This window comes from Polypterus senegalus, chromosome 5, assembly GCF_016835505.1.
Source record: "Polypterus senegalus isolate Bchr_013 chromosome 5, ASM1683550v1, whole genome shotgun sequence".
Taxonomy (NCBI): domain Eukaryota; kingdom Metazoa; phylum Chordata; class Cladistia; order Polypteriformes; family Polypteridae; genus Polypterus; species Polypterus senegalus.
In genome coordinates this window covers 127,773,263-127,917,441 of record NC_053158.1, presented here as the reverse complement: position 1 = coordinate 127,917,441, position 144,179 = coordinate 127,773,263, and the positions used below count along the sequence as shown (strand labels likewise).

At 38.2% G+C, this 144,179-nt stretch overlaps 1 protein-coding gene across 2 annotated transcripts; it reads left to right on the top strand.

The window, feature by feature from the left end:
• The first annotated feature begins 40,941 nt into the window (after positions 1 to 40,941).
• On the top strand, positions 40,942 to 118,497 carry tnfrsf11a (tumor necrosis factor receptor superfamily, member 11a, NFKB activator). Of its 2 annotated transcripts, none has more exons than XM_039753336.1 (10): positions 40,942 to 41,308; positions 92,457 to 92,538; positions 95,411 to 95,536; positions 104,410 to 104,544; positions 105,285 to 105,375; positions 108,542 to 108,618; positions 109,661 to 109,768; positions 110,824 to 110,873; positions 113,446 to 114,130; positions 117,575 to 118,497. In XM_039753336.1, exons 1-10 carry the CDS (start codon positions 41,228 to 41,230, stop codon positions 117,883 to 117,885), a joined length of 1,746 nt encoding a protein of 581 aa, XP_039609270.1. In that variant the 5' UTR covers positions 40,942 to 41,227; the 3' UTR covers positions 117,886 to 118,497. The 2 variants fall into 2 exon arrangements, with proteins under 2 accessions (XP_039609270.1, XP_039609268.1); XM_039753334.1 differs by lacking the exon at positions 40,942 to 41,308 and adding an exon at positions 77,840 to 78,430.
• Positions 118,498 to 144,179: the final 25,682 nt, after the last annotated feature.

Below are 144,179 nucleotides of genomic sequence, written 5' to 3'. Positions count from 1 at the left end.
TAAAAAATCAGTGTACCTTCACTTTCTGTCCCAAAGAAAAGGTGTTTCTTATCCCTCACTTATCTTCTGTTTGTAAACGTCTGAATGCAAGAAGTTTGTCTTTGTAGGATGGATGTACGCGAGCAGGTGTACCACTCTTCTTGCTGGTCTTTCTCCAGGTCTGCCGCTGAACACACTCAATCAGCGAGGAAGGTGTGTTGAGAGCGGTCACCGGGAGACCTATTTTCACCATATCGGTCGTTGCCTCCTCCGCGGAGTTGTAGATAACCGTGCCTTCAGTGTAAAACACCCTTAACCTGGCCGGGAATTGCATTTGAAATCTGATGCCGTGTTCCATCAGCATCCTTTTTGCACCTTGATATTTCCTCTGTTTCCACAGCACATCGGGAGCGTAGTCATGATCATAAAAAATCCTGTTACCTTTCCATTTGATCACTTTCTTCTCCCAGGCAGTTTTGATTACCAACTCTTTCGTTCTGTAGTTGAGGAACTTGACAATTATCGAGCGTGGTTTGGCTTCGGCTGATGGAGTAGGCGCGAGCGCTCTGTGAGCCCGTTCAATCTGGAGGTCCACCGGCGGGGTCAGATCCAGAGTCGATTTAAGTAAATCCCCCAGAAAAGAAATGAAGTCGGAAGAGTTCGCCTCTGCTTTTTCAGGTACGCCATAGATCCTGATGTTTGATCGTCTGGCTCGGCCCTTTTGGTCATTTAGCCTGGCTTCAATTTGCTCAGTTAGCCGTATCATCTCTTCCAGCACTTCTTCCGTGTTTTGGATTCGGTCTCAGCCTCATCTATTCTATTTTCAGCCTCTTCAATTCTTTTATTAGACTTATTCAATTCTTCTTTTATATCTTAAAGTTGTTTGTGGCTGTCCTGTCGAAAGTCCTTAATTTCGTTAAGAATCTTTGCTAGGCTAATTTGTTCTCCCTCATGTGCTCCGTCACCGCTCGCGGTATTCTGTTTGTCTATGTTTGGGATATTATCAATGTCTTTTGTAGCATTTTTTCTTGGTCTTCCCCTTTTCTCGATAGTTGCCCCCTCCATAATTTTGTCAGTACTTAGAAATTTGTTAATATCTCACTCTGGGGCACCGAATTCGTGCAAATTTACGGAGCTAATAAATTATGCTGCCATTTAGGAAAGGACTCAAACCAGAAGCCCTCAGTATTGGACACTTTGAAGTTTATGAATGTTTAAACTCTCAAAAGCTGGATGTGAAGTTATCAATGAAACTGGTTGTGTGCTTACAATGCTTGACAGATACCGAATGTCACTTCAACACAATAAGTCCAGCAAATACTGTTGTAATTGAAACAAACCATGAAACTCAAACCGATTATGACAGCAGCAATCCAAGCTGTGAGATCTGAGACAACATTACTTTTCACATGGCCAACTGTACGTTGCATGCTCAAGAGTAAGCTCAGCGCACAGCTTGGTCGGATTATAACCAGAGGGCCGAACTGACAATGTGGTATACAAAGAGATCCTTAACAAATAATTATTGGTATATTTTCCCTCAGTTTAAAAAGGTTTAATTTTCTTCTTAATAAAAATTTTAAGGCAGTACTTCGCCGCTGTGAAGCGCAGGTATTTTGCTAGTCTATACTAATAAAAGGCAAAGCCCTCACTGACTCACTCATCACTAATTCTCCAACTTCCTGTGTAGGTAGAAGGCTGAAATTTGGCAGGCTCATTCCTTACAGCTTACTTACAAAAGTTAAGCAGGTTTCATTTAGAAATTCTACATGTAACAGTCATAACGGTCGACAATGTCCGCCATGTTGAACTTTCTTATTTATGGCCCCATCTTCGCGAAATTTGGTAGGCAGCATCCCTGCGCTAACCGAAACCAATGTACATACTTATTTCGGTGGTATGACGCCACTGTCGCCCGCCATATTGAACTTTCCAACGAAAACAGCATGTCATGGTTGAGGGAGAGAGCTATCCTGACACCAAAAAAATGACATGACTATGACTATAAACCACATTTTACTTCAAGAACTACCTTCACAACCGAAAACATATCAGTCTGTGGAAACAGTTGTAGAAGTGGTAGAGTTTCTCCACACTCTAAATCCTCCAGGCACTCCTGAGCATAATCTAATTTTGAAGGTTGGGGCACCAATAATGTTACTGAGAAACTTACAGCCACCGAAACTTTGTAACGGCACGAGACTTCAGGTCATGTTCTGCAAAAGAACCTAATTGAGGCAACTATTTTTACTGGCAGTGGCTCAGGTGAGAGTTTTTATTCCTCGCATCCCCGTTATACCATCTGATCTCCCATTTCAATTCAAACGCCACCAATTTCCAGTAAGGCTCTGCTTCGCAATTAATAAGTCCCAGGGACAGACCCTACAAAAGGTTGGCATTGATTTGAGGCAAGATTGCTTTTCACATGGCCAACTGTACGTTGCATGCTCAAAGAGTAAGCTCAGTGCACAGCTTGGTCATATTATAACTGGAGGGCCGAACTGACAATGTGGTATACAAAGAGATCCTTAACAAATAATTAGTGCGGGTATTTTGCTAGTCATCCTATAAAGGCTTTATTGGAGAATTGTTGGGAACACCCAAGCAAAAACATTCATAGTTTGGTGTGGCCAAGTTCTTTACATGCCAAGAGAGCACAGTCAGCAATACCCTTCTGGGGCACTTCTCACTACCTGCAGATGATTTTCTATTATTGTTAAGCACATGTAGATTTGTGTTAAATAAAAAAATAGTTAAAAGATCAGGGGATAAAAGGCTTTTATGGACCAGACAAGATTTATAGTCTAAATTTAGGCTGAAGGTTGTAAATAGAAAAGCATGAGGAGCTGGAATTGGAGATAGAAAGTATTGCAAAGTCAAAAGTAATACTGGCACAAACATTTCTCTAAGCAAAAGTTTTCTTCTTACAAGAACTCTGAATGGTTTGTTTCATAACAATCCAAAGCCTGAAGGCAGAGCACTATATGCTGTCATCTTATACAGGCAGGGAACAGTGACACAATTTGTCATGTGATCTCTGTGTCTCATGATCGACAGTAAGTAGCCATTAAAAAAAATTCCCAAAATGGCAGTGAAAAACAGAACGCAAAATGGCATCCCCAGAATAATGATAAAAATTAATAACCAGAACAAAATTAATACAATCAGCAAAAAATTAATGAAAATAATTTCCAGAGAATAACAAACTCAGATTTATGACAATTACCTGACATCATTAATTCATACCTGGGGAGTGAATTGTGCATCAGTATACAAGTTGATCAAAATATCTCATCATTCAAGACAATGGGGCAGCAGTGCATTATAATGCCTTGCTGCACTTATATGTAGAACAATATCCTAATGGAGCCCCTCTGTTCTTTGCAGTTTCTTACGAATGCTGAGGTACACAAATTACATCAGAAAACCAGAAGATGTAAGCCTGAAAACCAGTTCTTTTTTTGGTGTTATACTTGGGATATAATGGGGTGTCTTCTGCTGCAGAAAAAAGTGCATCCCTTACTGAAAATCCTTGCATTTTCTGCCTTTTTCTGTTGCAAACTACAGTATTTTTGCAAAGGCCCATACTCCCCTTGGCCTAATGATAACTAAAAAAAAACTTCAGAACAGAAGATTATGTTCAAAACACTTCAACATTATAGATTCACTGCACACAGCTTTAAACAGCAGCTGTGAAGGTACCATATCAAAATCATCAAACAAGTCTCTTTTACAATGGTAACAAGTTCAGGTTTCTCACGAGTGTCATGTTTTCTCCCTCCTCCTGTGTCCATTTCATTTGGTTTAGAGAAAACGTCCAAAGGCTTGATGACTTATAAAAAGACAACACTCATATATAAGTATGTGAACCCTGGTGCCTGTAGCCATGAGCAGCACCATTTGTTGGGACATCAAGCAGTTCATGAACTGAGATAAACAAGGTCCAGTGAGAAGGCCACAAGAAGGTTCTGTTCAAAAGTGCAAAAATTACATGTTTGTTTAATAGTCAAAAGTGCCATTGTGCAGTTACAAAATCTTCAATGAACAATTAGTCTTCAATAAATAAATCCCTAAAAACAGTGGTATGGAGCAAATCCAAAAAAATAATTAAAACACAATATTACCAAAGGTTAAAATCTATAATACACCATTACAGAAGTCCACCTTCTATTGAACTTCTATTCTTCTCTGCCCTCACTGAGCCATTCAGCAGAAACAATTTAACATTAGACTCCCTACCAACCACCTCTGTCAGTACTCTCTACTGTAAGATTCCTCACAAGCCCTAGACCTCCCCTGCTCCATAGTGAGTATCAGCATGTTAATTTTGTCTCCCTAGAATGGCACATCATTCCCCCCCAGAGACGTTCACCAGACAGGGCCACACCTCAGACTGCTCTTTCACACTTTTCCGCTGGTTCTCTGTGATTTTGATGTCTTTCCTTTCCTATTTCTTTTCTCACTGTTCTCTCTTATATATGGTAGTATAGACAGTGCTCTATTTGACCCCCAGAGCTGCTAATGAAGGGTGGTTGCACTGACTTCACTATTGCACATGTATACTTAATAAGCCAGTTACCCCATAAACAGCTTTAGATCAGCTTCTTCTCCAGGACTTGCTTCACCTACAGTACTGACCTGTGTTGTCACTGCCTGAACTAAAAACTGCACTCACTGTTCTGCAATGATGCTGTGACAAGGGGTGTATGACTCGTGTATCACATGTTATCACTGTGGTACACAGACACTGCATGAATGAGCACACAGCAGCAAGTTCTATTTATGGTACTCAAATATTATTTATAAAAGTTATTCTGTAAATAAAATGTGAGTGTAATGGAGAACAGAAGGGCATCCCGGCTGAATGACAGCATGACATATGGGTCAATGGAACTGCTCCTGGCATCCAGCTTCTACTTATTCATGTTGGTAGGAGGTCAAGCTGGTGTCCAGCCAGGATGCACTTTCATCCTCTATGGCTCTAAACAGATATAATTTCATAAACGGTATGCTCCCCTCCCTTTTCCCCTGTGTTTTCCAATTTGTGGCCTTCAGCTCTTATCTTGTTTTCTAGTTTTCATCTGGATGTTTAATATTTTCTACAGCTCCTACAAAGCCTCATATTCCAAGTAAAAGTTAATATACTTTCATATATCTGTGTTTGTATGCAGGCTAAATCTGTTTGTAAATATTGCACAAATTTTTTACATCTAAACTTCCAGAATGAAAAGCATTCCAAATATCAGTTTATACAACTGAAATAGACACTATTCCTACAACTTTACAATAGGCCGAGGCGTAGTGACAACCTTTTACATAGATACTCCTTGAAATGACAAATCTTTGGATCTCTCCCCCACCAAAAGCATAGCATTGACAAACTAGAATGATACAGAGTTAGAATCTCCCTAAGGCAGGCCCCAATCTCCATTATGAGAGTTTTCGACATGAAAGTTACTTTGTTACTGACATTAAAAACAATTAGTATTTTCATAAATAAATTGAAAGTGTAATATAATGTTATATCATAAATCAATTTCAATAGAGCACAATGTTTGAAGGTCTTTAGACCTGGAGGACATAGTGTCTGCATTTGCTGTAGCTAAAGCCATGTCACACATGTGAGCATTGGGGACAGCTTAAAGCAGGGGTCCTCAATCACGGTCCTGGAGGGCCACAGTGGCTGCAGATTTTTGCTCCAAACCCAATTGCTTAATAAGAAGCACTTATTGCTGAAGTAACACTTCTGCTTCACTTTAGTTATCTCACTCATTAAGATTTTGATTTTAGTCTTAAACAGCTGTATTCTTGGTTTTTAATTGCTCCTAATTAGCAATAACATGCAAATGACAAAAGAGACCAGCATTTCTCCATTTAGATTGTTACCATTTACACCTGTGTCTATTTATCATGCACTATTGAGTTTAATTGAATACTTAGAAGAAAAGTGAAGAGAAAAAAGTAAAGGACCGAGAATTACTCATCCATTTTAGCCTTCAAATCGTTTGGATGATATTCTTAGAAATTGGGAAGAAAATCTGGGATATGAGAATTACCTGACATAACAGCATTAAATTACTAGCAAGCCATGAAATTAAATTATTGGCAAGAATTTCTTTCTAGTTAAGCAACCAGGTTATAAAAAAAAACCTGCAGCCACTGAGGCTTAAAGGCTGTGATGGCTCATAAATCCACATGGAGGTACTGTTTATTAACTCCTATTCTCTTCCTCCCTCTGCAGACTGCATGATTGCCAACCTGACCACTTTTAACATCACTTCCGGTATCCATCCACATGGACCTGCTTCTTCCTTCCTGGCCTGTATTTAACCAGAAGTGTCACCATTTTGGACCACCTACTTTCAGACTTGCATCTATAGTGATGTCTCTTTTGCTGAAAAGCATTTCATTATTTTTAATTTACTATTTATGGGGTTACTGTTTTGCTCCAAACCCTTATATGTTTTTGCCCTCTTTTACAGCCTGCAAAGAGCAATTCTGAAATTTACAGTTATATTTTTATGAGCCATTTTTTTTTGTTTTTCGATAATTTCAATTATATACAGTTTTTAATTTTTTACAACTAGGGGGCTTCTCCCCCTGCTCGCCAACCCCTGTATTTGTTTTTCCGGATACACACTTGAAAGATTTTTTTTCTTTGAATTGTTGCTATTTTATTAGTTTCACTTTTATTTCAGAACTTCTGTAAAAACAATATTTTGAATCTTTCCTGTCCCAATATGCTGAATCTTTTAAATGAGGTCTGTGAGACTTGTGTTTAATGACTTTACACCATAATTTAGGATAGGTTTCTCTGTTTGGAATTTCAGCACAGACAAAACAATCCATATCATCAGCAGTTAATATTTTTTTTTGCAAAGTAACCAATAAATGCATGTAAGATAAACCCCGTCTTAAACTAATTTCCTTTTATTTGCGTCAATGCGATCTGTGCTATCTTTTTTTTGAAACTGTAGCGACTGACATAATAAAGTGTCACAAAAGTTCTACTTTAACAATCACCAACTGCGTAACCCCAAACACAACTTTCTAGCACCCTCTCCAACCCCTCCTCGCATGGGTCTCGCCTCTCCCTTACCAGTTATATGTAGTTTTTAATTTCATCAATCATCAATGCATCAATCAGCACCCAACTATCAGTCTGCCGTACTGTACTGTGCCATCCCTCGATCGGACCTAACAGTTACTTAAAACAAAAAAGGCTTCAGCTTGGCTGGGATGCTACAATACTTTCGCCTGTTACTGCTTTTACATTCTGTACCTTTCTCTGCATATGTATCACGCCTTGGGTCTCTTTTCTCCGTGCTGCTCTTTCTTCATTGCCATAGGCACAGGATCTGTGTGTGCCACGTGACTTCACATGACTGAATGTTTTGCTGGCTGTCCGTGGACTTATTTGATAAGAAGGGCGTGTCTTGCAAGACTCTTATGTCCCACGTCCCCACGAGACTGCACCAGGACAATCTCTTGGCACCAATTCTCATGTTTACGGTACCCGCGAGATGCTCCGTGGCCAGTCTTTTTTGTCTCATCGGTCTTTAAAATGTCTTTCGAGAACTTCCGAGAAGATCACGTATCGTCGCCTTGCTTTTACATTCCAGGATTTTTTTTTATATATAGAGAGATGTGCATCTTATATTAATTTGCATTTTATTTACTTTTTTAACTTGTTTAAAATTTTAAAATTTACTTTATTATATTTGATTTTCTACACAAATACATTTATTGTGGCATTTTATTTATATAATCTGTTTTTACAAAATTAAAATAAAGAATTCTCCCTGTTGATTTTATTAATTTTGACTTTTAGCTAAAATAATAGTAACAAATGTTATCATGTCGGGACTTGAGGGAAGGTGAGTTGGAGGCCCCCATGGAGTTTTTTATATATTTTTTTTTTGCCTAGGCCCTCATATCCCTTGAATAATTTCTGGCAGCAGGTAAAGGCAATTTGGCAAGACAGATGGATATTTTGTCCTGATTTCCTCAAGTCAGCCATTCTAGGTGCAGAGACAATGCTATGTTTTCATAAGCAGAACTTAGGATTGTTTGCTGTCTGTGAGGCATTTACTTTTTCTTATTTAACTAATACCTTTATTGAAGGAGGCTTACAACATTTGAGATACAATTATACATTTCTTTTTATTTTTCCAGTTGGTCACACAGAGTCCAGAGTCAGTAGTGGAATTGGAACCCACAGTCTAATGGTTTGAAGTCCAAAGCCCTAACCACTACACCACACTCAATGAACAACAAGTTTTTTGAAACCTGTTGAGGTCCAGAATCATCAAGGTGTAAAAAATCAGAGCACAGGGGCAATCTTAAAAAAGTTCAATTAGTAGAGGTAGGAGAAAAAGTGATCACTCAAACAAGGACACACTATTCATAACCACTGCCAACACCTCACTGGGAGGAGAACTCAAGGATATATAGTATAGTGTGCGTATTGTAAACATTAGGATTAAAGTTGGACAGTTTAGCATCTGTGGCAGAGCGACGGGCATTAAGCAAACTCCTGTCAATCATGAATAATCCACTGCATCCAATTAACAGTGTCATTTCCAGGCAGAGGAGTAGCTTCAGTGACAGACTTTTGTCACTGTCCTGCTCCACTGACAGACTGAGGAGATCATTCCTCCCCCACACTATGCGACTCTTCAATTCCACCCGGGGGAGTAAATGCGAACATTAATTTTATTTAAATTTTTTTCATTCTTATTACTATTTAATTTAATATTGTTTCTTTGTATCAGTATACTGCTGCTGGATTATGTGAATTTCCCCTTGGGATTAATAAAGTATCTATCTATCTATCTATCTATCTATCATTAGTTACAAGATAGTTATGAGTCGCAAGGAACAGTTTGGTGCATTTTTTTCTTTTAGTTGTAATTTTTTAAATTGTTGTTATTTTTAAAGCTTTGTTGGTGATGTCACTGCAATACCATGTTAATTCCCACTTTGCTTACTGTTAGCAGCAGTGCTTATTGTTGGTCATGTGATTATAGGCAGCGCTGGGCGTGACATTTAATTGCTGCAGCTATTTAGAATGGCATCATGGGGGCCCGTGGATCTTAACTACAAAAACAAATTTGCTATACTTGCCAATATTTTTTTTTGGTTTGGAATATTTTCATGTTATCATGGCACTTGAATGTAATTCTAATTTACCAAAATAAATCAATGTTTACCCTCAGGTTTGCTTTCATAGTATTCTCACTATTGGGTTAATAAGTCTGTTTTCTGACTCCAAGTTTACCTTTTCAAACTAGCCACTAAAGAAATCAGAAACTGTTTTCTTTCTTGATCAAAACCTTCTCAAATTTATTTTTGTTCAGGCTGTTAGTCAGTCTGTTCCTCACATCATGGATGATAGGAAATGCAATCCCGCCATGCTTCCATGACGTTATAGAGTTTATGACTAGTCTGAAGACCCAACTTTGATTTATATTATTTTTTATAGCGTGTTATTCATTTAGAACCATTTTAGATCACAAAAGGAAAGATTCTATGTAACAGAAAGGATGAATCAAGAACTCAACTTACATCACATACTGTATGTTTCAGAAACTAATGCCAGTGTAAAACTGGACGAAGTCACCCATCTAAAATTAATGAAACTTTTTTTATATAAAAACAGTCCTGCCGGCACACATGCACATGTGGTTGCCCTCAATTGACTAAGCTTGCGATTTGTTATGTACCAGTGTGAAAATGAAGGTCAAATAGCCATCAGAGATGTACAGTATATCTTTTTTCCATACAGTCTTTGTAGTGTACATGCTCACTTTTCCATCCATCCTCTATCAAGCCCTAATCCAATCTGCAGGGATACAATCAGGGAAATAAACCTGTGCTGGCAATCTTAGTGGGTCTGTTTGTCACCAAGGGGAGACAAGATCCAGCATCGAGAAGCAGACCATTAGTATAGAAAATGTATAGGAAAGGAATGATCTGAGAGACAGAACATGATACAGTTTGTGAAAGCCGGCACTGCCTCTGGATGTTAGACAGCATGTAGACCACCAACACTTAACTTTCTAAGCATTCACTGCAGTCTGACCAGTGAAAGAATCTTACAATGCAGAATGCAAGTGAATGTTAACATTGTATCTTGAGTGATTTGTCTGTCTCGTGGAGCTTTAATGAACATTCTATACTATATATGTCTAAGGGTTTGCACTGCATGTTTCATTCTCTTTCTTACTGACTGATACAGGCAGAAAGGATGGACTTTTTTTACAAAATCACAAAATTGTTAATTTTTTCTTGCAAAGAAATTTATTGAAAGATTTCAGTTCATATTGAAATAGCATTTGACAATTTGTAGGGATGGAAATGCAGGTATAAATGCAAAATACACCTTACCGAATGATTACTGAGGTCAAGTTCGGAAGAGCTTCTGAGCAGATTGACCTGGACTGCGCAGCAGGGCTAATTGTACGCTTTCCACATTTTTAGAGGTACATACTGTTCATGTAGCCCCCGGTTGGTCTTTTGTTCATTAGTGTACCTCGTGTACGAAGTACTTTAACCCAACGTAGGATAGTGTTACGAGTGGAAACAGCTTTATTTCTGTGGATACTGAAATGGCAACGAAACTCACGCTCAACTGCGGTAATAGATGGGTTGTTCTTGACAAAACAGTCATATGCAAAAATCCACGGCTCCATGGCTTCAACTAAAAAGAAAATTAAAAAATGCTAAGACTTCGCAAACCTAACGCCACCGACTGCACATCTGTCACTCCACCTACTCTATCCCATTATATAATAAAACCATATGTCTTCACCTTAACTTTGTATATTTATGAAATGATTTACATACCTGGCTACTTATACTGATTACTCGATAAATATACAATGGCAAATGAAAATTTTGTAAAATCTGATCACCCTACTCATGCAAAGAGATCCCAATGAAAAAGAACAGATTCAGTGATATGGTTTTGTCCTTGCAGGCAACCCTTTTCACCTCTGCTTCTCTGTATTATTCCCTTCTACTTTCTTTTTCCTTCTTTCCTTCTTTCTCTCTTTCATGTGAGTCAATTCTTGTAGTTACCTCTAAGGTCATTTATGAGGTTGGCATAGGTTGGGATAGTTGTCTGAAGTTGAGTGTTCAAAATGTTTCCCTGTAAGAAAGCCCTTTTTAGCTTTTATAGCTGTGAAAGTATCATTTTAAATTTACATGTTCATGTATATATTGTTTTAGATGTAAATGGGGCTGAATGTACACGACAATCCTGTTGGTGGCTTCCTTTACAAGAGTCATCTTTTGTCTGGGATGTTCCTGATGGAATCACAACTTGGAAATGCCCTAAAATGACAAAACGTACCTCCCACTAGTGGTTACTGTCTGACCACACTGCCTCTGTGGCTTTTTTTTTCTTTCTCACAGAGTCTCTATTGGGACTGTCCCTAATCCTTTACAACCTTGGTGGCATATTAGCTCCTAGAAATGCCTTAAAATATGGATATATGTTTAGGGAATACATTCATCTGCCTTTGTTTTTAGGTGGATTCACATATAATTTGAGACACACATTGTGTCACAGCCATGTCTGCCTGTCCACATGAACCAATTCAGCCCCCAGTGGACTGGTTTAGTTGAAATTTCGAACATTTATTCATTTATTGTGATCAACTTGGAACATTTATTCTTCAAAATAATTTTTTTCGAACTTCATTTTTTGTTGAAATTACTGAAACATCCCACGCAATACAAAGTGTTTTCTTTGAGAACCAGACCTTATTTCAGTCCTCACAATTCTCTATATACAGAAAAGTAATATGTGTGACTATTCATGAAGTGTTCATCCATTCATTATCCACTAAAGTCAGTTCAGTGCCTAAAGTGCCAGCATTGGATATAAGGCAGCAATGATCCCTGCATGGGGCATTAGACCTTCACAAGGTCTAATGAAGAGCATTGATTTTAAAAAGTCAAGTCATATTAAACATTATTTTTTTATGATTAATGACACCCTTCTAATCTGTGAGTTATTAGCCCTGTTAAAAGCTTTACTTTTATAACATCAACATGATGATATGGCCTGGACACTGAGTGACTCCCAAGATGGCTACAGTATGATCTACATGCACTAAATTATATCAAATTAGGCTAATGATTTATTTGTTGATCAACTTGCTTCAGAACAGTCACTTTACTGTTAACAAGATAAAATCACAAATATCTTTAAAAGAAAAAAATGCATCAATCATTTTTGTCTTGAAAAGAATCACCTAGTCTGCTAACATCAAGGAGAACCTACCATATTTCTTTAAAAAAAATACATTTGTGATGTTATTTTGGGTTTTCTCTTAGAAGTCTTAAATTTCAGAATGTAAAAAAAAGTTTCCTCTTTAGATTTGTTTTACCAACTATAAAATACTTTACTGTGGTTTTAGACTTGCTGTATTAAGTACATCTAACAGGAAGATGCAGGTTATTACCCCAAGTTCAAAATAGAATGTAAGACTGCCAGTCAAGTGGGTTGTGTAATTTCCACCCTTTTGCTTTCTGAATGCATCACACACATACATTTCCTAGCTACTGTACCTCTCATGTTTGTCACATCTGTTTTTGATTATGAACATAACATTCCCACATCCACTTAATTTAGTTTAGGATTGTGAAAGACCATGTCTACTCCAGAGATATTGGTTGTAAAGTTGAAACCAGTCATGGGCAGCATGCCAGTCCACCCACACTGAGCCATTTCAGCATTTACAGTTAACCTGACAGGCATGTCTTTCAGATGTAAGAGGAAAACCCAGTAAGACATGGAGAACTTATAAACTCATATCAAAAGCAACATCTTGAGGGGTTTAAATGCAGAATGCTGAATCCATGATGAAGCAATCTAAATACTGCTTTGCCATGTATTTGATTGCTATTAGCATATACGACTTGATTTTTTTTATAACATAATACATTGGTGCTGGCGGAAATTGGGCTACTGTTGGCTGAAGAAGGAAAAGAAGAGAGGGAGACATGTCACAAGGCAGTGGGAGAGGAAAAAGGTAAAGGGACTGGAACTGAGAGTAGGAACTTTGAATGTTGGCAGTATGACTGGCATGGGAAGAAAGTTATCTGATGTGATTAAGAGAAGGAAGGTTGATATATTGTGCGTGCAAGAGACTAAATGGAAGGGGAGTAAGGCCAGGTGGATCAGAGGTGTTCTATTATTGTGTGGATGGGAAGAGAAGTTGGGTAGGGGTTATCCTGAAGGAACAGCTTGTCAAGACGGTTTTGGAGATGAAAAGAGTGTCAGACAGAGTGATTATTATGAAGCTAGAAACTAAAGGTGATGAATGTTGTTAGTGCATATGCCCCAGAAGTTGGGTGTGCGATGGATTAGAAAGAAGATTTCTGGAGTGAGTTGGATGAAGTGATGTACAGTGTGCAGAAGGTTAGGGTGATAAAGGATAAGGATGGAAACATAATCACAAGCAAGGATTGTGTATTGAGCAGATGAAAAGAGTACTTTGAGAGGCTGGCGAATGAAGAGAATGAGAGAGAAAGCAATAAGGTTGGATGATGTGTTGATAGTGAATCAGAAAGTGCAACGGATTAGTATGGAAGAAGTAAGGGCAGCTTTGAAGAGGATGTAGAATGGAGAGGCCATTGGTCCAGATGAAATAACTGTGGAGGTCTGGAGGCATTTAGGAGAGATGGCAATGGAGTTTCTAACCAGATTGTTTAATGGAATCTTGGAAAGTGAGAGGATGCCTGAGGAGTGGAGAAGAAGTGTACTGGTACCAATTTTTAAGAACAAGAGGGATGTGCAGAGCTGTAGTAACTACAGGGGGATAAGACTGATGAGCCACAGCATGAAGTTATGGAAAAGAGTAGTGGAAGCTAGGTTAAGAAGGGAGGTGATGATTAGTGAGCAGCAGTATGGTTTCATGCCAGGATGCAATGCTTGCACTGAGGGTGTTGATAAAATAGTATAGAGAAGGCCAGACGACAGAGTTGCATTGCATCTTTGTGGACCTGAAGAAAACATGGGTGCCTTGAGAGGAGTTGTAGTATTGTATGAGGAAGTTGGGAGTAGTAGAGAAGTATATAAGAATTGTACAGGATATGTACGAGAGATGTATGACAGTGGTGAGGTCTGCGGTAGGAGTAAAGGATACGGATAATGGATGGATGCATTCAACATGGAGGTGGAATTACATCAGGGATTGGCTCTGAGCGCTTTCTTGTTTGCAATGGTGATGGACAAGTTTACAGACGAGATTAGACAGGAGTTCCTGTGAACTATGATGTTTGCTGATGACATTGTGATTTGTAGTGAGAATAGGGAGCAGGTTGAGGAGACCCCTGGACAGGAGGAAATATGCTCTAGAGAAGAAAGGAATGAATGTCAGTAGGAAGAAGACAGAATACATGTGTGTAAATGAGAGGGAGGTTAGTGGACTGGTGAGGATGCAGAGGTGGTGATGGTGGATGAGTTTAAATATTTGGGATAAACCATACAGAGTAACTTGGATTGTGGAAGAGAGGTGAAGGAGACAGTGCAGGTAGGGTGGAATGGGTGGAGAAGAGTGTCAGGAGTAATTTGTGACAGACAGATATAAACAAGAGTGCAAGGAAAGGTGTACACGATGGTAGTGAAACCAGCTATGTTATGGATTGGAGATGGTTGCAATGACCAAAAAACAGAAGACAGAGCTGGAGGTGGCAGGGTTAAACATGCTAAGATTTGCATTGGGTGTGATGGGGAGGATGGATAGGATTAGAAATGAGTACATTAGAGGGTCAGCTCTGGTTGGACTGTTAGGAGACAAAGTCAGAGAGGCGAGATTGCACTTTACATTGCAGTAATATGTGTGGATATAACACCTGCACTACCTAGCTCTGTCACTTTGTGTGGTGGGGCTGTTGACAGGGCCCACACATCGAGTAGTGACATAGGTCAACCAACAGAAAGTAGGCACATTCTCACAAGTATATAGAAGAAATTGTGTTTCAGGTGTGGATAGGGTTTGACACTCGCTGTATGACCAATGTACTGTAAAGCACAATGGCAGCTGCACTTATTAAATTAAAAAAAAAAATGAACAAAAAGATCAGTGACTTAAGCTTTTGAAGCCCCTCTCTCCTGACACCATTTTATTTTCCTGTGTATTAAAAAATAATGTTTAAACCCAGCACACTTTTTACGGTATTCCTTGAATATAACTTGTAAACTGCCATACTGTCCACCCACAAAATATGACCTGAGCTATTAAGCCCCACCAGATGTTCAAGCTGCAACAGAAAGATCTTGTGGTCAATAGTATCAAAAACAGCAGAAAGGTCTAAGTGAACAAAGACTGTTGCCCCACCTGAGTCACTAATAAGAGAGATGTCATTAAATACTTTCAGGAGGGCTGTCTCAACACCATGAAAATGCTGAAAGCCAGGTTGGTAGATTTCAAATAAATCATTAGAATTAAAATGATCAACCAATTGATTATAAATAATTATTTCTAATATTTTAGCCAGAAATGGCAATTTGGAAATCGGGCGAAAATTAGCTAACACTCCAGGATTTAACACCGCCTTATTTAGATATGGTTGCACCACCACATGTTTACAAAATTAGGCCACAACCCTCTCATTAATAGAAACAGTGATAATAGCTAACAAAATGGTCTATGAACATCAAAACTTTCAATTAAGAGGCCGGGTGGAATAACATCAAGAGGACTGAAAGTAAGTTTAAGTGTGTCAGTAATACTTTTTAGCTGTGAAAGTGAAACAACATCAAAAGATTCCAAGACAATGCCTTGATTAACAACAGGAAGTACAAAATCAGTAGGGACAAAGCCAAAGTGGAGAGTATTAATTTTGCTGACAAAAAATGAAAGAAACTTCTCACGTGAAAGAAGAGTACTATTTGATCCCATCTCTGAATGGAGCTAAACAGCCGCATTAATTGCATTAAATAAGACCCAATGTTGATTAGAATGAGAGGATACCAAATCAGCCAAGTAATCGTGTTTAGATTTCTCACCTGCATCCCGGAAATTGAACAGAGAAGTCCTAAAAATCTGCTTAGATACAGCCAATTTATCTTTCTTCCAATTCTGTTCAGCAATTCTACAGGCATGGCGCAACTGCTGTGTAGTGTCATTAAGCCAAGTAGCTGGTCTTTCCTTTTTGCAGTGTATCTTGAGGGGAGCAATTGAGTCTAAGATCATTTTACATGATGAATGTAAAGATAAGACAAAATCATCAATACAATCACACTGGCCTTGTATATCAAGACTGGAGAACATGGTTTTAAAATCAGATATAATAAAGGAATTTAAAAGAGAGAATAGCGTGGGGCACAACTTGTAGTAGTAATGTCAACAGTAATATTCAAATCCATAGTTAGAGAGAAATGATCAGTAAAAGGAACATCACATATATCAATATTATTAACTGAAATACCACATGTAAGAACGAGATCAAGGGTGTGACCAAGAGAATGAGTAGGAGCATTAATATGCTGGATAAAATCAAAAGTGTCCAATAATGATAAAAAGTCTTTAACCAAAGATTTATATTGTATGTTAAAATCGCCAACGATTATTAAAAGAAAGCATAATATCAGCCAAGAGATCAGAGAATTCAGAAATGAACGTATCATTAATTAGGCAAATAAACTACAGCACACATTAAAGAGGAAGTGCTACACAATTTGAAAAGTTGCAGTTGAAAGCTACTAAATGGACCCCTTGTAAGGCTTTGACAAAGGAATTTACTTTTAAAAACAGTGGTAATGCCCCCACTTCATGACGAGACAGACGAGGAGAGTTCAAAAATGAATAACCTGGTGTTACCAATTCAGTAAAACATAAAGAGTCACCATTAACAATGCAGGTCTCAGTGATGAAAGAGAAGTCCAGTTTCTTTGAGGTAATAAAGTCTTGCAGGAAAAAAAATTTATTAGACACTGATATCACGTTCAGGAGAGCAGCCTTAATACATGTAGAAAAACTTGCTGCGGTGCAAAGGTTAGCAGCATTTACTCCCCTAGAACACACAGGGAAAGAGTAATTTCACCTTGAAATGGAGAGATTAAATCCAGTATCCAGTGCACAAGGGCCAGAGTCAGTGTCCTTTACATGAGAGTATGGGTCTAAGACAACTCTCAGGCATTGACAATCCAAGTCCGGTGAAGAAAAATTGAGCCAGCATTGTTTAGCAGAAAAGCTGTCTTCACCTTCCATGTCAGCATTGGGAGCGTCTGCATCTCTGAGGGGCACTCAGCTCAGACATACGGGTTCAGGTCATATCTTACTGGTAAACATTTTCAGTGTCTTTCAATTCCTGTTTCTCATCTACTTCTCCTGTTAAATGTGGTGTCCCTCAGGGATCTTTATTTTCTCTCTCTCTTCATCTTATATTAGCTATTTTCAGAAAATGTAATATTTCGTTTCACTGTTATGCTGATGATACAGAGGTTTATATTCCTGCTTGTAACTCTGCAAATAATCAGCTACCCAATTTTCTTTTTGGACTAAGATCTTGGATGGCTGATAGTTTTATTTATCTCAAACAAAATAAAACGGAAGTGCTGATTGCTGGTCCCCTTGCCAAACCTCAAATTGCTTTTGCAAACCTTAAGTCTATAATCTTGGTATAATTTTTCAGATTAACTTCTCTTTTGAGAAACATATTAACTCCACCTTCGTCTCTTAGCTAAGGTCAAACCTTTCTTTATCTCATAAGGATCTTGAGGAAGCTACTCATGCTTTTATCTTTTTTTGGTTTGATTACTGTAACTCGTTGCATTCTGGGATCAGCAAATCCCTGATACAGAGGTTGCAATTGGTTCAGAATGCTGCTGCTGCCTGTTTTTTTCATGGGGCAAGAAAGTTTGATTCTGTTTCTCCAAAATTAGCTTCATTACCCTGGCTGCATGTTAATTTCAGAATTAACTTTAAACTTTTGTTGCTATTTTTTAAATCATTACATGGGTATGCTCCTACCTATTTATCTGAATGTGTTTTGCACCAGTCATCCAGAGAGCTTAGACCTGCATATCAGTTGTCTCTTACGGTCCCTCGCACTAAGTGTAAAACTAAGGGGGACAGGGCTTTTGCAGCTGGTGCACCTTGTCTGTGGAATTTTTGTTTGCCTCATTACATTAAGGAGTCATACTCAATTGAGCTGTTTAAAAGTAGATCGAAGACCCACTTCTATTCTCTAGCTTCCAGTGACCTTCATTGATTCTGATGGTTGCCCTACTCTTAGTTGTCATCTTTCTTTTCTCTAACTCGCCGCTGGCTGTATTTCATTTTATTGTACTTTATTTCTGTTTATTTTATTTATATTCATTGTTTGTTTTAATATAAAGAATTTTGGCTACAGAATTACTGATGTTGTTTTATATATGCTCTATAAATAAATTGACATTGACTGTCGCACACAAATTCCACAAGTAACCAGAAAGCAACTGTTGAAAAAATCTATCTATCTATCATTTCTGTTCAACAGAAATTCCTTCAGTGTGGTTTTAATTAGCCCAGTCTCATCATGGAATAGGAGGCAGCTGACAATTTTATTAACTGCAATCCTAACTCTATAAACAGTGCAGACTTTGTAAAGCTTTTCATACTTTGCCCTCCACCACACCTCTTGTTGTATTTTCTGTTACTAGTTGCCAGGTGACTGCAATTCCTAACCATTACCCAAGGCCATTTTAGGCTTAATTGTTTCTCAGTTTAAAATATTCTTGGCAATGACACCTTACTCCATTGTTGAGTTAATTCTTTTTTTTTTCCCATGATCAGCATGATTTTTGTTCTCTTTACCTCCGTTCCTGATTGCACTACAATGTTTCTCATACATGAATTTGCCTTTGTTTTTGGAGTGAGGTGTGAGGATGGTATTTCAGAGGCTGGTATCTTAGAAACATGTTTTCCTTATCTCTGTTTTATGCTCCTCTGGTTGTTTGCTTTACATTATGAAGTAAGCAAATAAACACATGAGTTAGTAGTACTGTTCTTTACCTTCTGCCACAAGGACTGTATACCGACTCAGTTTCTGTCACTCAGTGAAACGACTGGTTGAGCATGGTAATGTATTACAAAATTTGATACATGCTGATGTAATGTGACACATGCCACCTGGTCCTGGCAGTGGAGTGAAATGTTGATCAAAACATACCTGCTTAAAACTGAAAAGGGGTGTGAGGGGCTGAAGCCTTCCCAACAAGCATAATTTGAAAGATAGGAACAATCCATGGACAGGGTGCTAGTCCACTTCAGAGTGAACACACTTACACACTGCCAATGCACCTTACCTATATATGTGTGGGGAACACCTTACAGACTTAGTTGATGACAATATTAACCCAGGCCACCAGGGGAAAGTGTGCTATAACAGTATCTTTCCTTCTTTGATGGGCCAACATCAATGATGTCACTTCTGGGTACCAACCAACTATACCCACCTATTCCTCCCAGAAACCCTGATAGCCGATGATACTGCCATCTTGGGGCAAACTCGACTTTCACATGGAGATAGTCTACGGAATAGCACTTTACCATGTGTTTCCTTTTGTGCCTTTTGTGCACATTTCAGTATACAGGGTTTGCCATTGGTGCCCCAGACCCCCATTACTATTAATTCTGGGAGTCTCTCTTAAAGTGATGCTTTCCAGAAATCACACAATAGAATAGAAGATCACATTAGATATTATAAAAATATCAAAAATGGCAAAGATGTTGAAGAAATGCAGTCTCCTAAGAAACTCTGCCCTTTTGTCTTTTGTACATGTCAGTGAACCAGTTAAGCTTGTCATTGATGTGGGCTTGTAGCAGTACACTACTGGTGCATCCTTGCCCTAGGCAGTGACTGAGCATGAAGGCTTTTTGGTGCGGTGACAAGATTTCAAGAACTAGTTCCATAGTTTTGTTAATTTTAAAATACTCCTCCCACTTACAAATACAGTTCTCCATCAGACTCCTATGAGCTGTCACACCACCCATAGTCTGTATACATTATAAATGAAAAATCATCTGAGAATTTCTGCCAGTGACACAAACTAATGTTATATTTATATTTATAGTTTGAGGTGTACAGATTGATCATAAAAAGTGATAAGATTGTCACAGCCACAGAAAAAAAACCCTCCAATGATCTGCACAAACTGCAGTCTTCTGAACAGATAGCAAGTTATGTGGGTCATTATTGGCTAATCCATCTGCATATCGCTAAAGAACTAAAGGCCAATTAGTCGGTGGTGATCACTGGTGCTTTACAGTGCCTGGAAACTTGTTCAAGTCACAGCCTGTATGGATTTTTTTTTTAATTCTGCACATGTGTACATTGGTGTTTCATCCAAGTATTCCAGTTTTATACCTAAAATGGGCATGCTAATCTAATTGGTGGCTTTAAACAATCCAGATAATGACTGATTCATTAATTGTGCCTGATGCTGTTAGAATAAGCTACTATAATTTGGAATATTGCAATCCTAAGCAGCACAAAGTGCTTTTTACTAACATAGTAAAATTAGACAGAAAAAACATGATATGAAGCAGCTGATTAGTTTGTTTTACATACATCAAAGAAAATGTATTGATAGATAATTTTAATTTGGCGCCTGGTTTCTCAGGTTTCATTCTAAATGTTTTAAGTTTCAATACAGTCAAAACAGAACTAGGCCTACTTTGCTTGGACCTTCAAGCTCCATTAATTGTATAGTGCAGGAGTTCTCAGTGTTGTCTTTAGTGCTCTTATGCTGCTATTGCAAACTTTCCTTTTAAAAGAACATTATTTAAATATTTTGCAGACCAATGATAATCAGTAATTGTGAATCATCAGCTCTTTGTCTTCTAATTCCCTTCCAAATATTATATTTAAACAGATTCTACATAACTAGCCTAATAGGATCAAATTTTTAGATGACCTATTACAGGTGTTAACACCATTGTAACGAAATTCAGGGTGTCCATAAAAATATTTCATTAAAATGGAAATTTCGCTATAACAAATATGGGGAAAATACGTATACTGTTGTGACCAGGGCCACCAACGATTCTTCATCTCTAATAGCAGCAGCACAAGGATTGCTCTGTAACTGCTCTGTCTGACAAGCAGTGAACCATGAGCAAACAATTGATTGCTCTCTGCAGGATCAGGCTTACTTTGTAATATGCTTATCACACAATGTTTAGAACATTTAACAATGGGCTTTATCCTGCTCTTCATTGCACTCTCCTGGTCTGCCACAGCAGTGATTCTGAGTCGCAGGTGTTCTAATCTGATGAAAGGAGCTAAAGCAGGACGAACATCCGTGCTGCAGATTCTAACAGCACCCATTCTGAATGAAGTCTTGAAACTGTACCTGCTTTATGTACAAATTAATAAAGAACCTGTATTTTCCTTGGAAACCTGAACTAACCTTCCTGTCCCTTGTGTAACTCTGTGACCCAAGCTTCACAATCCCTGTATAAAAAAACAGTGCTTCTTAAACTGCAAAAAATATTTTATGTAAAAATGAGACGTTATGTGTAACTTTTTTTTTCGTTGTAAACTGACTTTGTTCATTGCAAAGAAAACTTTGAGAAGTGCTATGAAACTTGAACAGAATTCAGCTGTGTATGATGTCATTCCTACGTGGTTGTTGGGCCTTGCTGAGACTGCCCAAGACCGGAGATTTTACAAAAGACTGTCACTTTCTTTTGGTCTGTATTTTTTGTATCACATTATTATCTTCGGTGGCCATTTATGGTCGAATACATTAGTTATGCTCAGATTTACATTTCGTTAAAAGGAAATCTGTTAAACATGATATTATATGAACACTTTGGTCTAACAAGAAAAAATGTGACATTAAGTATTTTGTGCATCACATTATCATCTTTCGTGGCCTATTTTGGTAGATGAGACATTCATTATACCCATCCAACTATAATTCAACCCACTATATCTTAACTATAGGGTCATGGGGGGGTCCCAGGCAGGGCGCCAGTCCACCGCAGGGCACACACACACACACCAATCACACACTAGGGACAATTAAGGATTGCCAATCCACCTAACCTGCATGTCTTTGGACTGTGGGAGGAAACTGGAGCACCTGGAGGAAACCCACGCAGACACGGGGAAAACATGCAAACTCCACAAACCCAGGTCTCATAACTGCAAGGTAGCAGAGCTACCACTGCACCACCGTGCTGCCCCACATTCATTATACTGAAATTTAAATTTCATTAAAACGAAATTAATGAAACATGATGTTGTATGAACAAAAAATATTCGTTATTCTGAAAATTCCATTACTTCAGTATTCGCTATAACAGGATTTGACCTGCAGTACCATTGTGATTTTTGTCTTATTGTTAATTGGTAGCTGAAGTTTGAAGACAAGAAATAACTGAAAAATGTGAATGCAGCTTTTTAGGAGTAAAAGAAAAAATTAAGGATCAATTTCAGTCAACTGCTCAGCACCAAAGTAAGGATGTTAAGCCAAAACAATGTACTTCACAATATTAGCTGAGTGGGACCTACCACATGGCGCTGAATCTGGTTTTCTGGCAGGCAGTGTGTTTGCTATTTTTCTTACATCCCTTAGACAGACAGTAGACTTTAAAGGCTGCAATTGAATCTGCACCCAGCCATACGACCCTGAGCATGTCACAAATCCAAAGACTCTCATAAAAAAAACTTATACTGAATTTGTAAAGTGCTCTGGATAGTATAAGTGATACACAATGAATTTTTCTTTTTTGTTACTTTTATATTGATCTTGGTATCTTTGGTGTTCATCTCATGCATTAAATCTTTTGGGTTCTTTAGCAATTTTCTTGGCCTACTGAAATTAAAATGTGAAGGAGTAAGTGATTAGTATTGTGTCTCTAGAAAAATAAATGAACAAATTAAAGGATGGAAGATATTAAGGACAGAAATTAATAATATTATTGGAGAACAAGGTAGCACAGTGGTAGCACTGCTGTTTTGCAGTGAAGGAGTCCTCCAGATTCCACACACATGTAGATTAGGTGGAATGACATTGCCAAAGTGGCCTGTGTGTGTGTTTCCCCTGCGATGGACTGTCCCCCCATTCCAGGATTTTTCCAGACTTGCATCCAATGCTTGCTGGAATAGGCTCCACCTGCCCTGGATAAACAGATTAGGAAGAGGGATGAATGGCTACCTATAACAACTTCTTGTTACTTGATTGTATGCCACACATCAGCTTAATAATCTCTCTCACTCAAGCACAGAAATACAGTATATTATCAGTCTAGCAGAAGCATGCAATCTTTGTGCCATAAAGAAATATAGCGAAAGGAATATAAGCAGCCATAAGTGTGACATTTTCAGTTATTATTGTCTTCAGAATAGATACAGAAACTCACATATGGGCATTAATATCAAATAATACCAATAATGGCCCTTGATGGTGATGTTCAGAGGTGAATCCATGTCCCTGGGGTCAAGTACCTTTTTCCCTTTTCGCAGGCTACAGTGAGGACTGTCTCACTGGGGCTAACACATTGCAATGGAAGAAGACAAATGGAGTAAGTTAGTGAAGTGATGCACGCAGCCTTTTAAAATGGCTAAATCACACAACAATGGTTTGCTTTTTTACCTTCTTAACACAACACAGATACACTGTTTTGCAATACTGTATGTATGTAATCTCAGGACATGCAATACAAGACTTAATAATGTCTTTAGTATGAAAAATGGATGTAATCAGTAGGTTTTAAGGTTTTTCTTTAAAATGGGAATCTGCTATCCTTCACCTCCATTTTAAAGCACAAGAGTGGGTTAGTTACTTTATAAAATTGACTTTTAAATCTCTGAAACTTGATTTAATTAAAGTTGTGTGTAAGATATTACATGTAAAAATCCCTTGATTACAACATATATAGAGCATGGTGCATGTATTTTAGTAATTTAGAAAATGGTGTGCACACAGCTTATTCGTTTTTATACTAGGAGATGAAAATCTTTCTTTAGGGATAAACCCAAATGAAAAATGACATTAAACAGGCAGGGGCCAAAATGCTAAGTAAAAGCTCAAGTGACAAAGTTCAAAACTTAAAGTCCAAAAATAAATTTTAGCCCATTTCCTATCTAAATCTATCAAACAGAAAGTTTTTTGGTAGGATCCAATGCCAGGTTATTGAACTGACAGCACTGCCACCTTTTATTACAGACTAGCAGCATATCCACACTTCGCAGCAGAGAAGTAGTGTGTTAAAGAAGTTATGAAAAAGAAAAGGAAAAATTTTAAAAATAACGTAACATGATTGACAATGTAATTGTTTTGTCATTGTCATGAGTGTTGCTGGCATATATATATATATATATATACACATACATGTGTACATATATACACACACATATACTATGGGGTGCCAAACAGGCAGATACATTGATTTTCTGAATATATAAAGTTGGCGTCAAAATATATAAAGTCAAAACTTGAATATATAAAGTTACTGTCGGAATATATAAAGTCAAAACCTGAATATATAAAGTCAGCGTCAGAATTTATAAAGTCATTCCTGATTATATAAAGTCAAAGTCAAAATATATTGATTGAAACGACTCTGAACTGAACTAAGTTAACAAAAACGTATTCAGAAAAATAAATTAAAAAAACACTGTTCGGTTAATGTTTTGAAAATCATGCATGTGCCCTGCCCAGGATTGGTTCCTGCCTTGCGCCCAGTGTTGGCTGGGATTGGCTCCAGCAGACCCCTGTGACCCTGTGGTCGGATTCAACGGGTTGGGAAATGGATGGATATTCCAGCGCTGACTTTGTATATTCCGACGCTGACTTTATATATTAAGATTTGACTTTATATATTCCAGCGCTGACTTTATATATTCCGACACTGACTTTGTATATTCAAGTTTTGACTTTATATATTCGGGAATGACTTTATATATACAAGTTTTGACTTTATATAGTTAAATTTAGTCATCATTGCATAACTTTTTCTTTACCATAGAAATTTAAAGACTACATTCAACTTCCATTCCTACCAAAGATATTTCTGGCGACTAAATAGAACCTACTTATATCCAAATTCGAGCTATTGAGCTGTCGGCTGCCTGCCTGAATAAGTCACCCGCTTCGCTCTTACTTTTTTACCGTTCATTTAATCATGGCTAGTGGCGGAAAATGTATAAAATGGAAGGAGGATTACACTGAGCATGGCTTTACCAAAACATTTATTGATGGCGAATCGATTATTCATAAAGCTTCAATTGGTGATCTGTTTTTCTGTGTTAACCTCATATTTTTTCATACTTCTTCTCAAACCAAGGGGGTGCGAGGGTAAAATGAATCGGGAAGTGCTGAACAATGTAATCGGTGTACCAGGAAATCATGCATTGACAGAAGTTCCCCTTTGCTTGTAATGCAAAGTGTGATTAAATGCATTATTTTTTAACGCGTTATGGAGTACATATGAAGCTTCTCAGCTGTGCTTGTGCTAAGAAAAGGAAACATTTTAAAAATAACGTAACACGATTGTCAATGTTACCTTTTGTAAGTAATGCCTGGAGGATTCAGTGTGGAGAAACTCTAGAGACAGCGTGTGTATTAACTTGTGGATTTTTCTGTGAGTATTTGGTAGCAGCGTCACAAAGTCACTTCCGTAACACTGCGTTAGCTGTGGAGCTCAGTTCAGATCGAAATGAGGTGAATGGGAGGGGAGATGATGACGTCACTCCCCCACCCGCCTTAACTGTCAATCCCCCACAAACACAGTCTCTCGGAATTTGCATAAGCACAGCCCTTCACCTGCAATTTTAACTTAGTTACAAAGTGATCAAAACTCGCTTTATATCCTGCGTCCTCTCATTAAACTTGTATCCCGCATTACCCGTGGGCATGACAAACGCCAGCGGCAGCCTGTCTATGAACTTAATTTAAAGTTTAGGTTTACACCTTGCATTGTTTCCGAAATAGCAGCACTCATGAATATGGTTGTATATGTCACTCGCTCGCTTCTTATTGTTTCGCTGCCTTCTCAATTATATAATGCATGTTTTCTTCAGTGCTTTTTGGAGCTGTTCCTGATTTTCTACGTACTGCGTTGACAGTCAGTTCACGTGATTACACACGAAACTCCGCCTCCCATGGCTTTTGAGCTCAACTCCATTACAGTATATGGAGAAAAATAGCTACCAGTTATGACCATTATGTGTAGAATTTCGAAATGAAACCTGCCCAACTTTTGTAAGGAAGCTTTAAGGAATGAGCCTGCCTAATTTCAGCCTTCTACCTACACGGGAAGTTGGAGAATTAGTGATGAGTCAGTAAGTGAGTCAGTGAGGGCTTTACCTTTTATTAGTATAGATCTCAAGGATGGCTAGTAATGTGACATGCAGAAGACATCATTGCCACCCACAGCACGGCCATGTTTGTGAGAAAATGTGCAAAACGGCAACATTTGTGCAAATTTGACTAGTGAAGAGCAAACCCCTATGTGAAAACACAGACATCTTTGGGAATTTTGGCAGACTATGAAATTCATTGAAATCAATGAGGAAGGAGAAATGAACTCATTTTGAGTAGATTATTATGATTCAAAGGTCTTTTAAATACCCCTAAGGGATACAGAATTGTCTGCCAACTATGCTGGAGCAATTATTAAGAGCATAAATGTGTCCTGAGATGTGAGGCTGCAGTGCTAACCACTGTACCACTGTGCCTTCCTGAGATAAAAATTTACTCCAAGTCTGCAATACTCCGAGTCTTCTAGCTCTCTTTGCTTCTTCTAAGCTCCTATCACTATGACTAACAAACACCCACAGAGACTGTGTTATAAAGAATCAGTGGTATATACTTATAGGGGTTGTCCATGTCACTACCCGATCTGTACTATGTAGAAAAGAAACAGCGAAGACACAATGTAGAGTAGATCTATGTGGAAAAACAAAGTATTTTCATAATATTCTCATTACAGTTGTCTTCTGTGCACTCTTTGTGCAAATTGAAGTGATGGTGAGACAATTCTTTAAAATTTGCAGGGGAATTTTATTTACACATGGATCTTACATTCACAGCATCCATGCTCCATGTTGATCTCCCAACAGAATACACCAAGGTCCCTTTTCAAAGTGCTTTCATTATGACAGGTGTCTACAAAATCCATCCATCCATCCATTATCTAACCCGTTATATCCTAATTACAGGGTCATGGGGGTCTGCTGGAGCCAATCCCAGCCAACACAGGGCAAAAGGCAGGAAACAAACCCTAGGCAGGGCAACAGCCCACCACAGGGCACACACACACCAAGCACATATTAGGGACAATTTAGAATCACCAATGCACCTAACCTGCAAGTCTTTGGACTGTGGGAGGAAGCCAGAGTATCCAGGGGAAACCCACACAGACACAGGGAGAACATGCAAACTCCATGCAGGGAGGACCTGGGAAGTGAACCCAGGTCACCTAACATGCTGCGTGTCTACAAAATCCCTGGTAAAAATAATGAATTCTAACAACATAACTTAAAAGAAAACTATATATACATATATTCATAAAATCCTGTTTGTATTCATATTTTGTTGACACATATATATTAAATCCATTTCCTTAAAAATAATAACAGAACAAAATCAACATAGAATGTCCAGTAATGTCCTTGGCATGTATTACCAAATACTGCAAAATACAAATATCAGTACAGTGATACCTTGGTATACGTTCACTTTGGAATAAGTCCAACTTGGTATACATCCTATTTGGACATGAAAATTTTTGCTTGGTATATGACCTTTGTTTGGAATACGACTCACGGGCTACCCTTGTTTACCTCTCTTGAGACAAAGCCACGACTGCCCATGAGCGTCAGTACGGCAGTTGCAAGCATTCAGTGAACAACCCATGTGCTACCTGTTGCATATGATTGTTCACTGAATCTTTTGTCCATTGCTTTATGTTCAGGTGTTGATTGGTACGGTCTGTGTCTTTTGAAACATATGACTGCCAGTGGGATGGGTGTGGTTTAGAAGGCACACTGTATGGAGAGTTGGTTAAACATGGTTCAAAATAAACAACATTCGAAACGTTATTCTGAGTGTGTCACTACTTCAGTCTAGAGCAGGCATGTCAAACTCACTACCATTGGAGGGCCACTTCGGCTGCCATACGTGCGTCAGCGGGCCGCACTGTAACAAATACTATTATACAAAGTTACTTTAGCTTTCTTTCCAATACTGAAAACTTTAAAAAATGTAACACTTAAAGTTTAAAGTTTAAAGAAAATCAATTTATTTCCATACAATCTACGTACAACAGCATACAATTAGAGTCTTAGCCTCTTAGCTAAGTCATTATATTATTATATTCATTATATCATATTCAAGGTTTATATAGTAGTCTTACAGTGTGCGATTTATTTCTTTTGTCCCGACACTTGGCATCTCTTGTTAGTAACCAGTTTGTCAATATCAGGCTTGAAATCTTGTGCAGTTTATGAGGGATGAAAGGTGCTCGGCAGTAAGTCTTGAGGGATGTGGGTTTTGGTAGCTTTCATTAACAAAAACAATTGCTCACAAAGGTAAGTGCTTCCAAACATAGCCAGTACTCTCGATGCCAACTTATGGATCTGCACATACGAGGGTGGCAGGTAAGCATACAAGCCTGGCACATCAACTTTGTTGTATTTTGCCATCAGAATAGAATCTGACTGCAGTTCAATCAACTCCATTTGGATATTCTCAGGCGCATTCTCAACATTGTAAGAGTATGGTGACGTAAACAGCACAAAGTCCTGTTCGTGTGAACTGAAATCATGAACACGGTCACTGAATTCATTGCTCAGTAATACATGTTGGAAAACAAATCCTCCAAAAATCTAATTTTACTTTACTAAGTTTACTTCAAAGTTAATATTGTAAAATAAGCTGATATGCAAAAAGCCCCCTGACCTACACTAATTATACAAACTCAAAATCACAAAAATCTGTTAACAAACAACTCCCCAACTTCTCGCGTCCACTTCAGATCTTCAGCTGTAGTTTGCACTAACTGTTCGTTACAATACTAGCACAAAATTACATAAAACTAGAGCAAAAAAAAAAACGTGAAAATATGCGAGCTATTACTACTCGTGATGGTCAGTTCTGCCCAGTGGCCAGTCTCAGCAGCCCAGCCAGTAGTGTAGCCCAGTGGTCCGCAACCTGTTTGACACCAAGGACCACTTTACTAGAAACAAATTTTTCCAGGGACGGGTGGGTTGTTAGTGGTTGGAGGTTGTGGGGTGATTATGGGAGGGTTTGTAGGGCAGTTTTATACACAATTTACATTACATTTCTATTATTATTAAGTTATAATATGGTAATAGAAATTATACAGCTTACCATAATGCAGAATCAGTGAGAGCCCTGAGCTTGTTTTCCTGCAACCAGACGATCCCATCTGGGGAGGATGGAAGACAGTGACACGCGAAGTGTGTTGCTTATGTTCAGTATACTCTTAATCTTGATTTGGTTGCTGTCACTGCAGACAACGTGCATCACAAAGATAGGATGTTGGAAATGGAAGCAGCTTCAATAGCTTGTTTTGCGTTAGTTTAATCTTCTCCTATCTACAAGTTACGCTGACGAGAATTTTTCTCAGCATTTCCTTGCGATAATACACTTTCAGGGTGCGAATGATGCCCAAATCCAATGGCTGAAGCACTGCCGTGCAATTGGTTGGGAGGAATTCAACGTGAACATTATCTAAATGCAGAAGCATGTTGTGGTCAGCACAGTTATCCTTTTCTTCTTCTTCATATTGTGAGGTTTCTGAACTTTTGGGATCTGTGATCCACCCCACCCAACGGGAACGACACGCTGAAGTGCGTCCCGAAACGCTATTGCCACATGTGAGATTGTTTGTCCGGGTCCCAAGAGAGTTTAAAAAACTCATATTTTCTTGAATGAGGTGCCACATTAATAGGAATGTTTCTTGAACAAGCATCGCTGCAACCACATAAAAACGGCTTTTTCGGCGTCTTCAAATGCAGCAGTTTGCATATGTTTGCAACCCGAGATTTTTCTTATTTTTTGGGTATAGCAAGTATGCAGTTTCTATAGAAGGGTGACAATGAGTTAAATTCCAATGGATGTTTTTCAAATGTTGACGAGCAATAAGGAAAAGGTATCACTTAAAACTACACAAAACAAAAACAGCAGAAAAACAGTACGAGGAATGTTCAAAGAAAGAACATTTTTTACAGTGTTTCTGTTTGGGGATCGTTGTGCAAATGTCCACAACTGAGCTGTGACCACAGAACTAACTGCTCTGTGGATGATTCATTCAAGCATTTCACGGTCACCTCGTTGTAATGAAAGTATCTGCTGCTGAATGTACTTCATAGTAACGAGATTTCTGTGGACTCGTGTCATATGGGGAAACTGTCAGAAACATAAAAATACAGTACTTCGTTGTAATACTCTCTCACCACGGTCTCTCCTCTGTCTGCGCCGCTACAAAGCCCCGTCCGCCTAGCGTTCTGAAAATTGTCCTTAATGAAGGGGGCAGCCTTTTTGCTGTAGCCCTTCACTGAGTGAGTCTCCGTTGCTGGCAGTTCTTTCGCGGCTCGGTAGTGGGCTGAGACCACAGCCTAGCACTTCAGTTGCGACTTTACGGCTGCAACTATACTAGCAGATGACGTTTCCGGTACCATAATGCCATGGGAAAACGTGCTTTTGTCAGAAGCCAGAAGTAAGAAAAGTCAATAAGTAACGCCGAAGATGCAGAATAATTCAATCGCAAACGATAGTAATCATTTTGTACAAGTTTAGTCCTAACTAGGATCTGTCATGCGGGCCGCACAGATTTGTTTGACATGCCTGGGCTAGAGAACACTACACTATCCTTGTTTACCTCTCGAGACAATGCCATGACTGCCCACGAGCGTCGGTACGCCAGATGCTAGCATTCAGTGAACAACCTGCGCTATAACTCTATGTGCATTTTCACGTGATTTTGTGTTTTTTCAAATAAAATTTGAATTGACTGTTGAAAAGTATGAAGATGGCATGCGTATCTACGATTGCCAAAAACAAAGACGTTATTAAAAAGTAAAGTGAGGTTACATTTTTATTTATTTCATCTAATTGCTTTTGTATTTATGTATTTTAGTATTAAGCAGTGTTTAAATTATTTTATACAACCCTATCAGTGTATAATATGCCAATAACAATAGGATTTTTTTTCATGGGAACAGATTAATCATTTTCCCTTTATTTCTTACAGAAAAAATTTGTTTGGTATACGTCCTGTTTGGTATAAGTCCAAGGATCTGGAAAGAATTAAGGACATATACCGAGGTACCACTGTACTCTAATCATTGCCTGTCAATATGAACAACAATGAAAAGAAACCAGAAGCGATGCAAAATAACATCACCATGTATATCCTATGGAGAAAATACTCATTAAGTAATGTCTAACACATTCCAAAAAACATAAGAACATTTGCAAATTTTTTTTAATAGGACAGCAATCCACCTATACCCTTTACAGTTCACAGGTCAAGGACCATTCATGGATTGACCTCTTGTCCAGACCTGGCACAATATGAAGGTAAATGCGATCTTGAGCTAGACAATGACTTGGTGGTGTGTGTATCAGGTACTGTAAATGTGGTGTGTTTTCAGGTGTGCAAGTTTCAAGTGATTCTGGTGTGTTATATTGGATGTGTATTGTTGTAATTGAGTGTCTCATCATTCATCAGGTTAAATGTCTGCAGTGTTGACTAAGTTATTTAAACTGAGATTTTCCTTAGTGCTCTGGATATGCCTGCAATTGTGGCGATATACCTATCTGTCTCAAGTGCGGAGGATGTACGATCAAATAGTTCAAGCTGATTAGATGACAACTGCTGGTTTCCAATGTCCCTGCTCTTGGAGTTTGACAGTTTCTCCAGTGTTAAAAGTTGTGGCCGTGGCTTGGATGATCTATCGTTGTCTTTGGCTTCTCCTCATGAATCCTTCCTTATGGCTAACAGTTTGTGCTTGTAACTGGCTGTTTGTTGTTGGCAGAATTGAGTGAAGTTGTTGGCTCATCAACAACTGTACTGTGTACTTAAAGTTGTCCACTGGCATGTTACAAATTTCACGTAGACTGAGATGTGGGTCTTTATCATCTACATAAGTTTTTTCCAAAAATGCTTCTGCTGTTGGCACAGCTCTTTCAGCAATATCATTACTCTGTGGGTAGTTTGGACTTGAGGTGATGTGTGTGAATTCCTGTGACTTGGCAAATGACTCAAACTCCTTTGTTGTGTATTAGAGTCCATGGACTGATATTAATGCCTCTGCAGTGCCATGTCTGGCAAAGGCTACTTTGAGCTTGTGTATTACAGCTGCTGATGTAGTAATGTGAATTCAAAGTATCTACTATAGTAGTTAATAGTCACAAGATCATTTCCATTGTTCCATGTGAATATGTCTGTACCTGCAACTTGCTATGGCCTGTCTGAGGTATCATGGGCTCTTTGGTGTACAATGGATGACATTCCGAACAGATCTGAAACTTTGCCACAATTTCCTCTATTTGCTTTGACATTCCAGGCGAGAACATGGTATCACATGTTCTTGTTAGACTTTTTCTTTGCCCATGTGACTTGCATAGATCTTCCTCTTCGTCTGTTCTCTGAGACTTGTAGGAATGACAATTTTTCTACCTTAAAGGCAATTCCATTTATTTCAGACAACTCATTTAGGTGATTCCGGGCCTGCAAGATGCTCTGAGGGCATTTCTCCTCTCCTCAGGCCATCCTTTGTGAATGCCGTTCATCTTTCCCTGTTTGAGCATGGATCACCTGTTATCTGGCATCACTCACCAGCAAACTGCTGAAAACTGTGTGGACGTGTACATCCTTCCCTTCCCTTAGGCTGTCACGAGAGGTAGCTGACTGTCTTGAGAGTGTGTCGATGACAGGAATGTCTTTTCCTGGTTGGTGAAGAATCTAGAAGTCAAATCTTTGCAGTTGAAAAAATCATTCTCTGCAGGCTTGGTGGAGCTGCAACTATTGGTTTTCTTAAGATCAACTCCAGTGGCTTGTGCTCTGATTCCACACAAACTTGATGGCCATACGAATACTGGTGGAACGCTTAAGCTTAAACAGAATTGCGTACATTTTTTTTTCCGTCTGGGCAAAAGTTATCTCACTGACTCTGAGTGACTTGGAATCATAGCTGACAGGTCTACCTTCTTGTAGCAGTATGGCACCAAACCCATCTTTTGATGTATTTACCTATCAGCAGAGTTAATTATCAGGACTGAATTAAGCAAGAACTGATCCTGGATCTCTAATAATGATGTCTTTCATTTTCTGAAATACTGCATCATGCTGCTTAACCCAGAAAAACTTGCTTGACTGCTTCAGGAGATGACGCATAGACACTGACTTCAGACAGATGTGCAAACTTGGCTAGGTAATTTGCCATGCCTAGCACTGTCTCCAGTTCTGCCCAGTTGTTTGATGGCTACATCATCTTGATGGCAGAGATTTTTCTGGGCATATTCCTCGTGGGTCACACCATAGCTGAAGATGCCACCCACAATAGCAACCACTCCTCTGAGACCTTGGTATGTCTTGTCAATTTTCCTCTGAAATTCATCCTGGGCTGAGATAAGGCCCAATGGTAAGTATAGAAAACAGTAGCACCCAAAACAGGGTTTTAAATGCCATGAGCATAGAATATTCTTCTTTGAGCTTATAGCCCAGCATCCCAAGCAGGCTGTGATGTGATGCCCTCTATTGATGGCAGAGGGTATTGAAACCCTTTTAAAAGTTTTGTTTAAGTGTCTAGGGTCAAGATAAACTCTGAGCTTGCCTGTACTCAGTTTCTCAATGACCGCCAATGCATTCATCTGTGTATTTGGTTGTCACTTTGCCAACGATTCTTAAGTTCTCCATGTTCAGCAGCTCTTCCTTTAGCTGACTTCGCAGGACAATGGGAATCTTTTTCAGTGACTACACTACTGGAATTGCTGCAGGGTCAAGGTGAATACTCCCCAGGGAACAGTCCAATGCTTTTGAAAACATCAGCAAACTCTTCTTTTATTGACTGTACGTCTGCTGGTAACCTTAATCAAATCTAAATCTAGACATGCTTTTAGGTCTAACACTGGAGCCGTCTGTGTCTCTATAACACATACACGTACCTCTTACTATAAACTGCTCTCCAGTAGGCTACAGTACTCACTCACAGGGATTACAGTAGCTTGTGGACCATTGTCTAATTTAAATTAAAGTTTTATACCTTGCCTTCCCATTGCTATGTCTGCAAAGGCTTGTTTGGTTTCAAAGAGGTATTCTTTTCTTACTGCATCAATCAACACCTTGTCTGCTTCTTTGTCTGATGCATCACACACTGAATGAATGGGTTTGCCTTTTCCAGTCCTGCAAACTTTAGTGAAGTGGTTGAGTTTCCCACATTTTTTTACACTGTCTTCCTTTATCTGGGCATTCACTTCTGTGTATTTTGTTTTCCAAGTAGCTTCTGATTACGCTTGTCTGCGTCACTCACTTCATACTTTTTAACTGCTTTTTCCATTGTGGAATGTGTTTTTTGGCAGTGCTCATTGGAGCCACTTAGAATGCCTGCATTGAAGGTTCTCACCTGTGCTTGTCTCGTGCGATCTTGCAATGTTCATGGCTTTGCTTAATATTAGCTCAGATCCAGCGCTTAAAAGTTTATCTCACACTTTTGCAGAATTTGTGCCAAACACTATTCTGTCCCCATTTCACCTTATTTTGCATAAGCACAGTCTTTTACCAGCAATTTTAACTGTTTCAAAAATTATTCAAGTCTCTTTTATCCCCTGCGTCTTCTCATTAAACTTGTATCTTGCAAATATTGTGTTTCTCTTAGGCATGACATACTCCGCAAAATGGTCATAATAACTGTTTAGTACCTTAGCTTCCTCCTGAGCGAGAGTCGATGTGTTGAAAATGTCTCTCCATTTTTTCCCCAGTCCATAGAAACTGATAGCTGCATTGCTCACTCCCATCTTTGCCTTTTAGCGGTCTATTAAACAAGAGCTTCACCTGTTGTTGAAACGTTTTCCATTCTTTCATCAGCTTAACTGAATCCCAGTCAATTCATGATGAGGGCTGTCCTCTGCTCTGACACCATATCTTGTTTGCAGGCCTTGTGCGAAATTAAGTGATGGCAAGAAGATTCTTTTAAATATGCAGGGGAACTTAATTTCGCAAATATCTTACATCCATGGCATCCATGATCCATGTTGATCTCCAAACAGAACACACTGAGGTCCCTTTCCATGGTGCTTTCATTATGACATAGGTGCCTACAAAAATGCCTGATAACAATAATAAATTCCAATTACATAACTTAAAAGAAAACTATATATATATGTATTACTGTAGTAGTAGGGTGTTACACTGTGTTAGCCATTATGGATGCAATGAGAAGTCAAGCAAAATGACACCTTTTATTGGCTAACTAAAAAGATTACAATATACAACTCAGGCATCTTGCTTGAAAAAGGTGCCTGAGCTGCCTTGAAAGCTTGCATGATGTAATCTTTTTAGTTAGCCAATTAAAGGTGTCCTTTTTGCTTCACTTCTTTTTGCATATATGTATTAACTAGCAAAATACCCGCGCTTCGCAGCGGAGAAGTAGTGTGTTAAAGAAGTAATGAAAAAGAAAAGAAAACATTTTAATAATAATGTAACAGACCCGGCAGACCCCCGTGACCCTGTGTTCGGATTCAGCAGGTTGGAAAATGGATGGATTGATGATTGACAATGTAATTGTTTTGTCATTGTCATGAGTGTTGCTGGCATATATATATACACACGCACACATACACACATATAAACATATATAGTGTACATATACATATATACACACATATACATATATATACATATATATTTACATATATACATATATCTATATATATATATATATATAGATATATATATACATATATACACATATATATACATATGCATATATATATATATACACACACACACACAGACACATACATATATACATATAAATGCATATACATATCTACATATGTATATATACATATCTACATATATATATATATATATATATATAAGGGGTGGGACTCAATTAAAAAAAATAATCTAATTAATCAGAGACTTTGTAATTAATTAATCTTGATTAATCGTATGTAATCACACAAGAAAATTTGCCCCAAAGCGCAAATGTTTTTTTTAATTTAAAAGGGTTTTAGTGGGCGACAGAATCAAATAATAGACATGGACATGAATATTGTAAACTCAAGCTCTTTTAATTTCTGAAAAAAAAAGCATTTAAACTGCATTTCAATTCAAAACAGAAACAAAAATATCATCCCTGGCTAAAATTGGGCAGACTTAAAGTGGTATTTTAAGTACTTTAAGTACATTTTCAGAATGGTATTGTCTTTAAATAATAATAACAAAAATTTCAACATAAAGTGCAGTTTTTCTTCTTAAAAAATAAGGCAGAAACATAAAAGGTAATTTGACCAACGTTACCTTTAAACTCTGAGTAACCTTAGCCAAAATTATTTTGTACATTAGGCTAAAACAGTGTGATCATTGAACATTTTGTAATTAGATGTAATTAGAATTACTAACTAATCTAATTTTGCTTGCTTTTCAGTGTCATAAAGCTGTTGAATTTTACTTGAAATAGTCTTTCGGCACGGCAGTTGGAAAGTTGGATCACCTGACGCTAACTGTAGCACATTTTCTAACCCCCTATCTTCCACCACTGTTAGTGGTCTACAGTCCAAAGCAATCCATTTTGCGAGAGAATTTGTAAGTTTGATCAATGTTGACTTACTAATTTTGGTCCTTAAGCCAGTCATTTCATCAGGTTTGGGCTGCCGACACCTTTTGTTGGTACTCAAACTCGTACTGCTAATGCTAACAGCATACACAGTTTCTGTGCTCGCTGTAACATGTTTTGTATTTAGATGGTACCGTAAGGTTGAAGTGCTTCGGTGGTATGCAAACTCCTTTTTGCACAGTTTGCACAAAACCTCGCTTTTATCAAGGCTTCCGTCAGGTAGTCTTTTGAAATGAAATTTGCCTCCGATCAGTCCTAGCAACACGCTTTCTTCCGACTCTTACATTTTTGTAGCTGTGATGTGTGCATCAATGTAATCGATGTACCAGGAAATCATGCATTGACAAAAGTTCCCCTTTGTTTAGAATGCAAAGTGTGATTAAATGCGTTATTTTTTTAATTCGTTATGGAGTACATGCATCGAAGCTTCTTAGCTGTGCTTGTGCTAAGAAAAGGAAACATTTTAAAAATAACATAACATGATTGTCAATGTAATAGTTTTGTGACCGTTATGAGTGTTGCTGTCATCAAGGATTTGATTATCATTATTTCTTTCAATCAGGTTTGTATATGGAGGATGTGTTGTGTTCAAGTTACATTCCGTGTCTGTCAACCGTTGTAAAGATAAAAGGTTTCATTCATAGAAGTGTTCACCACCCAAATCGGTACTCGTGAATGTAATATGTTCAACAGGCATTCCCGGTATTAGGTTGTGGATTTACCTGCGAATATTTAACGGTAGCGTGTGTATGAACTTAATTTAATCTTTTCCAGTCCTGCAAAGTCAGCTGTGCTCGTGCTATCTCATGCGATCTTGCGATGTCCACGGCTTTATTTAATGTTAGCTAAGGCCCGGCACTTAAAAATTTCTTGCTACAGCAATTTTAACTCCGTTACAAAGTGATCCAAAGTCTTGTTTATACCTCGTGTCTTCTCAATAAACTTGTATCTCGCGAATACTGTATTCGTCATAGGCATGACAAACGGCAGCGGGACCATGTCTATAAACTTAATTTAAACTTATGGTTCACACCGTGCTTTGTTTTCGCAGTAGCTGCACTTATGAATATGCTTGTATGCGTCACTCGCTTCATAATATTTTGCTGCCTTCTCAATTGTGAAATGCGTTTTTTGTTCAGCGCTCTTTGGAGCTCTTTCTTGTTCTCTATATACTTACTTAGGAGGCGTGATGCTGCGACACGCAACTCCGCCTCACACGGCGACCAAGGTGTCGGCTATGGCCATATACGAGGTGTGGCAGAAAAGTAATGAGACTGGTAACACTGCAAGCGATCTGGCAACGCTGCGCTGTTGTCGTTGATAGAGCACGTGTATCAGTACCCTCCCATAGCTCAGTGCCAGTTTCAACTCCTTCCATTAACTATGTGATTTTTGTGACTGCTATTAGCGAAGTTGTGGTTTTGGTTGTGCGTCACGCAAAATGGAACAGCGGAATTTGGAGCAACGTTGTGCCATTAAACGGCAAGTGTGACGTTTGAAAAGTTAAAACAGGCCTATGGGGAACATTCTTTATCCCGAGCTCAAGTTTTTCGCTGGCACAAATCATTTTTGGAAGGCAGAAAACACGTTGAGGATGAACACCGTTCAGGGAGGACTTCAACTTCGAAAACCAATGAAAACATCGAACGTGTGAACACTCTTGCGAGATCAGACCGCCGTTTAATATTAAGAATGTTGAGAGAACAATTAAATTTGAACAGATTTACCGGTCATCAAATTTTGACTGAGCATTTGCACATGCAAAAGGTCTGTGCCAAAATGGTGCAGAAAAACTGCCCTCTCCATAACAGAATTTTTGACCTCAAAAGGCATTCCTGTGGTTCCCCAGCCCCCTTATTCACCTGACCTCAGTCCGTGTGACTTTTTCCTTTTTCCTAAACTGAAAAATGTCCTCAAAGGACGTCATTTCGGGACATCCAAAAGAGTGTAACGGACATGCTGAAGACCATACCGGTTGAAGACTTCCAGCGCTACCAACAGTGGGAACAACGTCTCCATCGGTGTGTAGCTGCCCAAGGGAACTACTTTGAAGGGGATAACATTGATGTTTGAAAAAAAACTTTGGTAAATAAAAAATCAGTCTCATTACTTTTCTGCCACACCTCGTATATGGTCGAAAGTAGGTTCCAGTTATGACCGTTACACGTAGAATTTCGAAATGAAACCTGCTTAACTTTTGTAAGTAAGCTGTAAGGAATGAGCCTGCCAAATTTCAGCCTTCCACCTACACGGGAAGTTGGAGAATTAGTGATGAGTGAGTCAGTCAGTGAGGGCTTTTATTAGTATAGATAATTTGTTAAAACTAGGGGGCTCCGCCCCCTGCTTGCTTCACTTGTCCACCCCCGGGTTTGGTTTACCAGATGTACAATTAAAAGAGTTTGTTATTTTCATGGGAATTGTTAAATATGCATTATTTTCACTTTTACTTTAAAACTTTAGTAAAAACAATATTTGGAATTAACTTTTCTTCAAGATTGCATAAAATTTTAATTCTGTATTTTGACTTACATCGTAACAACTCAATGTATAACTGCCTGTGAGTGAATATCGTTTCTTTCTCTCTAATAAATAAAACGACTTTTTCAAATCTTTGTCCATGCTCTTTCTTCTTCGCTTTGTTGTTGACGTGTTATTTAGAACTTTTAAAATTATTGTCCTGATAAAATTTATAAGAGCTGAGAGTGTAGCATTCACACGACTGAGGTTAGATGAACATGGTCTTGTTTGAAAATAGTTGTAAGTATTGCGTGACTTCAAAGAATCTCATGTTAAAAGTCTCCGTCTCACGGAGCTTCATACTGCGCCAACGTTTTTGGAATCTTTTAATTCTCACTGGCAGCACAAATTAGATAATCTGCAAGTCTCCAGCTTAAAGTTTAAATCCGAACAATATATTCCATTTCTTTTTGCTGTTCCGTTATTTCACCGAGTAACAATTTCCGTTTGTTTGCGCTAATGATATCTTTCCTATCTTCTTTTTCAGACTTTCAGATTGTTGTACTTCCATAATCTCTAACCTCCTCTGCATGTGTACCGCGCCAACATTTTTCAATTCTTTACGACGTTCTACTTTGTCATCTACTCTTTGTCTTTTATTTCTGGTCCTGGGCGTGGTTAAATCTCTTTCTCGCGTGACATATGTGTCTCTCCAAGAAAATCATGTCTTGTCTCCTTCCAAGATTTTTTTTTATAGTAGAGAGACGTAAATATTACAGTGGTTACCTAAAGAAATGAAAATACACATGCCAGGTGCAAATTCAGATTAACCAGCTGGCAACATCACACATGTGTATATAAGCCATAAATTATTCATACATGCATGAAGCAAAATGGGCCACATTGTAAAGTGTGAGGTGGAGTACATTTTACATTATGTTTGTATGAAAGTTCTGCATATGTGCAGTGTAAATCAAATGGGTAGCGTAGATTGGGCAGTCATATCTCCATCCAACATGGCTATGTCAGCTCTGTGACATGATACTGTCCTCACAAAGCATCACGGGATGCTGGGTAAAAAATAATCTAAGCCAGCTACATGGTGAATTTTCAGGGAAAAATTTGACAAACATGATCATAGAGCGAACCCTGCAAATTTGCTGTGAAAAATACAAATTTCACAGATCAACACTAATGGTGATATAATGAATGATAAAAAATCACAAAAGCAAAATTAATAAAAAATAAAATATAGCACATTTTCTACACTCAAAGTACTTAATGCAGCATTCTACATATTTTCATTCTTAATATATTTTAAAGGGGATATTGACAATACTCCCTTGAATCACATTGTATACTGTAACTAGAAATTGACAAACACATCAAAGGGCAACCCACACAAACCCAGCAGTGCATAGTGAGGATTACAAAACAAGGAGTAAGAGAGTAAATGGAAATTCCAGCTTTGTCAGAGTAGCACTAGGTAAAGTAACCTCCTTGGAAAGCCCAGCAAATGAAGCCTACAGCAATGAAAGCTGACATTACGAGAACCTAGTGTTCTGTAATGTGGCCAAGAAAGATTGCAACATAGAGCAACAGACCAGCAAGCTCTTTTTTTTTCTTTAATGGTGCTTAGACTTTTGAGGGTGGAGCTTTTCATTTTTTTCAACGAGATAAGTTCCTCAAAAGTAGATCCTGTTTTAAAGCACACAAGATTGAGCTGCGTTTATAGAGCAGAGACTCAGACGAAAGAAGCTCAAACAGGAGGAAATTTATTACAGATGTGTTGGCCTATTTCTGTCATAGCCTCTGAAGAAGCCCACTAAGGCTCTTGCTGTTTTTTCTTCACTACGCTTTGACAAAAAAAAGAAACCTCCAGTGACACATCTTGTAGCAAAAGTGGAGTTTGTAAGAGCTCATTTGGCATTCACATTACTGGAGGAACTTCATTTCAAAGAAGAAAATGAGGCTGAATTTTACAGCAGAGTGGATTTTTCAGGGGTGGATTATGCTTGTGCTCCTCTGGCAAGTCTTTTACACTCAGGTACAGTGTCCTTACTTTAATTCTTTCCAAATTCTAAAACTTGTCAGGCTTTATATGTTGCTGTAGCAATATGAATTTAAGAAAGACAACACAAAAAGGGAAAAGAAGCTTCTAGCTATAATGTAACTATCAGCAAAACAATGAAAGGGTTGAAAAAGCAAAGAACACTAGCGAGGTGACAGAAAATGAAACAATCTTCTCTACTTTAATTGCTTGTGTATTCATTGTGTTACCATGCAAATCAAATCAACAATTGGGGCACATAACTGCACACAGCACTCTGTATTCAGTAATCTATGAGTTAAAAGAAGTGGCCTCCAAACGTGTAAACACCATCTCATTATCTGAATGTGCCCAGGGAATCATCTTACCACGAAGAAAAATTAAAAAAAAAAAAATCCTTATTTTTGGTTGTTTTTCTTTGCTGTCCAGTGGATGTGCACAGTGGTTTCTGAGGATGGAAACCCATCTGTTATTTTTTCATTTGTATCCTCTTGATAGGAATCCAAGTCTTTTGTTGATGAAAAAAAAATTATGCTGACAACCAGAAAGCTTTTTCTGGTTTGCTTTCTAACTGTGGCCAAAATTTCCCGTAATTCAACTCCTTCATGACTAACCGAGGGAATCGTGAAAACAACTTACACTAGTAGAAATGGCACTTTTCAGTGTGGGCCTAATGAATTGCCTTAGCAGGCATTATTATTATTTATTATTATATAATAATACTATTAATAATAGCATATAAATAAGGGAAGGCAGGGTGGTGCAGTACTTAGTTGATTTTTCACTGGGTTATCTGGTTTTCCTCCCCATGCCAAATGATAGGCATATTAGGTAAATTAGTGACTGTAAATTGGCCCCAGTGTTGAAATGCACATGTGTGTCCTGCTCTGGACTGGTGCACCGTCCAGAGCTGCTTCTCATCTGGCAGTGAATGCTGCCAGCATATGTTTTGGACTCCTTTTAATCGGAAATGAATGAAGCAGGTTTGGGAATATATATATATATGTGTGTGTGTGTGTGTGTTTGTATGTCTGGTGGTGTATCAATTAGGTCCTGGGTTGGCATTCCAACCTCAGTCATAGTGTCTGAGGAGTTTTCATATTCTCCCCATATCTTCTTGTTAGCAAAGGTATACGTGTTAGGTGACTTGGTGACCCTAACTTGGCCCTATGGTAGTGTAGTTGTGTGCACAAGTGTGGCAGACTAGCCCCACCATCTAAGGTTTTGTCCTGTCTTGCACCCAATGCTGCTTGGACAGGTTCTAGCCTCCTGCAGCCCTGAATAGGATTAAATGGGTTGATGAATGTTATGTTGTATGAAAATAGTAATCATTGTTAAAAGTATTAGGATGCCATCCGAAGTTGCTCAGGCCTTTAGTGTCCGCCACAACCCTGGACTTGATTAATTGAGTTAGAAAATACATAGTAACCCAATCATATTTTAATTACAAATGTTCATTTCCAGAATTTTTTTATTGTAACCACCTGAAATTATACAGCAATAGTCATATATTAATGTTTCATATATGATTACAATCCCTAATTTATAATATGTAGAAATAGCCGCTGAAGTCAAAAGTCAAATTCCTGACACTCCTAAAGTTTGGTGAAGGACAAGTCTAAAGTGACAGTTTCAGTGTGGCACCTTCTCAATTTGTTTTTGAGCTGCTGCGTTTCTCACACTAGGCGTGGGAGTGAGGGTGTACTGTGAACCTGGAGACAGCTGATAAATTATTGTGACTTCAGCTGTCAGTTGCTTGATAAATCAACAACTGGCATGAGTCTTGAAAATCCGGCTGCCAGCACTTAATTGGTGTAGGGCAGGCTTCAAATGAAAGTAATTTTTCCAACAAGATCCAGAATAATCTAAACTATCTTACAACTTTTCATTAATTTCAAAGTCAGGTTTGTATTTATGGTCTAAAACAGTGGTTCTCAACCTGTGGGGCGGGCCCCCCTGAGGGGGCACGAAGTAACAAAAAGGGGGGCACAAAGATGTGAAAAAAAGAAAACAAGAATCAAAAATATGAAAAAAACATCAGTTGAAATCAAAACAAATTAACTTTCTGTAACATTCTGATACTAGAACAATAAATATAGAGTTAGATAAATGTCGATAAAAGTTAAGTAGGTATAATAAAATATGCATCTACATTTCAAAAAAGTTAGGGGGGGGCACAATTAAAACTGTTATGAAAACTCAGGTTGCAAATACTTAAAGGTTGAGAAACGCTGGTCTAAAACATTGAAATCAAAAAACATCATACATTCCAATATTAAAAAGCCATTTAGTAGTATATTGTATTTCATTCTAAATGTGTGCTACAATAACTAACTTACACTGGCCAATATGTTGTGGTGGAGCAAAAGTTTAGCAAATAGACTTTTATGTATTTACAATTGACAAAAACAGAGTAAGTGTTCTGTTACATAGCATTGTCAAGACTGCCATAAACATTTGTCCTTCCGATGTGTCACAAAAGATAATATTAAAATTTAAAATTATTGAGTATAGAAAATTATTAGAAGGGAGTGAATGCTTAATGTGTTAATTTTATGTATTGTGTTTTTAATGGTAAGCCTAGTCCTAGAGTAACTGCCTCTCTCTACTTTGTATAGTTATTCTCAAATGACTCCTAACCGTTCAACATTTTGTCAAGCATTAAAATCTTTCATGAATTTTGGTTTTTGTGAACTACTTTGGGAAAAACATGCCTAGTAAATAATCTGCACTTTTGAACCATTGTTGAACTGCCATCATGTTATGCATATTACTAGGTACGGACTACACCTCACTTTAAATGAGTAAATAATTGAAGGTTCGTCTGTGCAGGTCTTTCTCCAGGTACTACAGACATCATCTCTCACATGTATGTTGAGCTGATTGGTGACTCTAAACTGGCCATTCCTGGTCAAGTGGGGGTATGTGCATGAATGTGCCATTCACGGGTTGGTCTTTGCCATGCGCTTCATGCTGCTATGATAGTCTCCATTTCACTAGAGTAAGATAGTTGGATAAAACGTGGATGGATGGGTAAACGGATAGTCCATGGCGTGTAAGTTATGATCTATGCTGGTCAGTATATATATAGTACTATCAAGTAAGATTTACTGATCGGCTTGTGGCAAATAATGATAGTTAATGTAGAACAGAATAGAAGAAGGCATTTGCTGCATTGGTTTGTTAGCTGTAATAGAGCTGACTGATTTAATAATATAGAGAGTAACCTGACATGGAAACTTTGAGTGTCAAACTTGTGAGCGGAAACTGGCATGCTGCCTTATTTCTGCTCTGTCATCCCGTCCAGGTTGTAGAGGCTGATCTATCATTCTTTGCAAGTTTTATTTGCTAGGTACAGCCAGACCAATAGTATTCTTAGTTTTATCAGTAATGGTAAAAACATTTTAAAGGGAGCATCTGAAAGCAAGAAAAAAAAAAATGTCTGTAACTTTTAGACAGTAGAGAAAGCAACAATCAGAATATATATAAATAAACAGACTATGATACCTACAACGAATTACAATATAAGATCCCAAAAGTAAGAGTACACTGATGTAAAATATTAAACTATGCATTACATTTTATAATACTGCTTATAAAGAGAGAAAACTGTCAATTGTTATTTGAATCTGTAGAGATGAATATTTTACCAAACCACAATACCTCCTCTAAACGGCCCGCTAAGCTTTTCAAATAAGGCCCATGAGAGCCCTTTAATTTGGTTGCAACTGTATTTTGTGTGCTTTTCTCTATTTTTAAACTGACAAGCAGAAATTGTATATATTAATTCTGAATTCATTTTAGACAGATGTATTTGCTACATACAGTATGTTTTACTGTAAGGGCTGGATCAAATTGCATTTTATGGAGTCAGAATACATAACTAACACATTCTCACTTGTGCCATGAAATAAAACATGCTAAAAAAAGTAATTGCATGTTTTGAACATTGTATTTTTGTTTAAAGTAACACTCTAGTGTTTACTAAGGCCTGTAGTCTGCTTCATGTGAAAATGTGATCGGTTTCAGCCTGAAGTAGAGCCAACGACTGTTCAAAGTTCGTTGATCTCCAAAGGTGTAGTTTCATGTTACAGGCTGGATGATGACAGATAGTATAAGTTTTTTTGCTGTTATGCAAATTCTTAAATGGTTATATTATTCCAGGCTCCTCCATGTTTTTGCAGCTGTGAACTTTGAAAACCTGTTCTGGCAAAGCAGCTCTAAATGGGCAAGCTGAAGAATAATTTAAATAATTTTGAGGCAAAAGGTTATTTAGTGAAAACATTTGAGGGTTTGAGTTATATCTTCTGATTGGGCCTTTGAAACCCTTGTTAACTAGAGATTTATTTTAGGTGTTTTCATTTTACTTGCATGTATTAATAAAAAATGGTAAACTTAATTTGAAATAAATTCCGCAGAAATACTTGAAAAATGATCAAACTAACATGAATAATTATATTACAGAAGAATGTTGTTTCTCAGTTAGTCCTTAGTGACTGTGACAATTGCACCTGTATATAAATAAAGTCAAATCTCAGAAACAGCTTTGTCTGATGGATTACTTGGTCTGACCAGGCCACAATGTTAATAATTTAACATCCTTTCAAAACACATTACAAAAAAAAAAAAAATCTGAGGCCTTAATCTAAAAGTTTATGCCTAGACATTTTGAAGCAGCATATTTTAAAGAAGCTAGTCTTACTTATTTAATATATTATGTGCAGAGAAAATCCACAAAGACCTTAAAAATGACTTATTCAGGTGTGGCTCCTGGCTAATCCAGACCCATAAATAACATGTCAAAGCCCCCCACCCACGCTGGTCGGTGCCTGCAGTGGTGTGAGGAGGCGATGGCTCCAGGTAGCACATTGGTAAGGGCAGCATCATCATGTAATTTCTTTTTAACATTACTAATTAATAAAACAAAAAGTTCAATGTGAATTTTAAATAATACATTTATATCCCAGTGCCTTATTTACACATCATCTCAACATTTTTTTGAGAAATAATGGAGCAATGCTAGAGAAAGTTACGATGGCAAAAATGCAACTATAAATACTGTGATTAGTATAATTATCAGATCACTGATGATGGCGAACAACAGCGAACAAAATGTAAACAGTTTTATTGCAACTTTTAATGTAAGCCCATTTGACAGATACTTATACTTAGAACTAAATCTTTAGCAGTACAGTATATTCAGAATTTAACGTTGACGTGCTGATCAATTAATTTTACTTTGCCACATCTGTGTCTTCTAAGCTATGCCAGTATGAAGATTACTATTATTATTTCTATCTACCTATTATTATCATTATTATTATTATTATTATTAATAAAGTTGTTGTTGTTATTGTTGTTGGATAATTATCTATGTTGTAACCTTTTCTTTTTTACCCATGAATATCACACTTTATTGTAATGACCCCCAGGGTTTGGGCTCCTCATTGCCGGGTCCAGGGGCGTGGCAGTATCAATACTAATTATGGTATTCTGTAAAATGTTATTAAATCCTGGAATCAGTCCCAAGGTCTCTTAAGTAAACACCGCGAGTGATTAGTTAGAAAGGGAATACGTCGTTCAGCTTGTCAGACAGTTTGAAACTGTTAATAAAAGCTTGCAGGAAGAGTGACAGGGGAGAGTTTCTGTTTGTATTCGATTTCATATTATACATTTTATTATTTTTATTACCAATTTGTGTTTTATTGCTTTAAATATTACTATAATAATAAAAATGTTATGAGGGTTTGGGGCGAACGGGCAGGAAAACTGAGCCTTACCTCAGGCTGCATTATGACAGGTACTGTGATCGGTACACTCACTAGCAGCAGTGCTCTTTTTCTGTTACTAAGTGTTGCTGGTTTCACACTCGTTTTATTGAATGCACCACCAGTGCTGCCAGGTTTTCTGTTGCTACTTCCTCCTTTCCCTTACCATTTTGGTCTGGAGCCATGACTAGTCGACCCTGGGGGCTGACCTGCTATCAGAGGCGCCATCAAGTAACTCGCTGTGTCGCTCTAGACACAGGTCTTCAAACAAATGAGCAAAACTTACAGTTTAGAAAATTATACATATAAACAAGCCTTAACCTTAAACTGAAAGAGTTAATTCACTGTAGCCTTTTTCATCTACTTGTTTGAGTATTTCTATAAAGGAAAAAAACAGAGAATTGTTCCCCAGGGTATTTTCACATGGCACAAAAGAATAACATTCATTGCCAACTGTGTCAACGTTTTAAAACTAATGTTCCTTTTCATTACTATAATAGGTTTTATTCCAACAAAATCAAAGACATCCTTATTGGGCGGATAGGCGACTTCAAATTAGCCCAGTGTGAGTGTGAGAGAGTGTGTGTGTAATCTGGCCCAGTGAATGACTGCCACACTGTCCAGGGCTGTTTACTGACCTGTGCCCAGCTTCATTGAGAAAAATTCCTGCATCCCTGAATTGGAAAATGCAGGTCTAAAAATGTTATGTTATGCTATATTAGGCTAAAAATAGGTAAATTACCTTCATTCTTCAATAATGCAACCACATTAAATTCTGAAATACATATAATTGACATAAAAGTTGAATACTAATCCAAAACAAAAAATGAAACAATTGATCAAAGACAGAGTCACAGGGAGCTCCTTGTCTGACTAGCATTATGTTGGACAGAAAACACACTTATCCTTTATTGAGGTAAGCCTTGAAAAAGTGGAGTGCAGTACTCAAGAAACCTAGGAAGTTATCTTCTGGGTGGTAGATCATGTGCTAAATGGTGCACTGAAGTCTGTTGGATGTAAAACTGCAACAAGCCTGGGAGTGTGTGGCCATATAGCAACTGATTAATTTACTGTATCTGACTAGAGCAGCTTTGCAATTGCATTGTGCCATTCACTTGAGCTTAAACAATTCTGTCAGGTTTACGAGAAGTCAAAAATGATTGAACAGAAATATTCTGACATGTACAAGGTTTTTTTTTTTTTTTGCAAAAAAGGGAAACTTTGAATTACAGAGGTTATTAGAGTCATTTCTGTCACCACCATGGCTAAATCTGGGCTCACAGAAACCATTTTGAAATTAAACAATGTTTAGACATGAATCTGCTTATGTAGTGCTAGTCTGGACTGTGGTACAAAGACAAAATTTGGTAAGTGTGTTAGAGGTGTGATGTAATTCCCTTGGTTTAAACATAAACACCTGAAGAGGGGATAAAAAGAATTAGTGAGAAAGGGAATTAGTGAGAGAGGGAAACCAAAGGAAGTAATTAAAGGTAGACCTGCTTTATTCAAATGTTAATGCTTTCAAATGAACACCAGGACAAGTCTGCTCATCTTATTGCCACCTATAGCCGTGTTATTGATTGCGGTAGTTCTCCAGTATCCAAGCTAAACGCTCTTATGTGCGTTTAGAGGATTGATATTTGTTTTATTATTTATATCTACTCTCTCTCTCTATATATATATATATAAAATCCTAAGACTAAAAGTGCAACGATTTTGTGCAACAATTTTATGTGACGTTTTTATGTCACTTTTTTTGTCACACTTTAAATCTGGCTTATTTTAAAACCTACATATATATGTTTGTTATCATTCTTTTCAGAATTTATCGAACTTTAATGTGAAGTTGTTAGATTTTCAGATTCTTATTCCGTTTTTAAATTATAAGCTAAAAAATGACAAGAACTCATGTCTGGTGAGACGAGAATTTGTGCCAAGAGATTTAACCACGCCCATGAAATAAAAGACAACGAGTAGGACAGCTGCTGTACAGGCTTTTAAATGTTCAAAGCGTTGTGAGAGATGCATATCACATGGCACGGTAGTAGCAGCAAGCCAACAGCTGATCGAGCAAAGAGGAGGTAAAAAAAAAAAACTGTATTTGTTTCCCTTTGTGTCACCATTTAAGAGGGGGTTTTTGAGGAGTGACCACATCTCTTTGGGGTGCGTTCGGCCCCCCTCTTCACAATTCGAGCGGCAGAGATGTGAAGTGGCTGGCGTGTAGCGCAGGTAGGGGGGGTTGGCAAGTGAAGCGAGCAGGGGGGTAACCCCCTAGTAATATTTATATATTTCTCTTTCTCTCTCTCTAGCTTCTATACAGTTTTAATTCCCTCTTGGGGACAAATATATTTCTCATTTTACCTTCAGAGTGTCAAAGTTAGAGGGTAACACAATTATTTTCTGAATTTGTTTAGTTATTCCTCATTATTCCAGTGTTTCTGAGTTTTAGTGAACACTCCGAAAGGCAGTGGTTATTGCTGCTGCCATACAGCTCCATAGTGAACAGGTAGCTGATGAACTGCCTGTATACAGTTTGCTCAATCTCCCTGTTTCTTCTCTTGGAGCTCCATTTTTACTTTGACGTAACAGATACACACATATGTGTGTTAAATGGCCCTTGCAAAACTGAATGCAATAAACTGATATGTCGTTATTTCCTGCCTTGTATCCGCTGCTGCTGTTGCTGCTGCTGATGTAGGCTATGGCATCCTGCCAACCTCAATTGAATGACTGGGTGAGAAAATGAGGAGTGGATGCTTATTGGAATCCAGCTGTATATTGCATTGCTCTGGATAGTAAAGTGAAGATTTCCTTATACTCTTTATATAAGAATCTTGAAACACTGTTAACATAAATTAATGCTACCCAGTGGATATTAGATTTCTTGATACCTATTGTCTTTTTTCTCTTAATTTTCAAAATGAGATGATGTGAAGCAGGTGATGTGAACGTGACTGCAAAAGGCCACAAACTAAGCCAGCAATAGGATTAGAAACCACTAATCCACTAAAATATTTTAAGCACAATTTAGTCCAAAAAGAAAGCAAAACAATGTAGTGAGCAGTAGTTGTAAAATAAAATAAGGTCAGACGTAATGTGCCTAACCAGAAGCAGATAAACAGAAGTCATAAGTCCTCTTTATAACTCTATGATTTTTCCACTTAGTTTGTAGATTCATCATAACTTGAATTTTCCTTAGTGATCTTCAACTTTTCACATTGTGAATGTAATGGCACTGTGTACTTAGTTCCTTTTTCTGACAGTTTCTTTAATGTTTTTAAACTTTAAATCTTTAAATATGAAAAAAGCACTTGTCAGTCAACAAGTCTCCATCATATTTTACTTATCTTTTCTGTTTTCAATCTTATCTGTAAAGGTACAGTATCTCCTTCTTAATTACTCAAGTGCTTTAGACAGTTTGAAATTTATATCACATCTTTTTTATGTAATTATTGCCAGAATGCTCATTCTTCTTCATTTCTTCTGTATCCTTTTACTACTTCAAATTTGTGGGGGTCAGTGCTTATTGGCAGTATAACAGCACAAATCAACCCCAGATGTGACACCATTCATTTCATTTTCTTAGCTGTTTTCACCAACAAGGTCAAAGAAGCTAAGAAAATGAACTCAGGATTGATGTTCCCTCTTTCTCATTCTCCACCCTGAAGTGGAAGAGATAGGACAAATGCTTACAAGACTGGCAGCTCAAGTCACCAGTTCTACCTAAAAGGAAATCTCCCCTATGCTCTTAAAAATAAAAGTGTCAGAGTGGTTCTTCAGAGCGATGCCATAGGGGAACCATTTTTAGTTCCCAAAAGACTCATCCATGTGAAGGTTCTAGAAAGAAGCTTTATTTATTTTGGTCTGTTATAGGCTCCATACAATAAATAACCAGGAATAGATGGTAGCAGATCTGTAAAATAAAAATGGCTCATTTAAAATAACTCTCACTGCATATGTACAGTAACACATGCTATTGCAGGTTTTCTTAATCTGTTCATGTCCTGCTAGGTAGCCTAACATACATTAAAGATTTCATTTTTTATCTACATATTGCAAAGTTTGTTAAAGCACAAAGAACCTGCTTCATATGTAACAAATCCTTCCCAGAATGAAATGGTGCTTGGTCAAGCCATAGTTCTACAAGGAACCACACAACGCAGTAAAGGGCAATAAAATGCCTTTAAAGAACCATTACTTTACTTTTAAGAGCATGGGCAGTATCTGATGTAGCCACTAAACCTGTGACTCAGCTTTGTTTTGCTCAGCATCTCTGCATCTTTCAGCTGCTTCTGTGTATCCCACCAGACACACAGTCTATGCCAGTAGTAAAGTAACACTTGGGCAAGAATCACATAAGTCCATTGCAGGGCACATGCAACTTTTCAGGAACAAATTAAAGACTCTGCTTCATTTCACAGATTGTATTTAAATATTACAACAATCTAGATGAGAACAGGCCATTCAGCCCAGCAAAGCCTATTCATTTAATTCTTCTAAAATAACATCAAGACTAGTTTTGAAAGCCCATAAAGTCTTATTGTTTACCACGCTACTTGTTAGCTAATTCCATGTGTCTATGGTTTCCTTAACACATTTCCAACTGTGTCCCAATGTTCTTGATTAACTCATTTTAAAATAATAGTCTCGATCTACTGTACTAATTCCCTTAATATTTTGAAACACTTCAGTCATGTTTCCTCTTAATCCTCTTTTGATAAACTGAAAAGTCTTAGCTCTTTTAACCTTTCCGCATACGTCATCCACTGTAGCCCTGGAATCAGCCTAGTCACTCTTCTCTGGACTTTTGTAGCACTGCTACGTCCTTTGTGTATTTTGGAAACCAAAACTGTACAGAGTACTCCAGATGAGGCCTTAAGAGGACATTACAGTGCATCCGGAAAGTATTCACAGCATATCACTTTTTCCACATTTTGTTATGTTACAGCCTTATTCCAAAATGGATTAAATTCATTTTTTTCCTCAGAATTCTACACAACACCCCATAATGACATGAAAAAAGTTTACTTGAGGTTTTTGCAAATTTATTAAAAATAAAAAACTGAGAAATCACATGTACATAAGTATTCACAGCCTTTGCTCAATACTTTGTCAATGCAGCTTTGGCAGCAATTACAGCCTCAAGTCTTTTTGAATGCCACAAGCTTCGCACACCTATCCTTGGCCAGTTTCATTCATTCCTCTTTGCAGCACCTCTCAAGCTCCATCAGGTTGGATGGGAAGCGTTGGTGCACAGTCATTTTAAGATCTCTCCAGAAATGTTCAATCGGATTCAAGTCTGGGCTCTGGCTGGGCCACTCAAGGACATTCACAGAGTTGTCCTGAAGCCACTCCTTTGATATCTTGGCTGTGTGCTTAGGGTTGTTGTCCTGCTGAAAGATTAACCGTCGTCCCAGTCTGAGGTCAAGAGCGCTCTAGAGCAGGTTTTCCTCCAGGATGTCTCTGCAATCATCTTTCCCTTTATCCTGACTAGTCTCCCAGTTCCTGCCACTGAAAAACATCCCCACAGCATGATGCTGCCACCACCATGCTTCACTGTAGGGATGGTATTGGCCTGGTGATGAGTGGTGCCTGGTTTCCTCTGAACATGACGCCTGGCATTCACACCAAACAGTTCAATCTTTGTCTTATCAGAGCAGAGAATTTTGTTTCTCATGGTCCGAGAGTCCTTCGGGTGCCTTTTGGCAAACTCCAGGCGGGCTGCCATGTGCCTTTTACTAAGGAGTGGCTTCCGTCTGGCCACTCTACCATACAGGCCTGATTGATGGATTGCTGCAGAGATGGTTGTCCTTCTGGAAAGTACTCCTCTCTCCACAGAGGACCTCTGGAGCTCTGACAGAGTGACCATCAGGTTCTTGGTCACCTCCCTGACTAAGGCCCTTCTCCCCCGATCGCTCAGTTTAGATGGCCGGCCAGCTATAGGAAGAGTCCTGGTGGTTTAGAACCTCTTCCGATTACGGATGATGGAGGCCACTGTGCTCACTGGGACCTTCAAAGCAGCAGAAATTTTTCTGTAACCTTCCCCAGATTTGTGCCTCGAGACAATCCTGACTTCATGCTTGGTTTGTGCTCTGACATGAGCTGTCAACTGTGGGACCTTATATAGACAGGTGTGTGCCTTTCCAAATCATGTCCAATCAACTGAATTTACCACAGGTGGAGTCCCATTAAGCTGCAGAAACATCTCAAGGATGATCGGGGGAAACAGGATGCACCTGAGCTCAATTTTGAGCTTCATGACAAAGGCTGTGAATACTTATGTACATGTGCTTTCTCAATTTTTTTATTTTTAATAAATTTGCAAAAACCTCAAGTAAACTTTTTTCATGTTGTCATTATGGGGTGTTGTGTGTAAAATGATTTTAATCAATTTTGGAATAAGGCTGTAACGTAACAAAATGTGGAAAAAATGATGCACTGTGAATACTTGAGCATAATTCCCTTCATAATTTTAAACACTTCAATCATGTCTCCTTCTTTTCCTGTTTATCTTGTTTTGCTCAGATTGAGAAGGCTCAGCTCTTCTAATCTGTCCTCATAACTCATACCCTTTAGCCCCCAGAATCAGCTTAGTCGTTCTTCTGTGGACTTTTTGTAGCGCTGCTATGTCCTTTTTGGAGCATGGAGACCAAAATTGTACACAGTACTCCAATGTGTAATAAAGGTTGAGCATAATCTTCTTGGACTTGAATTCTACACACCATGCTATATAACCTAACATTATGTAAGCCTACTTAATCACTTCTGAACACTGTCTAGTAGTTGATAGTGTTGAGTCTACTATGGCTCCTAAATCTTTCTCATGAGGTGTACTTTTGATTTTCAGATCACCCATTGTGTATTCAAACCTAACATTTTTACTACCTACATGTAATACTTTACATTTACTTACATTTTAATTTCATCTGTCACAAATCTGCCCAAGCCTCTCTGCTTTCTAAGTCCCTGTGTAATAATTTAATGGATTCTAGATTATCTGCCAACCCACCCATCTTGGTATCATTTGCAAATTTAGCCTGCTGGTTACTTATATTCCTATCCAAATCATTTATGCATAGTAAAAATGACAGCAGCCCTAGCATTAAAAATAGCAGCAGCCCTAGCACTGACTCCTGTAAAACACCACACAATGCTGATAAGGTTCCTCACACCTCACCCTCTGCTTCCTGTGTCTGAGACAATTTTGCATTCATCTACAAACAACACCCTGATCTCCCATTTCTTTTAATTTTATGCAAAACCTATCATATTACACCTTATCAGATGCTTGGAAACCTTATCAAATTTGAAAGTCAAGAAAAATAATATCATAGCTCCAAGTCTTCTTGGATTAGAGGAAGAACACACACATGCTAGAAACTGGGAAAACAGGCAAACTTCAGTCACAATTTGGAACTGAACCTGGCGCTCAAAGTCCTGACATAAAGTGTCTTTTAGTTTTGGCACCCTTTAAGGGTAAGCAGTCACTGGAGATCCAGGGTTAGGAGATGTGCCCTCAACCTTGGGTTTTAAGCAGTCTTTTTTCACTCTTTCTTCTATTGTGTAATGGTCAAATAAGTAACAACAACAACAACAACATTTATTTATATAGCACATTTTCATACAAACAGTAGCTCAAAGTGCCTTACATAATAAAGAATAGAAAAATAAAAGATACAATTAGAAAACAAAATAAATCAACATTAATTAACATCGAGTAAGAGTAAGGTTCAATGGCCAGGGGACAGAAAAAACAAAAAAAACTCCAGACGGCTGGAGAAAAATAAAATCTGTAGGGATTCCAGACCATGAGACCGCCCAGTCCCCTCTGGGCATTCTACCTAACATAAATGAAACAGTCCTCTTTGGATTTAGGGTTCTCACGGAAGGGCTTGATGATGATGATGGTCACGTAGACTTCTTTTTAATCCGTCCATCATTGTTGGAGCATCATGAAGCTTTGAGTAGGTGGAGGTGGCGCAGGCCACCACCACAAAGAAACCGGAAAAAGAAACAGAAAAGAAAGTAGGGGTCAGTATGGATTTTAGAGCCACCATGAATAGTTATTATGATGAATTGAACATATAGAGTATCAGGATTAAGTTAAATTAAGTTAAAATGAAGTTATAAAAGGCCATGTTAAAGTAATGTGTTTTCAGCAGTGTTTTAAATTGCTCTACTGTATCAGCCTGCCGAATTCCTATTGGCAGGCTATTCCAGATTTTAGGTGCATAGCAGCAGAAGGCCGCCTCACCACTTCTTTTAAGTTTTGTTCTTGGAATTCTAAGGAGACACTCATTTGAGGATCTGAGGTTACGATTTGGAATATAAGGTGTCAGACATTCCGATATATAAGATGGGGTGAGATTATTTAAGGCTTTATAAACCATAAGCAGAATTTTAAAGTCAATCCTGAATGACACAGGTAACCAGTGTAGTGACATCAAAACTGGAGAAATGTGTTCTGATTTTCTTTTCCTAGTTAGGATTCTAGCAGCTGCATTCTGCACTAGTTGTAAACGATTTATATCTTTTTGGGTAGTCCTGAGAGGAGTGCGTTACAGTAATCTAGTCGACTGAAAACAAAGCGTGAACTAATTTCTCAGCATCTTTCAGTGATATAAGAGGTCTAACTTTACTTATGTTTCTTAAGTGAAAAAATGCTGTCCTAATGATCTGATTAATATGTGATTTAAAATTCAGATTACAGTCAACAATCACCCCTAAGCTTTTTACCTCCGTCTTGACTTTTAATCCTAATGTATCCAGTTTATTTCTAATAGCCTCATTGTATCCATTATTGCTGATCACTAAAATTTCAGTTTTCTCTTTATTTAACTTGAGAAAATTACTATTCATCCATTCTGAGATACAGTCAGACATTGTGTTAGTGAATCAACAGAATCAGGGTCATCAGGTGCTATTGATAAGTACAGCTGTGTGTCATCAGCATAGCTGTGGTAGCTCACGTTGTGCCCTGAGATAATCTGACCTAACGGAAGCATGTAGATTGAGAATAACAGCGGACCCAGGATAGAGCCTTGTGGAACACCATATTGGATATCATGTGTCTTGAGTTGTAATTCCCACAACTAACAAAAATTTTCTCCCTGTCAGGTAGGATTCAAACCAATTTAAGACACTGCCAGAGAGGCCCACCCATTGACTAAGGCGATTTCTAAGAATGTTGTGATCAATGGTGTCAAATGCAGCACTCAGATCTAAGAGGATGAGAACAGATAAATGGCCTCTGTCTGCATTTACCCGCAAGTCATTTACTACTTTAACGAGTGCAGTTTCTGTGCTGTGATTTGTTCTAAAACCTGACTGAAATTTATCAAGAATAGCATGTTTATTTAGGTGGTCATTTAACTGCATAATGACTGCCTTCTCAGAACTTTACTTAAGAAGGCAGGTTAGAGATGGGTCTAAAATTTTCAAGAGCTGAGGGGTCAAGATTATGTTTCTTAAGTAGGGGTTTAACTACAGCAGTCTTAAGACAGTCTGGGAAGACCCCAGTATCTAATGACGAATTTACTATGTCAGAACATTATCAATTAGCAGCCTGATACTTCTTTGAAAAACCTTGTTGGTATGGGTCAAGGACGAGGTGGAGGGTTTTAATTGAGAGATTATTTTTTGTAAATCAGGTAAATCTATCCTAGTGAAAGAGTTTAATTTGTTTATAACAGGATGCTGGGGTTTAGGAGGATCCTTAGTGTTGGGGAGATATACTATGTTATTTCTAATATCATTAATTTTTTGATTGAAAATACAGCGATAGCCTCACAGGTTTCACTGGAAGCACTTAGGAGGCATTCCTTTGAGCTACCTGGGTTTAGTAGGCGATCAATTGTTGAAAATAAGACTCTGGGATTACTAGCATTGTTATTTATAATCTTAGAGAAATAGCAGTCTCTCAAGACGGACAGTGTTATTGTATTCTGTTATTTTGACTTTTAATATTTCATGGTGGATAGTAAGTTTAGTCTTCCTCCATTGACGCTCAGCTCTCGGCATGTTCTCTTTAAATCAGACACTCTTTGGGTCTTCCATGGTATAACAATGCTAGAAGATTTTTTCACTGTCTTTTCAGGTGCAACTCTGTCAACAGCAGCTCTCACTTTAGAATTAAGTCTTTTCACCTTACTATTTACATTATGCTCGCTATTATAGCTGGCACTATAAACGGACTGATTGCTTAAAATGTTTGTAAGTTTTAAAGCTGCTGCGAATCAAAGAAGCGTTTTTAACAATATGCTTCTCATGAGTGTTTTTATCATTATTTCTATATTAAAAGTAGAAGAAAATGGTCTGATAGACCAATATCAATGATCTGTTTTATATCAACTTTCAGTCCTTTAGTAATCACTAAGTCTAATGTATGACCTGCTTTATGTGTAGGCTGATTTATGAGTTGTCTCAAATCAAAAGAATCCAGGAGGTTCATAAATTCTTTTACTTTTAGATCACACTGATTATCTATATGAAAATTAAAGTCGCCAACTATTAGGAGTGTGTCATAGTTAGTAATTAAAATTGACATTAAGTCAGAGAATTCCTCAAAAAGACGCGTTATATTTAGGAGGTCTATACACGGATAGTACTAGAACTTGAGAATCTCCATGGATAACAACGGTGAGATACTCAAAGGACTTGAACTTACCAAAACTGACATCTTTACATTTTAATCGCTCGAGTAAATGTTAGCCAATCCCCCCCTTTTCCCTGGCGGTCTGCATGAGTAAAACTGTAATCCGGAGGCAGATTCGATTAAAACAGCGCGCATCTGAATTAAGCCATGTTTCATTTAGTGCAATAAGATCTATTTTTTATCACTAATAAGATCGTTGATAAAAACGTTTTGTTAGTTAAAGCTCTAACATTTAATAGTGCCATATTTAATGTTTCGAGGTGCAGAGATGAGTACTATGTGCGTTATTGATATTTGGAATAGGAACTAAATTATTATTATTAGCGCGCTCTGTGTGTATTTTTGTTTAATCTGTGATCTGTTTTATAGTTTTAATACATTGTTCCTCTAAAATAGTGATTTTAATTAGATTATTGGAGTTTATGCCGTATTTCCTAGGTTTTCTACGTGCATTGAGATTGCTTATTACAGTATTAATGTGTGCACTTTAACGGAAGACTCTATTAAACATTCATCATGTCCTGGCACAACAGTATTATTTCGAAGGGGTTAAGAGCAGAGATAGATAGTCAAGAAAACGAATTACCTTCGATATGTTTTCGGAGAGGACCCGGCGCCAAACTGTTCGGATGCAGGCCATCACGCTTGAAGAGACGGCCTTTCCAAAAGAGATTCCAATTGTTGATGAAACCGACATCCTTCTTCTTGCAGAAACCCTGTAGCCAGTTGTTCAACCCTAGCAGACGACTGTAGTACTCGTTGGATCGTCTGACGAGAGGTAGTGGACCCGAAACGAAGATCTTTGCCGATGGGGTCCTCTCCTTCGTGTCTTTAATCAAAGCTGAAGTCAGCCTTCAGGATTTCTGATTGTCGGTGCCTTATATCGTTTACGCCGGCATGCAAGACAATTGCTCCAACTGCCCTCTCCTTGTGTTTCTCGTAGACTGCTGGCGCATGTTTCATTACATCTCGGATACGAGCACCGGCAAAACAAGAAACAAACGATTTTGCATTAGGGCATGCGACATTAAGGTTTCTAACGATAGAATCACCTACCACTATTACATCACCAGGTGCTGAAGGCGAAATGGGGACGCGGAGAGGGTCAAACCGGTTCTGAGATAAAATGCTCGCCTGTGCCGATGGAGGTGCTCTGGCCTTGAACCCCGCCTGCATATCTGAAATCCACCGAGGTCATCAGCGGCGTCGCTCCTACGAGACGCGGGGGTGAGGTCGGCACAACGCTGGGTTGATGTTTCACGGTTCCAGATGGCAAGGACGGTTTATCCAACAGCCGGACCTTCAGATTTCTAAGGTATCTCCGTCGGGACAGGAGTTTCTGAATCTGTTCGTCGAGTGCCTGGAGTTCTTCAACTACGATTTCAACGCGAGTTACCCCACTGTCGGCCATTTTCTGCTTCGTGCCCTAGGAGAAATGAGAGAGAGGTTAGACTGTCACTGGCAGAACTAGTAGAAGTTTTCAGTGTTTTACTTAGGTATAAACTGTCCAGTATTGGCATTACACTATAGGTAAAGTTCTGTTAAACTAAGTTTTTATCTTGATAAGTTTTTGTCTGTCATTTAATTTTCATAACGTCATTTATAGCATACCCATATGTTATAATTCAGATTGGATTTGGATCAAAATAAGTATGTGATTTAATTACACTAACTGGAAGTTATTCACGTAATAAAACTTCAAAACATCTATACTTTGTGGATTATGGGGCAGAGGATAGCAGTGCCTGGATATGAATAAATTGGATTTGCCCATTTGCCCACCACTTATTTACAGAGAAAGGAAAATGTTTGCTCTTGTTTGGAAGAAGGTTTGACTCTCTGCAGTAAAAGATAAGTCCACTACACCAGTGTCATGCTGGCCAAGTCAGTGATGTCATAAATAATACTGTAGATGTGGCACGCTTTGGAATGGTTTTGCCAAGAAAATTAGTTATATGCAGTCTATAAGTAAAGTGCTCATATCTTGAAAATCTAAACTTAGTGTACCTTTAGCAGTGGCATTTTTCACGTAGACCTCCATGATTTCAGTTTAATGTGCTCTATGACAATGCAGCTTGCTGCTGTACTCAGCCTATAACTAAGCTAGAATGTCTGGATGTGGTTTGGGAGTTATTCTGCTTTGCAGCTACTTCTTGGATGGTGCCCAGCTGGCCCAGTGCTTCAGCACACAATTTTCCTTTCTAATTGCATGTGGCTGCCTGCACTGAAAGACAATTCTGTATGCCACTGAGAAGTTCAATATTACCAATACATTACTTTCTCACCAGTCACATATTGTACCTACAGGTTTCCTATGGCCATGCTGTTAATTCTTGTGATAGAAGTAAAACATAATAACCAAGAGCTGAAGCTACAATTGCACTAATGTGTGGGTCAACTTTATGGGTTAATTTTTAATCCAGCCATTTCCTGAATTTATTTCTTGGGGACGGAAGATGGAACCAACATTGAAGGAGTCAGCATGAGATGAGACTCCATTACAAAGCTCATTTCCACAGACACCCTATAAGCTTCTATACAGTAATGTTAATGTATTGCAAATACATTATTACTAATATACACACCAATTTTTTGATAAAAAGTGTAAAGACTCTATCCATTATTTTTCAAAACCAATTTAAATCAGTCACTTTTTTTTAAAGATTTTTTCATGTTGTAGTCTTGCCTCACTTTCTCACGGGCGGGGGTTGAATTATGGTTTGTTAAGTTTGACATGATTGTATGGAATGTTGTTATCTTCAAATAATATCAATTAAATTAAATTTTAAACAATCAGTTTATGATCTTGACGAAGAAGAATTTGTGTTGGCAGCCAGCACTGAATGATACTCCAGTTCATTGCTTGCACATTAACATGTGCTGTGCTGGCTTAAATAAAGCAATATTTATTTATTGGTCATGCACACTCAAAGATGGATCTGTTCACAAATTTGCACAACTGCTTACTGAAAAAAATAATTATAAAAGGTTCATCCAGCCATTTCCTAAACCTGTTTTGTCAGTTCATGGTTGTAGGGAGCCAAAGCGGGCAGCATTAGGCGCAAACAGGAACTAGGTTGGTTAAGGATCCAGAATATCGCAGGGCATGCTTATGATCAGATAGCAATACTTTGTGTGCAGTAATACTTTCTGGCCTATCACAGACTGCGAAAGACTGAATTATTCACTAATTTACAAAATCACATATCAATAAAAATAAATATAACAAATAATTACACTGGACAAGTAAATAGTGTGAAGCACTATGAATACCTTACACCAGGGATTCTTAAACTTATTTTTGTTCTGACCCAATCTTGTACTTTTTAATGATTTTGAGACCCGTTCCTTGTTGAATTCCCAGATGATTGTCAGAGTTTCCCCCTTGGTGAATCATGAACGTGGGGAAGGAGTAATTGAGGACGATCGTTAGAGCAATGTCAATCACTTAATTGACCCACTACAACCCACTTCGCAAACCATTCATGAGCCATTATCATTACTGTAAATACAACAGTAACCTGCAACGCAGCGGTGACAACCTGCGACCCCTTTGGGTCACTGCTCATAGTTTAAGAAACTCTGCCTTACACTATGAGTACTCAGTTTAACACACAATAATACAATATGCACAGTATCAATAAAGCAATCACACTTTTTTATGTCTTTTTGTAAAGGATAAGTTGCGAAATAAACTAGAAAAAATTAGTTGATCTGAGTAAAATACACAAAATGACACCAGGGGACACTGAACACAGAATTAATTAATTAGGATTTCACCACATTTACAGTAAACTGCTTTCTGCTACATTTACAAATGCATCTTATTTAATGGCTCTATGACTGAATTAAGTAAAAATAGATGAGTGGGTTCTAACTACTATTATAAATTATTTATAGAAATGTTTTGTGTAAAATATGGCTGCTTTAACCAACTAAATTCATTGTAGTCACATTCCTTTTTTAAAAAAGAGTCTTGTGTATCATTGTTGTGCTTTCCATAGAAATATGCTATTCAATACATATTGATCATTTAGACACTTGATTTTGATTTTATATGAAAGAAAATATTTAACAAAGTACTGTATTTGCAATTACATGAAATCTCTGGATGATAAAGCAATACATTGCATAGCAACCAACGTAGCCAGTAAACAAATATTCAGGACAGTGACTAAAAAAGACAGAGAAAGAAGGTCAATAAAGGTCACATATTAAAAGCAGGGCAACACAATGACACTTCTTCCTCACTGCTCCAGAGTCCTGAATTTGAACCTTTTCTTCATGCACATTTCCCCCAATGTCTGCGTAGGTTTTTGTTTTCCAGAAACTCTGGTTTTCCTCCCACATATCAAAGTCATGCATGTTAGGTAATTGGCGACTGTAAATTGACTCAGTCTGACTGTGGATGTGCATGCAAGTATTTCCCTGAAGCAGACTTTTATCCCAAGTAGAGCTGATTCTTGAAGTCATGGACTCAGGTTCTGTAACACCACAACCACCTAAAAAACCTGGATAAAACAGAAGCACATTTAGATGGATGGAGAATCAAAACAGAAATGAAGTTAAATGCTAATTTCTGGTGTGTGATTTGGTTTCAGTTTAGGTTTTATCTGACCAATGCATATAACAAGTACAATTACAATAGAATTTTACTCTTGTCCATTCAGTTCAGATAGAAACAAAGAAAATGCAGCAGCATTTAATAAATGAAGGCGAGGACATAAGCAGATATTGCTTTTGAGTACACAAATTCATAATTTACTCAAAACTACACCCTCACAAAATACCACATAAAAGATAAAATGTAATAATCAGCAAACAAAAGTCTTTCTAGCATCTTAGATGCTAAATACAATAGGTCTGTAATCCATGCAAGCCACAATAGAATGAATAGTCAGAGTCTTACGGAAAAGTTATGTCTGGCCAATGGCCAATAAAAGTGCAGTTTTGTTCTAAAATCCACAGTAGGCTCTATTATGAAACAGCTATCCCAGAGGAGTGTCTGAGGCCTCTCCTTCTAGCTATGCTGTTCTCACAGATAAAACTTAATGGCAGTCTTAATGAATACAGTTTGCTTTACTTTCCTGCTTGAGCAAACATGTTTGTCAAGAATGTCCACTTGATGTTGCAGTGCACCACTCCTTCCTTATCTATTCATCTGTAATTTCATTATCAAACTTACTTAACATAGTCCAAGGTCACAGGTTGCAAAGTCTAATAAAGTTGCATCATTCAAAAAGCATAAAAACAGCCGAGCAAGAAAGCTGATAGCAATCACAGTGCCTGATTATCACAAAGACATATACAGATACTGTAGGTGCTAGTGGCCACAATTCTGGGTATCTGTTTTCTCAACAAATATTTTATTGGAGAGATTATTGTAATTTACAATACCACAGTCTAGCCAAGTAGGATTTACAAGTAAAGATAAAATACAAAATAAAAGAAATATAAATGAATGAGGGTTAGAGATATAAGATGGGAGCCATCTTTATTTCAACAACTTCACATATGGCATCCATGAATGCCACTATTCGAGGAGTTCCCAAACTTTTTAGGCCAAGACTCTCCCAGAATGTTGTATCACCTGATCAGAGCCCCTCACTAATATAAACCCAAAGCTAACTTTAAAGCTGAACATTATCCTGGATCTTTGTTTCTGATTACAGCAGTTCCACAGCATGAAAATTAGCAGACCTAATTTTCCAAACACATTCTTAACTATAGCTGACTTTTAATGAATATGTGCTCAAGTATCACCTGATAGCTCTAGGCTATGGAACTCAGCCCCTTTTTTTGGTGTACCACCTCCAGGAAATGAAATGTTTTAAAGTACCACCATTTTGTACCTTAAATGGTTTACTAGGTACAACAAAATGATTTCTTTAATCACTGCAACAATTTTCATTTGTGATTTTTAACAAGGAATTATTTTGACAGTGAGGTCGGCTCCTTGCTCCCTCTTCTATAATGGGAGGCTGTTGAACTCATAACCGAGATGAATGTGGCAGATGAAGACAAAACACACCAAGCAAGGGGATGGTGAAAAGTGCAAGTGCTAAAACAAACAGTGTTCAAAAAGTGCATTGCTCAAAAAGGTATAATCCACAAAAACGTCCTAGTGTAAGTGGAGGTTAACAAAATGATTAAATAAATAATCCAAAAAAAACGAGGTTAAAACAATGCAAGAGTCTTCTTAAAAATTCTCAGTCCCTGGTGCTTCCCTTTAAAAACCAAAGCCTCTCTGGCTTATCCTACTCGGACCTCACAGCACAGAGAGACGTTTACCAACAGGTGCAGACATGCTTCAAATCTGGCCTGTGTCTCCACCGCCTTGTACCTCAGTGTCCCATGGGGAGCCACCAGACCCTGCTCCCACACCCAGGCTCCTCCTGCCGAAAGTGTACCATCCTCCCACCACTGCTGATCGCTATCTCCACCCCTGAGAGGACACTCTAAACATAACGATCACTCCTGCTCCATGGTTGCTCAACAGGAGTGATCCCCATGCCCCCACCTGAGTGCTGGCAACACGCTACTTCCTGGGGCACCATTCCCATCTGTCTGCTTCTCTCTAGCACCTTCTCACTCCCTCTCCTGTCTTTCTCTCCATCCTTTAACCTCTACTCTCATTTGTTCTTTTTCCCTCTCTTCTCTTGTGCCGGCTTGTTCTTATAAGGCTCTGTGGACGCAGCGTCTCAATCACGCTTTGCGGGAAGCCGATGAATCAATTCAGAAAGACTGCATCTTCATGTGCAGGTGCGTTTCACCCCAAATACTCCACCAACTCCCCGCAGCTGTGCAAGCGCACCCACAGAGAAAGAGCTGGCCAATTGATTATTTATTAAAAGCAGCCACTCTTTTTGAGCTGTGGACCCGCTACATCACAATTATTAATAGCTTTATGTGGGTCTATGTTTTTAAATTTTCAATGTATATGCTAAATGCTTACATTTGAATAAAGACATTTAAAAATACAAAAACATATTTCTCAATATATATTAAAAATTCTAGTAGTACTGTAAGACACATTTTCTAAGATATATTACAGTATATTTTTAAATATACAACTTAGTTATATTATAAAATGTACTTTATGGTGTAGAGGTATTTCACAACTTTTAATATATATATGATATTTTTGCATACTGATGTATATTCTAAAAAGATATTAACTTAGAATTGAATATATCACCCAAATGGTGTTATAAGGTGTTTCTTATATCGAGATCCATCCTAGGCCAAAGCTCTGTGCCACAGCACACATTGTAAACTTGGAAGAAACCTCAGAGAAGTAAGTAATAACACTGTAACTTGCAATGTTCTTTCCTCAGTACAATGCTCAGCTTGGAAATGGTAATTAAAAGTAGGCATTGTAGGAAAATTGTATCTTTAGGGCTTTTTAACTCTTGATTTTCATTTTGATTGTAGCTTGTTGCTTTGTATTTTGATGATTATGCTATCTGAGAATCTACGACTTTCCACAAATTTATGAACAGGTGTTTTTATATTCCAGACTCATTTATTGTTAAAATTGTTTGCCTGACAGTAGATTTATTCATCTTCAGAAACTAAAATTGAAGAGATATGCATGTATCACATTTCTGGCATTATCGTTTTTTTACAATTTTTCTTGAAATGTCAGAAAACATCAGTAAAATGATTCAGTATGGAATACATCACATTCTATATATGCTAGCACATCTACCTACTTGAACAGCTTATATAATAAATTAAATTCATTAGAAAGCCTGTGTTAAAAGATGAGCAATGAATGATCTGTCAGAAGCATATCTCTGGGAAACACAGCATGCATTTGGAAATATGTTTGTTATAGTATAGGATATATCTATTTTAAAATATTTCAGATATAATCTTAAAAATATACATTTGAACTACCGGTACATATATTTTACATTCTAAAGAAAATAAAAGAGATATCCACATATTTTCTGGTATATTGCAATATATATCTTTATATATTTTTGTAAGGGATGGTCAAGGTGTGTGCCAACTTTCCGCTTTCATTTGTTCTGCTATGGTTTATCGTCATTGTGTAAATAGGTAAATTAAACAAAAGTACCCAACCAAAGGAATTCTTTTCAAATCAAAGGCCAGCATATTAGCAGAGTGAGTCCAAAGGTTAATTTGCCTTTTATTAAACACTTCCAGTAAGAGAGAAGCAGGGAAAAAGTACACAATCTGCTTTATACTTACAGTTGTGCCTGAAAGTTTGTGAACCCTTTAGAATTTTCTATATTTCTGCATAAATATGACCTAAAACATCATCAGATTTTCACTCAAGTCCTAAAAGTAGATAAAGAGAAACCAGTTAAACAAATGAGACAAAAATATTATTTTTGGTCATTTATTTATTAAGGAAAATGATCTAATATTACATATTTTTGAGTGGCAAAAGTATGTGAACCTTTGTTTTCAGTATCTTGTGTGACCCCCCTTTGCAGCAATAATTGCAACTAAACGTTTCTGGTAACTTTTGATCATTCCTACACACCAGCTTGGAGGAATTTTAGCCCATTCCTCCATACAGAACAGCTTCATCTCTAGGATGTTGGTGGGTTTCCTCACATTAGCTGCTCGCTTCAGGTCATTCCACAACATTTCGATTGGATTAAGGTCAGGACTTTGACTTGGCCATTCCATAAACATTAACTTTATTCTTCTTTAACCATTCTTTGGTAGAATGACTTGTGTGCTTAGGGTTGTTGTCTTGCTGCATGACCAACCTTCTCTTGAGATTCAGTTCATTGACAGATGTCCTGACATTTTCCTTTAGAATTCTCTGATATAATTCAGAATTCATTGTTCCATCAATGAAGGCAAGCCGTTCTGGCCCAGATGCAGCAAAACAGGCCCAAACCATGATACTACCACCACCATGTTTCACAGATGGGATAAGGTTCTTATGCTGGAACGCAGTGTTTTCCTTTCTCAAACATAACGCTTTTCATTTAAACCAAAAAGTTCTATTTTGGGCTCAACCGTCCACAAAACATTCTTCCAATAGCCTTCTGGTTTGTCCACATGATCTTTAGCAAACTGCAGACGAGCAGCAATGTATTTTTTGGAGAGCAGTGGCTTTCTCATGCACACCATTGTTGTTCAGTGTTCTCCTGATGCTGGACTCATGAACATGAACATTAGTCAATGTGAGAGAGGCCTTCAGTTGCTTAGAAGTTACCCTGGGGTCCTTTGTGACCTCGCCGACTATTACATGCCTTGCTCTTGGAGTGATCTTTGTTGGTCGACCAGTCCTGGGGAGGGTAACAATGGTCTTGAATTTCCTCCATTTGTACACAATCTGTCTGACTGTGGATTGGTGGAATCCAAACTTTTTAGAGATGGTTTTGTAACCTTTTCCAGCCTGATGAGCATCAACAACTCTTTTTCTGAGTCCTCAGAAATCTCCTTTGTTTGTGCCATGATACACTTCCACAAACATGTGTTGTGAAGAGCAGACTTTGATAGATTCCTGTTCTTTAAATAACACAGGGTGCCCACTCACACCCGATTGTCATCCCATCGATTGAAAACACCTGACTCTAATTTCACCTTCAAACTAACTGCTAATCCTAGAGGTTCACATAATTTTGCCACTCACAAATATGTAATATTTGATCATTTTCCTCAATAAATAAATGACCAAGTATAATATTTTTATCTCATTTGTTTAACTGGTTTCTCTTTATCTACTTTTAGGACTTGAGTGAAAATCTGATGATGTTTTAGGTCATATTTATGCAGAAACATAGAAAATTCTAAAGGGTTCACAAACTTTCAAGCACAACTGTACAATGAACAACTGTGAGCAATGTTGAACATTTTAATTCCTTGTGTATTACAAATTGCATTGAGAATTGCAATTTGATTTTTAGTAGTATTAAATCAGATTGTTTTTAGTCTTACATTATTTAAAAAGAAGCATCTGCCTTATATTTACTACTCATTGAACATTGGTGTTGAATGAACATGAAAATGGATGGGCTAATGACATTAACCTCTACCTGAGGCAGCTGCCTACCCCAAACCCTAAGTAGAAAAGGGATGAACATAAAAACCACCTTGTTTGGGGCAGAGGTAAGGTGGTCAGAATTTGGCTCAGACTCTGGTCCCTCAAGCTACAAAGCAGTCGTGCTGACCACTGCACTAGAGGTGACCATCATAACAACATAAAAGTTGCAGATACAGGTAGAGATGCACCAAATGTATTGACCCATTGTCGGTATCAGCCAAAAAAACAAGAAAATGCTAAAATAAGCCAATTTTTGCAGCCAATTATTCCTGTTGCACTAACATTTCCCATCATGCTTCAGCAACAAAACTTAGCATGTAGAAAATGTCTGTGGTGTGGATTCCCTTTAGCATTTGTATAAATAACACAAGAAATGCTATTTGCAGGCGGCACGGTGGCGCAGTGGTAGCGCTGCTGCCTCGCAGTTAGGGGACCCGGGTTCGCTTCCCGGGTCCTCCCTGCGGAGTTTGCATGTTCTCCCGTGTCTGCGTGGGTTTCCTCCGGGCACTCCGGTTTCCTCCCACAATCCAAAGACATGCAGGTTAGGTGGATTGGCGATTCTAAATTGGCCCTAGTGTGTGCTTGGTGTGTGGGTGTGTTTGTGTGTGTCCTGCGGTGGGTTGGCACCCTGCCCTGGATTGGTTCCTGCCTTGTGCCCTGTGTTGGCTGGGATTGGCTCCAGTGGACCCCCGTGACCCTGTGTTCGGATTCAGCGGGTTAGAAAATGGATGGATGGATGCTATTTGCAAGCTTTGCTCCCTGAAAATTTCACAAGGAGTGAATACTGTACTAGTAAAAGCTATACAATATAACAAATCTGAATATTCAACCAAAGGCAAGGCATACAAAGGACCATGTCATGTTTCTGAAAGTAAATCTGCTTCAGTCAAGAATGCTCAAGTTCCAATGCTGGCCAAGCATAGCGGAACTCCGTCAATAGCGCAAGCATTTCATAGCCAAAAAAAATTCAGTTCGGACAGTGCAAGAGCTTAAAGTATTACTTGGTATGTAATGGAATTCATCACACTTGAAAACCAGTTATGGTAGATTTTTTGTTATTAATTGTAAATAAAAAGGATATTAGAAATGCGCACCTGAAAGCAGTTCATTGTAAAATTCATAACCCGGAGACTTCATATTTCGTTTATTAAGCTAATATTAGTATTGTCTACACTGAATAAAAAAGTGACTGACCAGTGAATAAAATGAGAGCAGTTAAGTTATAAAATTATAGAACTCAGAGACTGTTTTTGTCTATTTGTTTGCCATGTGTTGGTATCATTTTCATATCAGAAAATAAATGCACTTTGATTTTTCATATTTTGCAAATGTCATTTAATTACACTTTCACAAATGTACTTATCCAATGTCAGCAGAACCACCAAACAATCGGTATTAACATCGGTATTGGACATGGCTTGACAAATAATCGCCTATCATTACTGGCCAGAAATTTTCAAATCAGTGCATCACTAGGCACAAGTGCTTTTCACTTGAGTGGAGGCAGGAATTGGCAGTCAGAGTTAAGATCACCAGACAAATGCAGCATGAGAAATTTCACAATGTTTAAAAAAAACTGCAGTAAATATATTTGAATATATAAAAAAACAATTACATTCAACATATTCTGTTTTGTTTACAGAGTAAAATCAAATTGTAATGTCATTATTGTCATGATGTCATTTCTGTGTGACAGAGACTGTAAGCCTACAGTAAAACACAAGGTGACAAATGGCATTGAAAGCCCTGCCTGTATAGCTCAGCAAAAAGATGGAGAAATCAGACATGTGCACATGGTTTTATATTCAAATAGACAAGGACTATGACAAATTTGGCAAAGGTTTAAGGTACAGTGATTATCCTGGCTTGTTTCAATATGTTTATTTAACTAAGTTGTGTTTCAGAAGAAAGTGAGAAGTGACCTCTGTTAGTATCAGGCAACAAAAAATGGTAGAATATGTTGAGTTGTCCCTGGGATTCTGTAGCTGGTAAAATGCTTTGCACAGTTAGCTCAATACTTTGTTGACACAGCTGCAAAACATTTTGGATTTCATTTCATCAAAAGAAAAATCTTCTGTAACAGATTATAAATTAAGTTTATTATTTGTTTATTTTGGGGGACTGGACCAAATTCACTAGAAAATAGTGGTCTTGGCAAAAGGAGTCAGAGTGTCTGCAGAATTGAGCAGGCAGAGGACTTTAAAACAGTCTTGTGAGCAGCAAGTACTCTGCACCACCATACTACCCACTCTACCGATTCAACTGTTAAAGACAACTGTTACTAGATACATACATTAGCACCCTAGGTTCGTGACTTAGAAGTCATAAAGCACTGTGATTTTAGTGACTGTAGATAATAAATGTATGGCATTGAGTGATGTTGCATAAAGCCTTATGAGATAATACTACAGTTTTGAGGTAAACTTGTAAAATAACTCATCACTCATGAGGTCAGGAGAGGAATGGATATTATATATAGGTCACTTATGCAAGGCTTGGGTTTATTAAAGGTCCTGCACACCTACATAGGTTGGCCTATTTAAGTGTTTTTTTCAACAACCGCAGCAGATTCTATGTGGTTAACCCCATAGCATTATAGCATTTACTCATTCTTAGCAAGCTTTGCTGATGCAGAACATGCTGCTATACTGTAACTTCAGCATTATTCACTCTTTCAGAAAGCTTAAAACACTTTCTAATTATATTAACAGAAACAAGTGGGTGTAGACTGATACAACTGAACCATCTCAAAGCAGAATCCCATTATTTGATGACAAAGGACGAGACTGTCTGTCTCGTGGCAAGGTTTAGGCTTACAGGTTCTCATGAGATTTCTCATATTTTTTTACTTCAGTTTTATCTATTAATATCTGTGTACAGTGAGTTATGAAAGTCAGATATGTTTATAGCGTATATTACAATGACATACAAAGCCAATATTTATTTTCAGTTTTTATTTTTTTATTGCCTGGTATAGAATAGACTTTCTTTGATTACAGATGCTGTAGCAAGAAGTGTAAATGACACTGTACTTGATAGATGCTGAGAGTAACATTTGTAACGTATGAAAGATGGAAAATAACATAGTCAATGGAGTGGCAAATAAACTCTAGATGAGTCAAAAACATGATACAAAAAGGAAGTAGTCACTACACTAAACATACGTTTTTTCACAGTTATAGAGTAAAAGGAGGGGAACCACCATGACTACAGTATTTACTTAGAACAAAAGCCAAGGAATGTCACAGAAATATCACCAATACCTTGAACAGGAGCCACTGTGGGAATCTGCATGTCAAATCTAGCAGTGGACTTGCTCACACCAGCAATGTCATTATGGCATAAAAAAGAGTTAGAACTTGTAACGATATTAAGAAATGAGAATCTAAACTGAGAAAAGATTATAACTGGTAAATGAGAAATGGAAATATGCAGTTTAAACACACATTGTTAAAACAAGGTTAAAGGATATGTAAAGTAAAGGAAAACTAATGAGACTGAACAAAGTGGTCAAGGGTGATGGCCAAAGGACAGAAAAATAAAAGCTGCTGAAATTGTACAGGAAAGTATATTAAAGAAAATTAATGATAAGCCAATTTTAAGTTTAACTTCTGCAAAAGCATAAAACATTCACAAGAAAATTATGCTAAAGCTAGATTTACACCAATGGGTACATAGGCATGTGTTTTCTGAACACTAATTTACTGTATAAGTGTTTTTTGTATTCTGGTGCAGTGAACATGCATAGGTTTACGTATTTACATTCGCTGTTCAGCCTGCTTCTCTCTGTCATTTTTGGAATGTGCAAATGTTTTTGTTGAGCCCTGTGAGGGGTGTTGTGTTGTGTTGTGTTGTAGGTGATCTGTGCTTTGTCAATTATGATTGTCGATTGCAATCTTGAAGAATTAATTTAACACATACATTAGCAGAGAATATGCACTTAAATTTGACTACATCGATAAATTTTTCGTTGTTAATATATGAAAGTGTGTTCATTCAAAGACAGAGACTTTGGAGAGAACTCTAGTCCTAGCAGCTCATAGCACAAGGCAATGGACTTTCCTGCATACTGCCTAAGAATGTGCCTGCGCTCAGAGTGATCTGCTAGAAACAGTAAAAGGTGAAGACAAGGAAATGTTAAGGGGAGTGTGTCTCTCTGTATAGATTCAAGTCAAAATAAAAACAGAAAATTCTGAATTTGTGTTTTTGTGCATCTACATTAATTTCAATTGGCTCCTTCTGTGTGCAGAAATGCATAAAACATGTATCATGTTGCTTTTTAGGAAGCACCACAGTGAGTGGAACGGGGGCACAGAATATAAGTAATTTTACTGGTGTGCTAAGGATTCCCTGTGTTGTGCAGATGCTGAAATACTACAGAGAATCCCCCAAGTTTGAATGTAGGCTTACAGGGCCTGATTACAGATTTGTAGTTCAAGGCCTTAGGGGATACTACTGATAGGACACACATTAAGGTTTTATAAAAATAATTTATTTTTAGAACTAAAGTTTTGCTATTCACCAGCAATACCACATGTGCTTCAAAACAGGTCATCCATCTTAAACTAAGCATGTTCAGGCCCAGCCAGTACTTGGATGGCAGACCATCTAGAAAAAAGCTTGGGTTGCTGCCAGAAGAGGTGTTTGTGAGGCCAGTAGGTGGCATTTATCCTGTAGTCTGAGAGTCAATCTTAATGCCCCAATGCAGTGACAGGGACATTGTGCTGTAAATATGATGCTGTCCTTCAGACGAGACATAAAACCAAGGTCCTGACTCTCTGTGGTCATTAAAGATCCCTTTGCATCTTTCAAAAAGAGTTAGTGTTAATTCTGAAGTCCTGGCTAAATTGCCCATTACGGCCCCATTCATTCTAGTCCCCTACTCATCCCCTGTCTTTAACTGTCTAACTATCTCTCACCCCTTCACCCCCTAACAGCTAGTGTGTGGTGAGCATACTGGTGCAATAATGGCAGCTGTCACATCATCCAGGTAGGTGCTACACAATGGTGATGGTTGAAGCGCTTTAAGTAGTGAGAAAAAAAATCTGTAAATGTAATTCATTAATTAATTTTTAATTCTGGCCTAGGTAAGCCAAGATTTGGAAAAATCTAGAAATAACATTGACGTTTTTCTCAAAGGAATTGATAAAATATATTCCTTCTATATACAGTATATTCCTAGAGCAAAATTCTTTCAATTTAATGGTGAATCACATACTTGAGGACACTACTGGAAACAAAAGAAAAGTAAATTTAGGACTGAAGCCAGGAAGCACTTTTTTATGCAAACAGTTGTGGGAATCCAGAAGCAGAAACCTTGACAACCTTTAACAAGTGTCTTAATGAGCTGCAAGTTAAACAAACAAGCTTGATGGACTGAATGGTCTCCTCTTGTTTGTCAAATTTCTTATGTTCCTTTGTTCTCCCTGTTGAAGCAGAACAAAATACCATACTAAAATCCCTATTCATGCACTCCCACTTGATTCCATTGTTCTAGTATGGTATTGTTCTCCAACCTTCCACCCCATCTTCAAGTCTCAATCCAGAACTCATCAGTAGTTTCTGCTCTAAAAAAGGAAAGGAGATGATTGGAGTCAATTTCAGTTAAATTGTGCCCAAGGAAGTATCATGGTTGAGGTGGCAGTTCACTTCACCATTTCATGCAACACTCAACCTGGGACAGCTGAGAGCTGCCAATAAACCTAACCTGCATGTATATGGGGCTATGTGAGGTACACTGGGCTACTCTTAGAAAAACCCATGCAGACATGGGGAGAACATGCAAACTTCACACAAACAACAACTGGGTACACATTTCAAATACAAGATCCTGGATCCTACAGGCAGAAATGCTCAATATCTTGCCTCTCTGTTGTCCATTATTTCACTAACTGTAAGTTAAACTACACAATAATGTAAGCAAAAGTTAAAAATGCTTGTGGCATGGTTCTGTGTTTCATGTAATCTCTTCCACATGCTTCACTGTGCTTTTCTTTGGCACCAGCCCATATTGTAAATTTAAAAAATAAAATCCCTTTACAGAGCTAATGTAAGCATAATGGTGTAAACAGTGAAGTAAATCTGAAGTGCCAAAGTGCTAAGTTACTGAAAATAGTGTAGGTACTCTACAGAAGGAAGCAAAGACATTCAGTTTAGTAAAGAGAAGAAAAATGTAGAACACTGGGGTCAGGGAGGAGCAGAAACTAGTTTAGCAGAAGTGAGAGCAGCAGTTAAGGAGGAAGATCTTGCAGGGCAGTCACAATGAGACAACAAGGAATGTGGACTAGAATGGAGAATGCAGTTAAGAGGAAGGTAATCTGAGTGGAGTTATGGAAATCTGAGCCACACTGCATAAAATTCTTGTTCAGGCAGTGTATAGTGTTCCAAACATATCACTGAACCTGCACATACAGGGTAAAGGCCCAGGGCCATCTTAACATATGGGCACAATGGACACTGACTGCGTCCCCAAGGACTATAAGGGCCTTTTTGATGCCTATTTATGTTTCTGTTTTGCTATCAAAACATGGGTCCCAACGCATTACATTGTCTAGGGACCTATGATGCTGTTAAGACGGGCCTGGTTAAAGCAGAGTCTCTGTCTGCCCACTCTGCACCAAGTCCTGAGCAGCTGCTCCACAACGTGTGGTCAGGGACATTACAGATGGCAGTATGACAAAATCCTGAAGGCCGTTGTCAAAACTATCTGTGCAGGAATTACTGCAGCCAAGCATTCTTGCCCTTCAAGGCAGGTTGATTGTTTTTGCTAAATTAGGCAAGGAATTAAAAACCACAGGGAAACATCTGTAGGCACCTTGACCTCAGCAAGGGATTGACATTTGCTAATGCACTATAAAAATAACAGGAGAGACAGGAAGATGGTTTGGGGATCCATCAACTATTCAGTTATCTCCAAGGACTGAGTCATAACGTGACTAAATAAACAAGAGGAAGGGGGTGACTTCATAGAGGATAAGGAAGGATAAGAAGGAAGAAGTCAGGATTGGGAGTAGCTGGGAGGTCTCTGGAGGTGGGACCAGAAGTAGCATTATTAGGATTTCTCTTCTGAGAGTCTGCAGAGGATGGAAAAGAGGCATTAGTCCACACTGTCAGCTTTTTGGGAGACTTCTGAGAAGAAGCTCACCAAATACGTAGGACTGCTCAGGCAATGTCAGTAAGCAGAATGGAGAGCCAGGTGCCTGCCTCTGGAGGTTGGCATCCAGGACTTTGTAGCCTATTCCCTAATCAATGCCCCCAGTTTTCTGAGTATAGTAGGAAGTGGGAGAAGGAGAACCATCCACAAGACCACCCAAGTGACAGAGACAGCATCTATTGTAGCTCAAGAAAGGAGAGGGCTGGGACTGAAATAACAAGCGTGCCAAATGATTATAAGCTCAGGTTTGATGAGCCATAGACAATGAGGATGTATGTCCTGCTATGGACTGCATCCCTGTCCAGAGCTGCTTCCTGCCTTATGGTTTGCTATGCTGGGATAGACTACTAACCCAGGATTGTATTAAGCAGGTTCAGTGATATATAAAAAGTTCCAGACTGTAACAAAATAAACTGACAAAAAGTACTGGAAATTTCTTCACTGTCACTCTAAGTGTGTTTTTGTCAATTTGTGACTGTGTTTTATGTTGAGCTAAAAATAAAATCCTTTGATTTTGTGGTTCATTACTGATAAGTTTTCTTATTACCAAAGTGACGTCAAAAGAATTATGTAGGGATTACTTTCTTACAGTAAATTAAAACCCTAAAATTATATGTTTGAATAGTGAAAACCTAGGGAGTACTAAAACATTAACCATATCATAAACTTTAGAAAGCAAAAAAGAAAAATCACCAATGTAAAAAGAAGGTTTTAATTTGGGCTGTTGTTGAAGGCTAAGTAGTTCTTCTGTAACCATCAAAACATTCATTGCAATGTCTCTTCATTCCACTGGGATTCTTTTAATAAAAGAAATCAGCTTTAATTGTAGGGTTTTAATTTACACATCAATGGCAATGCCATTTTGGACAAATGCTGACCTGCATCATTGGCCATTTATTAGTAAGCAAGTTTTGTTTTTTCTCAGTCAGCAAAAAGCAGGAAATTTTGTATTTACCTGCTGCAAATCTGTGGTTTATTTTGTAGCAGATTACAAATGAAAACTGAATAATGCAACCATTTCCTGCATTTACTGTAAGCGGTGTGTGTGGGGCTTTTGCTGTGTTTTCATTTTTATTGTACATGTTGTCGTCTGGATGAACTATCAAGGTTGGTCATATTTTAGAACATCAAAACCAGTGGCCAATGCACATGGGATTTTTTTTTAGTACCATATGTATGTCTGAGTATTTTTAACACTGCAAAAAATTGTCTCCATCATGTATTTAAATTATGTAGTCAAACATACATATCCATCCATTCTCTCAACCACCTATCTTTGTCAAGTGTTTTATTCACTATGAAAAGACCCACATCATCTCTGGCTGAAATTAGAGTGGTGTAGCTTCTCAGAAGAAACAATACCAATCATCAAATGTATAAATTGTTAATATAAATTTTATTATTTCTTTACTTTCAAAAGAATGAAAATATATCAACCAAATTACTTGTGCACATACATGAAGTAGACCAAAAAAGAATATTTTAGAAATATTTTAAAATTAGAGGATCTGTGCAAAACCTTTTTAAAACCTGACAGGATCTAATCAATAGCATTTTAGAACAAGCATTTAAATTGAGGAAGCAAATTCTCTTCCCCTTTTTATTGTATTTATTTACTTACTTATCTTTTCTACTATTAAACTTTCACTGTGTTGGCCTAGCTCTCTTTCTCATGGGTGATTACATTAAAAACATTAAAATCAAAGAAGATGGCAAATTTTGTGATTTCAAAACAGACGTGATCCCTAATTTAGAGCTCTTTTCTTTAGAGCTTACATTTTGTCTTGTTGCCATTAGATGTTTTCTTTCCCACAAATCCAACTGTCACTTTTGGAATCTTTGGAACATTTGGTAGTGATGTTTTTATAGTCATCAAATTGTGCTGAGCCCTAAAGAATCAGGATAAATACTGTATATCTGCACAAAGAAGGTTCTATCAAGAGTTCACAGAAGTGTGATGTAATAAATGTACATACGGGTATCATCACTGAGATATGTTGAAATCCATGATATTCATAAGCATTGTTAAGATGTTTAGCTTTGTATTTATGTAACACCTTTTATTAAGAGAATCATCTCAGAAGTCCATCCACATTTAATGAGCCCATTGTGGTCATGGTAAGCCTGGGTCTTTCTTGGATGAAATTAATGCAAAGTAGCAATTGAGCCCTAGATATACAGCTAGTTCATCATCACATGGCCCACTTACTTATAATGGATCAATTTCAAATTGCCATATAACCCTACGTCTTTGGGATGCAGGAAAAAACTTGAATTTGTGGACAAAACCCATGCAGGCATTGGGAAAAGCATACAGTTTCCACATAGTGACCAGGTCCAGGTCTGAACCCATCAGCAATGTTAGGCACCACTGCACCATCATGCCCTCCTGTATTTATATTGTACTATAATTGCAGCATCCCTTCAAGGACAGTTTACCAATATGTTATAGCATATAGGGGGCTAGGTGTGTGAGAAAGCAGAGAATCTGGCCTTTTATTAGCTTTGATGAAAGCTTTCACTGAACTTTGAATTATTGATAGTGTTTATTATTTTAGTATTTTCTAAATAGTATTTTCTAATACATGTGTGCTGCTAAATATTTTTGTAGTAAGTCCCATAAACCAGTCATTTTAAGCAGATTATTTAATGCTTAGTAGCACAAAATCTTTTGGATATACAGTAATCTCTCGCTATAGCGCGCTTTGACTTTCGCGGCTTCACTCTATCATGGATTTTATATGTAAGCATATTTAAATATATATTGCGGATTTTTTGCTGGTTCACGGGTTTCTGTGGACAATGTGTCTTTTTTCTTCTGGTACATGTTTCCTCAGTTGGTTTACTCAGTTGATTTCATACAAGAGACGCTATTGGCGGATGGCTGAGAAGCTACTCAATCAGACCATGCGGTTGAGTTCCTGGGTGCTGATTGGCTCAGCAACAGAGCGCAGAATTCAATTCCGCTTTGTGTTAACCAGGAAATCTTGTCTCGCTCATTCAGCATCAATGTGTTTCACTGTGTAAAGAGTTCATTTTCTTCAATGAGCTGCTTGATGCCCACTCCGAGATGCTGAGCGACGAAGATTTGGCCGAGATGACCAAGTCAGTGAGCGAGGAAGATAAGGAACAACAGGACCCAGCAAAGGAAGAAGATGCCGGCATAACTCTCGAGCGTCTCGTGACCATTCTACGAATGGCAAAAGATCTTCAGATATCGGTTGAAGAATGGGACCTGCAAATGATTCGTTCTTCGCAATTTAGAAATGCTCTTGACGACACTACAGAAGTATATAAAAACCTCCTTACACAAATGAAAAAGCAGCGCCAGCAACTGCCTGTCGTGATGTTCCTTACCCTCAAAACACCGCCTAGTATGCCTTCAGTGGAAGAAGAAACTCCAGACGACAACGGCTGTGCTACACAGTCTCCTGAAGAGGCTCCTTTTGAAGAGCTGTTTGTTAAAATTAAACTCATCGTTATCGGACAAGGCGTCGTGTCATTGTTGGTGAGTACCCATAACTAATTTTCTACGTACTTAGTGCATGTACGTACGTTTAGTGTAACTGTACACACATTTTACAGTATACAATTTTTCTTGCATTGTACGTATTTATTGCTGGTGGCCTGTCTATCGTAATGGCTGTAACATATGTGATATCGGAGACACTTGATATCTTTAAAATAATATTTAGGTTTTACTGTATATAAACAGTGTGTTTACATACATAATTTCAACGAATCTTACCTAATATCTAAGAGAATACAAAGGGTTTATGCTGTATAACTGTGCTGGAAATGTTTATAAGAGTGTGTCAGAGTTTATAAGGGCTTAAAATATCTAAAAATAACCATATAAACATATGGTTTTTACTTCACAGATTTTCACCTTTCGTGGGGGGTTCTGGAATGCAACCCCGCGATCGAAGAGGGATCACTGTATTAGATGGTTTTGCCACTTATGACAGCTCTGAAGGGTGATTAAATTAATCTGGATTTGCACATTTCAGGTTTCTGTAATAAGAAACATGTCTTTTTGCCACAATGTTTCTATAATCAGCATGATAATAACTGGTGGTATGACACGTTTGGTTCAATCAGCACAATGCCTCTGCTATATTGTAGCTTTTCCAATCCACTGAGCTCTATTGTTGACCTGCTGTACAGTGTTCGCAAAAATAGACAGTTTCCCATTTCATTGTATTAAAGGACGTATTAACATAAAATTCGAATACGTTAAGCATTATGTCCAATGTTTAAAATATGATATTCAGAAATTGAAACACTGGCACCACTGCACGTGGTTCAAGTCAAGCAAATGTAAGTCATGTTCACTGAGTAAATTTTGTTCTTTCTGTCGCAAATACAATATAATTAATTTCTAATGCCATAATATTTTTTCAACAAATCTTTACTGTAATTTTCATTGTTATACTGCAAATGTAAAGAGTCTTTAATAGCCTTACTTAATCCTGTCAAGAATAACATTTTGGATTTTTTTTTAATCTAAACTAACACATTTTTTTAAATCAACCTAAATTGATGTGTCATCCTGATGATCTGACATCAACAGAGGATACATCTCTTGAGCTTCTCTCTGACAATGCCACATTCACCATCATCCTGGGCATTGGAATGAGTATGTGAAGAGTAAGAATCAACATGCCTGTAGTAAGCTACACTCACACTCACTTATAATATACTTAAATCTGCACAGCACTTCTTGTTTCCTTAGGTGGGTTGCACTTCAGTATCATAACATTGTTGTTTCTTAACACTTTAAATACCATATTGACTTACCAGAGACAAGAATGCAATTAATAAAGGAATTGATTAAGAGAAACCTATGTGTGTTCAGCTTGCAGTGACTGCTTTCAAAAATATTCAGCATGGCATACTGTAAGAATGTCATATACTAACATGTGAGTGCTGGAGAAATACCATTGTGTTTATGGTTAGTATGTTGCTGTTGTACTCATAATAGTTTAAGGGAATATGAGACACTATGCCACACACAATGCTGCACAGTGGGTATTGTGTGAATGCTGATATTCTTCCTATATAAACCTCTAAACTGAAATAGACTTGATTTAACAAATTTTAAATCACATATTCTTACTGTCTTCAGTATGCACTAATCTGTTTATTACCTTCATTACATTGATCTATCTTTACTTGTTTCTTTTTTCATTATTTTGCCATCCTCCACGGTTAGTTAAACAATTCATTCATACACACTTGTAACATTTCGTATATCTGAGAGATAATAAACTTCACTACGAATGAAGTTCATAAAATGTACCATCCTTAGATATTCTGTTATTCTGCTCAGGGTCATGGGAAGCTGGTGTTCATCCTAGTAGCATTGGTTACCAGGCAGGAAACAACCCTGGCATAAATTCTTGGTTACTTTTGAGTGCCAGCTAATTGCCTAATACTTACACAAAAAGTCAATCTATCATTACTTCACAAATTAAGAAACTGGATGCAATAGTGTGTTAAAAGTCAGTGTCTTATACTGAACTATTTTCAGCACTAGGTATTTAAAGGTTACATTTTTGACAAAAAAAACAACTTTGTACTTTGTTTTGTACATTTTTAATAACTTTCAAATTTCTGTGTATGATATAGCAAACATTGTTCTATTATTTTTGAAGCAAAAATATCTAGTTATTCAAAGAGTAAAGGAAAGATAGTACAGTTACAATTGCAATCACATGTAATTCAAAGTAGTTTACTTGTCATAAAAAGTATTCAATGGAAGAAGCTCAAACCCTCTGATATCAAATAAGGTGCATGTTATAAAGTCCGATATTGAGTTTCAATCCACTTTACTACACAGTTTTATATAAATGTATGAAAAGTTGTTAATTTTTTCTTAATACTAGGGGGCTCTGCCCCCTGCTCGTTTCGCTCGCCAACCCCCGGGATTGTTTAACCGGAAATATAATTTAAAGGGATTGTTTTCCTCATGGGAATTGTTACATATGCATTATGTTCACTTTTACTTTAAAACTTTAGTAAAAGCAATATTTGGAATTAGCTTTTCTTCAAGATCACATTGAATTTTGATTCCTTGTTTGGTCTTACATCGTGATAACGCAACTTATAACTGCCCATGAGTGAATATCATTTCTCTCTCTCTTATAAATTAACCAGCTTTTTCAAAAGTTTGTCCTTGTGATTTATTTGTCATTGCAAAAGCTATTTTCATGGGAAACTGTAAACGTTTTAATACAAATGGCATATCAAAATCTCCTTTTGTGTCTAATGTTATTCACGGAATATGTACTACATTACCTTTCTTGTTGCCTGTTAAAATCTGACATGTTAGAATTGTTCTACCAATTTTCAATACAAGTAATCTTTTCCCATTGCATAGCCCATCACTGAACTATTGATATTTGAATTTTGAACGTGATCAATGAGACCTTGCATATGTTCCGTTCTAAGTTTTGCTTGATTCAAATTAACAAAGAAGAGGTAATTAGCTTTAACTTTTAGATATGCATTAATAATGTAATGTTGCAATAGACGTTGAAATGACAGAAGTGGATTAAACACATGGGAACATATCGCTAATTTTGACTCAAAATATTGTGTGGGTGATATTTGTTTTTCTGAATGCGTTTGTTTCATATTTTATGACCATCCTGTATTGCCATCTGGGAACAGCAATGGAAAGAGTAAAGTTTTGGAATGTGGTGATTTATTTGACAGAAATGAGGAATCATGCTTTGCTTTTGGATATACATGAATATCTACTCTGTCTTTGATATCTTCGTGTTTGGAAATTATTATTGCCGACAATTCATCACATGTTGGTTAATTATAAATGTGACTGTGATCTTTCAGATTCATATAGAAATCCAACAAAATTTCTTTGTCTGTGTGTTGCAGATACATTTCGTGTAAAGTGCAATACTTTTGGACGTATGGATTTGTATCCATTATTGGCTGTATAATTTCTATTATGTCCAATCATTTAACTCTTTCAATTCTATGTTGCATCGCTTCTCCGTGATCATAAATATACATCTGACCGAATTGTGGTTTGTTCAAAACTGAATTTGTCATAGCTTTAATTGTTGTGGGACCACAGATTCTCATAGCATATGGTCCATTATTGTGTAAAACTATGTTTTGTGCTTTGAATGATGTGAATGTGAAAAGATTATTGTAGATTCATTTATTTTGCTATAGTGTTTGTGGATTTCACTTTTACCTGTGAGAGATAGAGGGCGCTATCATCCTCTTGAACCCTCAGACTATACGCCAGGCACCAGGTAAAAGTCCAATGATTATTTTTACAAATAAGTGCAGAAAGCACCCTCCTCTCCACAATACTCATAAACCAATCAATAATAACAATAATTCTCAATCAATAAACAATCCACCACTCCCAGACACGTTGCCACCCTTCCACCCAGCTCAGCTCCACGTCTGGTATCTTTCCTAGTCTTTTATAGTCCCTAACCCGGAAGTGTTTCCAATCCTTCAGTCACGTGACTTCCTATCACTTCTGGGTCAGATCAAAAGTCCTCTTCTTCATCCCATCATTCGCTCTGTCGCCTCGACTAAGACGTACTTCCGGGTTACAGGTGAAACCAAAGTCTCTGTGCCTTCCTGCAGCGTCCCCTGGAGGTCCCCATGGTATCCTGCAGGGCTGTGATGAAAAACTCCACTGTCCATGATGCCCTGCTGGAACTTGGGGCACCTCTATGTTGCATGCAGGGCTCCACCTGGCGGCCTGGGGGTATTGGCCAAGATGAAAGGCAGGCCATATCCCACATACCAAACAACAAATCTTTTAATTCTTGCAGATACGCCTCTTCATTGCGAAGCAACACTACTTTTCCCTGATGGCAACATGAATTAGACGATCTACAGTCTCTGACTTAAACTTTAAAGCCTTACAATATCTACATACTTCTGACATATCACTTATGTCCATATATTCAATCTCTTTTTGCTGTTCAATTATTTCACAGAGTAATAATTTCCGTTTGTTAGCGCTAATGCGATCTTTACTATCATTTTCTTGATACTTTCTAATTTTACTACTTTCATAAGCTATAACTTACTCTGCATTTGTATCGCACCAACGTTTTTTTGTGCCTTTCGAATTCCACTGCTTTCATAATCTCTAACCTGCTCTGCATGTGTATTGCGACCTCATTTTTTAACCTCTTTATGACATTCTACTTTGTGTTCTTGTCTGTGTTTTTTATTTGTGACACCGCTTGGACCTGCTAAGTTTTTAATTCCACTTGGTCCTGGATAATTATCATTTTCCCTTATTTCACCGAGTAATAATTTCCGTTTGTTAGAGCTAATGCGATTTTTACTCTCTTTTTTTTTGATACTTTCGAATTTTAGTACCGTGATCTTGTTTGAAAATGTTTGTAAGTAGGGCATGACTTGCAAAGGTCACCATCTCACAGGACTTGCTTCCATAGGATGTCAGTATGACGTGATTTGACGGTGTCGCAGGACGTGAAAGTGTCTCTCTGAAGTGTCTCTCTCTCTCTCTTCAAATCTGTCTCTCTTCCAATCTGTCTCTCTTCAAAAGATCACATCTCATCGCCAAAAAGTCTCATCCCAAGTTTTTTTTTTTATAATAGAGAGATTTAAATAAAAACTACCTTTTACAGGATATACAGGTACAAGGAATGCTTAGGCCATCCAGCCCTTCATTATTTTGCTGAAGTTGCTTATTTCAGCTTAGCGACATGAGGAGGCTGTCCATCAGTCCAAAACATAATGCTGAAACTGCACCAGGGCTTTGCTACTATAGAGAAATATTACATTTAAGTAAATAAGTCAGTCAGTCATTGTCCAACCCGCTATATCCTATATAAGTAAAGAAGTGCAATTATTTTTCAGACACATCTAGTCAAAGAAAAATTCAGCTCACAATTGCCCTTTACAACTTTCAAATACCATACACACATATTGTCAACTAAATATATAATATTTAAACCTTGTAAAATAGAGCTGCTAGTCCATGGATCAAGCTTCCCTAGGCTTACATCTCAGTCCTGGCAGTTGTCTCTGTGGAGTCTATGTATTCTCCCCATATCTGTTTGGTATGTTTCTCTGGGCATGTATCTGCAAAGACGTGCACATTAGGCTGGTGATTCCAAATTACCCTGTGTATCTGTGAATGTGAGTGGGCCATTTGATGGACTGGCAGCCTCCATGATCCTTAATTGGATGAAGCTGAGTTGAGAATTTTATGTTTTATTACTTTCAACATTGTTCCAGCAACCTTGTTGGTCTTTATTAAATGGTGACAGCTAGTAAAAGAACAAGAATAAAGATATGGGGAAATGCTACACATTCACTGGATGTGATTGTTAGTTTAAATTCAGTTTCAATAAATTAGAGACTTTTTCTTCCATTAAGAATTTTCTAATGTGATAATTTTCCTGTATCATTCATACACTTGTCACGTTAACATTTCATTTTGCAGGGTAGATGTAAAGGCCAACGCTCTGGGCTTTAAATCACAAAGGTCCAAGTTAAATTTCTGCCTCAATGTTATGTTATGACCATGAGCAATTCTTGTAAACTGCCTCTGCTCTTGCTGTATAAACATAAATTCGCTGTTGTACTGTATTCCGATCTTGTGAGCATTTTTGGGCAAAAGAAAAGCCAAACCTACAAACAAATTATAATAAATGTACAGCTATAAACACCTAAATGTTTTCAACATGCATGGTTTCTTCATCTTAACCTCAGATTGCCTATCTTTGCAGACTATGACTTGGCGCTGTAACCCCATCTAAAAATATAACTTAAAGTAATACTCTTTCAAGCCAGTTAAGGATTTCCGTGATGGTCAGTCATAATCCATCTCTGGTTTTCTATTCATTTTCAAAAATACACTATGCGTCTCTCTTTTTGGGTTATTATTTCCCATCAGAGCTGCCACGTAAACAAATAAGCATGACATTGTGGATCATATACTTTAACTGCACTGATATTCTGATGCAACCAGTTACACATAAAAGAAAGCACAGTGGTTATACATAATGTAACTCAGAATAAAAAATGAATAACTTCATTGGTTGCACAAAAGTTCACAAATATTTTTAGACATATAACCATAATCTCGGAGGAAAGGCTTTAAAAACAGAGCATGAATTGCCAGTTACTCTTTTAGCCCAGCTACATTTATTCAAAACTATTAAATAACAGATTGCATGTGCCAATTGTGCCCAAGGCATTGCAAACCCTTGACCCCTGGCTTTCTTCAGCCCTCCAACTGGGGACACAAAACTGAATATCATACAAAAGGAGAATTCCCACAGACAGTGTCCAAAGGCTTTTGATGGTGAATTCTCTGGCCTCATTACATATCTTAAAAGCCTGTGCCTGGCATAAGTGTATTCAGCTCCGCTGCTGCCTATAGTTTTTCTGCAAAAGGATGCCACAATACAAACTTTCTCTTTGAACTTTAAAATCTGCTTTTGGATATTATTTGGACAGAAGCCTACCTTGTGCAGAACAGCATAACAACACAAGGTTTCACATGGACAGCTGCATTCACAAAGAATGAATGATTGAACACATAAATAAAATAAAATTACATGTTGTGACTGCACTTTGTTGCTTGAATCAACATACAGGATGTTACCCTTATGAATTGTGGTTCCTCTCCACTTTAGATGAAGTCACATTATTATCACATTATCCATAACAGATGTTAATGCACGTCATTACTGGTGGTTATAAATCTTACATTGTGTAAACACTCTCCTCTAGAATGTGTGTTATAGGTTATCCAGTCCATTAATTCTTACTTTCTCTGAACTTGCTTTTTCCAGTGCTGGAATGCTGGGAGCTGTGGCTTATCTGCTTAGCAAATTGTTTATATGAAAAAAAATATTAGCCTTGATCTATTGATCATCATCTGACAGACATGTTGTGTGGATGCTGAAGAATGCCTATAAGCTCTTTATGTAGAATGTTGAAGAGATCCTGTGCTCTTTAACTGTGTTGCTCAATGCCTGGCTCAATAATGTCAGCCTGCTTTTCCTATTGCAAGGTAAAGGGGAGCTTCAGATGTTATAGATTCAGTGGGATGTCAGTCCTTCTCAGGGTACATTAGCACACACAGGCTAATTCAGCATACAGCAAGATTTTGGACTGCATAATAAAATCTGAGATTCAAAAGAAAATAAACAGTACATTAATGTCTTGCTAAAGTATACAAAATGCTGCTTGTGGTAAAAATAAAGAGTTCTATAAAATCAAGTTCATCCACTATTTACAATCTTCTTAAACATCTGCTGGGATAACATATCTACTGCATTTATTAAATGAGCATTTTCCTGATCAGTATCTACTCAATTTGAACGCAACTAGCCCAAACCTGCAAAAATACAAGTAACAGTGACAAGCAAAGAAGAAGGGACCAACAAGTGATGGAATAGCACAGCATTGACCCCATTATGGAAAAGAGAGAGAGGTAAGGAGCACACGCTGATACAGCGCATTGCCGCACCCACCACATAACGAACCAACTCAGGATCCCAGTGGGTGACACTCCAGCACCACACTAGTTCAGATGGAATGGAACCAGTGTGAGTTTTTTTTTATTGCAGCTGGAATGCCAATCCTGCCACCAACACCCAGGTTTTTCCCAGCAGGTTAGAGGGCCTACTTGCAGGGCTGAATGCAGATTAACGTCATACCCAGGACGGAGCAATTGCATGTTCAGGGCTTTGCTCAAGGGCCCAAATGGAGTAGAGTCACTTTTGGCATTTTCGAAACGGCAACCTTCCGATTACCAGTGCAAATCCCTAGCCTCAGAGCCACCACTCCACCAATTATGGAGAAGAAGAGGTAAAAATTAGGATTGTGGTCAAGACTTTGGTGCATTTGTGCTCAAACCACCTGTGCCACATGCATCCATTAATCAATGTAAGGGCTAGATGCCGTTTTGAGCCTTTCCACTGAAAACTCTAAAAGAAACAGATTAAGAAAGGAAGACTTCTAGACAGAAAAAGGAAAAGAATCAGGAGATATCGAGCGAGAGGCATGGGCAGTTTTTTCAGCAATTGCCCCTATTGCATATAGCTTCTTTTAGACAACACATAAATGAAGTGAAGAAAAGTCATAAAATAGTAAAATGTGGGGAAGCAAAGGGATGCTAATAGAGAGTATAGAAGTATGAAAATCAGACACCCCAGCCAAAAACTAAACACTGAAGGATGGTCCTAAAATATAAGCATACATGTTCATAGTGTATTGGGGGAGCAAAAGTAACAATTTGGTCATGTGACAATCCCCAAGCATACCATTTACATGGGGTAACATATAATCATTGGGCAACTTTAAATAGACTTTGTTAATAGTTCGGATTCCTTGAAACCAATAGGATATTTTTAAGACAAAATTCCATTACATTAAAGGAGTGGAAGAAAAATCTCTGAGCGACACTGACTTACTTGATAGTAGGTGATATGATACCTTACAAAGCATTGCATATAGTATAGACACTGGTTTGCAACCAGGTGGACAGAGTAAGTGAGAAACTATGCAAAGGATTATAAGCAAGAGCAGATGAAGGGATAGAAAAGGAAGATTTTAGAGTCTGAAATGTTCAAAGGCCTGACTACTAAAATTTTGGTATTGAGCGAATGCAAAATCAAGAGGCACCAGAGAGTTTACTAACTTCCTTTAACCAAATTTTAACAGTACACATAATGGCAATGTTAAAATCAGAATACAAGCTAAAGTTAAAAGCATGTAAATCATTACTTTGAATAGTATTAGGCTGACACATCTTTCTTGGGAAATAGATGTGTACCCATCCATAAATGTTCTGTTTTATTTATGGCTCTATTCATTCATTCATTTATGTATTCCCCTGCAGAAATTATATGATGATACAACAATAATGAGGTGTGTCAGGCGAAGGCAGGGAGATGAGGGCACAACCTTGGTGGAGAACTTTGCTTGGGTGGTGCAAATAAAACTACCTTAAGCTCAGCATTGACAAGACAAAGGAGATGGTGGTGGACTTTATGAGTTCCAAGGCTGCTCTGCATGAAGACCTACAAGTTCCTGATGAGTAAATAGGCACCATGCTGGAGTGGATCCCTGTTACAAATGTTCTACTTACAGTATTTGTTTCAGTTGGTATAATTTTGTGGATGTCTACCGAAGAAACAGCTTTAGCACAAGTGAGTTCAGCAAACCCAGTAGACAAATAAGGAAGTCAGGCTCAATTCTGGGAGTCAGTATGGACACGATATAGCCAGCAGTTTAGAGAAAGACAATTCAAAAACTAATGGCCTTCATGGGAAATGACGCTCACCCTATTACATACCAGTCTGGCTAACAGAGTCGTCCAAGTGCATTGCATTCAGATCTCTATATGAGGCTGTGTCTTCTAACAGCCCATTTCACTTTATAATAAATCTCCTTGCTGCGTGGATGATGTGAATCTTTATGCAGTTTAATATTTTTATGAGTTGCGGTGGGCTGGCATCCTGCCCGGGGTTTGTTTTCTGCCTTGTTGGCTGGTATTGGCTCTAGCAGACCCCCCGTGACCCTGTAGTTAGGATATAGCGGGTTGGATAATGGATGGATGGATATTTTTATAAGTATACAATTTTGAGTACTGTAGCCTTTTCTTTTAATTTAATTGCTTCTGGTCTCTCACATACGTTATTCTCTACATGCCTATCTCCATTGCTGCATCATATCAGTTGGCTGATCAATGATTTAGCATAGTGGTGGAGTGCTATTACAAAATCCTATTTCCAAGAAGAAGCAGGAAGTAACACTCAATACAAATAATTAAACAAGACTCCTAAAAGAGCACAGAAAGCATGACAAGTGAATACTTAAGAGAGATTAGGAATTCAGGGTTTTTATAAAAACTGCATTATGAAAAAAAAAAGAAGAAGAACAGCAGTGAGGAGGGTGTTTAGCAATTGTGCAGTTAAAATGAAGTTCACGGAAGGTTTGGAACTGACTTCCCATCTCCTCTTCAGCCAAAGAAAGGCAAAGGATTTGTGCAAAGTTTTCCATCAGATGGTTTAAATTGTACTGGGCATTGAAACTGAGATGATCATTTGTTTGTATGGATGGGAAAAAATGAGTCACAAATATGCTTATGTGATTAGGCTGTCATCACTGGACTTGTCATCTCTGTCAGAGTAATAATTTATGGTAAGAAGTTAGCTTGGTGTGCCAGGGCTTATTTTTAGGGCCCAGTCCATAAAGTACAGAGCCAATACTGGTTTTGTATTGTTTTTAATTAGACACAGAAACAGACCATCCTTTATTTTCTTAGTGGTTTTAACATTTTTCCACTTTTTTATACCAACCCTCTATTTATGCTACCCTGCCAAATACTAAAAATTGTTCTGATCAGTTGTCAGATTGCATTTTCTCCAACAGTTTTCCCTTTCTATTCTATGGCACTAAAAATACAAACCTCACTACCAAGTGCTTAGTATTCACACACACCACAAACAATGGTGGGAATTGGGAAATGTATTTAGGACCATAGAGTTGATGAAATCTGGAACAGACCATTGAGTCATGTAGTTGAAGAAGATACCTTGGCAACCTTTAGGAAGAATCTGGATGAAATGTTGGGACACCTTAGCTATTATCTGAAGGAAACACTTTAGTTAAGGTACTGAAAAATATACTTATTACTCATATACTGTTAAGTAAGAAAGGTTTTTATTAGTCTTAACACACAGTATCACTAAAGTGGTTATTCATTTTTGTGCAATGTGGTCTACTGAAATAACTTTGATTTTGGAATGGCCAGAGGGGGCTTAAGTGAGACATATTTGTCTTGATATTGCATACTTTATTATAAGATCTGTGACTCCTTCATATTTACAAGTACAGTATATTATTTCAGTTTTCTAATGATTACAACTTGTAGGTAGAAACAGTCACTGAATCTACTGGTGTGAGTGCCAATAGTCCTGGCCATGTCGTGTTCGCAACAAGAGATGAGTGAGAAAAACATCTGTGCGGGATTCTTGAGGAGTTTAATTAAAGTGTGTGCCTTTCTATGACAACAAATATTGTGTATAAACTGAATGGAAGGCAACACAGTACTGGTAATATGCTGTGTTAGTTCACCATCATCTGTAGTGCTTTACATTTATGAGCAGAGCAAGAGGTGAAATACCAGGATGTGACACAGCCAGTGAGGATGGACTCTACTGTGCACCTATAGAAGTTAGTAAGAACAGATTGAAAAATAGAAGCTGTCTTTAGATGTCTGAAGAAGTAAAGGGGTCAATGAGACTTTTTGACGAGAGTCGAAATGTGTTATGCCCTCCTGAGTTTGTCACTCCAAAAAATGTAAAGATACTCACTCTTTCAACAACATCCCCTCTGGTGAAGATGGTAGTGAGGACTTGTTCCTTGGTTTTGCTGACTTTAAGGGTGAGCATGTTGTCCTTGCACCAGTGAGTCATCAGATTGTCTGCATTGCTAAAAGAGAATGTGAGGTTTTATCCTGAACTGCTGTTCATGTAAATTACTGGTCATCCTAAAGATAGAAATCTGAAACTGCCTCACATAAGAGGAAGAAGTGATGTACAAATGGAAAAGTTACACTATGTCTTGAAAATCTCACTACCAGTATCATGTCTGAAACGTTCTGCTGCCTCTTACGCCTCTCTTGCTCAATTGGTTTAGTTGATTGGTCAAATTTTTTTTTTTTTTGTAAAAATTATAGAATTTTACATATACACTTAAGATTAATCCCCTTGAGATTAATAAAGTATCTATCTATCTTTATTTATTTAAGATGCCTATCACAAATAATTAGTGGAGATCTGTGGGCTTTTTAAACAGATGGAAGAAATGTGAGAATCTATATATATAATTCACTAAGGCAAGGCACCCATGGAAAACACGCCGGTAGGGGCGTGGATTCACTAAGCCGCTGACAAGTAAGACACCTATGGCGCACGCAGGAAGGAGTCACACCCACCAACTCCAAGAAGTAAGCAGTCTTTAAAAAACGAGTTTTCGGTTACGACGCTTGCGACCGCGTGCACCATAATAAACTGTTTTACACGCTACATACAGCAATTTGCATCCGCGACAAACATGCGTCTTCTGAGATGCTCCTGCAGGAACACGGAAAGTCTACGTGAGTCACAGGTGCATCTGGACTGTGCAAAGACGACAACAACTCAAGTGACAAGTTGGAGGTGGGCACATGAGCGAGGTCGGTCCGCCATTTTTCAGTCACGGACAATTGTGTGTTGGTTCGTTCCGTGCATTGTTACAATGTTGCTTTTCTTGCTGATTTATTACATTACCGATTTTTTAAATGTTAATTTTCTCCTGTGCTTAAAATCGTTAAAAACTGGCCTGATTATGCGGCGTATGGTACGCCGCGGGTTGGCTAGTTTAAAATACAAGAATGACTTTCATTAAGTTAAAAACCAGAAACAATCTGAGCGCCTGAGCTGAAATCACTCCTGACTGCCAAGTATACATTGCAAATGATCTTTCAGGATCTTAAATAGTCAGTGGATGACTTTTTATTATTGTTTACTAAAGGTTAAATATAATCACTTTTGCTGTTATTGTTAATATGATACTTCCTTAAGCCTTTTGTACATCATGTGCAGTAGTTGAAATGTCTATAGTAAATGTTACTTGCATGACACAACTCTTTCATTTATCTCTGTATAAGATTGTGGCTTGACCAAGAAGTAATGAAGTCTCCTACTGTACACAATACATGATGTGCCAAAACTGCAGCAATACAGCAATGAAGTTCTCCCACACACGCCCCACTCAGTAGACATCCAGCCTTCCACTTGTGCAATTGAGGATGTCTGGAAATTGGTGACTATCATGGCAGTGCTGAATGCAAACTTTGCTGCTCAATATTAATTAATTAAACACATTAACATCATAATACAGCAATCAGTTAAAGATTTTACAATAGGATATTAAATGCTACCACTTTAAGAGTATGTGCAGTTAACACAATATCAGATTAGGGGGTCATTATTATTAAGTGTGATCTCTAAAGTGTCAAAGTCTTGCCATGACTTTTTCCTTATAAATAATCATTTATTTATGTTAAATTTATTTATGTTTAAAAGAACTAACAAAATAATTACTGCAAAAGCTGAAACTCACAAGGCATGCTGATTGCTCATTATTTTATATACAAAAATGTACAATGAGTTTTAAAGCAAATGTGATCTTTGATGGAACAGCATATGTACATGGATAAGAGAGATACAGTATGTTTAGTGCTCCCAGAATGTCATGAATATAATGAAATGAGAATGAATAGGTTCATAATATTGTTCATGTTGATGATTCTCACTCATCAGATAATGTAAATACATCCCACTGTCCAATATACAGAATACAGATGCAGGGTGCATAGACAGGAAAGTACATCACTGCTGTAAATATGGCATTTCTTTGCTGTAAACATGTTGCTCTAATCCCTGAAAAATTAACACAGTCGTAAGTGAGACCAATACTATTTTTGTTTTACTATGCAGGCAATCCCTTTACAACAAACCCAGAAATGTGATCACACACAGTATGAAAAATATGGAAAATGCTGTAGCAAATGCAAAAAAGGTAATGTTGCTTTTCCTTCTTTTTACAGTATTTGCAATATCAGCATTCTTTAAAAAAATTTGTTTTGTTCCTCATGCTTTGGCATGTTGGCAGATAATGCTATGTGAAGCCCATTTTAACCTGTTTCTGTATTAATAACATGCATGGCACACAAATGCAAAAGACTTTTGAGTGTTTCATTTTCAACATTTTCTGTGAAAGTGTTCGACCTTCTTAAGTTCTAAGAAGCATACCTTCATATTCGTATATGGATCATAGACCAAGACTATATGTGTCTCCATGTGCAATACAAACCCTGTGACTTACTCCACATAGCTACAACACGTTTATAATGTTTGAAGCCTAAATTCAAACTAGTGTGTGCAATTTGTGAACTGTGTACTGTGTATGCAAACACTCTATGGCTTATTTATCGTTGTATACTGTAATTATCTAAAAATATCTGTTACGGAAATCTAGAAATTGTACTAATTCACATTGTTTGCTACTGTAAATGCTGTGCAGGATTGATGGCTACAGGAAAAACTAATATTCTTTTGAACTGACCATATTTGGATAATTTGCAGAAAATGTCCAACATATCCATCTTACTTAGTGTGTTTCAAAAACAAGCCCTATGAGTGAATAATCCCTTCCATCCATGTTGTCCAAGGAGACATTTTCATAGGCTGGATCCATTTTTCCTCTTACTTTTCCTAATCTTCTCCCTCACATTTCTAAATATCTCTTTATAATAGCAGAGTAGACTGATGATTTCAAAGCCATTTTTTTCTAATGGGAGTTGTTTTCTCCTAGGCACCTTAAGGTTGATAAAAAATGCCAAAGAGAGGAACAGAATCTGATTTGCTTTAATCTTTTCTTTATGACGACATACTAATTAGCCTGTTCTACGGAGAGTTGTGTGAGACATGCTTATGTATTTAAAATCATGTAGTATCTTTCAGTATCCTCAGGAATATTTTTAGGCCCATGTCTTTAATGAAACTTGCTTATTTGATTATAGAGTCACACGGAGCTTGTGAGTATATTTGTAGCATCTATACTGGGTGTAACAAAGAAGACAATGAATTGGAAGAGATGACAGATCATGGGCAAGGTTAACTGAATCACACACCCATAATCACTCACACTGGTCCAGTTTAGAGACTGTAATCAACCAAGCACATTCATCTTTGGGATGTGCAAGTAACCCAGAGGCACATGGGGAATATGCCAACTCCACACAAAACATGATCAAGTGAGGATTTAGCATCACTTGCCATAGATGTCACACAGATGCTGTATAAAAAACTGCTTTCCTTTTATAGAAAAGCACCAAAGAAAACAAAGCCAATATATATGTCACAGTGCTAACAAAAGGCTAGAGAAACAGAAAGAAAAAAACAAAATGTATGCACCTAACCCACACAAATGCAGTTGGACTTCCACTTCTTTCTTGTCTTGCGTTAATCTGGACTTTTTCTCTTGAACAGTAATGTTCCTGTTTCAAGCATGATAACTTTTTAAACTCCTCAACCTCAAGATTTGCAACTCTTTATTACTGATAAACACTTGGCCATTCATCTGATTTCTTCAAAAGATTTCAAAATACCCCAAATTGAGAGGGATGGAGTAACAGTAAATAAAACAATACGAATAAATAAATGGAAAACAACCCTTCTGCCTACATCTGTTACTATCCAGGTCCTGTCTTCTAATGCATTCCACCATCTGAGTTCTTTGCAAAGCTCAAAGATGTTCCTGCAGCTCAATGTCCCACCTCACACTTAAGGGACCATGTGCTACCCATATAATATCTACTCATGACTTACAAGACAGGGTACATAGCCGCTTGTTCCAACTCTTAACGTACTATAAAAGGCTCCCTAGTGGGTTGGCACCCTGCCCAGGATTGGTTCCTGCCTTGTGCCCTGTGTTGGCTGGGATTGGCTCCAGCAGACCCCCGTGACCCTGTATTCGGATTCAGCGGGTTGGAAAATGGATGGATGGAAAAGACCCCCTTGCCCATTTTCTATTTCCATCACCCTAGAAATAATGGACACTTTCCTCCTTAATAAGGGTTGTCCCCTTAGTTGTGTCATCTTTCTTGCCTTAACACCATGACAAATGTCAGTGGCAGAACCTATTTTTTCCTTTATAAACAGAACCTCATGCACTTATGCTTTTGTTCTGTAATGCCTACTTATTCTTGCCATCTAGTACCCAACCAAGAACCCATATACAGTCTATACTTTTAGAAAAGGAAGGGGTATTCATTAGAACATGCTTTAGTTATTGATTTTTTCAGTTTTTCTGGGTAAATAGGATGGCGACAGACGGCACAAGACAGGGGAATTTGTCTGACCCAAGATTGTGAAAGGGCTCTTTTCTCTTGTAAACAATGTCTGTCTGATTCACACACAAACTTATGTATTGCTCTTTTTTCTGTTACTATTCTAAAGGCAAAACACCCAAACAGGTTACCAGTGGTAAAAAAATAAATTTAGAAAAAATTAGCCCAACAAAATTTAATTAAGGTATTAAGGCACAGATAAATTTTAAGATCCTCTGAGTTACTGAGTACTTTGTGCACAACCATGTACAAAGCAAGTTTATAGGAACATCTGAGTCTCCGCTACCAAAATCAGAACAGACTGAAAAAATGAAATGTAAATCTAGCTGAATCTGAAGTTAATTTTTTGAAGAAGCTTTCCTCTTTCTGTTCTAAATATTACCAGATGACATAAACATGAACATAGCAAATTAACAATTTAGAAGTAATTTATTTAAACAAACTCATTTTAGGGTTAGGATTTTATTGCTGCTGAACTATTCATTTGTGGAGATGGTGGATACTGTTCACCTTTAAAATTACTGTTATTTGTCACTGCAGGAGAGTATATGACGAGCTGGTGCACAGAAACCTCTGAAACAAAGTGCCTACCATGTGGATTACATGAGTACCAGGATGACTGGAACACAGAAGCAGCCTGCATACCACAGATATTCTGTGATAAAGGTTGGTGTCTAAATACCTGCAATGTAAAACAGTCAGTGCCAGGAAAATGAACACTAATGTCAATTGTTTCACTATCCATTAATTGTACTCATCAAAGGAAAGCAGATGATATTCAAACAGAGATTGCTCACCGTGTAAGGATATTAAAGAGGTGACATGTATGGTATGCTTCCTTATTTCAGTCCTGTTGCCCACACTGGCTGTGAGTTTTTATTCATAATCAGTTAATCATTCTTACTTTGTATTAGTCTCATTAATTAGTGAGCAGTCTTTGCAATTCCTTTTACATTTCCTTTCCTTTTCCTTTAAATTTGCCCTTTTTTGTTTGCTCCAATAATTGTATCCAAATGTTGGAAATACTGAATGCCAAAGTTAAGTAGTTACTTCAATGCCATATTCACTTCTCTGGTCATTTGTAAGAAGCATTTATCAAAGGCAGAGAAGTAAATGTGAGACTGAAGGAATTGCCTGCCTTTAGACTCTGCAGAAATCGGTGAATATAAAAGATTTCTTGGAAAATAATGGCAAGCCAGATAAGTAAACAACTATTTGGAATTAAAAACTTGTGGCCATGGGATCACCAGGACTGAACTTGAAAATCACTGTCTAAAAATATAAGGTAAGAATTTTAATTGGATTACAATTACTGATTGTTCATATTGAACCAGATGATACTTTGTGCTCAATGCAACAACACCATAATTTGAACCCTTTTCTTTGGAAATAAGATATGCATTTTTCTGGTTTTTTTCTCACATTTTCAAACACGGGCGGCACGGTGGCGCAGTGGGTAGCGCTGCTCCCTCGCAGTTAGAGCACCTGGGTTCGCTTCCTTCCTGTGTGGAGTTTTAATGTTCTCCCTGTGTCTGTGTGGGTTTCCTCCGGATGCTCCGGTTTCCTCCCACAGTCCAAAGACGTGCAGGTTAGGTGCATTGGTGATCCTAAATTGTGCTTTGTATGTGTGTGTGTGTGTGTGGGCGCACCCTGCAGTGGGCTGGCGCCCTGCCCAGGGTTTGTTTCCTGCCAAGTGCCCTGTGTGGGCTGGTATTGGCTCCAGCAGACCCCGGTGACCCTGTGGTTAGGATATAGTGGATTGGATAATGGATGGATGGATTTTCAAACACCTTTCCTCTTAGGCATTGTGGAACAAAATACACAAATGATTATATACTCCCTTGGCATTTGCTAGGCACCTAATAATGAATCATATATGTCTCTGTACCCAGTGAAAGTGGATTTTATTCTATCAGTCTTACAGTAATTTTACGGTGCTCTACAAAGGTTTTCATTAAAGTGCAAAATCCACACAAAGATATCTTTAACAATAACCTGCGGGCTTTATTTGACCACTTTTCAAAAAAAAAAACCAGTGATTGTGAACACTAATTGGAAAAACTGAAAATATGAAGCATTTAAAGGAGGAGTCACTATATGTAGCACTTCTGCTTTTTTCTAATTCTTTAACAAATTAATCAGTTGACCTATTTAGCTGTCAGGAGAGACGGCTTGTGACTGTATACCACGTGTATTAATAGGAGCAGATTAATCATTCAACATGTGGTGTGCTCCGTTAAAGTGTTACAAGAAGCCTTAGTCTTCCTAAAAGTCATTTGAGTACTTCACTACAAAGAGAAAGGAACTAGACTTTGAAGAAAAAAAAAAAGAATAGGAGCAGACTGTATGGCCAGAGAAGTGTTTACTACAGCTGGATATCTGCAGATTATTAAGTCATTTATATTTCTTTTTTTATATCATTAACTCAGCTATCTGAAAATGGGCACTCCAGAATTCTGGAAAACCATAGACTATTAGTTTTCATGTCACCTGCCAAGTTCAAGTTAATTGTGACACGTGAAGTGCTTTTAGTGGCATTTCTGACCAGCACACAACATGTTGCTACTCAGCAGCACCATGGGAGGCTGATCCTGAAACAACTGAGGCCTCTTGTTTACAGACCACCTCATTTCCCACTCTTTCCCATTTCCCATATTCTGCATGCTCCGCAGGGTCTACTCCCACTTGAACATGTTCATGATAATGTTCTTTGATTTGTCTAGTGCCTTTAACACTAAAAATCTTACTGCAGAGGAAGTAAATGCTATGGATTACTGGCAATCTAAATGACAGGTGACATCCTTTGAGGACTCAAGAGTGTGTGTCAGAGAAGGAGGTCAGCAAGAGCTCCCCTTTCTCAATGTAACCTGTTCTAAGTACAAATACAAATTATGTAGTTCCACATTAGGCTACATTGAGAATGGAAATGACTAGGAATATAGAAAGGTAATGGAGGACTTTGTCATGGGGTACAATTACAACAACCAATCAATACCAAGACAAAGAAGTTAGCGGTAGGCTTCTGAAATGCCAGGTAGCAACTGATATGAGTTACCACAATGGGGAGTTGGTGGAGGTACAAACCTATAAATAACTGAGGTGACATCTGAACTATAGACTGGACAAACAACACCAAACCGCTGCACAAAAAAGGCCCATAGCTGGCACCTGTATCTGAGAATGCCTTTAATATGTCCAACAGACTGCTGGGGACCTTGTACCAGTCCATAGTGGCTAGAATATTCCTCTACACCTGAATAAGCCAAGTGGGAAGGTCATGAAGTTGAAGGGTGGGAGCATGCAATGATAGCATGGTGCTGCACCCACCACACTACGAACCACCTGGAATGGTTATGACTGATTCTAAATTCATGTATGTGATTGTCAGAAAAAAAGATTATGGCACAACTAGAGGTCATTTTGAATAATGCTGCCCCCCACCTCTCCGTGATTTGTTTTTTGGAGTTCCTTAAGCACTTATGTGAAAGAAAGAATGAAATGCGGGCTAAGAAGTACTATAGGGACAGCTTTTTTTTTTTTTTGGTCATAGCAGTCAGACTGTATAATGGTCCCTCCCATGGTGCTCATCTTCATCGTAGCCAGTTATAAAGCACATTGGCACAGGAACTCTACACACACTGGTTGTGTTGTGTGCACACTTCTGGATTGTGCAGTTATGTCCTAGTTTTACTTTGTTTTTACTGTTTTGCACTATGACTATCTAACTGTCTATCTAAAAACAGTGCATGCCACCTCAATGTTCACCCTCTACACACCACACTAAATTTCTTTGTTCATTCTATTTACAGAATAAGGGAATATCAACATATAAGGCTGAAAAACTCAAATAATAGTCCAACATTCACTAAATAAACCATAGCTTCACTGCTTTCTTCCAATGCATTTCTGCTGCCCTCTAGTAGTCTGGGGGCTATAATGGAGCTTTTTTTGTCAAAAAAAGGTCTTCACCATTCTGAAAGACTCTCCTAGTTGATATGGTCAGTCTCATTTAGTAACTTCAGTCCAATCTGGCTAGTTAACAGGACTGTTCTCTCATTGTTTTTGCACTATAAGCCTTTTATGGTATTGTCCTTAAAGGTCCTAGGGACCATCCATGCTGCCTGCTCAATCGCCTCTGCTCTCAGGTCCCTCACTCCTCACCAACAGCTGGGTAGTTTGTCCACTGGCATCCTGCTTCCAGGCTCCTTATCTTGTGCAGACTGGCACATTTACTCAGCTCATGAAACAATTACAACAAAAAGTGAATGTAATGTCAGTGCAGCTGAATGTTATTTTATATAATGCATTCTGCTAAAAATTAAAAATTATAATAAAAAGAGTTTTGTGTAGTTTGTGCTGCAAGCAGTATACTACAATGAAGTGACACAAACCAAAATGTAATTTATTTAGAAAATATAGCTCAAATTGAATGATGCAAAATTAATTTAACAACTGAGTCAGATAATTCTTTGAGTGGCAAACCATTAATCCATTCATAAATCCACCCAGTTTAGGATTCTATTTATGTACTGTAGGATCATGAGAAGCCAGAGTAGTAATCGCTAAAAGAAGCCAACAATGTAGATGATAACAGTCCACTTCAGGCACTCAAAGCATATGTTTGGTCTCTGTGTCATACTCTTATGACACAGAGACCAAACATATCTCATAACTTAATTTATAAAGCGTAAGTGAGCTTAGTGAGAACATGCAAACTCTACATAGAGAGGTGCTTGTTAGACATTTATTTAACATGAAGAGATACAGCTACTGAACAATTTACAAGCTGGATAGTAAAAGTAAATACAACAGACAGGCCTGTATTATTATTAAACAATTAACTCCCTCTCATTATAGGGTCAGAGGGAGAAGGAGTTTATTCTAACAATACAATCCATCCATTGCTGAGATCACTCACTTACACAACCATCGGTTAGAGCTGGCAATCAATCTAACACGTCCATCTTTGAGATTTGGAAATGTATTGCAATACCAGTGAGGACACAGGATGAACGTGCAGCTCCATGCTGAAAGTGACTGCCCTGAGAGTCTTGGGTTGATAGGGAGAGTCACTAATCACCATGTCCCCATGCAAACCATTCTTTGCAAAGCATTTGCCATCATGCAACTCATAATTTTTTTCACAGTTTCCTGTTTTTATTTTATCATCTATCCCCCTTCACACCCCAATTAGCTTCTGCCTTTCTTTTACAATGTGAAGGAAGCCTATTGTGGCTTTGGTAAGCTTCCAGCCACTAAAGTGGTTTTCCACTACAGTAAGGCTCTATGCCCAAATCAGCGCTTTCAGAGGCATCTAGTTTGAGTGTGCATTACTTGGTATGGAATAATGCAACAGAGCAAGAAGGTGTTCCCTGTAGCATCTGGGTTTCATTTTGTCTGAGCGTTCATTCAGTGACTAATTCCTGTAAACACATGATCTTCTTTACTGATTAGCCTTCTTATGTTCCTGTGATTGTCTCTTTGTAATTTTAAAACCGACATTAGCCATTTCATAAAGGTGTTGCATTTGTATACCACCTTTAAGAAAAAGGGTGTACGTTGCCTTTGACATTTCATGGGTTATATTAAAGAACTGCTCACAGTGGCCTGTCATGAAAGAGGTGTACAGTGAAACATGTGAGAGACCATTTGTGACATTATGGGTGCAGAGGTTGTTATTGAGTGAATAGCTACTGCATTCTCTTCTGTTTATTTCTATGACTCACTTACTTACTTGCTTGGGTGTGTTTCTTGATTTAAAACATCATTCTAGATTAGCTGTTTTCTGGTTACCCAGCTAATGCATGTGGATGTCACCTGTTAGTTAACTTTGTCTTTGCCTGTCTACTCTGACAACACTGAACACAAAATTGATGTCTGTAAACTAATGGAGAAAAGCTTACTAGCTGTGCTAAAATTTCAATTTACATTATTGTGGTATAGCAGGTCCACAGCAAGTCAAAAAAGGCTACTTTTTAAATAAATATTGTTGCCTTCGCGGCTTAGAGAGGGGGCGTGGTAGTGTGGCCTGAAGCAGTTCCTGGGGGAATTCGTGTTGCGGGCGGCCCTTGCTTAAGTGCACAGGTGAGGAGCTGTCCGCATCCGTATATGTTGCCGGGAGCTGCTAATTGCCACACCTGATCCACATCTCCGAGATACTGTAAACAGAAGCGTGAGGCTAGGCTAAGAAAAGAAAAAGAAAAAACTGACTGAGGTTACAGGAGAAGAAGAAGGCAGGAAACAGTGAGGAGAAAGATAGTGCGACAGTGAGCGAATGTGCTGTCTCTAGAGAGAGAGAGGCAGCTGGACAGTGAGCCCTCGTGGGGTGTTTGGCCGGCACCCTGGAAGCAGTCGGTAGTGGTCGCTCCAGCTGAGCGTTAGTGAGGAGCGAGAGTGACCAGAAGGAGGATGTCTCGCTGCATAAGGTCAAGAAGGCAACAAGAGTCGGGACTTGGGATAAGAAAGCCCCAGCGTGAGCGACCTGGTCGCTGGGGAGCCCAAGTCACAGTCTGGTGAAGCCCACTGGAGCCATGGATCGGAAAGGTGAACAGACCAGCAGGAGAAGGCAGAAGGAAGGTCAGCTGCTGGTAGGGTGGCTCTCCTGGTGCATAACCTGGACGGGAGAAGCAGGGGAGTCACCAGTAGAAAGGCAACAAGCTTTGTTTTAATAGACTGCTTCCAGCTGTTGTTTTAACCTCGGTTTTAAAAGGATTTTTCTATTGGATTTTAACTTCCACCCTTTCACTTGTTTTTATGGGTTATTTATTTAATGACTTATTTTTAAAGCACTGCACTATTTATTTGAACACTATTTTGTTTTGTTGATTTCTAAAATAAAAGCACTTTGCACTTTTTGCACCATCCCCTTGCTTTGTTGTGCCTCATGTCCAGCTCATCGGTGACATTATCGACGGTGTCGGGTTTAAGAGCTCCCAGAAGCCGGTTGGGAGCATGGAGTGGAACCCGCATCATCACAATTATTTTCTTCATAACATAACATTTTCAGAATATTTATTTCAGAATATCAGGGGCCCAGCGCTTATCCTACCAGCAATGGGCACAAAGCAGGAAACTGCAGGACTTCACAAGTCCATCACAGGGCACAGTCAGCTACACAGGGACCAGATTTGCAACCAGTGATCAAACTATTATGCGTGCAAGGAAACAAATCCCAAAACAGGCACTGAGAGAACATGCAGACACCTCCCAGATAATTTGTAGGATTTAAATCCATGAGGTATAAAGCCTCACTGTGACTGAAACTTCTTTCTTTTTTAGTCATTCTGGTGTGTGTTCAGACCATATTGTGTGTGTGATGAATAGTACCTGTTTAGCTATCTATTTATGTTTTTATTTAATGAGCTTCTGTTAAAAGCCACATTTCCCCATGGGGACAAATACAGTTCTATCTATCCACTATACCACCTTTATTTTATTTATGTAAAGCAAAATCAAATTCAAAGTACATTTCAGTTCATTTGTTACAACCACAGTCTGTCTGATTCACATACTTTAAATTTCCATCCTGATTTTCTCTTCTCTTTCTATTGAGCCAGTTACAGACAAATATCATTTGGAAAGAATTGGGGTACCAACCAGATAACCCCTTTTATTGCCAGAAAAGCAAAACAATTTATGTCAGAGGTATAATAAAAGAACACACTGTGCACTCAGACAGGCTCAGAGAGATATGGGCCAAAACCTGAATTCCCAGAGCAGTATAAACATGGCATAGAAGGACTATGCCAACTCTACACATATTGTGGCTGGTTTGAGAACTATGCCTTCCTTACATTACAGTATCACAGGGACACAGATGTAAACTTGTGAAGGGTAGATTTTACACAAATGTTTGAAAGTTGTTCTTCACACAGAGCATTATCTAACGGTAGACATATGGAATAAATTACCAAGTAGTGTAATAGATAGTTGGAATTTGGGGACTTGGAGTTATTTTAGAGAAATTAAATGGAAAAGATTGATGAGTTTCACTTGGGTGAAAAATCTGTTCTCATCAAAACTGTTCTGTTAATATGCAACTGTTGGTATTATTATATGTTCTGAGAGCACCTGTTTGAAACCCAGGGTTCTTTAAGATCTGCAGAAAGGAAGGTGAAGAACAGAGTGTGGAATTTTTAGGCTTTTGAGTCTTAATCTTTGGCTTCTAAGACTCAGGAACTATACATCCCTCATATTATCCTCTGTTCTTTAAATCAGTCTCTGTAAAGCAACCCATCCTCAAATGCATACCTGTTGGGCCGCAATGGCAGCAGGTTTTTGTTTCAACCTAATCTCTTAATTAGAAGCCAATCCTAACTGATAACAGAATTTGTTACTTAGGTGTATAGCTTTCATCTGGTCATTCTTATATTATAGATTGTTTTTCTTTCAAGCATATCATTCAAGTGATGTGTGGCCCAAAGCAGAGTAATAATTCTTAGTCCTTCACTGTATTACTGCTCTATTTCTTTGCAGACATTCTATTAAAATTATGTGGTGACCTGCAGGTTCCTTTTTCCTTTTGCATCTCATTGTTAATTGTCGGCTGGTTAAGAAAACAAGAAGTGATTAAAAACAGGGAGAGCAGTTGTTTAAGACTAAAGAAACAATTAAGAGTTCAAAATTTTAACAAGTAAGTAATATGGGAATTTTTGAGCAGTAATTCCTTCAGCAGCAGTAACTAGATTCTAGTAAAGAAACTGAGTTATGGTCCTCCAGGAAAGAACACGAGGGCAGATGAATACAATGGTAATTTGATTGCCTTTTCTATTAGTGGTACAAAAATAAGATGTTTTACACAAATACTGTCAAAGCTATGGGGTTTAAAGTAGAGTAGTGTGGAAACAGAGAATTATGTGGGTTGGGATAAAATTGATTAAACATAGCATAAAAATGTCTTAATTAGAAGCAGTAATTGGGTTATAATTAAGGCATTTTTTGGAACAAAAAACTACAGTTTCTGTGTCCCACCAGGTCAAAAACGGAGGACCACTGTCATAAAGGCCATGGCATTATCACAAACATGACAGAGTATAAATTCAACAAGAAACCAGGGGTGGAATTGTTACTAGAATTATAACTTTAACTAAAGTATGCCACCATCTTTGTTCTAAGACTATGTGTAGGTTTATTTTGCTGATGCTTTGCTGTTACAGAATTGCAAAAGCGAAGCAGTGTGACACTTTAACTTTTATTTAAAGTGGATTTTCTACCAAAATTCTTGTGTGTCTTGAGGTGTTTTTACCATACGGTACCCAAATGCATCAGCTGGTAGAAAAAAGCATTCGCAATAGGTAGGTGCACATTGAAATCCAAGGGGCTCCCCAAGTGCTGGTCAGGCCTGCAACGTATATTAGGAGGACAGCTTAAACATAAAAGGATTAACGGGTAATGAAAATCTCCAGCTAATGGCTCCAGCTGGAATGGTAAGGATAACCTCCAGCTACACAGAAACCAATGAAAGTTAAGCAAAAAATCTGCCTTATTTCTGTTTTTAAAAGTACAAGGACTCATCTTTTTTTTTTTTTCCAATGTTTCAGAGAAAGGTTATCAGGCATCGGAACCAGAAACAAATACAGCAGCCTTGAAATGTGTGTGCATGCCTGGCTTTCAGTGTTTACGTGTCTACTGCGAGTTCTGTGTGAAGGTGAAAGTGTGCTCCCCTGGATATGGAGGTAAATGTAAAGCCTTGGACGCAACATGTTTTACTTGTAGACAAAAAGTACTCTGTATGAATTTCATTTTTGTTTACCACTAATTAATATTTACCTTAACCTAAAGATAAAGACACAGCTTATTCATCATACAGATTCACTTTATACTGAAAATTAAAATTAGTCACATATGAAATTATGATGTAATGCATAATCAGGGTGCTTATGATAAGGTGCACTCAGTCATTAATGCTGCTGCCTCACAGCTCTGGGAGGCCAAAATCAAATCCTGGCCTGGCTGCTGTCTTTGTGGAGTTTGTATGTTTTTCTCAAATTTATGTTGCTTTGTCTTTCATTCTAAAGGCATGCATGTCAGGTTAATTACCTACACTAAATTTTCATGGAACGAGTGACGTTGGGTGCATGTCTGAGAGTGTGACCTCAGTTCAAATGATATTGCGCTCCTAAGAGAGCACAGAAAAAAACACCAAACTGGATAAAATATGTTCAAAAATTAATAAATGAATGTAAAGGTGAACTATAACTTATGCAACCCTATCCTTGGCTGGGTGCCCCTTTGAAAGCAATAGCCAAAAATAGACCCTTAAGAGAAAATAGTGTGTTAATAAAATATATTTAGTTTGAGAGGCATAAAATAAATTAATTTTAACCCATACTTTATGCATGATCCAATTGCTCATTGTTTCAGACATTTTTCCAAGCCTGGCCATCATGTGTTCTCCTTTGTTATTTTTTTCCAGTGCAAAATTCAACCTCTCTTTGTAAAAAGTGTCCACAAGGCTTTTTTTCCAACGTTTCTTCAGCCACAGACCCTTGTATGCCCTGGACTGAGTAAGTATCCTCTGGAAATACACTGGACATTTTACTTTGTTAGTCATTTTAACAAAGATGCTCTGACACAGAACATGAAGAATTTAAAATATCTCTTAAAAGCTTTATTTAATTAAATAATTTTGTATTCTGATACATGGTATTCAAAGATGAATCACTTATAAAATAAAGCATTTTGTGGAGGCACAGCCTAACTCACTATAACTCAAATGGAGTCCTCCAGGGAATCAATCCCATGATGCTTTTTTTCTCACTGCCCCACAACCCTGCTGGAATTTCAGCTGCACTTCCTACTTCCAACACAATTTCTCAATTAGAAGCAAATTAGTTGCCCTCATGATGCTTTGTTTCCACACTACCCAGCTTTAAACCCCGCAACCGTGACAATATTTGTAGAGCACTTCGTAGCTGTAATAAATTCCTAATGATGACTTTAAATAAATCAACTGAGAATACTTGTGTAAAGTGTATTATTTTATACCACTAACACAAAAAGGCCACCACTTTACTGCTGTTTTTCATTCCTGGAGGGTTGCAGTGGCCACAGGTTTTTGTTCCAATTCCAATTTTGCTATTGAATTTTTGGGCTTCATTTTAGTTGGCTCACTTGTTAAGATTCTGAACCCTTAATTTTAGTACTTAAACAGCCACATACTCTTCTTTTTATTGCTTCTTATTTTAATAACCAACTGCCTGTTTACTAATGAAAAGATCAACAATTCACCATCTACTAAAACTATTTACAAGTATTTGTTTAAATAAAACATTTGAAAACAATTAGTAATCTGCTCCAAAATTATATTGTTCATCTTCAAACATAATAATGATCTGATGTGTCAAAATGAAAACCACAGAATTAAATAACAATTCCTGTTAGCAGCAAGGATTGGCTTTGCATTAAAAAATTGGGATGGAACCAAAAACCTGCAACCACTACGTCTCTCCAGGACTGAACTTGAGGAGGGTGGTTTGGTTAGATAACGTACCGTAACTGGGTGTGGAGCTTGAAGCTAAAACGTTTAAAAAGAGTCTGACACATGGTGTTACTTTGTATGCTTGATAGGAGAGTGTTTTTGGGTTATTGAGCTTAAGGAGGAGAAATGGATGGAGGTACATGGGAATTTACTCAATCACACGCGCCAATTCACACCATAATAATTAATAATAATTCTTTGCATTTATATAGCACTTTTCTCACTACTCAAAACGCTCAGCAATTACAGGCCTTGCTCAAGGGCCCAACAGAGCAGAGTGCTTATTGGCATTTATAGGATTCAAACCGGCAACCTTCTGATTGCCAGTACAGATCCCTAGCCTCAGAGCTACCACTCCGCCCAATTCTTCAGTCGTAGAATTCTCGCCTGCCACTCCATGCAGCTTGAAGTCACATGCTTGGCCTGGGAGAGGCTGCTCATAAATGATTCCTTAATAAATGGTAATAAATATGGGTAGCATAATCCATCCATTATCCAACCTGCTATATCCTAACTACAGGGTCATGGGGGTCTGCTGGAGCCAATCCAAGCCAACACAGGGCGCAAGGCAGGAAACAAACCCAGGCAGGGCGCGCACACACACACACCAAGCACAATTTAGGATTGCCAATGCACCTAACCTGCATGTCTTTGGACTGTGGGAGAAAACCGGAGGAAACCCATGCAGACACGGGGAGAACATACAAACTCCATGCATGGAGGACCCAGGAAACGAACCCAGGTCTCCTAACTGCAAGGCAGCTGCGCAACCACTGCGCCACAGTGGAGCATAATGTTTCTGATTATTGTCTTTACTGTAATTATTAGTGTATGTGTGTTATTGCATAGTTTACCAGTTCTCCTTTATATGAAACATGTTTAGTTCATTAATTGTATAACTTCAACACTGAAAAATAATTAGTTACATTTTTACAATAAAATTACATTTAATACAATGGAAATATCAATCACGTTTCATAGTTTAAAAAACATGTCAGTTATTTTCTAACCCTCTTAATCCAGACCACGGCCACAGGCAGTCTGGAGCCTATCCCAGCTAGCACAGGGTGCAAGGCAGAAACAAACCCTGGTCAGTACACCAGTCCATCACAGGGCAAACACACAAAAGGGCCAATTTAGCATTGCCATTCCACCTAACTTACATGTCTTTGGACAGTGAAAGGAAACCCATGCAGACACAGGGAGAATGACCCAGGACGTGAACCTTGGTCTCCATAGTGTGAGGCAATAGTGCTACTGCTGCACCACACTTTTCAAAAATTAGGAAGCCACAAAATTAAATATAACACCTTACAACTAACAAGTTTTCTGTACTTCTGGTACTGAGAAATTACAAATAAAGGAAAATATAAAACGTATAGGATTGTAGCACTGACAAGGAGTCACACTGTTGGAAAAGACATGTAGTGTTAAAGCTCTAATAGTTTCTATGCCTAGTTTGAAAATAGGGAGCAGACAACAGCAGTAGAAAGTGCTCAGCAGCACAAGTAATGGAGATTTCATCTCTGCCAAGTGTGCTCCTCCTACGGTTATGGAGTTTCATGTCTTTTGTACTACCACTACAAGTGTAGGCTGTAAATATTGTGAAACAGTGCACTTCAGAAATATAAAAACAACAAATATAAAAAAAATGGTAAGGAAGGTGCAGAGTGATCTAAAAGCAATTGTCAGGCTGTATTTTAAGGTAAAGCTTTTTTTTTTACTTGTGCTGTTTTAGCTATGTATGTCAAATGACATTTTTTGTGTTTTTATTTTTAAATTAAATTGTACATCCACCATCATATTGGACAACCTATCTAAGAAAAGTGAGTTGATTCCAACCTAGATTGGAAAAATGTGTGTGACATCCCAAATTAAAGTACTTGTGTAAAAAAAAAAGCTTAAGGGAACTATGACATTGTTTTCATATTTGCCTCAAAAATAGTGAGGTTGCTGTACACTTGTGTGCTTAGCTCTCATTGGTCAGTAAGTGATTTCAGAATTTACAGAATTGTAGCTACCATGTGGAATGGTGACTAATTGCTGAGCCACTTCCCATGGAAACAATCTATTCTGAACAACCAGATTCCTTTGTGGTAAATGCTAGTCTAAAGAGTTACAGTCTGCTCCAAGCAAAGTAAACAGCCGAAAAGTGATTAATATCTCTCCCTCTCTTTTGTTTAAATTTTTAGCTGCAAGAAACTTGGAATGGTTACAAAGCAGCCTGGAAATGCAACCAATGACGTAGCGTGTGATCATGATGATTCAAGTACAGTACATTTTTAATATTATATTACACAGCGTAGTGCATGCTAGAAAACTAACTGGAAAAAAAAATTTAAAAATTGTATTCCTAGTTCACTATATACTAACTGTACTTATTTTATTACACAGTATTGTACGTCTCTGCAAATAAGACTATTGCCTTGAGAAAATCATATTTAAAATCATTAAATTCTATACTAATTAATGAAATTTTTTATTAATATTGCATTAGAAAAATGTGGTGTGCAACAGATTATATAGTAGCTCAGTATTTATCTTTTAATGTGCACTGAACATTTTTATATATGCAAAGCTATCCTAAATAGAACTAATGTTGTTTTGGAATTTGTATAAAAATAAAAATGTAGTTCAAATCCTATTTCCTTCTCTTCTCTGTTAATAATGTTGAATCCTGCAGTGAGTCACATAACCACAGAATTTACATGCAGGACTTTCTCGATAGTAGTATGTAAATGGCATAATTGGCAAGCATGTAGTGAAGCAATTTCCTTGAACAGTCGCCCTGGAAAGGAAACATATCATAATACCACATTAAACTGTTCACGGTCTACGCTTGTCTATCCATCTATTAATCCACCTTTGCATTATCCAATGCATTTTATTAACATTACGACTGCCTGGACCTTGAGGCTATTTGTGACACTCTGAGAGTAGGGCAAAATCCTGCCTTGAATGCAGTGCCAGTCCATTGCAGGGCACACATTCACACCCTCACTGGAGCAATTTAGACTCTTTATTTTAATGAAGTCTTATTTCAGTCAATGTGTGCGCTGTTAGTAAAACATAAAACAATATAAAAGCATTCAGTTTGTGACCAGTCTCTATGGTATTCCCATGTAGAATTATGAAATAAAGTTTTGTTGGGACTGCAGAATTCATATTAAAAATGTTAAGCACAGTTACTTGTGTGCCTGGCAGTGGAAATCAAAGGATTAATCTCTGTCATTTAAATGTAATACATTTCCTTTTACTAAATTTCTCTTGCCAGTGCTTTTACTGTATTAATAATGTTTTTTCTCGTTTAGGGAACTGGATATTATGGGGTTCTGTGTTAAGCACATTGACTTTGTTGATTGCAGTGCTCCTTATTGTATTGCTGGTATGCTACAAAGAAAGGTTTAAAAAACTTTATGGTAAGTCAATCACACTGTAGTTGACCTTGTAAATAAAACAAGAAAGAAGACATATTCCATATTCGTAGTAACCCAGAACTGAAGACTTTGTACAGAAAGAAAGAAAGAAAGAAAGAAAGAAAGAAAGAAAGAAAGAAAGAAGTGGTTACACAATTCTATATGTGATAAAGTACAATTTGAAAATGTGTTTATACCGGAAAGGGTGACCACATTTCACTTTGCAGTAGTACGGGATAGCCCTTATCTCCTATGTATGTTAAAATATCTCATGCGTATGTACGGGATACTTTCATGTACATACATAATACTTTTACGTATGTATGAGATGTTTTCATATTCGTGCAAAATACTTTTACGCACATACAAGATTAAGTTATATAAAAAAATTACAAAAGTGCACTTTGGGGCTACCTAATTACACCTTTACCAAAGCTACTGCGCTTCAGTTTGACGTCACTTCCATCTCTTGAAGTGTGATGATATAAAAAGCAGACGGGTGGACTTTTATTTATCAAAGGAGTGTGGGATGGTTGGAGGTGGGTCTAATTGCAGCCTGCTATACTTATGACGTAGTTCAGGTAATGCCCACAACGTTAGTCACGAAATGCCTATCGCATGCCCCGTTACACTATGGTTAAGATTTGGGTTGTGGGAGAGTTATCTGACTCAAAGGGTTCAGGTAGGTGCTTTATGTTTACAGGTATCTAGCATCAGCACACTTGATTAAAATTTTGTTGCTATTCTATAACATTAAAAATTGTTGTTTTCTGGGAAATTAAGAAATTAAAAGGCTTGGATGGAATCCATTTTTTGTGTCTGTATGGCATGACATAAATGTAATCTTGAAAGTATCATTGAAAGAAATGAAAGCTGAAATGGCATTTTTGGAGCCTTTGCCTCAAAGCCCACCCATCCTTCAATCCACTCATGTTTTAATTCTATTTTCCTGGTCATGTCTATGTTAGGTTATACTGATCTTAGACAAGAACCATTCTTAAAAGTATATGTGGTCATGAAAGGTGACAAATTCCCTCTTGCTTTTGCTCTTTTTTTAGAAGACCTTCGAATGTATGTTTCAAGTGTGCAGAACACTGCAGAAACACCAGTAAGTAAGAATGTATTCATTTACACTATTGTTCATTTTGAAAATGCATACTAGTTTCAGGTAGCTGCTGCAAAGCTAATTCAGTTTACTAATTACAGTCTACTCATTTTCCCCTTTATCTAGATACAGTAGATGGTAGTCAAAAAACATCAGGATTTTAAAAAAGCCTTTTAGACTATTTTTTGAAAATATTCAGTATTGTGATGTGTCTTGCCATTGCATGGGCTGTAGGGAGTGGAAGCATTGTTGGGGTGGAATCTTGGGGGAACACTTTTTGTAAGGGCTTGGGGCACCACCCTTGAGAGAAAGAGTTGAGTGACAGGGATCCAGGTTAATTAACGATGCGTGAAGAAAAGGGGAGGTGGTGGCCGGAAGTGGTAGTTGTGGCTGGAGCGAAAAAGTAAGACGGCATCAAGTGGTGAAGGGAGCAAACAGTTAAAGAGGTAGACAGGACAAAGCTGAATTATCTTTGTTATTTTGGAGGTGTCACCGTGACCCAGACAATGAGCAGGGGTAGGGCACCATTTATATATATCGCGGCATACTGAATAAAAAGCCAGTCAGCATTTGGAAGCCTTCCCTGGACAAGTGGCTCCTGAGTGTGTTTATTCGATGGGACGTCACAATATCATTAACACATGGAGGAAAAAAGACAGGACAGATTACATGAAGAAAGTAGACAAATCACCATATCCTAATTACCGAATATGCCTGCACATCACATTTGTCACTATCTAGAGTAGAAATGGATTCCCTAACAACTAGCTTCCAGCCTATTAACTTGTTTGGGACGTTTTCAAAATATTCTATGGAACACTCCCTAGATCCTTCCTCTTCTATTAATCCCTAAACGATTGGCCTGGATATCTAAAGTGGTGTCCTCCACTATATTGCTTGTAATCTTACAGGTTGGGATGCCACCTGTTCTTTGAGCAACGTTGAGCAATTGTCTCCTGTATTACAGACACTGCTCTTCTACTTTTGGCACATGAATGTACTTTACCCAAACCATTTGCACTCATCCCACAGACTGTGAGTGACATCTGACAGAAGGTTCAATGACACAAACCCAGTTTGTTAAAGTAATATTGTGCCTCGGCTAGAGATGAGAATGCTTTATGGGAATGTCTCACTCCCTGCACATATGTGGAGTCCGAATTAACAAGGCAGAGTGAGCTGTGATTATATACATATACAGTGTATAATATGCCTACGTTGATTATATTCAATCATTGTGTAGCACAGTCTCATCAAAACTCAAAATAATATCCAATTACACAGTGAAACACAATGCAATATGGAGTTTTGTTACTGGCAAGGCATAAGGCTATGCGTATGTAAGGCAGTTCTGAGCCTTTCAGGGCCCCTGTATAGTGTAATTATTTTCTGGCTTCTGCCATTCTCCACCCCTTTTGTCCATGTGGACTGTGGGTACCAAATGGTCACTTAGCTTACAAATGCCAAGAGCATTTGTGTAGGCAAGAGCACAGGTGAAAGGCCAGACATGCTGGATACATAAAAAGAGAAGCCTGCATTGGCACTACATGCTAGTGTGAGAGGATATCAGCTGCGGGAGAGCAAAAGGACCTTGAAATTAATAGAATGTGAAGAAAGAAGTAACACAAGGAGAGGGAAAAAGAGAGAATGAGAATGATACTGACAGACTGAGATGAATCCAGCAGGGCCCTAGAAGGCAGCAGGCCACTCAAATAATGGAATAGTGAGGACCTGCTTGTGATGGAAAATGACAATCAGCTCAAAAGCTATTTTGGGTGTCAACCCTTTTGAAATAAAGAATACTTAATGGCATAGTTTATCCTTGGGTCACTAGAGACCATTGTACACTGGTTGTCCTAGAGTTTATGAGGACTTCCTGACTTCAGAATTGATTCTAGAGATGGCCATGGAAATGAACTCCACAGAAAGTTTAAATGGCTGCTCAGTCCTGAAGGCCAGAAAGAATGGAGTTGGGAGGTGAGTTTAGATGAAGCTTCACACTGTCATGGAGCTTGAAAGAGAGAATGAGATGTGAGATAATCAGTCAGTGACACAACCTAAATATGGTTAATGTTTTTGTCTTTAGTTAATATATGTGTTTTCTCCCTTTATGCATCTCTCCTGTGCTGTGTGAATTATTTTGTATAAATGTGATCTTTGTGGTGTTTAATTTTTGTTTATAAGTGATCCTGGAGAGGTGATTTTTAAACAATAGAGTATATATATTTTAACCAATTATTTATTGTCCTTCAGTTTGGCACCCTTGGGCATACTTCTGTCTTACATTTCTTTGACATTAGCGTTTAGAATTCTAATAAGCTCTGGTATCACATTTATTTGAAGAATCTTCATAAATTCCAAAAAAAAATCATTCTTTTCAGACTAAAGTGAAATATTACCCTTTTCAACTCAACTCTATGTAAAACAGTTTCTAAATAAAGCCATAATACATCCTTTTATTGTGTTCTTATGAAATAAGCATGTCTGGTTTCAAAGTTTATGGAGTCAAATATTGATTGACTATACTACTGAACTCAGAAATGTTTTTGACTTGACTCTTTTTGTATGTTTTAAGGTCCAGACATCTATTGAAGAAGTTTTTGTTGACCACTCTTTAGATTCCAGCCAGGAAACTCCACTTTTGCTTCAAACCTGTGAGAACAATGAAACAGTTATTGTTAACAATTGCTTAAATGGAACACCACAGCACAGAAATGTCAACCAACCTGAGTCCGGCCAGTCTAATGTGACTGAGAACGAAAGGGAACCCAACAGTAGGACATCTGAGCCAGAAGAAGTTGGAGACTGCAGCTGTGTGTCTTCTTTAAAAGGGCCATTAGAGCTTGGAGAAAATGAGCTCAATCAGTTGTATACACATCAGAATTGCTCCTGTGGGACAGACAATGCTAACAATGAATTTCGATCCTTACAAGAGGTTTGCTATTGCAGCATTTGCTGTGGAAATATAAGTAGCAGCGTGAACTGTGGAGATAAATGCAGTTCTGGCCAGGCCACTGACTCCTGCCAGTCCTGTGAAATGGACTCCACGTTGCCTGCTAAAGACCATGCTACCTTTCAGACTCGGATAGGCAATGCAGCCTCTGATATAAGACACAATCTGAATTGCAGCTGCAGCATGGACACTACAAATGATTCATTTGATTCCTTTTGTATGGGAGTTAATTTAGAAGAAAATAGTAAACAGGACAAGGAAAACGAAGACAGCACCAAAGCTGCTGGAGATTCTTCACCAGTATCTGGTGAGTGGACAAATAACATTTTCAGTACATCTACAGGTTTTAGCTCCCTGTAGTATGGACCAACCCAGTTACACATATTAAAACCAAATACTGTATATACAAGGTGTGCATAATCCATTGTGGTAATGCTTTTTTTTAGTTTTTGGCAGGCCTGCATGATTCCATTAGTTGTGGTGGTAAAGCCTCCCACCCTACCCCTTTTCTTGTTTCTTCCAACCGGAGATCAAGTCATCATCATATTTTAAGTGTTTTGTTACTTGATTCATGTTAAAGGTGATGACAAAAACTTTGCAGCATACTTTTTAATGTATAGTAATTTGGGGGTGTATAGAGAGCATGGTGGTGATTAGTTAGCACTGTTGCCTTGCAGCTCTAGGTACCCTGAATTCAATTTAAACTCATATTACTTTTTATATTGAGTTTAACCATATTCTGTTTCCAAGTTGCTTTCTTCTCAAAGACATTCATGCAGTAGTAGCAGAGTAGTAGTATTACTCACATAGAGTATAGTGCAGTTCTAACTTGTATTTCTATCTTGCCACTCTCTACTCCATGATAAACAAGAATGCATAATAACAACTTATGTTATGTTAGCTTATAAAATACATAAATCAACTTACCTGACAAACTCCTTATCCCTGTTTCCACACCATGTGTTATCATTTACATTTTCCTTGCTGCAGTGCTGTGTTTTCATATTTCAAGGTGTAATCCAAGAAATGCTCAAAGAGCAAGAAAAAAAATGGGCAGACAGAAGACATAGCTGAAAAATCCAAAAGGCTACAATACATAAAGCCTCTATCTATCTATCTATCTATCTATCTATCTATCTATCTATCTATCTATCTATCTATCTATCTATCTATCTATCTATCTATCTATCTATCTATCTATCTATCTATCTAACAAACAAAACTGTGCCTTTTATAAAAACTGTGTATGTGATACATTATGTGCTTGTTTCATGAGAATTACTATGAGATAAAAGATATACATTATAACCACAAACAGGCACTTGGTAAACCATTAGATAAAACCCTTCATAAATGTTTTTACTCAATATATCCTATAATGACAGGATATTTGGCACCTTGAAAGGACCTGTCCTCCTGGACTGTGCTATGTCCAATCTGGAGTGCTGGGAACAATTCCTCAAGTAGGGCTGTTTCATCTGTAGTGAAGATTGGGGAATTAACTTTGATTTTCGTTTTTCAGTCTCAGAGACTGGTTGGATGTTTCTGGATCAGACAGCAAACTAAGAACTTCTGAGCTGATGTGAATTGATTAATCTCTTCTGGTAGTTTATTGTTACCAGCGCCTTATGTACAGCACTGTGTGCGAGTCTGGAGATGGAGACACAGCTACTTATTTATTATTGAATAGATGCAAAGAGCTGGCTTGCTCTCCTCGTATCTGCAGTTTTTCTCCTTGTGTGTCCTGTAGAGAGCCTTCAAGCGGAATTTAGGGACTGTTTGAAATTGCATTCTTTGCTTGTGTCATCTCTGAAGCATTTCCACCGCTCAGCCATATTTACCAGACTGCTGCCCACACTCTTCCAAACTAACAAATGTTTTGACTTTCAAGTTACTTGTGTTGGTTGAGTGGGTTTTTTCTATTTAAAGTCATATTTTTCATTTTCAAAGGTAACACACATTCATCGCCTTGTTTGAAATGTTAAGTAAGCAATTTGTTGCCATTTAGAACAGAATACAGGTAGTGCATGGATTAGAAATTTTTAATGAAATTTATTCCACTTTGCACATATTCTTTTATCTCCACCCACAAGGAAAAAATGTAAAAAAAAAATTGTTGCAGTGTTTGAATTTCATAAATACAACCACTTCAGAAGACTGTTTTAAATTATTGCAACAACAGGAGATCAGTCTAAACCGGGATCATCTTTATAACACATAACTGCTATTCAAAACAAAAAAAATAGCATCCACATAGGGACTGGTGGCCTCTAGAGCTGACTGTTCACAGTAAGAAATTGTAAAAAAAATAATAAAACACCCAACTGTGCCCAAAACCATGAAGTACACAAACTGCTACACTTAATAAGTAACCCAGACATTGACTGTCTACACCAGCAGTGTTTAAATTTATAGTTGCATGTTTTTATTCTAACTAATTTCACAATCATCACATTTTTTTAATTATCTCTGCTTGGGTATCTCATTGGTGAATTTGAAAAACTTGTACAGCATATGATATTTGAGATATCTTAATGAAACTTGAACTTTCCTTAAAGATTTCTTTGAATGATAAGTATGCCATGGGAGCCAAGTTGATTCATTCATGCAGAGAGATAGAAAGACAATGACAATAGTTGGTGCTTGTTATATTCTATGTGAATGCACCTAAAAAGAACAATTCCCTAAAGAATGACATTCATTAAAAATAAGAATAATAAATTATAATTTTGAAATTGGTTGTAGTAAAAACTCTCTAGGACTTGACTTGAAAACCACTGGTCTATTCCATGGGCCCTCCAGAAACAGCAATTTGTCTTATCTTCCTTTAGTTTAATTTTTCCAGTTAAACCAACCCTCTGTCAACTTAACTGGTGTTACTGAAATGCCATCTTTCACAGCAGTGAAGACAATGTTTTTTAATCTGTTTATCACCTGTCCGGAGCTGTTTCCAGCCTTGTACCTACTGCTGTTGGGATAGACTCAAGCCCTTAAGACCTTAATTTGATCAAACAAAATTTTATTTTATATGTGTAACTGCAGGCCTCTCATTTAACAAGACCACTCTCCATCAGCTGATGGAAAGTTCTCAGTAAATCATAGCTGATCTCACTACAGCTTGAAAAGCACAGGACCCATCAACTGATGTCCATGTCACTCCATCACAGAATAGACTCGCCAACACACAGACACCCATACTGAATTCTTTGTCACGACTAATCATCCTGATATCATCATCTTTGAGTTGGGCTAGAACTCTCACACAGACAGTGGTTGGGCCTGGATTCAAAATCATGGCCCAGGTGATATGAACCACAACACTGTATTTATATTTGAATCATTTAACAGAATTGAAATGAACTTATGAAGCAATGGGAGTACTCTCTCTCACCTTTTCAACTATCTCCACCATATCTGCTCTTCCATTGCAACATTTGTTTCCATTTTTCAATTAGAACAAGAGGAAACAGTTTTTCTCCTTAAATGAAATAGTTTCTTATTAAAGGAAGTCCATTGTGTGCTACTGTCAGCTAATGGTTTTAAATCTGTGTAAGATAATTTGCAGTGAAGTAGGAAAACCAAACCTCTAGCTATCCACATCTGGAGTTTGTTGGCCAAATCAAGTGGTTTTTAAAGTGAAAGTGAAAAGTGAAATTAGACTGTCATTCCTCACTAAATTCTAAATAATTTTGTACCTGAATGAGCATCATTTACTGTTACCTTTTTTTAAAGAATTATCTTTCTCTTACAGGTAATGTGATGGGGAACAATAACACCACATTTATTTCAAATGGGAAGGTGATGAACTTTAGTGGAGAAGTGATTTTTGTGTATGTCAGTCAAATGTCACAGAATGGCAGTGAAAGGACAGAAGAGGATATTGGTTCTCCTGTACAAGAAGAAAGTACTGACAGAAGCTTTCAAGGAGAAGATAAACAAGCATACAATCACATGTCAGAAGAAAATATTTCCTATCCTTTACAGGAGGAAACCTTGCATAGAAACGATAGGCTCCCTATTCAGGAAGAAAGCAAGGAGTGGACGCTACAGAGTTGTGTGTAAATACTGTCCTCTGTCTGGAACAGATGTGACTGAGACGGCTTTGCTTTCAGCTTCTTGAGCAAAATGATTCATCTGTGTCAACAAGAAGAGAGGAAGCTTATTGTAAAAATGGATATCGGCAATAATATTTATTTAGAAAAGCACTGATGTAACCAATAGTTAGACAAATCCAGCCTTTTTTTGTGAGGCCTGGTGAGCATCATTGCAACAAATTGACTGAAGGGACTGAAGAAGTCAATTAGATGCTGAGCATTTAATTAGACAGAATTATCTGACTCTGCAATTCTCTCTTATTTTTGTAGTATCAAACTGGAAATGCCAATATGGAATAATAGTCATAAGTGGAATGCTTCATGAGGAGTTATTTTTGTATGGTCTTGAAGGACAATGTAACCAAATTAAAAGCTAAACGTTCACCTCTGATGGGAAGTACAGTAACTTAAAGTAAGAGTATGCTAATGTACTTTTTGTAAATTTATATAATTAATCTAACTTTCAGATATGGCAGCATCTTTTTAAGTTATCCAGACACCTCCTTGCCTATTGAGTTACTGAACTTGGGATTTAAAAAATGTTGTGTGTATTTAAAATAAAATGTGTTCTATTAATTAATTGGATTTTTCAAATTACTTAGAGACACAATCTGATACTTTTATGGCATCCTAAGGTTTAAGATAAACAAAAAGCGATCTAGGAGTTCCATGCTGTAGTTGTGCACAAGAAAAGGGTGAAATAAAGAAATGAGATAAAGAATATACACTTATCAAAATCAAATTCTCAGACAAAATCTGTAGTTAAAAAGAAGAGTCAAAGCTTAAAAATGCCAAAATATGATGTAATGAACCCCAAACTCCTGTGTGCTGAGTACTGAGGCTGTCACATTTTGTGTAACTGCATATGGCAATGCTTAAACAAGAAGGATGAGATTCTAAGCCCATGATTATTGAATCCTATAAATACATACACCCAACCAGCTGACTACAGTAGAACAAAATGACCCAAATTAAGCAATTTAGGTTATACTGAGACAATAACGCAAAATATCTACCTCTAAAAAAAACACGGAATAAACAAACAAGAATCACCAAAACTACATTTACAGAATCACAAAGAGATTCAGTTTAATGGAAGTTGATGATCAGTCCAGATGTTAATAATGCACTACTGTTAGTGATAGTGATTTGCATTACCCTAGAAAAACAGCTTTCTCAAAAAGAAATAACGGAGAGTCATAAAGCACATTAATGCTTCAGCGGTACAGCATCGAGGTGATGAGCGACAATAAACAGATAAAATGCACTCCTCTGTTCTTCATTGTATACTATACAACTGGATCTTTGGCACTGTTTTCCTGGTTGGGAAGTCTTCTTTATTACTTTTAAATGAGCAGGCTGTAGTGAGAACACGGGCACTCCAACAGATCTCCTTATGGATTTGTAAAGAGTAACAGGTAAATAAACTACACTGCCCACAAAGTCCCACCACATTCCACAATTCCCTACTTAAAGACATAGCTCACCATTATTCTGGAAATCTACTTTACTGATGATTTATCAGAGAATAAAAACTTTAAGTCAGAACATACCGAACATAAAATATACCTTCTGTGTGGCACCACTACAAAGAAACACAAATATCCCTAACCAAAAACAAGCAAAATACACTCACATTTAATGAAGTTATATCAAAACTAGAATAGTGATTCTGTCACACCACTATTGATGTAGATAAGCCTGTTGACATGATATATCACATGCCCTCCATGTCATGTGAATGAAAATAGACATAGTAACATGTAAGTTATGAGTGTACTCATGAAAAGAAACAAAATGATTGTGACAAAACGTGAACTTAAAATAGCATTGTCAGAATAATAATTCCATAAATGCCTAAAAAACACAAAAACAACATTAAAAAATGAACCAGAATGTTGAAATTTGAACAAAGAAAGAACTAACTATTCAAAACCCAAAATCATGATAAGTGGTAGGAAAATGCTGAATTTACTTTAAGGTGTTTTTAACCCTAATTCTGGTTCATGGTTGAATTTTCCATCAAAATACAGCTTTAATTAGAAACTGACTCCTGCACTATTTAACAAGGTATGTCAATGATTGTTTTAGGAGAAGATATGCATATATATATACATATGCATAGATATGCATATACATATCTACATAAATATATATATATATATATATACACGCATATCTACATATATATATATATATATATATATATATTAAGGTGGGACTCATTAAAAAATTAATCTAATTAATTAGAGGCTTTGTAATTAATTAATCTTGATTAATCGTATGTAATTGCACAAGAAAATTTGCCCCAAAGCACAAATGTTCGTTTTAATTTAAAAGGGTTTTAGTGGGCGACAGAATCAAATAATAGATATGGACATGATTATTGTAAACTCAAGCTCTTTTAATTTCTGAAAAAAAAATGCATTTAAACTGCATTTCAATTCAAAACAGAAACAAAAATATCATCCCTGGCTCAAATTGGGCAGACTTAAAAATAAAGTGGTATTTTAAGTACATTTTCAGAATGGTATTGTCTTTAAATAATAATAACCAAAATTTCAACATAAAGTGCAGTTTTTCTTCTTAAAAAATAAGGCAGAAACATAAAAGGTAATTTGACCAGCTTCACCTTTAAACTCTGAGTAACCTTAGCTAAAATAATTTTGTAATTTGGCTAAAACAGTGTGATCATTGAACATTCTGTAATTAGATGTAATTAGAATTACTAATCGGTAACGAAAGTCCAATGATCCCCAGTAAGAGCCACAAAGTTCCCTTTCTGCATCTAATTTTGCTTGCTTTTCAGTGTCATAAAGCTGTTTAATTTTACTTGAAATAGTCTTTCGGCACGGCAGTTGGAAAGTTGGATCACCTGACACTAACTGTAGCACATTTTCCAACCCCCTATCTTACTGTTAGTGGTCTACAGTCCAAAGCAATCCATTTTGCAAGAGAATTTGTAAGTTTGACCGATGTTGACTTACTAATTTTGGTCCTGAACCCAGTCATTTCATCAGGTTTCGGCTGCCGACACCTTTTGTTGGTACTTAAACTCGTACTGCTAGTGCTAACAGCATACACAGTTTCTGTACTCGCTGTAACATGTTTTACAAGCATGGAGGATATTCCGTGTTTGTCAACCGTTGTAAAGATAACAGGTTTCATTCATCGAAGTGTTCAGCACCCAAATCGGTACTCGTGAATGTAAGATGTTCAACAGGCATTCCCGATATTAAGTTGTGGATTTGCCTGCAAATATTTAGCGGAAGCGTGTGTATGAACTTAGTTTAATCTTTAACAGTCCTGCAAAGTTAGTTGACGTGAGCCGCTCGGAGTACATGCATCGAAGCTTCTCAGCTGTGTTCATGCTATCTCGTGCGATCTCACGATGTTCACGGCTTTATTTAATTTTAGCTAAGACCCAGCACTTAAAAGTTTCTTGCTACAGCAATTTTAACTCCGTTACAAAGTGATCCAAAGTCTCGTTTATACCTCGTGTCTTCTCATTAAACTTTTATCTCGCGAATACCATTTTCGTCATACGCATGACAAACGGCAGCGGGACCATGTCTATAAACTTAATTTAAACTTACGATTCACACCGTGCTTTGTTTCCGCAGTAGCTGCACTTATGAATATGCTTGTATGCGTCATTTGTTTCATAATCTTTTGCTGCCTTCTCAATTGTGAAATGCGTGTTTTGTTCAGCGCTCTTTGGAGCTCTTCCTTGTTCTCTACGTACTTATGTAGGAGGCGTGATGATTCGACACGGAACTCTGCCTCCAACGGCCATCGACCTGCAGTCTATTACAGTATATGGGCAAAATAGGTTCCAGTTATGACCATTACACATAGAATTTCGAAATGAAACCTGCCCAACTTTTGTAAGTAAGCTGTAAGGAATGAGTCTGCCAAATTTCAGCCTTCTACCTACACGGGAAGTTGGAGAATTAGTGATGAGTGAGTGAGTGAGTGAGTCAGTGAGGGCTTTGCCTTTTATTGGTATAGATAAATAAATGATACTTTTGTCTATTTTATATATAGAAATACATTTGTAATCTGATGTATCAAAGACTTCTGCTGAGACTAAAAAAACCAAAACACACAGTGATGTTGTTGGCTCCAAACTTAAAATAAACTGGAATTTGCAACAGGGTGCCACCTTAAAATTAAGTTGACCATAGACATTAAATATGCTGAAGGTCAGTGTCATGTTCACAACACTGTATAAAGCCACTTATTCCCAAAAAATCCTTGGCCCATGTAATGAATTTCCCAAATGAGAAATTATTTGCCCAAAAAACTTAAACTATTTAGTTTAATGTATTAAATAAAAAATGTAATTTTAAAATTTAAATATTAAAACTCAAGTCAAAGAAATGAATAAAGGAGCTGACAATAAAGAATGTTTTCATATTCAAAAATCAATAACCTAAATATTAAAACTGTTGATGCTACAATCCAAGAAACTTGGAAAACATTTTGCATTACGAAGCAGGAACATTTAAATTGTTACACAGAGATGTAAGCTTATTGTCAAATTACAGCAACTCAGAACTGGTAGATTTAACTTTTAATCCTAATTTTGGGTTATTCTTCTGAGCACTATGATGTCACGTAGCTCTCACTGCCCCTAAAATATTTGCTAGAATGACACAAAATTCATGTTTTAAAAGTATATAAGTAATTGGTCCTTTAATGTGGGGAGGTAAAGTTTCAAATGTGCAGCATGCATGTGCTCCTATTTGCTATTAGGATGTCTTTCTTTTTCCGCTCTCTTTCTGTCTCCCCATGCTATGGCAGAAAAGTTATGCTTGATGATTTTTATGAGACAATTAGAAATCTCCTCAAGTTGACCTTTGAAGAGAGCGCGATTGTTCTAAAATGTATGATATACTGTATATAGTGAGGCCTATCTTATATGCAAATACCTTTTGCATCTTGCTTTTAAATTATATAATAGTTTCCATTTAGTTGTCCTAAAAATGAAATTTTAATAGAATTTAAAATGAGAAGTGATTACATTCAAAAATATAACGACAAAACTGCAAGACACTATTGAACTATATGTGCAAATTCACAATAAAGATTCCAAATATAAGTGTGATGGAGCTGGCACCAATGAGTCCCAAACCCCATCATGGTCACTGAAAATGCAGTCCCGGGTTCAAATTTTTATTATATACAATACCTCACAAAAAGTAGCAAAAACACAAGCATAAGTAATCTCCCTCACAATTCTTACCTCTGCCCTCCTCCAGTCGAGTATTACCTTCCTTTCTCCCAGCTCCAACTCGCCTGGATACGGGAGTGCGGTCCCTTTTATTGCTTTTATTTATATTACTTCCGGTGCTAGGGCTGTTGCTCATTGTAAGTACATCTAGGTCATAAAGAAGTCCAATATAGTTCATCTCACTGTAGTGCCTTCCTACAGTACCCATGAGCCCCACCAGGGCTGCTCTGCCAGACTACATTTCCCAGCATTACCTGCTGGTTCCCAAAAGTGTGCAGAAATGGAGGGCTACTGCCATCTAGCTCCTGGGGGGGAAAAAACGCCCCCTCAGAGACAAGTCCTCGGAACATTTCCAATCAGGATGCCATTCCAATTGCCAGGGGCTTCTCGCCCGGCTACTGAATTACTGGTCAGGATGTCCGCCCCTCTGCGAAGTCATTTTCGAGTCTGGTGCCTTTCTCTCTCTTGGCCATGATGTCTGTCTGTCCTCCAGGAGCCTTCTGTTCCAGGTATTGTACCATCCCTTCTCCTGGTCGGAATGTCCATCCATCCTGTATGCCACCTACAACAATGTAACACAAAACAAAGTACATGTTAAAAGTAAGGCTTGCAAAAGCTGGTATGCACAGGAAACAATACAAAATTTTCAGATTTTGTCTCACACCTCGAGGTAAAGGCTCAGAATTTCAGATCTGCAGTTCTATCCAGGCTGTAATTTTTGGTTAAATTCAAACTAAAACATGGAGGCAAATAGATGGGCCTATTCAGCTCAGTAAAAAGAGATATTAATACTCCTGTCACGAACTAGGGAGTTCCTCCATACAAAGTCCTAAAAACTGTTGCAAAATGCCCCTGTAAACAGTAAGGGTTGGCACTGAGCCGTTGTGGGGAGTACTTCCAGATTGTTTGGGAACCAGGGTAATATTCCCCTGACAGAACCTTTTTATGGCACCCATGGACCCTGAAAAGGCTGCACGTCCGGGCTCAGATTCCCTTTAATCTCTGCGTGTTTCCAAGCTGGGATGCCTTCAGTGGACCACTGCCACCTAACGTTTGGGAGATGGAACTGCTCCTGTCCTCTGGGTTCTACTTGTCAATCCCCTGGCACCTTCCATTTTGTCCAGATGCCATTTCTGTTTGTCCTCCATGGCACTCACACCCCACAAGTAGAAGGGTCTGTCAGTCTTTTCCTATTGTAACAAAAAGGGCAAACAAGTAATCTTCATAAAATGAAAACTTTTTTTAACAAAAATGCTCTGTAGCAAAAGAAGCCACATTTAACTCTGCAAAGTGAAGTCAATGTAGCTGGACATATTTCAGAGATGTCTTTACCACTTTACTGAGGTGTTGTAACTGTTATTAATAACAAATAATTCCTTTGTTATGGTCTTGTTCCATAACAGTATGTGAGTACATGCATTTTTGTAGTGCCTAAACTGAAGTGTTACCAGAAAATGTGTGTAAGGTTCAGGAATGCACCATTGAAATCTACAAAGAACATGCTTGTGGTGTTTGGTTGCCCACCTTTTCTGTTTTTTATTTTTCACTGTAGAATTCTCCCATTTTTATCTCAAGGTGAGACATCATTGATCCGATGTTTGCTTGTCTGCTGATTTTTTATATTCGGTGTGAATGCTTTGCAAAAAAGCCTCAACAGAACACCCACAGTTAGCAGCTTTTCACATCTCTTTTATTCTGCAATATGTTTCTAGGAACTGCTAGGGGATGTCATCTTTTAATTTATTCCCTTCCAATCTCTCTGACGCTTCATTTGATATTATGATTATAACAACTGTATAAAAACATTTAATCACAGAGTTTTCTTGACACATACATAGTGAAAGAAAACACAGCACATGGCTGCAGTCAACAAATAAACTTGTTGACAGCTGGATGCGTCTCATACTTTTTTCTGAAAATCACTGGTTTTATTTTTGTACCTTCAAACCACAGTGTGCAGATATTCTTCTTTGCACCAGTCTCATTTCAGATTACACCTTGAACAAAAAAAAGTCTTTCTTTTTGCTTACATAAAAATATGTACTGTACATGAATATTTTATATACAGCACATTAAAATGTGTATGTTTACTAAAATGTCATACTTTAGACATCAGTAAACTTGTGTTTTATTTTTCACCTTTAATTTTGCCTTGTTTGTCCTAAAATAATAATATTTATTTATTTATCTTTCATATGATTTATGTATCATAGTAGGATACCCAGGTGGAACCAGGGCTGTGTGCTGCAGAATGGCAAAGAAAGCTGCCACTCTGGAGTGACAATAAAGGCATTGCCTGATGATAGCATATCCTATATCGAAACTGACAGTCTTAGAAAGGTAACAGGTAGACTTCAACAAAGAAGTCGTTTAAAATAAATTGCTGACTCCGACAACAAACTATTGAGGACGGGCTCCCTGGGGTTGGAAGGACTGTCTGGTCTTTTCAAACAGGGTGTTTCAGGTGTGGTTCTGGGGCCTCCATGTGTGTTCAGGTATCCACCAAAACCAATTTCTTCTGGTGACTGGATTTCTCTATGAATTAAACAAGCTACCATTTCTCAGTTCTTATTTTTTCTTGTGTTATTCCAGAAGTTACCAATTGGTTCTGATAAATAATTATTAGCTGAAGCAAGCATGTTTGTGTGATGTATTGATATACACTACTTGTTGTTTTTATCTTATTGTTTAATATTTTGTTCTTTGCTAATGTTCCAGGTGTTTGAGCCATTACTTGTTAATAACAATCATATATACTCATGTATAAGTCGGGTCTTGAAACCCAAACAATTGATCATAAAATCAGGCCCTGACTTATACGCCTGTTCAAAAATGCGACACTTATTTTTTTTTTTATATCTTCTTTCCTCCTCCAATCTTGCACCAGTTTCTCAGACACATCGAATTTTGTTGCAGCGACGCAGTTACCAATTTCTTTCGTTAATTTAAAGCCAGCTTCATATTCTCTTCTGTTTGAATTCTCCATCATAGAAAAAGGAAGGATCTTACGATAAAGGTGTATGAGGGTGTGAGATACATAAAAAGATACATAAAAAATGCAAACCAGTGCAAACGTTGCTTCGGGATAGTTTGGGTATTACTGTGTGGTCACGTAGGCACAATAGAGAGAGACAGAGAGGTTAGCAGCAAACGCTGATACAGCGCATTGCCGCACCCACAAAGAAAATAAAGGCAGTGTGCTCCGTGGTTACTCTCTTGGGTGGGCATTAGCATATCATAACCCTTGGACCAATAGCATGAGTTTACTGCATTCCACTTACAGTATATGACCGACATTATAAAATACCAGAAATTATACTGTAAAATCAAGTCCTGATTTATCCGTAAGTATATATGGTACACAAATGGATAACACCGAAGCAGCTGTTGCCTAATAGCAGTCAGTTTTATTTGCAGCATTTGTCTGCCCTGCTGATTGTTTATGGGCAGCATTCTGATACAATTAACAGAACACCCTCTACAGTAAAAAGAAAATGAATTAAAAAGAAAATGACAAGGCAGATTTAAGCACTGAAAGGTATGGTAAAAAAAAATCTTAAAATTATAAGAAATGTAAATCTCACACTAGTAGACTCATCTGAATGTAAAATAAGAGAATGAAAAAATGTGGGTGTGAGCATCAGTAGGCTTTGCACCCTAGTAACCAAGTTATCTGAACTATTCTATCACATTTCAGTAATCATTTACCACTCTGATGGTGATCTTTCTGATCATAAAATAAGTCATTACGATAGCAGTTGACAATAAGAATTTATAATTAATTGCAGAATCACAGTATTTGCCATAATTCTAGAAATATTATCAAAAAATAATTAGAGGGTTTCTCTAGAGTGCCTCTTTCTCTTGCACGATTTTGGCTCAAAAACTAATCAGCACATCGTCATAAAAGGCTTAAGTTTCTGTATTTTCATGTCCAGCCATTTTACCTCTAGACCGTCCTCAAGAAACTGTGACACACACACACCAGTCGTCAAGATATTGATGTTTTCGGTATCAGGGGACCCTACAACATCAAGGACCAGAGATCCTGGCTGAAATAAAATCCTTGTTATAAAATAATATTCCACCCGAAAATTATATTTTTTATATGTTACTTAGTAGTGATACCGGAGGAAAAGTTTTCATCTCATGCTTGCCTGTAGAAAAGAAATGTTTTTGACATAATATAACATAATAGTGTCCAATGATGTACAATAAAAAAATTATGTGAAAGAAATCATGTAATCCATGTGTTAGTTATCCAGTTGTATGCTCAATCATATTTACTGATTCTGTAACATAAGTAACGTAATTTGTAGTCATGGATATTTTTCAAATTGTTTGCTATTGTACAGCATTGGTCACTATTGACTTCTATTGTATCATAAACATTTTTTTTTCTCTATATTCTGCAAGAAATCATCACTACAAAGTACATAGGGTAAGCAATATATAAAAAAAATACTGTTTTTTTCTGGTGGAGTATTCCTTTAAGAGAAAGCTGGTGTTTACAGGACCATCTGAGGGAAATCTAGAAGCACAGCCTGAGGTTATGGAGATTGCCTGGATGTAATCCCAGGATGGGGTTTAAAAACCACTTCCACAAAGAAGTGTCTATTGAGTGTAGAATGAAGGAGGGAGTGAGCAAAAATGCTTGACTGGCTGGAGGAAGAGAGAGAGAAGATATAAGAAGATGTGGGATATGGGATTGCTATACTGCATATACATATTTCATCCATCATTTGTTTAACAAAAGTAAAATTTGTTTTGTTAGCGGCCTCATTAAAACCATTCTGTGTTTGAGGCCACCACAAGAGCACCATTAAAATGAAAGAAAATGGAGGACAAGCTAGATTAATTGAGGTGACCAGGAAGAGAAAAATATCTAAAAATCTTAGAAAAAAGTTAAGCACTGAGAATTTGTCCTATCTTTCATTAAAACCTAAAAGCTAATAATCAAAGCCAAAGACAGAAAAAGGGTCTATAATGGCCAATGGGAACACGAAAACCAACAGCTGGAAGTGCCCAGTGCCTACCTTTCATCCTGTCATAGCAATACATTGTCTCTGTGTCCCTCTGAAAGGTTGTTGCATAGCATAATTAATGGACAAAATTGTCAAGACCCAGAAAAACAAAGATGGCATCAGAATGAGACATGAAAAATATATAACTATTAGAAAAGGATCTCCAATCAAACAACTAATGTCAAAATTGGGTTATATGACCCCAAAAACCAAAATTCAGATTTATAATATTATAAACAGAGCTTCAATCAATGCATAATTAATTTAAAATAGCCACAAATCATACCACCCTTAGAGCCCACAATGCCTGCTACATCAGTATAAACTTCAAAATTATTCAGGATGTTTTTTTCTGCAAAAGAGAGCACAATCTGTTTTGAATCAGTCTCTGTTTTCTAATGCAAGTTGGACACTGGAAATGTATACACTTAAAGTGACAGACTGTCAGTAAGGACAGTAAACTTTTATTATGTAGCCCAGAAGTGAACACCTGCTTAGAAGAATTAGAGTGGTGTACCCCAACAGTGCCACCTTTGTACTTTCTATAATTAGAGGCACAGCAGGATTGTCTGCATTAAGACCTCACATGACCAGAGGGTACTTTCTAGCAAATCCCCTAACCTTGAAATGGAATTTGGTCAATATCTACATGCAACACTTAGAAGAGGTAAATGGAGGTTCCTCTCAAAAAATCCATGAGCATTGGCAGACAGACTGTAATTCCAGCTGAAAATCTGAAGCTGAGGTAAGACAAGCATGTTTAGTGGGTTAGGATGTGCTTGTAGCATTTAAATGTCTTCATTATTTTCTATCTGAAGAAGAGCATCTTTGGAGTGTTTTTGTGCTTGTCTGTAAAAACAATAACAGAAAATCTAGTGTTTAGTGCTCTGGTTTTCTCCCACCTCCCAAAGGCATGTAGGGTAGTTTGATTTGTGACTCTAAACTGACCTAGAGTTCAGACCAGATTTGTTTCTTGTTTTGTGCCCAATGCCTCCAGGATGGCTCCCTGACACCCTGTGTTGAAATAATGAGGTTTAGAGCTATATGATTATTTACACCTTTCCAAAATTTTAGAATAGCCTTAACTTTGATGGCAGTTTGTGACCATTTCATTTGGTCTGTTCTGGTAATTTTTCATCTATTTAGAGAAGTTGCATATGCTACTTAATTAAAGACTAACATTTTTCTCTCTGAAACTCATTAGCTTCTGCATATCTTTACCCTGTTGCAATTCATCTCACTGTTTACAAGACTCTAAATGCCACAGGAATGTTGTTTCCAGCAACCAACACCCACCATGTAAAATAATACTTCCTTCTAATCCATACTTTGGGCTTTTATTCCCTGTTTTATAAAGAAAATACTTCCTTGTTTAGAAACTGTTATCTCTTTTAAGAAACACAATGTTTATTTCTTATCTACTACAAACTAATGCTCACAAGGTCAGACATATCATTTTCTTTCACTTTTTATGGTAATTACTCTACTTTATTTTGCTGGTCTGTTCTGAATGGCCTCTAAACTGTTTATGTCATTTGGTAGTGAGATTACTCAGCCTGGAATATCGCCAGCTGCTTGAGAGAAGCAACACGAATCTAGCACAGCCAGTTTGTTTCTTTGATTTGAAATTGACAAGAAAAGACAGAGGTAGGGAGGGTTTATATCATGTTGTTACTATATCAGCTTGAAATACACTTCAATTTGGGATTGTTATTTTCTTTCAAAAAGTATTTTAATCATTGATTTTAATGACTGGTTTACACTTAAAGGTAACTCGAACCCCCCTCCCCCCAAGTGACTCACATGACATACTGTGAATGTGCAGAAATAAAACTGGCCAAACTGAGCTTGTCTTCTTCTTTCGGCTGCTCCCATTAGGGGTCGCCACAGTGGATCATCTTCTTCCATATCTTTCTGTCCTCTGTATCTTGCTCTGTTACACCCATCCCCTGCATGTCCTCTCTCACCACATCCATAAACCTTTTCTTAGGCCTTTTTTCCTCTTTTCTTTCACTTTTCTCCTTAGCAACCTTCTCCCAATTTACCCAGCATATCTCCTCTGCACATGTCCAAACCAATGCAATCTCGCCTCTCTGACTTTGTCTCCCAACTGTCCAACTTGAGCTGACTTTCTAATGTACTAATTTCTAATCCTATCCATCCTTGTCACACCTAATGCAAATCTTAGCATCTTTAACTCTGCTACCTCCAGCTCTGTCTCCTGCTTTCTGGTCAGTGCCACCGTCTCCAACCCATATAACATAGCTGGTCTCACTACCGTCCTGTAGACCTTCCCTTTCACTCTTTCTGATACCCGTCTGTCACAAATTACTCCTGACACTCTTCTCCAATCATTTCACCCTGCCTGCACTCTCTTTTTCACCTCTCTTCCACAATCCCCTTACTCTGTACTGTTGATCCCAAGTATTAAAAATCATCCACCCTCGCCAACTCTACTCCCTGCATCCTCACCATTCCTCTGAGCTCCCTCTCATTTACACACATGTATTCTGTCTTGTTCCTACTGACCTTCATTCCTCTCCTCTCTAGAGCATATCTCCACCGCTCCAGGGTCTCCTCAACCTGCTCCCTACTATCGCTACAGATCACAATGTCATCGGCAAACATCATAGTCCACGGGGAGTCCTGTCTAATCTTGTCTGTCAACCTGTCCATCACCATTGCAAATTAAGAAAGGGCTCAGAACCGATCCCTGATGTAATTCCACCTCCAACTTGAATGCATCTGTCTCTCCTACCGCAGACCTCACAATTGTCACACTTCCCTCATACATATCCTGTACAACTCTTACATACTTCTCTGCCACTCCCGACTTCCTCATACAATATCACAGCTCCTCTTGAGGCACCCTGTCATATGCTTTCTCCAGGTCCACAAAGATGCAATGCAACTCCTTCTGGCCTTCTCTATACTTCTCCATCAACATCCTCAGAGCAAACATTGCATCTGTGGTGCTCTTTCTTGGCATGAAACCATACTGCTGCTCACTAATCATCACCTCTCTTCTTAACCTAGCTTCCAGTACTCTTTCCCATAACTTCATGCTGTGGCTGATCAATTTTATCCCCCTGTAGTTATTACAGTCCTGCACATTCCCCTTATTCTTAAATATCAGCACCAGTACACTTCTCCACTCCTCAGGCATTCTCTTACTTTCCAAGATTCCATTTAACAATCTGGTTAAAAACTCCACTTTCATCTCTCCTAAACACCTTCATGCTTCCATAGGTATGTCATCTGGACCAATGGCCTTTCCATTTTTCATCCTCTTCATAGATGTCCTTACTTCCTCCTTGCTAATCCGTTGCACTTCCTGATTCACTATCTCCTCATCATCCAACCTGTTCTCTATCTCATTCTCTTCATTCATCAGCCTCTCAAAGTACTTTTTCCATCTGCTCAACACATTCTTCTCGCGTGTGAGTACGTTTCCATTTTATCCTTTACCACCCCGCCCTGCTGCACATCTTTCCCAGCTCACTCCCTCTGTCTAGCCAATCCGTACAGGTCCTTTTCTTCCTCCTTAGTGTCCAACCTCTCATACAACTCATCATACATCTCTTTTTTAGCCTTTGCCACCTCTCTCTTCACCTTGCGCCTTATCTCCTTGTACTCTAGTTTACTTTCTGCATCTCTCTGACTATCCCACTTCTCCTTTGCCATCCTCTTTCTCTGTATACTCTCCTGTATTTCGTCATTCCCAGGTTTTTCTTTTCCTCCTTCCTCTTTCCAGATGTCACACCAAGCACCTTCTTGCTGTCACTCTTACTACATCTGCTGTAGTTTCCCAGCTGACTGGTAACTCTTCACTGCCACCCAGTGCCTGTCTCACCTCCTCCCTAAACTTTGCTGTCTTCCTTGTTCAACTTCCACCATTTGATCCTTGGCTCTGCCCTCACTCTCTTTCTCTTCTTGATCTCCAACGTCATCCTACAGACCACCATTCTATGCTGCTTAACTACACTTTCCCCTGCCACCACTTTGCAGTCTTCAATCTCCTTCAGATCATCTCTTCTGCATATGATGTAATCTACCTGTGCGCATCTTCCTCCACTCTTGTACGTAACCATATGTTCCTCCCTCTTCTTAAAATACATATTCACCACAGCCATGTCCATCCTTTTAGGCAAAATCCACTATCCTCTGACCTTCTTCATTCCTCTCCTTGACACCATACCTACCCATCACCTCCTCATCTCCACTGTTCCCTTCACCAACATGCCCATTGAAATCCACTCCAGTCACCACTTTCTGTCCCTTGGGCACACTGTTCATCACTTCATCCAACTCACTCCAAAAATCTTCTTTCTCACCTATTGCATACCCAATTTGCAGTGCATATGCACTAACAACATTCATCATCAAACCTCCAATTTCCAGCTTCATAATCATTACTCTGCATGACACTCTTTTCACCTCCAAAACACTCTTGACATACTATCCCTTCAGAATAACCCCTACCCAATTTCCCCTCCCATCCACACCATGATAGAACAATTTTAATCCACCTCCAATCCACCTGGCTTTACTCCCCTTCCATTTAGTCTCTTGCAAGCACAATATATTAACCTTCTTTCGCTCCATCATATCTGCTAACTCTCTCCCCTTACCAGTCATACTGCCAACATTCAAAGTTCCTACCCTCAGTTCCACTCTGTTTACTTTCCTCTTCTCCTCCTGCCTCCGGACACGTCTCCCCCCTCTTCTTCTCCTTCTTCTTCTTCGGCCAACAGTAGCCCAATTTCCGCCAGCAACCTGTTAGCTAACAGTACTGGTGGTGGTCGTTGTTAACCCGGGGCTCAACTGATCCAGTATGGAAGTTTGTATTGTTGTCCGCATATTAATTTGTCAAAATTTTACACCGGATGCCCTTCCTGACATAACCCTCCCCATTTATCCGGGCATGGGACCAGCACGAAGAAACACACTAGTTTGTGCATCCCCTGTGGCTGGGTTAATGAATGAGCCATTGTAAACCTCAGAAATCTTAGGGCCTGCTCTTGACAGTTATCACTTCAAATTCTTAGAAGACAGTTCAGTACTGAGAATCTGTCCTATCCTCTATGAGATGGTTGGAAATCTTTACAGCATTACCCACTTTATTATGTAAGGGATTACACTGGCAATATATTTTAATATAATAACCAGGAGCTCAATGATGGGTCTGTGGTCCTGCAACCATCCCTGAACTCGAATCCAGTCACAGGGCCTATTGACCACTATTATTTCAAACAAAATTTATATAACACACTATTAAGTTATTTGTACATCTTCCTATAAGAAACCACCAAATAGAAATATTTAAAACATAAATTACAGGACTTCTTAGGGGCAGGCAACACTTTAAATTGAAGTCTTAGCCATGCAAAAAAAAGAAAAATGCATCTTATAAAACAAACAAATCAAAAGCCAGCCAAGCAATTTCTTACATGGAATTTGTTCACAGACGCACACACACACACACACACACACATATATATTATAAGGGTCAGCCCAACCTGGCCAGGACGCCCAAGAAACGTGAAATTGGATGCTAGATGGCAACTCCAGTACGTTGCAGCAGGGCTGATGGACCACATGTATCAAAAATCTGAAGCACTTCAGGGGCAGATAGAAAAAAAGGTGCTGCCTGCCTCACAGAGATGAGCCAAAGTTGGGTGAAAGTGGACAAAGCTTGCTGGGAGGAGTGGAGGAGGCAGTGACAAAGAGAGGGAAAGAAGTAAAACAGTTGTGCTGTATTTGTGCATTGTTGTACTTGTGTCAGTGGGAGGGGAAACGCTTGTTATAAGAAGAGTTTCCCATAATTCAAGTCTTTTTGTATTTTAAACTTGTGCCTAGTGTATGTCTGTGTTGGGTTTGAGGAGCTGGAGCACCCCCTGGTGTCCACAATATATATTGTGCATGCACTTGACAGACAGCTTAATAGCTCTACTAAATGTAATTACCTGCCGAGCCAGGGTTTGGCACTGTTTTATGCTCCTTTCTCTCTTTCTCCTTCTGCAGATGGGTGATTGAAGACCCTGCTATTACTGATATCATCTCCAGTGTTCTTCCTCCTGGACCATCTTCCTTCGCAAATCGACAAACCAGTTGCCGACTTTGGTTCTGTTTGGACTCGTGTCTGTAAAGCCATCACTGCAACTAATTGCATGTTGATTTACACAAAAAACTGTCAAATTACATGGGGTTTAATCAACCCTAACATTTTATCTGTGGTCTTTGTGTCATTTTACAATATATATTATCATGCATGTGAGTCTGAGGGACACCACAAAGATCCATTCCAGGTATGTAATACCCCACCAGGTTGACAGGGGGTGCTGCTGCTATCAGGCTTGTCTCTTTTTTCTACTTCAGCCCAGAGAAGATGCCCCTGAGGGTAAATGACCATGCCCCTTCTGGCAAGACCAGTATAAAAGGGGAAGCCCCGAAATGTTGCCGTCCCATTTGAACCCAGACATCTGAGGATGGAGCTCCCCAGACCTTTTGAATGAATTAATTGGTATAGCCACTGAGGAAATTGATGTTTATTTTAGCAGCATTTGTTCATTTTGTATGTAACCAGAATAAAGGGGGTGATCTGGTTTGCACCCAAGCACTTCACAAGGACTAAGAATATTTCTTCCACTTTCTGTCCACAATATATATATTGTAAGTACTGATCTCTTGTCTGGCCGGAAAGCTATAATAGAAACACAGTATGAATGGAGGCAGTACTCCTCTGGCTTGTTCCCAGTCTGGACATGCGCAGGGTTGCCCGGAGAGATGTAGTTCAGATGGACAGCCATGTCGGGGTCCTTGGAGACCCCCATTAATTTCTACTAAGAGAGGAAATATCTATTGCGTGCATCTTCCATATGGCCCAGAAGTGCTTATGTCATTCAATGCCGTGACGCCGGACGTTCACCGGGATCCAACGTGAAAGGAGGCATCTCTCCTCACTCTGCAAGTCAAGGTCAGGAGGAAAGACAACACTTGCTGAAGAGGAGTGCAGATATATCTGCTTAGTTATACTGTGCTGGCTTGGTTAAAGCCTATTTAAGGTATTGTGTGTTTACTTGAATCTAGGACTGCATCTGGTCAAGTCTGGTGTTTCGGGTTCTGGGGTTTCACCTAGTGGATCATTTTCTAGATAGATAGATAGATAGATAGATAGATAGATAGATAGATAGATAGATAGTGTGAAAATGAAACACCTGCAGTGGACTGGTGCAATGTCCAGAGTTTGCTTACTGCCTTGAGCCCTGTGTTGGCTGGGATTGGCTCCAGCAGATCTCCGTGACCCTGTAGTTAAGATATAGCAGGTTGGATGATAGATAGATGAATGCATGGATGGATGAAACCCTTTGATACACAAAAAGGTTTTGGGCAGTCTCCCCGTATACTTGAAATTTGGCTGAAAAAGCAAAAAATAAGCAATAAGTCATTTACAGACAAGTGTTCAATACAGAACTGACTGGCAGAAGAAATATGGTAGTTTTTAAAGTTGGACAAGGGAAATTATGTCATCTGGGCATGACCCAAAAGTGACGACATCAGGCCCAGAAACGGAAGTGATGTCATTGAGTCCAGGTGGAATTTCCTGTGTTTGGTCTGCAGGGACAAAAGGGAAAGGATTAGTGCACTCTGTCACCCCCTGGTTTGGCTTGGAATTACCTTCTTTTGGCCCTTTAGCTGCCTCCAATGCACCTGTGTGGGACAATAGATGGGCACTCTGACCAGTCTGCAGCAACACAGCCCCATATGCAGCATTCTGCGATGCACTGTGTGTTCTGACACCTTTCTCTCATGTCCAGCATTAAGATTTTCAGCAATATGTGCTACATACAGTGGCTCTGCTGTGGTATTTGACCAGATGACCAAGCGCCTATGCGCATCAGTGAGCCTTGAGCACAGCTATCACTAATTCACTGGTTGTCCTTCCTTGGACCACTTTTGTCAGTAAAAATCACTGTATAGGCCTACTGGGAATACTCCATGAGACCTGCCATTTTGGAGATGCGCTGACCTAGTTATCTAACAATCATAGTCTGGCCCTTGTTGCAGTTGCTCAGATCTTTATGCTTGCCCATTTATTCTGCTTCCAACACATCACCTTCAAGACCAATTGCTGCCTGATATGTCCTACCCCTTGACAGGTGCCATTGTAATGGGATAATCAATGTTATTCACTTTACCTGTCCGTGGTTTTAATGTTGTGGCTGATTGGTATATATACCAGCAAAGTTTTTCCAAGCAGATGCAAGTAGGTTGTTTTATTCTAGTGTAAGTGTAATTTATCAAGCTTGTTATGGGTGGGTCACCTGGGCAGGAACTGGAAGTGACATCTTCAGGCCCAGAAACGGAAGTGACATCATTGAGTCCAGGCGGAATTTCCCGTGTTTGGTCTGCAGGGACAAAAGAGAAAGGACTAGCGCACTCTGACCCCCCTCAGAGTCTGCCAATGTCTGCCAATTGTTCTAGAATGAATATTATGGCCAAAAAAGTGACCTGAGCTCTGAGGCAACAGTGCTAATCTGTGATAAAATTTATAGAAATGAATATTATCGCAGTAACATTTTTTGCAGTCTTTGGCAGACAGGAAGCATGAATCCACTTGTCACTCCTGCTTGTTTCCATGAACTGCCATCTTTTACAGTATATCATGACCACTTAGGACTGCACTGGATAACAACACAGTAGAATAAAAAAGGGAATAAGAAGAAGTCACAAACGCTATACGACAAGCAAATAGTTGTAAATGTGACGACAAAAACATCCATCCATCCATCCATTTTCCAACCCTCTGAATCCGAATACAGGGTCACGGGAATCTGTTGGAGCCAATCCCAGCTAATACAGGGTACAAGGCAGGAACCAATCCCGGGCAGGGTGCCAACCTACCGCAGGACACACATGCACCCACACACCAAGCGCACACACTAGGGCCGATTTAGAATCCCCAATCCACCTAACCTGCATGGCTTTGGACTGTGGGAGGAAACCGGAGCACCCGGAGGAAACCCACGAAGACACGGGGAGACCATGCAAGCTTCACACAGGGAGGACCCGGGAAGCAAACCCAGGTCTGAGGACAAAAACAGATAAACAAAAATCAGAAAGTGAAGCACACATTTATATTGAGACATAATGCGAAATTGTATAGCCAAAGGAAAAACTTAACCAGAGTCAAGTTGAGCAGATATATGGTGGTTAAGGAATAAAATAAATTTTGGTAACAAGAATATACTAACAAAAACAATCACTAAACTTTATTTTAGGAGGAATCTATAATTTCAGACAATCGAGAAGTGCACAGCACTGCCAGTCATCTTGCTTGGAAACTGCATAGCAACCATCAGCAAAAAGGTCTCAACATGGTGGCCCCAATAAGAAAACAATACACACCCACAGGACAAATTACTTTTTAACATTATTAAAAGCATGTTGAAATGAAATAAAGTCGATATTCAAAAAATTTGAGAGAATAGTCAGAAAAATTTTATGTCGCCAGTCAAATAGTAACATTGCATACAGTGATTTGTTAATTTTGTTTGGGAAAACCAGAAGACTACCCAGCCTGGGATGACACACACATCTCTCTCAAAGAGACATGCCACTTAAAAGGAGAAAACAATATTTACAAATACAAAACAAATGTAACATTATTTACAAAAACCCACTTTGGTAAATCATAACAGCTACAAACCATTAAAATACATAAACTCAATCCAAATACTCAGGCCAGTTAACAGTTGCTGAAGACATAAGTCCAAATGAATTGGCTCTAATGAAATCTGGAAACCTTGCCATATCGTATTAAGATCTATAAAGAAAGGAGTGTGTAATGATGATTCCTGACAACCAATCTACAGTAGATAAACACTCCAAGCGCTGTGACAAAGAAACCAAATCCCAGACTAATCTGTTATCCTCAAATATGTGTCAAATGATGAGACGTAATAATACATAAAAATGAATGGAAAACACAATTCTGCAGCTGAAAACTAAACACAGACACTGAGAAAATTTAAGAAATCTCAGGAACATAAAAGTAATTTGCAAGTATTTGTAAAGGAAGAAACAAATGGAATGACCCATGCAGAAGTGAAAACAAACTCAGAGTTTGTAGATTTTAAAATAGAAGTGTCAGATGTGCTTTAATTCCTCTGCAAATTGAAGACTAATAAAACCCCTTGAACATGATGGGATTTTACAAATTGTACTGAAAGAAATTAAAGACATCATCGATAATCTCTTATTAGGCATATTTGAGCAGTCACTTGAAAAAGGAGAAGTACCTGAGGATTGGAAATTTGCAAATGTGACTCCAGTCTTCAAGAAGGGAAACAAAATGGATCCTGGTGATTACAGACTAATAGGTCTTTACTTCTGTACCATGCAAAATGTTGGAACCAATAATAATAAATAAGTTAGAAAAGTAGCTATATAAAAATAATTTACTAAATAACAACCTTCAGGGATTTATCAGAGAAAAATTCTGACAAAAAATATTAATTTTGAAAAGGCATCTGGAGTAGTTGATAAAAATGAAACATATGACATAATCTAATTAGACTTTCAAAACGCCTTCATTACAGTCCCATACTGAAGATTAATTTTGAAACTAGAAGCAGTAGGCTTCAGAGGTAACCTACAAAACAGGATCTCAAGCTGGTTAACCGACAGGAGAGAAGGAGTACAGATAAGAGGAGAATACTACATGCAGAGTAAGGTCATCTGTGGAGTCCCTTAGTTAACTTCCTTTCTGTTCGTTTTCTCTGATTTATATTAATGGCACTGGTTCTGGTATAGTTATTAAACTTGTGAAATATACAGATGACAGAAAAACTGGAGGAATGGCAGAAAGTGAGAAGGCAGTAAAACAATTCAAATAGATTTTGGCAAGTTACAGAACTAGGTGAACACTTGGAAAATGCAGTTTAATGTAGAAAAGTACAAAGTACTGCACATGGGCAAAAGAAATGTCATTTATAAATCCAAGATGGGAGACACTGTTCTACAGTAAGCAATCTCTGAAAAGGATTTAGGAGTTTATATTGATACATCTGCGGTGGGTTGGCACCCTGCCCAGGATTGGGTCCTGCCTTGTGCCCTGTGTTGGCTGGGATTGGCTCCAGCAGACCCCCGTGACCCTGTGTTCGGATTCAACGGGTTGGAAAATGGATGGATGGATATTGATACATGGGTGGCACGGTGGTACGGTGGGTAGCGCTGCTGCCTCGCAATTAGGAGACCCGGGTTCGCTTCCTGTGTCCTCTTTGCGTGGAGCTTGCATGTTCTCCCTGTGTCTGTGTGGGTTTCCACCGGGTGCTCCAGTTTCCTCCCACAGTCCAAAGACATGCAGGTTAGGTGCATTGGTGATTCTAAATTGTGCTTGGTGTGTGTGTGCCATGTGGTGGGCTGGCGCCCTGTCCGGGGTTTGTTTCCTGCCTTGCGCCCTGTGTTGGCTGGTATTGGCTCCAATAGACCCCTGTGTAGTTAGGATACAGCGGGTTGGATAATGGATGTTGATACATTGTTTTCATTATCAAAGCAATGTGCAGAAGCAATTAAAAATGCAAATGAAATGTAAGGTTTTTTAAGATGAAATAACGCACTAGTGTGACCACATCTGGAGTATTGCGTTCAGTTCTAGTCACCATGGCACAAGAAAGACATACCAGCACTTGAGGAGAGCAACCAAGTGAATCCCAGGACTTAAGGACATGTCATACTCCAATATACTCGAATTAAATCTGTTTGGTTTCGAGCATAGGAGACTCCTTAGGGACCTAATCCAGGGCTTCAAAATTCTCAAAGGCATTGATAAAAAAGCACAGCTGATGTCACCAGTGGAAATCAAGGGAAGTGCATTTTAGACTGAACTACTTTATATATATATAGTGGTCTATGACCGGCCAGTCATCCTGGCCAATACCCCCAGGCCGCCAGATGGAGCCCTCCCTGTGGAATGGAGGTGCCCCGAATACCAGCAGGGAATTATGGACAATGGAGTTTTCATCCACAGCCCTGCTGGATACCACAGGGGCCGCTAGATGGAGCTGCAGTGAGGAGCAAAGATTATTTTCCCCACGCCCTGAAAGTACGTCCTCGTCACATGGACAAGAGGAATGGCGTGCTTCCGGGGTGAAGAAAAAGGATTTTTTTCTGACTCGGAAGTGTTTCTAGTCACGTGGACAGAGAGGGCAAACACTTCCGGTTCAAGGACTATAAGAGGACTGTGGGAACTCCCAGACTACAAGCTGAGCTGGGTGGAAGGGTGGCAACGCGTCTGGGAGTGGAGGATTGGTTTATCGTAGAGTATTGTGTTTAATTTAATGAGTATTGTGGAGAGGGAGGGTGCTTTGAGCACTGTGCAGTATAAATAAAGTCAATATTTGGACTTTTATTTGGTGTCTGACATCTTGGACAAGGGTTCAAGGGAGTGATAGCGCCCCCTATCTGTCACAATATTATAAGACCCATTAAGACGCCCCAATGCTAAAACATGGGTAATACGCCCATCTAGAGAGTTGTCCATTCACCCGCAAGGCAACTGCAGGTTCACACAAGTTTGCAGCCTCACTGTGTAACATGTCCATCACCCGATGGTTAATGTGAGGAGCATTATAATCCAGCCAGTGTCCTGGCCCGATTTTTTTTTTTTTACTTCTCTCCTCCAGGGTGACCTGATCCCAGCTGCTGATCCACAGTGGCTGGACTGACCTGACAAGGAGGACTATCTTTTCCTGAACTGAAGAAGGGCAGGTCAACTGATAACGTCACTACTTTGTTTGCTGTGTCTGTGTGTATTGAAGTGGTAGCTCCCATTTCACTAAATACCCTGGCTGTTACTGTTTTAATAATAATAATAATAATACATTTTATTTATACAAGGCGCCTTTCAGAGAACTCAAGGACACCGAACAAACAATAAATAAATAAAAAACACAATTATAAACAACTTAAAACATCAGAAAATCTAAAAATTAAAACCAAACAAAACCACTATAATTAGGAGGAAGAAGAAAAAGCCATTTTAAACAAATGTGTTTTAAGTTTACATTTGAAAGATGAATATGATTTGATATTTAGATCCGCAGGTAATGAGTTCCAGTGCTTGGGAGCAGAACAGCTGAAAGCTCTGCTCCCCATGGTGGTTAGACGGGCGGGAGGAACGGTCAGATGGGTGGAGGAAGAGGATCTAAGGTTACGGGATGGAATGGCAACATATAGAAGGTCAGACAGATATGGAGGTGCGAGGTTATGGATGGCCTTAAAAGTTAGTAGCAGAATCTTAAAATCAATACGAAACTTGATCGGGAGCCAATGAAGCTGCTGCAAGACGGAGTAATATGGTGAAAAGATGGGATTCCAGTGATGATACGTGCTGCAGAATTCTGGACTAACTGAAGCTTGTGAAGAGATTTATTAGGGAGACCAAAGAGGAGTGAATTGCAGTAGTCCAGCCGAGAAGTGACAAGACTATGAACAAGAATGGCAGTAGTATGAGGAGTGAGGGAGGGATGAATGCGATTAATATTACGTAAGTGGAAGTAAGCAGACCGGGTGATGTTATTAATGTGACATTGGAAAGATAGAGTACTGTCGAGGATGACACCCAGACTCTTGACCTGAGATGATGGGGAAACAACAGAGTTATCAATAATAAAAGAAAGATTATTGGTTTTGGATAATGATGATTTTGAACCAATGAGGAGAACCTCAGTTTTGTCACTGTTTAATTTAAGAAAATTTGAAGAGAACCAGGATTTAATTTCAGAAATGCAGTCAATAAGTGAGGGTGGTGGAAAAGAGGAGGTGGGTTTACCAGCAAGGTAGAGCTGGGTGTCATCAGCATAACAGTGAAAATTAATGTTATATTTGCGAAAAATATTGCCAAGGGGAAGAAGGTAAATAATAAAAAGAAGAGGCCCCAGGACAGAGCCTTGGGGCACACCAGAAGTAACAGCGGTGGGTTGGGATGTGAAAGTTTTAAGCTGTATGAACTGAGTGCGGCCTGAAAGGTAAGATCTAAACCAATCAAGTGGAGTGTGAGTAATGCCAATCAAAGATAATCTATTAAGGAGAGTGGTATGACAAATAGTATCAAAGGCGCACTCAGATCAAGAAGGATGAGAATAGTGATTAGACCAGAATCAGCAGCCATAAGGAGGTCATTAGTAATTTTAACAAGTGCTTTCTGTACTATGAAGGGGCGAAAACCAGACTGGAACTTCTCATATAGATTATTGTGAGACAAGTGGGTGTGAAGTTGGATAGCTACTATTTTTCAAGAATTTTGGAGATAAAGGGCAAGTTAGAAATGGGGAAAATTATTGAAATTAGTAGGATCACAACCAGGTGTTTTTAATATTGGGGTTATAGCAGCAGTTTTGAAAGATGAGGGAATAATACCAGTAGTAAGAGAAGAGTGAATGATGGCAGAAATAAGAGGGACTAGAGAGGGAGGCAGGCTTTAACCAAAACTGTAGGCAGGGGGTCCAGCTGACAAGTAGATGACTTGGATTTGCAGATGAGATCTGAGATTTCAGAGGAAGTGGGAAGCTGGAAAGAAGAGAAAGAGTGAATAGGTGAGTGTAGTTCAGAAGAAATACAGAAAGGATCTGGACCAAGGTGCTGATGTATCTTTTGGATTTTCTCATTGAAAAAGACATAAGAGAATTACAGAAGGCAGTTGAGTGAAGGTGAGATGGTAAAGAGTCTGGAGGTTGTGTAACATTATTAAGTAAAGAAAACAAAGACTTGGTGTTACCTGTATTACTAGTAATTAACTGAGTGTAATAATTAGATTTGGTTTGAGCTATACAATCCTTGTAATAGAGTAGATGATTTTTATACATCTCTTTGTGGACAAAGAGTCTGTTTTTTTTAAACAATCTTTCAAGTTGCCTGCCTTTAGCTTTCAGAAGCGAAGTTCAGGCGTAAACCAGGGGCAGAAAAGGAAAAGAAACAGATCTGGTTTTAGCGGGCCAGAGAATTAAGAATACCATTAAGACAAGTGTCATAATATGAGACCAGTTCTATGGGAGAGGATAAATTATAAAAGTCCATTTGCGAATCAATTCTAGAAGACAGCAAATTCAAGTTGATATTCTTAATGTTACGAAAGGCTATGAGGCGTGGAAGCTTAGGAACAGAAAAGGTAAGTTTAGCGTTGAATGAGAGGAGAAAGTGGTCGGTTATAGTGAGTTCATCTGCTGTAAGATCAAAAGGAACAACACCAGAGCAGCAAATCAGGTCCAAGATATGTCCTTTACAATGGTAGGAACATCAGTGTGCTGCTGGTATCCAAAACTCTCAGGCAAGATAAAAAGTCTCTAGTGAGAGGGATATTGATATTGTCCAGATGTATATTAAAATCCCCCAGCAGAATTATATTTGGAGTAATTACAGATAGATTGGTAAGGAAGGTAGCAAGATCGTTCAAAAATTGTTGTTAGACTTAGGAGGACGGTAGACAGTTGCAATTATGGTTGGAACTGGCCCAGACAGTTGACACACAGTCGATTCAAAAGAGCTAACAGCAGGAGCAGGCAACGGCAGGACTTTCCACTTCTCGCGGTAAATTATCGCGACACCTCCTCCACGGCCAGATGCACGGGGTTGACAAGTGTAAACAAACCCCGGGGGGGTGCATTCATTAAGTTGTGAAAAGTCTTGAGGTTGCTGCCAAGTCTCAGTTAAACAGAGAAAGTCAAACTTACGGTCAATGAGGAGATCCTGAATGAGATGTCCCTTGCTCGTAAGTGAGTGGATGTTCAATAGACCAAAGCTGACAATGTTGCTGTCGCATTTGACAGTGGTGTTAGTCGACCGAGCTAAGCTGGCCAACACGCTATGGTCAGCGTTCCTATCTGTGTTATGTGGAGAGTGCCGAAAATCAGACCAAAAAGAATTAATTCCTTTCGAGGCGTCTGTTCGGAATCTCGGCGGACCCACGATGGATGTATCTCCGACGAGGGAGAAGTACGACGT

Bases quoted from the DNA above. Each gene is read 5' to 3' on its own strand.
- tnfrsf11a (XM_039753334.1), top strand. From the start codon at position 77,993: ATGCTGAGCGACGAAGATTTGGCCGAGATGACCAAGTCAGTGAGCGAG. The intron at 78,431-92,456 runs GTGAGTACCCAT...TTTACTATGCAG, and splicing joins AAGGCGTCGTGTCATTGTTG to GCAATCCCTTTACAACAAAC. The intron at 104,545-105,284 runs GTAAATGTAAAG...ATTTTTTTCCAG, and splicing joins GTGCTCCCCTGGATATGGAG to TGCAAAATTCAACCTCTCTT.